A 135,864-nucleotide genomic window follows, 5' to 3' on the forward strand; every position below is an offset into this window, starting at 1 on the left:
CTCCATCATACTCTCCCCGATCCGCCCTTTGTACAGTCTCTCCCCGATCCACCCTCTGTACATTCTCTCCCCGATCCGCCCTCTGTACAGTCTCTCCATCAAACTCTCCCCGATCCACCCCAGTACATTCTCTCCATCAAACTCTCCCCGCTCCGCCCTCTGTACATTCTCTCCATCATACTCTCCCCGATCCGCCCTTTGTACAGTCTCTCCCCGATCCACCCTCTGTACATTCTCTCCCCGATCCGCCCTCTGTACAGTCTCTCCATCAAACTCTCCCCGATCCACCCCAGTACATTCTCTCCATCAAACTCTCCCCGCTCCGCCCTCTGTACATTCTCTCCATCATACTCTCCCCGCTCCGCCCTCTGTACATTCTCTCCATCATACTCTCCCCGCTCCGCCCTCTGTACATTCTCTCCATCATACTCTCCCCGCTCCACCCTCTGTACATTCTCTCCCCGCTCCGCCCTCTGTACAGTCTCTCCATCAAACTCTCCCTGATCCACCCCAGTACATTCTCTCCAACAAACTCTCCCCGCTCCGCCCTCTGTACATTCCATCATACTCTCCCCGATCCGCCCTCTGTACATTCTCTCCATCATACACTCCCCAATCCGCCCTCTGTACATTCTCTCCCCGCTCCACCCTCTGTACATTCTCTCCATCATACTCTCCCCGCTCCGCCCTCTGTACATTCTCTCCATCAAACTCTCCCCGCTCCACCCTCTGAACATTCTCTCCATCATACTCTCCCCGCTCCGCCCTCTGTACATTCTCTCCATCATACTCTCCCCGCTCCGCCCTCTGTACATTCTCGCCATCCTACTCTCCCCGCTCCGCCCTCTGTACATTCTCGCCATCATACTCTCCCCGCTCCGCCCTCTGTACATTCTCTCCATCATACTCTCCCCAATCCGCCCTCTGTACATTCTCTCCATCATACACTCCCCAATCCGCCCTCTGTACATTCTCTCCATCATACTCTCCCCGATCCGCCCTCTGTACATTCTCTCCCCGATTCAACCCAGTACATTCTCTCCATCTTACTCTCCCTGCTCCGCCCTCTGTACATTCTCGCCATCATACTCTCCCCGCTCCACCCTCTGTACAGTCTCTCCCCGATCCACCCTCTGTACATTCTCTCCCCGATCCACCTTCTGTACATTCTCTCCCCGATCCACCCTCTGTACATTCTCTCCCCGATCCACCCTCTGTACATTCTCTCCATCATACTCTCCCCGATCCGCCCTCTGTACATTCTCTCCATCATACTCTCCCTGATCCACCTTCTGTACATGCTCTCCCCGATCCACCCTCTGTACATTCTCTCCCCGATCCACCTTCTGTACATGCTCTCCCCGATCCACCCTCTGTACATTCTCTCCCCGATCCACCTTCTGTACATTCTCTCCCCGATCCACCCTCTGTACATTCTCTCCATCATACTCTCCCCGATCCACCCTCTGTACATTCTCTCCATCATACTCTCCCCGATACGCCCTCTGTACATTCTCTCCATCATACTCTCACCGCTCCGCCCTCTGTACATTCTCTCCATCAAACTCTCCCCGATCCACCCTCTGTACCGTCTCTCCATCAAACTCTCCCCGATCCACCCCAGTACATTCTCTCCATCATACTCTCCCCAATCCACCCTCTGTACATTCTCTCCATCATACGCTGTCCAATCAACCCTCTGTACATTCTCTCCCCCCGATCCACCCTCTGTACATTCTCTCCATCATACACTCCCCGATCCGCCCTCTGTACATTCTCTCCATCATACTCTCCCCGATCCGCCCTCTGTACATTCTCTCCCCGATCCGCCCTCTGTACAGTCTCTCCATCAAACTCTCCCCGATCCACCCCAGTACATTCTCTCCATCATACTCTCCCCGCTCCACCCTCTGTACATTCTCTCCATCAAACTCTCACCGCTCCGCCCTCTGTACATTCTCTCCATCAAACTCTCCCCGATCCACCCTCTGTACAGTCTCTCCATCAAACTCTCCCCGATCCACCCCAGTACATTCTCTCCATCATACTCTCCCCAATCCACCCTCTGTACATTCTCTCCATCATACGCTGTCCAATCAACCCTCTGTACATTCTCTCCCCCCGATCCACCCTCTGTACATTCTCTCCATCATACACTCCCCGATCCGCCCTCTGTACATTCTCTCCATCATACTCTCCCCGATCCGCCCTTTGTACAGTCTCTCCCCGATCCACCCTCTGTACATTCTCTCCCCGATCCGCCCTCTGTACAGTCTCTCCATCAAACTCTCCCCGATCCACCCCAGTACATTCTCTCCATCAAACTCTCCCCGCTCCGCCCTCTGTACATTCTCTCCATCATACTCTCCCCGATCCGCCCTTTGTACAGTCTCTCCCCGATCCACCCTCTGTACATTCTCTCCCCGATCCGCCCTCTGTACAGTCTCTCCATCAAACTCTCCCCGATCCACCCCAGTACATTCTCTCCATCAAACTCTCCCCGCTCCGCCCTCTGTACATTCTCTCCATCATACTCTCCCCGCTCCGCCCTCTGTACATTCTCTCCATCATACTCTCCCCGATCCACCCTCTGTACATTCTCTCCCCGATCCACCCTCTGTACATTCTCTCCATCATACTCTCCCCGATCCACCCCAGTACATTCTCTCCATCATACTCTCCCCGCTCCACCCTCTGTACATTCTCTCCATCAAACTCTCACCGCTCCGCCCTCTGTACATTCTCTCCATCAAACTCTCCCCGATCCACCCTCTGTACAGTCTCTCCATCAAACTCTCCCCGATCCACCCCAGTACATTCTCTCCATCATACTCTCCCCAATCCACCCTCTGTACATTCTCTCCATCATACGCTGTCCAATCAACCCTCTGTACATTCTCTCCCCCCGATCCACCCTCTGTACATTCTCTCCATCATACACTCCCCGATCCGCCCTCTGTACATTCTCTCCATCATACTCTCCCCGATCCGCCCTTTGTACAGTCTCTCCCCGATTAACCCTCTGTACATTCTCTCCCCGATCCGCCCTCTGTACAGTCTCTCCATCAAACTCTCCCCGATCCACCCCAGTACATTCTCTCCATCAAACTCTCCCTGCTCCGCCCTCTGTACATTCTCTCCATCATACTCTCCCCGATCCGCCCTTTGTACAGTCTCTCCCCGATCCACCCTCTGTACATTCTCTCCCCGATCCGCCCTCTGTACAGTCTCTCCATCAAACTCTCCTCGATCCACCCCAGTACATTCTCTCCATCAAACTCTCCCTGCTCCGCCCTCTGTACATTCTCTCCATCATACTCTCCCCGCTCCGCCCTCTGTACATTCTCTCCATCATACTCTCCCCGCTCCGCCCTCTGTACATTCTCTCCATCATACTCTCCCCGCTTCACCCTCTGTACATTCTCTCCATCATACTCTCCCCGCTCCGCCCTCTGTACATTCTCTCCATCATACTCTCCCCGCTCCGCCCTCTGTACATTCTCTCCATCAAACTCTCCCCGCTCCGCCCTCTGTACATTCTCTCCCCGATCCACCCTCTGTACATTCTCTCCATCATACGCTGTCCAATCAACCCTCTGTACATTCTCTCCATCATACTCTCCCCAATCCGCCCTCTGTACATTCTCTCCATCATACTCTCCCCAATCCGCCCTCTGTACATTCTCTCCATCATACACTCCCCAATCCGCCCTCTGTACATTTTCGCCATCATACTCTCCCCGATCCAACCCAGTACATTCTCTCATCATACACTCCCCAATCCGCCCTCTGTACAGTCTCTCCATCAAACTCTCCCCGATCCACCCCAGTACATTCTCTCATCATACTCTCCCCGATCCATCCTCTGTACATTCTCTCCCCTCTCCGCCCTCTGTACAGTCTCTCCATCAAACTCTCCCTGATCCACCCCAGTACATTCTCTCCAACAAACTCTCCCCGCTCCGCCCTCTGTACATTCCATCATACTCTCCCCGATCCGCCCTCTGTACATTCTCTCCATCATACACTCCCCAATCCGCCCTCTGTACATTCTCTCCCCGCTCCGCCCTCTGTACATTCTCTCCATCATACTCTCCCCGCTCCGCCCTCTGTACATTCTCTCCATCAAACTCTCCCCGCTCCACCCTCTGAACATTCTCTCCATCATACTCTCCCCGCTCCGCCCTCTGTACATTCTCGCCATCCTACTCTCCCCGCTCCGCCCTCTGTACATTCTCGCCATCATACTCTCCCCGCTCCGCCCTCTGTACATTCTCTCCATCATACTCTCCCCAATCCGCCCTCTGTACATTCTCTCCATCATACACTCCCCAATCCGCCCTCTGTACATTCTCTCCATCATACTCTCCCCGATCCGCCCTCTGTACATTCTCTCCATCATACACTCCACAATCCACCCTCTGTACATTCTCCCCGATTCAACCCAGTACATTCTCTCCATCTTACTCTCCCTGCTCCGCCCTCTGTACATTCTCGCCATCATACTCTCCCCGATCCACCCTCTGTACAGTCTCTCCATCATACTCTCCCCGATCCACCCTCTGTACATTCTCTCCCCGATTCAACCCAGTACAATCTCTACATCTTACTCTCCCTGCTCCGCCCTCTGTACATTCTCGCCATCATACTCTCCCCGCTCCACCCTCTGTACAGTCTCTCCCCGATCTACCCTCTGTACATTCTCTCCCCGATCCACCTTCTGTACATTCTCTCCCCGATCCACCCTCTGTACATTCTCTCCCCGATCCACCCTCTGTACATTCTCTCCATCATACTCTCCCCGATCCGCCCTCTGTACATTCTCTCCATCATACTCTCCCTGATCCACCTTCTGTACATGCTCTCCCCGATCCACCCTCTGTACATTCTCTCCCCGATCCACCTTCTGTACATGCTCTCCCCGATCCACCCTCTGTACATTCTCTCCCCGATCCACCTTCTGTACATTCTCTCCCCGATCCACCTTCTGTACATTCTCTCCCCGATCCACCCTCTGTACATTCTCTCCATCATACTCTCCCCGATCCACCCTCTGTACATTCTCTCCATCATACTCTCCCCGATCCACCCTCTGTACATTCTCTCCATCATACTCTCCCCGATACGCCCTCTGTACATTCTCTCCATCATACTCTCCCCGATACGCCCTCTGTACATTCTCTCCATCATACACTCCACAATCCACCCTCTGTACATTCTCTCCATCATACACTCCCCAATCCACCCTCTGTACATTCTCTCCATCATACTCTCCCCAATCCACCCTCTGTACATTCTCTCCATCATACTCTCCCCAATCCACCCTGTGTACATTCTCTCCATCATACACTCCCCGATCCACCCTGTGTACATTCTCTCCCCGATTCAACCCAGTACATTCTCTCCATCTTACTCTCCCTGCTCCGCCCTCTGTACATTCTCGCCGTCATACTCTCCCCGATCCATCCTCTGTACAGTCTTTCCATCATACTCTCCCCGATCCACCCTCTGTACATTCTCTCCCCGATTCAACCCAGTACATTCTCTCCATCTTACTCTCCCTGCTCCGCCCTCTGTACATTCTCGCCATCATACTCTCCCCGCTCCACCCTCTGTACATTCTCTCCCCGATCCAGCCTCTGTACATTCTCTCCATCATACTCTCTCCGATCCACCTTCTGTACATGCTCTCCCCGATCCACCCTCTGTACATTCTCTCCCCGATCCACCTTCTGTACATTCTCTCCCCGATCCACCCTCTGTACATTCTCTCCCCGATCCAGCCTCTGTACATTCTCGCCATCATACTCTCCACGCTCCGCCCTCTGTACATTCTCTCCATCATACTCTCCCCAATCCGCCCTCTACATTCTCTCCATCATACTCTCCCCGATCCACCCTCTGTACATTCTCTCCCCAATCCACCCTCTGTACATTCTCTCCATCATACTCTCCCCGATCCACCTTCTGTACATGCTCTCCCCGATCCACCTTCTGTACATTCTCTCCCCGATCCACCCTCTGTACATTCTCTCCCCGATCCAGCCTCTGTACATTCTCTCCATCATACTCTCCCCGATCCACCTTCTGTACATGCTCTCCCCGATCCACCCTCTGTACATTCTCTCCCCGATCCACCTTCTGTACATTCTCTCCCCGATGCACCCTCTGTACATTCTCTCCCCGATCCAGCCTCTGTACATTCTCGCCATCATACTCTCCCCGCTCCGCCCTCTGTACATTCTCTCCATCATACACTCCCCAATCCGCCCTCTGTACATTCTCTCCATCATACTCTCCCCGATCCGCCCTCTGTACATTCTCTCCCCGATTCAACCCAGTACATTCTCTCCATCTTACTCTCCCTGCTCCGCCCTCTGTACATTCTCGCCATCATACTCTCCCCGCTCCACCCTCTGTACAGTCTCTCCCCGATCCACCCTCTGTACATTCTCTCCCCGATCCACCTTCTGTACATTCTCTCCCCGATCCACCCTCTGTACATTCTCTCCCCGATCCACCCTCTGTACATTCTCTCCATCATACTCTCCCCGATCCGCCCTCTGTACATTCTCTCCATCATACTCTCCCTGATCCACCTTCTGTACATGCTCTCCCCGATCCACCCTCTGTACATTCTCTCCCCGATCCACCTTCTGTACATGCTCTCCCCGATCCACCCTCTGTACATTCTCTCCCCGATCCACCTTCTGTACATTCTCTCCCCGATCCACCCTCTGTACATTCTCTCCATCATACTCTCCCCGATCCACCCTCTGTACATTCTCTCCATCATACTCTCCCCGATCCACCCTCTGTACATTCTCTCCATCATACTCTCCCCGATACGCCCTCTGTACATTCTCTCCATCATACTCTCCCCGATACGCCCTCTGTACATTCTCTCCATCATACACTCCACAATCCACCCTCTGTACATTCTCTCCATCATACACTCCCCAATCCACCCTATGTACATTCTCTCCATCATACTCTCCCCAATCCACCCTATGTACATTCTCTCCATCATACTCTCCCCAATCCACCCTCTGTACATTCTCTCCATCATACTCTCCCCAATCCACCCTGTGTACATTCTCTCCATCATACACTCCCCGATCCACCCTGTGTACATTCTCTCCCCGATTCAACCCAGTACATTCTCTCCATCTTACTCTCCCTGCTCCGCCCTCTGTACATTCTCGCCGTCATACTCTCCCCGATCCATCCTCTGTACAGTCTCTCCATCATACTCTCCCCGATCCGCCCTCTGTACATTCTCTCCCCGATTCAACCCAGTACATTCTCTCCATCTTACTCTCCCTGCTCCGCCCTCTGTACATTCTCGCCATCATACTCTCCCCGCTCCACCCTCTGTACAGTCTCTCCCCGATCCACCCTCTGTACATTCTCTCCCCGATCCACCTTCTGTACATTCTCTCCCCGATCCACCCTCTGTACATTCTCTCCCCGATCCACCCTCTGTACATTCTCTCCATCATACTCTCCCCGATCCGCCCTCTGTACATTCTCTCCATCATACTCTCCCTGATCCACCTTCTGTACATGCTCTCCCCGATCCACCCTCTGTACATTCTCTCCCCGATCCACCTTCTGTACATGCTCTCCCCGATCCACCCTCTGTACATTCTCTCCCCGATCCACCTTCTGTACATTCTCTCCCCGATCCACCCTCTGTACATTCTCTCCATCATACTCTCCCCGATCCACCCTCTGTACATTCTCTCCATCATACTCTCCCCGATCCACCCTCTGTACATTCTCTCCATCATACTCTCCCCGATACGCCCTCTGTACATTCTCTCCATCATACTCTCCCCGATACGCCCTCTGTACATTCTCTCCATCATACACTCCACAATCCACCCTCTGTACATTCTCTCCATCATACACTCCCCAATCCACCCTATGTACATTCTCTCCATCATACTCTCCCCAATCCACCCTATGTACATTCTCTCCATCATACTCTCCCCAATCCACCCTCTGTACATTCTCTCCATCATACTCTCCCCAATCCACCCTGTGTACATTCTCTCCATCATACACTCCCCGATCCACCCTGTGTACATTCTCTCCCCGATTCAACCCAGTACATTCTCTCCATCTTACTCTCCCTGCTCCGCCCTCTGTACATTCTCGCCGTCATACTCTCCCCGATCCATCCTCTGTACAGTCTCTCCATCATACTCTCCCCGATCCACCCTCTGTACATTCTCTCCCCGATTCAACCCAGTACATTCTCTCCATCTTACTCTCCCTGCTCCGCCCTCTGTACATTATCGCCATCATACTCTCCCCGCTCCACCCTCTGTACATTCTCTCCCCGATCCAGCCTCTGTACATTCTCTCCATCATACTCTCTCCGATCCACCTTCTGTACATGCTCTCCCCGATCCACCCTCTGTACATTCTCTCCCCGATCCACCTTCTGTACATTCTCTCCCCGATCCACCCTCTGTACATTCTCTCCCCGATCCAGCCTCTGTACATTCTCGCCATCATACTCTCCCCGCTCCGCCCTCTGTACATTCTCTCCATCATACTCTCTCCGATCCAACTTCTGTACATGCTCTCCCCGATCCACCCTCTGTACATTCTCTCCCCGATCCACCTTCTGTACATTCTCTCCCCGATCCACCCTCTGTACATTCTCTCCCCGATCCAGCCTCTGTACATTCTCTCCATCATACTCTCCCCGATCCACCTTCTGTACATGCTCTCCCCGATCCACCCTCTGTACATTCTCTCCCCGATCCACCTTCTGTACATTCTCTCCCCGATCCACCCTCTGTACATTCTCTCCCCGATCCAGCCTCTGTACATTCTCGCCATCATACTCTCCCCGCTCCGCCCTCTGTACATTCTCTCCATCATACTCTCCCCGCTCCGCCCTCTGTACATTCTCTCCATCATACTCTCCCCGATCCACCCTCTGTACATTCTCTCCCCGATCCACCCTCTGTACATTCTCGCCATCATACTCTCCCCGCTCCGCCCTCTGTACATTCTCTCCATCATACTCTCCCCAATCCGCCCTCTGTACATTCTCTCCATCATACTCTCCCCAATCCGCCCTCTACATTCTCTCCATCATACTCTCCCCGATCCACCCTCTGTACATTCTCTCCCCAATCCACCCTCTGTACATTCTCTCCATCATACTCTCCCCGCTCCGGCCTCTGTACATTCTCTCCATCATACTCTCCCCGATCCACCCTCTGTACATTCTCTCCCCGATCCAGCCTCTGTACATTCTCGCCATCATACTCTCCCCGCTCCGCCCTCTGTACATTCTCTCCATCATACTCTCCCTGATCCACCTTCTGTACATGCTCTCCCCGATCCACCCTCTGTACATTCTCTCCCCGATCCACCTTCTGTACATTCTCTCCATCATACTCTCCCCGATCCACCTTCTGTACATGCTCTCCCCGATCCACCTTCTGTACATTCTCTCCCCGATCCACCCTCTGTACATTCTCTCCCCGATCCAGCCTCTGTACATTCTCTCCATCATACTCTCCCCGATCCACCTTCTGTATATGCTCTCCCCGATCCACCCTCTGTACATTCTCTCCCCGATCCACCTTCTGTACATTCTCTCCCCGATCCACCCTCTGTACATTCTCTCCCCGATCCAGCCTCTGTACATTCTCGCCATCATACTCTCCCCGCTCCGCCCTCTGTACATTCTCTCCATCATACACTCCCCAATCCGCCCTCTGTACATTCTCTCCATCATACTCTCCCCGATCCGCCCTCTGTACATTCTCTCCCCGATTCAACCCAGTACATTCTCTCCATCTTACTCTCCCTGCTCCGGCCTCTGTACATTCTCGCCATCATACTCTCCCCGCTCCACCCTCTGTACAGTCTCTCCCCGATCCACCCTCTGTACATTCTCTCCCCGATCCACCTTCTGTACATTCTCTCCCCGATCCACCCTCTGTACATTCTCTCCCCGATCCACCTTCTGTACATTCTCTCCCCGATCCACCCTCTGTACATTCTCTCCATCATACTCTCCCCGATCCACCCTCTGTACATTCTCTCCATCACATACTCTCCCCGATCCACCCTCTGTACATTCTCTCCATCATACTCTCCCCGATCCACCCTCTGTACATTCTCTCCATCATACTCTCCCCACTCCGCCCTCTGTACATTCTCTCCATCATACTCTCCCCGCTCCGCCCTCTGTACATTCTCTCCATCATACTCTCCCCGATCCACCCTCTGTACATTCTCTCCCCGATCCACCCTCTGTACATTCTCGCCATCATACTCTCCCCGCTCCGCCCTCTGTACATTCTCTCCATCATACTCTCCCCAATCCGCCCTCTGTACATTCTCTCCATCATACACTCCCCAATCCGCCCTCTGTACATTCTCTCCATCATACTCTCCCCGATCCGCCCTCTGTACATTCTCTCCCCGATTCAACCCAGTACATTCTCTCCATCTTACTCTCCCTGCTCCACCCTCTGTACATTCTCGCCATCATACTCTCCCCGCTCCACCCTCTGTACAGTCTCTCCCCGCTCCACCCTCTGTACAGTCTCTCCCCGATCCACCTTCTGTACATTCTCTCCCCGATCCACCCTCTGTACATTCTCTCCCGATCCACCCTCTGTACATTCTCTCCCGATCCACCCTCTGTACATTCTCTCCCCGATCCACCCTCTGTACATTCTCTCCATCATACTCTCCCCGATCCACCCGCTGTACATTCTCTCCCCGATCCACCCTCTGTACATTCTCTCCCCGATCCACCTTCTGTACATTCTCTCCCCGATCCACCCTCTGTACATTCTCTCCATCATACTCTCCCCGATCCACCCTCTGTACATTCTCTCCATCATACTCTCCCCACTCCGCCCTCTGTACATTCTCTCCATCATACTCTCCCTGCTCCGCCCTCTGTACATTCTCTCCATCATACTCTCCCAGATCCACTCTCTGTACATTCTCTCCACGATCCACCTTCTGTACATTCTCTCCCCGATCCACCCTCTGTACATTCTCTCCATCATACTCTCCCCGATCCACCCTCTGTACATTCTCTCCATCATACTCTCCCCAATACGCCCTCTGTACATTCTCTCCATCATACTCTCCCCGATACGCCCTCTGTACATTCTCTCCATCATACACTCCACAATCCACCCTCTGTACATTCTCTCCATCATACTCTCCCAAATCCACCCTCTGTACATTCTCTCCATCATACTCTCCCCAATCCACCCTCTGTACATTCTCTCCATCATACACTCCCCAATCCGCCCTCTGTACATTCTCTCCATCATACTCTCCCCGATCCGCCCTCTGTACATTCTCTCCCCGATTCAACCCAGTACATTCTCTCCATCTTACTCTCCCTGCTCCACCCTCTGTACATTCTCTCCATCATACTCTCCCCGATCCGCCCTCTGTACATGCTCTCCCCGATCCACCCTCTGTACATTCTCTCCCCGATCCACCTTCTGTACATGCTCTCCCCGATCCACCTTCTGTACATTCTCTCCCCGATCCACCCTCTGTACATTCTCTCCATCATACTCTCCCCGATCCACCCTCTGTACATTCTCTCCATCATACTCTCCCCGATCCACCCTCTGTACATTCTCTCCATCATACTCTCCCCGATACGCCCTCTGTACATTCTCTCCATCATACTCTCCCCGATACGCCCTCTGTACATTCTCTCCATCATACACTCCACAATCCACCCTCTGTACATTCTCTCCATCATACACTCCCCAATCCACCCTCTGTACATTCTCTCCATCATACTCTCCCCAATCCACCCTGTGTACATTCTCTCCATCATACACTCCCTGATCCACCCTGTGTACATTCTCTCCCCGATTCAACCCAGTACATTCTCTCCATCTTACTCTCCCTGCTCCGCCCTCTGTACATTCTCGCCGTCATACTCTCCCCGATCCACCCTCTGTACAGTCTCTCCATCATACTCTCCCCGATCCACCCTCTGTACATTCTCTCCCCGATTCAACCCAGTACATTCTCTCCATCTTACTCTCCCTGCTCCGCCCTCTGTACATTCTCGCCATCATACTCTCCCCGCTCCACCCTCTGTACAGTCTCTCCATCATACTCTCCCCGATCCACCCTCTGTACATTCTCTCCCCGATCCAGCCTCTGTACATTCTCGCCATCATACTCTCCCCGCTCCGCCCTCTGTACATTCTCTCCATCATACTCTCTCCGATCCACCCTCTGTACATTCTCTCCCCGATCCACCCTCTGTACATTCTCTCCCGATCCACCCTCTGTACATTCTCTCCCCGATCCAGCCTCTGTACATTCTCTCCATCATACTCTCCCCGATCCACCTTCTGTACATGCTCTCCCCGATCCACCCTCTGTACATTCTCTCCCCGATCCACCTTCTGTACATTCTCTCCCGATCCACCCTCTGTACATTCTCTCCCCGATCCAGCCTCTGTACATTCTCGCTATCATACTCTCCCCGCTCCGCCCTCTGTACATTCTCTCCATCATACTCTCCCCGCTCCGCCCTCTGTACATTCTCTCCATCATACTCTCCCCGATCCACCCTCTGTACATTCTCTCCCCGATCCACCCTCTGTACATTCTCGCCATCATACTCTCCCGCCTCCGCCCTCTGTACATTCTCTCCATCATACTCTCCCCAATCCGCCCTCTGTACATTCTCTCCATCATACTCTCCCCAATCCGCCCTCTGTACATTCTCTCCATCATACTCTCCCCGATCCACCCTCTGTACATTCTCTCCATCATACTCTCCCCGCTCCGGCCTCTGTACATTCTCTCCATCATACTCTCCCCGATCCACCCTCTGTACATTCTCTCCCCGATCCAGCCTCTGTACATTCTCGCCATCATACTCTCCCCGCTCCGCCCTCTGTACATTCTCTCCATCATACTCTCCCCGCTCCGCCCTCTGTACATTCTCTCCATCATACTCTCCCCGCTCCGCCCTCTGTACATTCTCTCCATCATACTCTCCCCGATCCACCTTCTGTACATGCTCTCCCCGATCCACCCTCTGTACATTCTCTCCCCGATCCACCTTCTGTACATTCTCTCCATCATACTCTCCCCGATCCACCTTCTGTACATGCTCTCCCCGATCCACCCTCTGTACATTCTCTCCATCATACTCTCCCCGATCCACCTTCTGTACATGCTCTCCCCGATCCACCTTCTGTACATTCTCTCCCCGATCCACCCTCTGTACATTCTCTCCCCGATCCAGCCTCTGTACATTCTCTCCATCATACTCTCCTCGATCCACCTTCTGTACATGCTCTCCCCGATCCGCCCTCTGTACATTCTCTCCATCAAACTCTCCCCGCTCCACCCTCTGTACATTCTCTCCATCAAACTCTCACCGCTCCGCCCTCTGTACATTCTCTCCATCAAACTCTCACCGCTCCGCCCTCTGTACATTCTCTCCATCAAACTCTCCCCGATCCACCCTCTGTACAGTCTCTCCATCAAACTCTCCCCGATCCACCCCAGTACATTCTCTCCATCATACTCTCCCCAATCCACCCTCTGTACATTCTCTCCATCATACGCTGTCCAATCAACCCTCTGTACATTCTCTCCCCCCGATCCACCCTCTGTACATTCTCTCCATCATACACTCCCCGATCCGCCCTCTGTACATTCTCTCCATCATACTCTCCCCGATCCGCCCTTTGTACAGTCTCTCCCCGATCCACCCTCTGTACATTCTCTCCCCGATCCGCCCTCTGTACAGTCTCTCCATCAAACTCTCCCCGATCCACCCCAGTACATTCTCTCCATCAAACTCTCCCCGCTCCGCCCTCTGTACATTCTCTCCATCATACTCTCCCCGATCCGCCCTTTGTACAGTCTCTCCCCGATCCACCCTCTGTACATTCTCTCCCCGATCCGCCCTCTGTACAGTCTCTCCATCAAACTCTCCCCGATCCACCCCAGTACATTCTCTCCATCAAACTCTCCCCGCTCCGCCCTCTGTACATTCTCTCCATCATACTCTCCCCGCTCCGCACTCTGTACATTCTCTCCATCATACTCTCCCCGCTCCGCCCTCTGTACATTCTCTCCATCATACTCTCCCCGCTCCACCCTCTGTACATTCTCTCCCCGCTCCGCCCTCTGTACAGTCTCTCCATCAAACTCTCCCTGATCCACCCCAGTACATTCTCTCCAACAAACTCTCCCCGCTCCGCCCTCTGTACATTCCATCATACTCTCCCCGATCCGCCCTCTGTACATTCTCTCCATCATACACTCCCCAATCCGCCCTCTGTACATTCTCTCCCCGCTCCACCCTCTGTACATTCTCTCCATCATACTCTCCCCGCTCCGCCCTCTGTACATTCTCTCCATCAAACTCTCCCCGCTCCACCCTCTGAACATTCTCTCCATCATACTCTCCCCGCTCCGCCCTCTGTACATTCTCTCCATCATACTCTCCCCGCTCCGCCCTCTGTACATTCTCGCCATCCTACTCTCCCCGCTCCGCCCTCTGTACATTCTCGCCATCATACTCTCCCCGCTCCGCCCTCTGTACATTCTCTCCATCATACTCTCCCCAATCCGCCCTCTGTACATTCTCTCCATCATACACTCCCCAATCCGCCCTCTGTACATTCTCTCCATCATACTCTCCCCGATCCGCCCTCTGTACATTCTCTCCCCGATTCAACCCAGTACATTCTCTCCATCTTACTCTCCCTGCTCCGCCCTCTGTACATTCTCGCCATCATACTCTCCCCGCTCCACCCTCTGTACAGTCTCTCCCCGATCCACCCTCTGTACATTCTCTCCCCGATCCACCTTCTGTACATTCTCTCCCCGATCCACCCTCTGTACATTCTCTCCCCGATCCACCCTCTGTACATTCTCTCCATCATACTCTCCCCGATCCGCCCTCTGTACATTCTCTCCATCATACTCTCCCTGATCCACCTTCTGTACATGCTCTCCCCGATCCACCCTCTGTACATTCTCTCCCCGATCCACCTTCTGTACATGCTCTCCCCGATCCACCCTCTGTACATTCTCTCCCCGATCCACCTTCTGTACATTCTCTCCCCGATCCACCCTCTGTACATTCTCTCCATCATACTCTCCCCGATCCACCCTCTGTACATTCTCTCCATCATACTCTCCCCGATACGCCCTCTGTACATTCTCTCCATCATACTCTCACCGCTCCGCCCTCTGTACATTCTCTCCATCAAACTCTCCCCGATCCACCCTCTGTACCGTCTCTCCATCAAACTCTCCCCGATCCACCCCAGTACATTCTCTCCATCATACTCTCCCCAATCCACCCTCTGTACATTCTCTCCATCATACGCTGTCCAATCAACCCTCTGTACATTCTCTCCCCCCGATCCACCCTCTGTACATTCTCTCCATCATACACTCCCCGATCCGCCCTCTGTACATTCTCTCCATCATACTCTCCCCGATCCGCCCTCTGTACATTCTCTCCCCGATCCGCCCTCTGTACAGTCTCTCCATCAAACTCTCCCCGATCCACCCCAGTACATTCTCTCCATCATACTCTCCCCGCTCCACCCTCTGTACATTCTCTCCATCAAACTCTCACCGCTCCGCCCTCTGTACATTCTCTCCATCAAACTCTCCCCGATCCACCCTCTGTACAGTCTCTCCATCAAACTCTCCCCGATCCACCCCAGTACATTCTCTCCATCATACTCTCCCCAATCCACCCTCTGTACATTCTCTCCATCATACGCTGTCCAATCAACCCTCTGTACATTCTCTCCCCCCGATCCACCCTCTGTACATTCTCTCCATCATACACTCCCCGATCCGCCCTCTGTACATTCTCTCCATCATACTCTCCCCGATCCGCCCTTTGTACAGTCTCTCCCCGATCCACCCTCTGTACATTCTCTCCCCGATCCGCCCTCTGTACAGTCTCTCCATCAAACTCTCCCCGATCCACCCCAGTACATTCTCTCCATCAAACTCTCCCCGCTCCGCCCTCTGTACATTCTCTCCATCATACTCTCCCCGATCCGCCCTTTGTACAGTCTCTCCCCGATCCACCCTCTGTACATTCTCTCCCCGATCCGCCCTCTGTACAGTCTCTCCATCAAACTCTCCCCGATCCACCCCAGTACATTCTCTCCATCAAACTCTCCCCGCTCCGCCCTCTGTACATTCTCTCCATCATACTCTCCCCGCTCCGCCCTCTGTACATTCTCTCCATCATACTCTCCCCGATCCACCCTCTGTACATTCTCTCCCCGATCCACCCTCTGTACATTCTCTCCATCATACTCTCCCCGATCCACCCCAGTACATTCTCTCCATCATACTCTCCCCGCTCCACCCTCTGTACATTCTCTCCATCAAACTCTCACCGCTCCGCCCTCTGTACATTCTCTCCATCAAACTCTCCCCGATCCACCCTCTGTACAGTCTCTCCATCAAACTCTCCCCGATCCACCCCAGTACATTCTCTCCATCATACTCTCCCCAATCCACCCTCTGTACATTCTCTCCATCATACGCTGTCCAATCAACCCTCTGTACATTCTCTCCCCCCGATCCACCCTCTGTACATTCTCTCCATCATACACTCCCCGATCCGCCCTCTGTACATTCTCTCCATCATACTCTCCCCGATCCGCCCTTTGTACAGTCTCTCCCCGATTAACCCTCTGTACATTCTCTCCCCGATCCGCCCTCTGTACAGTCTCTCCATCAAACTCTCCCCGATCCACCCCAGTACATTCTCTCCATCAAACTCTCCCTGCTCCGCCCTCTGTACATTCTCTCCATCATACTCTCCCCGATCCGCCCTTTGTACAGTCTCTCCCCGATCCACCCTCTGTACATTCTCTCCCCGATCCGCCCTCTGTACAGTCTCTCCATCAAACTCTCCTCGATCCACCCCAGTACATTCTCTCCATCAAACTCTCCCTGCTCCGCCCTCTGTACATTCTCTCCATCATACTCTCCCCGCTCCGCCCTCTGTACATTCTCTCCATCATACTCTCCCCGCTCCGCCCTCTGTACATTCTCTCCATCATACTCTCCCCGCTTCACCCTCTGTACATTCTCTCCATCATACTCTCCCCGCTCCGCCCTCTGTACATTCTCTCCATCATACTCTCCCCGCTCCGCCCTCTGTACATTCTCTCCATCAAACTCTCCCCGCTCCGCCCTCTGTACATTCTCTCCCCGATCCACCCTCTGTACATTCTCTCCATCATACGCTGTCCAATCAACCCTCTGTACATTCTCTCCATCATACTCTCCCCAATCCGCCCTCTGTACATTCTCTCCATCATACTCTCCCCAATCCGCCCTCTGTACATTCTCTCCATCATACACTCCCCAATCCGCCCTCTGTACATTTTCGCCATCATACTCTCCCCGATCCAACCCAGTACATTCTCTCATCATACACTCCCCAATCCGCCCTCTGTACAGTCTCTCCATCAAACTCTCCCCGATCCACCCCAGTACATTCTCTCATCATACTCTCCCCGATCCATCCTCTGTACATTCTCTCCCCTCTCCGCCCTCTGTACAGTCTCTCCATCAAACTCTCCCTGATCCACCCCAGTACATTCTCTCCAACAAACTCTCCCCGCTCCGCCCTCTGTACATTCCATCATACTCTCCCCGATCCGCCCTCTGTACATTCTCTCCATCATACACTCCCCAATCCGCCCTCTGTACATTCTCTCCCCGCTCCGCCCTCTGTACATTCTCTCCATCATACTCTCCCCGCTCCGCCCTCTGTACATTCTCTCCATCAAACTCTCCCCGCTCCACCCTCTGAACATTCTCTCCATCATACTCTCCCCGCTCCGCCCTCTGTACATTCTCGCCATCCTACTCTCCCCGCTCCGCCCTCTGTACATTCTCGCCATCATACTCTCCCCGCTCCGCCCTCTGTACATTCTCTCCATCATACTCTCCCCAATCCGCCCTCTGTACATTCTCTCCATCATACACTCCCCAATCCGCCCTCTGTACATTCTCTCCATCATACTCTCCCCGATCCGCCCTCTGTACATTCTCTCCATCATACACTCCACAATCCACCCTCTGTACATTCTCCCCGATTCAACCCAGTACATTCTCTCCATCTTACTCTCCCTGCTCCGCCCTCTGTACATTCTCGCCATCATACTCTCCCCGATCCACCCTCTGTACAGTCTCTCCATCATACTCTCCCCGATCCACCCTCTGTACATTCTCTCCCCGATTCAACCCAGTACAATCTCTACATCTTACTCTCCCTGCTCCGCCCTCTGTACATTCTCGCCATCATACTCTCCCCGCTCCACCCTCTGTACAGTCTCTCCCCGATCTACCCTCTGTACATTCTCTCCCCGATCCACCTTCTGTACATTCTCTCCCCGATCCACCCTCTGTACATTCTCTCCCCGATCCACCCTCTGTACATTCTCTCCATCATACTCTCCCCGATCCGCCCTCTGTACATTCTCTCCATCATACTCTCCCTGATCCACCTTCTGTACATGCTCTCCCCGATCCACCCTCTGTACATTCTCTCCCCGATCCACCTTCTGTACATGCTCTCCCCGATCCACCCTCTGTACATTCTCTCCCCGATCCACCTTCTGTACATTCTCTCCCCGATCCACCTTCTGTACATTCTCTCCCCGATCCACCCTCTGTACATTCTCTCCATCATACTCTCCCCGATCCACCCTCTGTACATTCTCTCCATCATACTCTCCCCGATCCACCCTCTGTACATTCTCTCCATCATACTCTCCCCGATACGCCCTCTGTACATTCTCTCCATCATACTCTCCCCGATACGCCCTCTGTACATTCTCTCCATCATACACTCCACAATCCACCCTCTGTACATTCTCTCCATCATACACTCCCCAATCCACCCTCTGTACATTCTCTCCATCATACTCTCCCCAATCCACCCTCTGTACATTCTCTCCATCATACTCTCCCCAATCCACCCTGTGTACATTCTCTCCATCATACACTCCCCGATCCACCCTGTGTACATTCTCTCCCCGATTCAACCCAGTACATTCTCTCCATCTTACTCTCCCTGCTCCGCCCTCTGTACATTCTCGCCGTCATACTCTCCCCGATCCATCCTCTGTACAGTCTTTCCATCATACTCTCCCCGATCCACCCTCTGTACATTCTCTCCCCGATTCAACCCAGTACATTCTCTCCATCTTACTCTCCCTGCTCCGCCCTCTGTACATTCTCGCCATCATACTCTCCCCGCTCCACCCTCTGTACATTGTCTCCCCGATCCAGCCTCTGTACATTCTCTCCATCATACTCTCTCCGATCCACCTTCTGTACATGCTCTCCCCGATCCACCCTCTGTACATTCTCTCCCCGATCCACCTTCTGTACATTCTCTCCCCGATCCACCCTCTGTACATTCTCTCCCCGATCCAGCCTCTGTACATTCTCGCCATCATACTCTCCACGCTCCGCCCTCTGTACATTCTCTCCATCATACTCTCCCCAATCCGCCCTCTACATTCTCTCCATCATACTCTCCCCGATCCACCCTCTGTACATTCTCTCCCCAATCCACCCTCTGTACATTCTCTCCATCATACTCTCCCCGATCCACCTTCTGTACATGCTCTCCCCGATCCACCTTCTGTACATTCTCTCCCCGATCCACCCTCTGTACATTCTCTCCCCGATCCAGCCTCTGTACATTCTCTCCATCATACTCTCCCCGATCCACCTTCTGTACATGCTCTCCCCGATCCACCCTCTGTACATTCTCTCCCCGATCCACCTTCTGTACATTCTCTCCCCGATGCACCCTCTGTACATTCTCTCCCCGATCCAGCCTCTGTACATTCTCGCCATCATACTCTCCCCGCTCCGCCCTCTGTACATTCTCTCCATCATACACTCCCCAATCCGCCCTCTGTACATTCTCTCCATCATACTCTCCCCGATCCGCCCTCTGTACATTCTCTCCCCGATTCAACCCAGTACATTCTCTCCATCTTACTCTCCCTGCTCCGCCCTCTGTACATTCTCGCCATCATACTCTCCCCGCTCCACCCTCTGTACAGTCTCTCCCCGATCCACCCTCTGTACATTCTCTCCCCGATCCACCTTCTGTACATTCTCTCCCCGATCCACCCTCTGTACATTCTCTCCCCGATCCACCCTCTGTACATTCTCTCCATCATACTCTCCCCGATCCGCCCTCTGTACATTCTCTCCATCATACTCTCCCTGATCCACCTTCTGTACATGCTCTCCCCGATCCACCCTCTGTACATTCTCTCCCCGATCCACCTTCTGTACATGCTCTCCCCGATCCACCCTCTGTACATTCTCTCCCCGATCCACCTTCTGTACATTCTCTCCCCGATCCACCCTCTGTACATTCTCTCCATCATACTCTCCCCGATCCACCCTCTGTACATTCTCTCCATCATACTCTCCCCGATCCACCCTCTGTACATTCTCTCCATCATACTCTCCCCGATACGCCCTCTGTACATTCTCTCCATCATACTCTCCCCGATACGCCCTCTGTACATTCTCTCCATCATACACTCCACAATCCACCCTCTGTACATTCTCTCCATCATACACTCCCCAATCCACCCTATGTACATTCTCTCCATCATACTCTCCCCAATCCACCCTATGTACATTCTCTCCATCATACTCTCCCCAATCCACCCTCTGTACATTCTCTCCATCATACTCTCCCCAATCCACCCTGTGTACATTCTCTCCATCATACACTCCCCGATCCACCCTGTGTACATTCTCTCCCCGATTCAACCCAGTACATTCTCTCCATCTTACTCTCCCTGCTCCGCCCTCTGTACATTCTCGCCGTCATACTCTCCCCGATCCATCCTCTGTACAGTCTCTCCATCATACTCTCCCCGATCCACCCTCTGTACATTCTCTCCCCGATTCAACCCAGTACATTCTCTCCATCTTACTCTCCCTGCTCCGCCCTCTGTACATTATCGCCATCATACTCTCCCCGCTCCACCCTCTGTACATTCTCTCCCCGATCCAGCCTCTGTACATTCTCTCCATCATACTCTCTCCGATCCACCTTCTGTACATGCTCTCCCCGATCCACCCTCTGTACATTCTCTCCCCGATCCACCTTCTGTACATTCTCTCCCCGATCCACCCTCTGTACATTCTCTCCCCGATCCAGCCTCTGTACATTCTCGCCATCATACTCTCCCCGCTCCGCCCTCTGTACATTCTCTCCATCATACTCTCTCCGATCCAACTTCTGTACATGCTCTCCCCGATCCACCCTCTGTACATTCTCTCCCCGATCCACCTTCTGTACATTCTCTCCCCGATCCACCCTCTGTACATTCTCTCCCCGATCCAGCCTCTGTACATTCTCTCCATCATACTCTCCCCGATCCACCTTCTGTACATGCTCTCCCCGATCCACCCTCTGTACATTCTCTCCCCGATCCACCTTCTGTACATTCTCTCCCCGATCCACCCTCTGTACATTCTCTCCCCGATCCAGCCTCTGTACATTCTCGCCATCATACTCTCCCCGCTCCGCCCTCTGTACATTCTCTCCATCATACTCTCCCCGCTCCGCCCTCTGTACATTCTCTCCATCATACTCTCCCCGATCCACCCTCTGTACATTCTCTCCCCGATCCACCCTCTGTACATTCTCGCCATCATACTCTCCCCGCTCCGCCCTCTGTACATTCTCTCCATCATACTCTCCCCAATCCGCCCTCTGTACATTCTCTCCATCATACTCTCCCCAATCCGCCCTCTACATTCTCTCCATCATACTCTCCCCGATCCACCCTCTGTACATTCTCTCCCCAATCCACCCTCTGTACATTCTCTCCATCATACTCTCCCCGCTCCGGCCTCTGTACATTCTCTCCATCATACTCTCCCCGATCCACCCTCTGTACATTCTCTCCCCGATCCAGCCTCTGTACATTCTCGCCATCATACTCTCCCCGCTCCGCCCTCTGTACATTCTCTCCATCATACTCTCCCTGATCCACCTTCTGTACATGCTCTCCCCGATCCACCCTCTGTACATTCTCTCCCCGATCCACCTTCTGTACATTCTCTCCATCATACTCTCCCCGATCCACCTTCTGTACATGCTCTCCCCGATCCACCTTCTGTACATTCTCTCCCCGATCCACCCTCTGTACATTCTCTCCCCGATCCAGCCTCTGTACATTCTCTCCATCATACTCTCCCCGATCCACCTTCTGTATATGCTCTCCCCGATCCACCCTCTGTACATTCTCTCCCCGATCCACCTTCTGTACATTCTCTCCCCGATCCACCCTCTGTACATTCTCTCCCCGATCCAGCCTCTGTACATTCTCGCCATCATACTCTCCCCGCTCCGCCCTCTGTACATTCTCTCCATCATACACTCCCCAATCCGCCCTCTGTACATTCTCTCCATCATACTCTCCCCGATCCGCCCTCTGTACATTCTCTCCCCGATTCAACCCAGTACATTCTCTCCATCTTACTCTCCCTGCTCCGGCCTCTGTACATTCTCGCCATCATACTCTCCCCGCTCCACCCTCTGTACAGTCTCTCCCCGATCCACCCTCTGTACATTCTCTCCCCGATCCACCTTCTGTACATTCTCTCCCCGATCCACCCTCTGTACATTCTCTCCCCGATCCACCTTCTGTACATTCTCTCCCCGATCCACCCTCTGTACATTCTCTCCATCATACTCTCCCCGATCCACCCTCTGTACATTCTCTCCATCATACTCTCCCCGATCCACCCTCTGTACATTCTCTCCATCATACTCTCCCCGATCCACCCTCTGTACATTCTCTCCATCATACTCTCCCCACTCCGCCCTCTGTACATTCTCTCCATCATACTCTCCCCGCTCCGCCCTCTGTACATTCTCTCCATCATACTCTCCCCGATCCACCCTCTGTACATTCTCTCCCCGATCCACCCTCTGTACATTCTCGCCATCATACTCTCCCCGCTCCGCCCTCTGTACATTCTCTCCATCATACTCTCCCCAATCCGCCCTCTGTACATTCTCTCCATCATACACTCCCCAATCCGCCCTCTGTACATTCTCTCCATCAAACTCTCCCCGATCCGCCCTCTGTACATTCTCTCCCCGATTCAACCCAGTACATTCTCTCCATCTTACTCTCCCTGCTCCACCCTCTGTACATTCTCGCCATCATACTCTCCCCGCTCCACCCTCTGTACAGTCTCTCCCCGCTCCACCCTCTGTACAGTCTCTCCCCGATCCACCTTCTGTACATTCTCTCCCCGATCCACCCTCTGTACATTCTCTCCCCGATCCACCCTCTGTACATTCTCTCCCCGATCCACCCTCTGTACATTCTCTCCCCGATCCACCCTCTGTACATTCTCTCCATCATACTCTCCCCGATCCACCCGCTGTACATTCTCTCCCCGATCCACCCTCTGTACATTCTCTCCCCGATCCACCTTCTGTACATTCTCTCCCCGATCCACCCTCTGTACATTCTCTCCATCATACTCTCCCCGATCCACCCTCTGTACATTCTCTCCATCATACTCTCCCCACTCCGCCCTCTGTACATTCTCTCCATCATACTCTCCCTGCTCCGCCCTCTGTACATTCTCTCCATCATACTCTCCCAGATCCACTCTCTGTACATTCTCTCCACGATCCACCTTCTGTACATTCTCTCCCCGATCCACCCTCTGTACATTCTCTCCATCATACTCTCCCCGATCCACCCTCTGTACATTCTCTCCATCATACTCTCCCCAATACGCCCTCTGTACATTCTCTCCATCATACTCTCCCCGATACGCCCTCTGTACATTCTCTCCATCATACACTCCACAATCCACCCTCTGTACATTCTCTCCATCATACTCTCCCAAATCCACCCTCTGTACATTCTCTCCATCATACTCTCCCCAATCCACCCTCTGTACATTCTCTCCATCATACACTCCCCAATCCGCCCTCTGTACATTCTCTCCATCATACTCTCCCCGATCCGCCCTCTGTACATTCTCTCCCCGATTCAACCCAGTACATTCTCTCCATCTTACTCTCCCTGCTCCACCCTCTGTACATTCTCTCCATCATACTCTCCCCGATCCGCCCTCTGTACATGCTCTCCCCGATCCACCCTCTGTACATTCTCTCCCCGATCCACCTTCTGTACATGCTCTCCCCGATCCACCTTCTGTACATTCTCTCCCCGATCCACCCTCTGTACATTCTCTCCATCATACTCTCCCCGATCCACCCTCTGTACATTCTCTCCATCATACTCTCCCCGATCCACCCTCTGTACATTCTCTCCATCATACTCTCCCCGATACGCCCTCTGTACATTCTCTCCATCATACTCTCCCCGATACGCCCTCTGTACATTCTCTCCATCATACACTCCACAATCCACCCTCTGTACATTCTCTCCATCATACACTCCCCAATCCACCCTCTGTACATTCTCTCCATCATACTCTCCCCAATCCACCCTGTGTACATTCTCTCCATCATACACTCCCTGATCCACCCTGTGTACATTCTCTCCCCGATTCAACCCAGTACATTCTCTCCATCTTACTCTCCCTGCTCCGCCCTCTGTACATTCTCGCCGTCATACTCTCCCCGATCCACCCTCTGTACAGTCTCTCCATCATACTCTCCCCGATCCACCCTCTGTACATTCTCTCCCCGATTCAACCCAGTACATTCTCTCCATCTTACTCTCCCTGCTCCGCCCTCTGTACATTCTCGCCATCATACTCTCCCCGCTCCACCCTCTGTACAGTCTCTCCATCATACTCTCCCCGATCCACCCTCTGTACATTCTCTCCCCGATCCAGCCTCTGTACATTCTCGCCATCATACTCTCCCCGCTCCGCCCTCTGTACATTCTCTCCATCATACTCTCTCCGATCCACCCTCTGTACATTCTCTCCCCGATCCACCCTCTGTACATTCTCTCCCCGATCCACCCTCTGTACATTCTCTCCCCGATCCAGCCTCTGTACATTCTCTCCATCATACTCTCCCCGATCCACCTTCTGTACATGCTCTCCCCGATCCACCCTCTGTACATTCTCTCCCCGATCCACCTTCTGTACATTCTCTCCCCGATCCACCCTCTGTACATTCTCTCCCCGATCCAGCCTCTGTACATTCTCGCTATCATACTCTCCCCGCTCCGCCCTCTGTACATTCTCTCCATCATACTCTCCCCGCTCCGCCCTCTGTACATTCTCTCCATCATACTCTCCCCGATCCACCCTCTGTACATTCTCTCCCCGATCCACCCTCTGTACATTCTCGCCATCATACTCTCCCCGCTCCGCCCTCTGTACATTCTCTCCATCATACTCTCCCCAATCCGCCCTCTGTACATTCTCTCCATCATACTCTCCCCAATCCGCCCTCTGTACATTCTCTCCATCATACTCTCCCCGATCCACCCTCTGTACATTCTCTCCATCATACTCTCCCCGCTCCGGCCTCTGTACATTCTCTCCATCATACTCTCCCCGATCCACCCTCTGTACATTCTCTCCCCGATCCAGCCTCTGTACATTCTCGCCATCATACTCTCCCCGCTCCGCCCTCTGTACATTCTCTCCATCATACTCTCCCCGCTCCGCCCTCTGTACATTCTCTCCATCATACTCTCCCCGCTCCGCCCTCTGTACATTCTCTCCATCATACTCTCCCCGATCCACCTTCTGTACATGCTCTCCCCGATCCACCCTCTGTACATTCTCTCCCCGATCCACCTTCTGTACATTCTCTCCATCATACTCTCCCCGATCCACCTTCTGTACATGCTCTCCCCGATCCACCCTCTGTACATTCTCTCCATCATACTCTCCCCGATCCACCTTCTGTACATGCTCTCCCCGATCCACCTTCTGTACATTCTCTCCCCGATCCACCCTCTGTACATTCTCTCCCCGATCCAGCCTCTGTACATTCTCTCCATCATACTCTCCTCGATCCACCTTCTGTACATGCTCTCCCCGATCCACCCTCTGTACATTCTCTCCCCGATCCACCTTCTGTACATTCTCTCCCCGATCCACCCTCTGTACATTCTCTCCCCGATCCAGCCTCTGTACATTCTCGCCATCATACTCTCCCCGCTCCGCCCTCTGTACATTCTCTCCATCATACACTCCCCAATCCGCCCTCTGTACATTCTCTCCATCATACACTCCCCAATCCGCCCTCTGTACATTCTCTCCATCATACTCTCCCCGATCCGCCCTCTGTACATTCTCTCCCCGATTCAACCCAGTACATTCTCTCCATCTTACTCTCCCTGCTCCGCCCTCTGTACATTCTCACCATCATACTCTCCCCGCTCCACCCTCTGTACAGTCTCTCCCCGATCTACCCTCTGTACATTCTCTCCCCGATCCACCCTCTGTACATTCTCTCCCCGATCCACCCTCTGTACATTCTCTCCCCGATCCACCTTCTGTACATTCTCTCCCCGATCCACCTTCTGTACATTCTCTCCCCGATCCACCCTCTGTACATTCTCTCCCCGATCCACCTTCTGTACATTCTCTCCCCGATCCACCCTCTGTACATTCTCTCCATCATACTCTCCCCGATCCACCCTCTGTACATTCTCTCCATCATACTCTCCCCGATCCACCCTCTGTACATTCTCTCCATCATACTCTCCCCACTCCACCCTCTGTACATTCTCTCCATCATACTCTCCCCACTCCACCCTCTGTACATTCTCTCCATCATACTCTCCCCACTCCGCCCTCTGTACATTCTCTCCATCATACTCTCCCCGCTCCGCCCTCTGTACATTCTCTCCATCATACTCTCCCCGCTCCGCCCTCTGTACATTCTCTCCATCATACTCTCCCCGATCCACCCTCTGTACATTCTCTCCCCAATCCACCCTCTGTACATTCTCGCCATCATACTCTCCCCAATCCGCCCTCTGTACATTCTCTCCATCATACTCTCCCCGATCCGCCCTCTGTACATTCTCTCCCCGATTCAACCCAGTACATTCTCTCCATCTTACTCTCCCTGCTCCACCCTCTGTACATTCTCTCCATCATACTCTCCCCACTCCACCCTCTGTACATTCTCTCCATCATACTCTCCCCACTCCGCCCTCTGTACATTCTCTCCATCATACTCTCCCCGCTCCGCCCTCTGTACATTCTCTCCATCATACTCTCCCCGATCCACCCTCTGTACATTCTCTCCCCGCTCCGCCCTCTGTACATTCTCTCCATCATACTCTCCCCAATCCGCCCTCTGTACATTCTCTCCATCATACACTCCCCAATCCGCCCTCTGTACATTCTCTCCATCATACTCTCCCCGATCCGCCCTCTGTACATTCTCTCCCCGATTCAACCCAGTACATTCTCTCCATCTTACTCTCCCTGCTCCACCCTCTGTACATTCTCGCCATCATACTCTCCCCGCTCCACCCTCTGTACAGTCTCTCCCCGCTCCACCCTCTGTACAGTCTCTCCCCGCTCCACCTTCTGTACATTCTCTCCCCGATCCACCCTCTGTACATTCTCTCCCCGATCCACCCTCTGTACATTCTCTCCATCATACTCTCCCCGATCCACCCGCTGTACATTCTCTCCCCGATCCACCCTCTGTACATTCTCTCCCCGATCCACCTTCTGTACATTTTCTCCCCGATCCACCCTCTGTACATTCTCTCCATCATACTCTCCCCGATCCACCCTCTGTACATTCTCTCCATCATACTCTCCCTGCTCCGCCCTCTGTACATTCTCTCCATCATACTCTCCCCGATCCATTCTCTGTACATTCTCTCCATCATACTCTCCCCACTCCGCCCTCTGTACATTCTCTCCATCATACTCTCCCTGCTCCGCCCTCTGTACATTCTCTCCATCATACTCTCCCCGATCCATTCTCTGTACATTCTCTCCCCAATCCACCCTCTGTACATTCTCTCCATCATACTCTCCCCGCTCCGGCCTCTGTACATTCTCTCCATCATACTCTCCCCGCTCCGCCCTCTGTACAATCTCTCCATCATACTCTCTCCGATCCACCCTCTGTACATTCTCTCCCCGATCCACCCTCTGTACATTCTCTCCCCGATCCACCCTCTGTACATTCTCTCCCCGATCCACCCTCTGTACATTCTCTCCATCATACTCTCCCCGATCCACCCTCTGTACATTCTCTCCATCATACTCTCCCCACTCCGCCCTCTGTACATTCTCTCCATCATACTCTCCCTGCTCCGCCCTCTGTACATTCTCTCCATCATACTCTCCCCGATCCATTCTCTGTACATTCTCTCCCCAATCCACCCTCTGTACATTCTCTCCATCATACTCTCCCCGCTCCGGCCTCTGTACATTCTCTCCATCATACTCTCCCCGCTCCGCCCTCTGTACAATCTCTCCATCATACTCTCCCCGCTCCGCCCTCTGTACATTCTCGCCATCTTACTCTCCCCGCTCCGCCCTCTGTACATTCTCGCCATCTTACTCTCCCCGATCCACCCTCTGTACATTCTCTCCATCATACTCTCCCCGCTCCGCCCTCTGTACAATCTCTCCATCATACTCTCTCCGATCCACCCTCTGTACATTCTCTCCCCGATCCACCCTCTGTACATTCTCTCCCCGATCCACCCTCTGTACATTCTCTCCCCGATCCACCCTCTGTACATTCTCTCCATCATACTCTCCCCGATCCACCCTCTGTACATTCTCTCCATCATACTCTCCCCACTCCGCCCTCTGTACATTCTCTCCATCATACTCTCCCTGCTCCGCCCTCTGTACATTCTCTCCATCATACTCTCCCCGATCCATTCTCTGTACATTCTCTCCCCAATCCACCCTCTGTACATTCTCTCCATCATACTCTCCCCGCTCCGCCCTCTGTACAATCTCTCCATCATACTCTCCCCGCTCCGCCCTCTGTACATTCTCGCCATCTTACTCTCCCCGATCCACCCTCTGTACATTCTCGCCATCATACTCTCCCCGATCCACCCCAGTACATTCTCTCCCCGCTCCGCCCTCTGTACATTCTCGCCATCTTACTCTCCCCGATCCACCCTCTGTACATTCTCGCCATCATACTCTCCCCGATCCACCCTCTGTACATTCTCGCCATCATACTCTCCCCGATCCACCCCAGTACATTCTCTCCCCGCTCCGCCCTCTGTACATTCTCGCCATCATACTCTCCCCGCTCCGCCCTCTGTACATTCTCTCCATCATACTTTCCCTGATCCGCACTCTGTACATTCTCGCCATCATACTCTCCCCGCTGCGCCCTCTGTACATTCTCTCCTGCTCCACCCTCTGTACATTCTCTCCATCATATGCTGTCCAATCCATCCTCTCCATCATACTCTCCCTGATCTGCACTCTGTACATTCTTAACAGTAACCAAAGACCAAAATATCATCTCGCCCTATAACCTGCCCCTGCAAAACCTATTTCCTTTCCCTGCTGCATGCCTATCTTTAGCACCGCTCTTCATTCTCCTTTAAACGCGCTCTGCACTCAACAATGACTGCACCACATCTTACCTCCCCTTTGCTTCCCAGTGACTTGTGTACAACCGAGAAATAGAAAAACCAGCGCTAGGGTGGAGCATTTAGGTCTATTGGGTGGGGTTTAAGAAATCAACCCTATGTAGTACTAAATGTTATTAAACATAATGGCATCTGGCTCAGATAAACATTTAATCAGACATATAAAACACATCAGGTGCTCCTGATGAAGGTGTGGGTACTTCCACACGGAAACGCTTTGAGCCTGGTCCCATTCACTTGGATCTGGTACCATTTATCTGCATGAGAATTTGACTTCATTCATTTGTATGCTGAATTGACCTGAGGAGGATTCTAAACACTTTATGGTCATTTGCCATCAGTTCCGGACCGGCTTACCTATTTCCACAGAGACACTACTGGACATCCCTGCATATGTGGACATTCTTGCGAGAACACCCTGCTAACGTCTCTTTACATTGCTGGACAGTATTCCGGGACTTAACCACTAATAACTTTCCTCCACAATAGGATCCAACATACAATTAAGAGATATACTCAGTCACTTGGTGCACACCTATACTTTCACATGCGATTTTATGTAAGTGTGTATTATACCACTGTTCCTGTTTAGGAAGTGATTCATTGTTAAATTGTGTTTTATATGTCTGATATAATGGCATCTGGCTCAGATAAATAACATTTAGTACTACATAGGGTTGATTTCTTAAACCCCACCCAATAGACCTAAATGCTTCACCCTAGCGCTGTTTTTTCTATTTTGACTTTATATTGAAGAGACTTACACCCTCCTCCTTACAGCTGCTTTATTGATAAGCGCTACTCCTTGTTTTTGTTTTTTTACTTGTGTACAACCACCTATCACACACTCTGTCACTCCTTCCTCTATCAGGGTTCTAACCCCAGCATTCCACTGATGCTGTGTAATTAATCTGTTACCGTGCAACAAAGAACTACTTAGTTGATCAACTGCAAATTAAGTGAGAACATATTGCAGTAATTATAATAGTAGTAAAAATAGTACACATTATGCAATAATGGGTAAAATGACCAGGTGAAGCTGCTGGAGGGTGTAGTATCGTGCATGGGGTGCAGCACTTGACACATTGTTGAATTTGACCTACTCTGTAACTTCAAATGACAATCCCAATGCCTCATGCTTTAGATGGCCTGCTTAATGTGCAGGCCTTTAATGTTATAGACTTGTGTAGGAGATACTAAGGTAGATTTACTAAAGCTTCTAAAAGTGTTGCGGCCCATAGCAACCAATCAGATTCCATCTATCGTTTCTTTATTGCATCCTAGAAAATGAGACCACATGGGATTGGTTGCTATGGGCAACACCGCACTTAATTTTTAGAAGCTTTAGTAAATCTACTCTACTCACTGAGGCGCAAGGAATTTGTTCAGTGAGCTAATGAAGAGAGGGGCTGTTGCAGGAAGATGGGTTACGTTTGCAAACAGACTTTCTTGGTACGGAAAAGCGGAGCCGGTTGAGCAGTGTCAGGAAGTAGTAGGTGATGGCTTCTGGGTGATGGCAGGTAGGTAGTGTTCCCTGGTTGTACATTTGTGAAAAATTATAATTGCAAATCTACCCATCGCTATTGCAGTCCCATAAAGGGGTGGTTCCCAAACTTGATCCTCAAGGCACCCCAACAGTCCAGGTTTTCAGGATGTCCATCCTTCCCTAGTGGACATCCGTGCATCTGAATGTGTAAGGGCTGAGATGTCCACTTTCAGCATCCATAAACACTGAAAAAACAATGGTTGCACTACCTATGGCAGATGATCTGTGTGAATACGGCCCTCTCGGTGTACAATTGTGTCTGCGCAACCACTGCAGACGGCCCTCCGATAACACCCCTATAAGACTGACCACCTCTGTGCGTCCACTAAGCCACCTCCCTGTCATTGCCCAATACAGTTTAAAAACATTTGTGAGACCGTGTGATTCAGTTGCAACTCCGACTGCACACACTGGGGGTCATTCAGACCCGCTCGTGAGCGTCAGGACGCTCGCAAGCGGGTCGATGTTCCCCACTGCGCATGACGGAGGGAGCGACGGGCTTTCCATCACTCCGGGTCTCGCACCAAAGGGGGCGTGCTGTCGATGTTGATTGACAGCACGCCCCCTTTGGTGGGTGTGCCTGCCAGACGGAGGCGTTCCCATGGGAACGCCTACCGTCTGAATCCGGCCCCATCACTAGTGATGTCAGTGGGAGTGATTTTGGCTCTGATAGAGCCAAAATCACTCCAGGGCTTGTGGCAGGGAGACCCTACCGCAGGGTCTCCGTCGCAAGTCCAATAGGTCGCGATGGTCAAGACCATCGCGACCATCTTTTTGGCCGCTCACATATGGTGTGGGTGGTCACCCACAGCTATACGAGCGGCCAGGAGGCCGGTCCATTTTCATGCAGAAGGGCCCTGATTCAGAGCGAGCGCTCTGGTCAGAGCGTTCAGCTCTGAATCAGGCCCACTATCCCTTCACTGTGTCAGACATCGCCGCTGTGTCAGAATCAAGGCCTATGTGATATAACTAGGCTCTTCTGAGTAGTCACGGCACAAGGTTTCATCTTTTCACAATAATGCTCCCCCCCCCCACCTATACTAAACTAATACCACTCACACCTACTCTACTTCCCCTCTACTCCCCACACATACACTAGTGTGCCCTTACAACTGTCCCAATCTCTACTCTAATGCTGGGTACACACCATGCAATATAAAACCATCACTGTTCCAATCACTCAGGACTGTAGATGATATGGTGCAGGAGACATCAATTTGCTTTGAACTCTACTTTCCCTGATGCATATTATGACCAGCTCATGCACTGCAGACTATGATATACTATTCTCTGGACTGGTTGTAGTCACCATCCGACCACTTCTATATAATGCACAGATTGCACAATCGTAGGAGTACACACCACTTTCCACCATCACTCTTATCTGAAGAGGTTTTCCACGTTCCAGGCTGACCTCATACCGTTGCTTGTAAGACATTAACAAGTTCAGCTGTATAGAAGCTGCTCCCCACTAATCACACCTGTTTCTAAGTCACTGAGGCCTCCTCTTGCGGACATGGTAGATGTAATTACAGACGCCGCGGATAGTCCAGCATTTTTATGTATAACCCTGATCATGCTGGTATGTTTTTCACATAATTATAGCGAGCCTTTTGTCGTCCTTCTTGAGTGACCATTTCTTCTCTCTCTTCATACATGGGAATGTATTAATTATGTTAGGGATCTAATTCAATTCTGCAATAAACCACATCTGACTTCTGAGCTCGCACACGGTGCTTGATGCTGTTCCTCATAAACTAATGAAATTATACAGTGGAAATACTTAACACTGTTTCAAAACAGGAATCGGAGTAATCTTAAAAATACAACAACATTCCTGATGACCGATTGATCAGAGTTGATGAATGGCATGAGCTAGATGTTCATAGAATGACTTAAGCACTCGGCAGCATGCAATGAGCAACTGAGGATTTTCTGTTGATCTACGGTTCCTTAACTACCATGAAAACACAAGTTCTGGCTTTATCTACGGGGGAGAGTATTACATAATTCACTATATTATAGTGAAGTAGCCATGAGCCCGCCCATCCAGGCGCTCACTCTTTCAATTAAAGTTTGCTCTTAACGAGCTGATTGGCTACTACTAGCTTAACATTAACCACAAATTGCTAAAAGAATGCGTACTTCTACCCTGTACAACATGCCTAATTTACATATGAAATTCATCCAAGTTTATTTTCTAGAGACCTTTTCTGGCTACAGAAGCCCAGGGTAGAAGACACAGCTCATATTTTGCATGTCCATAATTACCTCGCTCAATATTCAACTCATGTAATACATTATATCCACTTTGAGTCTACCAAGTGTGTCTCCGGGGCCACTAAGGAAGCAATGAAGAGATCCCCCCCAACACAAGACTTCGCACTAGCCTCAACAGCACAGGTCCTCACTGATGGAAAGACGGGGGGGGTTCATACTCCTGCCAACCCAAATACTGAATTTCTCTGCTGTGAAATTCTCCACCTATCAGCCCTGAAGGAACCATTATAGAGAGGCACAGAGGACATAACAGACAGAGGAACATGGTCCCACCAGACATCTACTGAATGGAACCAGACTGGTTTATATGAACGTAAATGAGAATATACCCATGAAGAAACAGCGTTGCAGCATGGCTGGAAGAGTCAGAGGTACTAGTACAGCACAAAAGACATTTTAATTATTTTTCAATACAGAATGGGCCCAAAGCTCATAGTGCACATTTACACTTCTTGTACAAAAGTTTATCATGGTTGTGGGTCAGTGAATGGTTATTATGATCTCAGAATATGAGCAGCTCAGATTATTTACTATCAATGGGGGGGACGAGCTTCCATCTGAAATGTAACAGTACTTGTTGTATGGATGCTGGGGACTACCAGTTCCATCAGCAAAACTAGCCATTAAGGACCTTTAAGCGTACTGGCTGCTCATTTAAAAAAAAATAATAAATTCACATAAAGGCAAACTTTTCAGGTAAGTGTATAACTTAATTCAGTGCCTCTCTGGGACAATGCATGCATTGCAACACAAGTGCTCTAAGGCAGCGTCTCCGTCAGTCATCCTCTTCATCAGAGTCCATCACTTTTCTTCTGTTAAACTGGAAAAAGAAATGTCAGCGTCACATTACACACAGAATACATGCCAACATAGCATTATCCATCTCCGGGGGCAGCTATGAGTATTAATGAGAGGGGACTTCCCATGTACTGGGAGGAGCATAAGATGGTGTGACATCATTAAGCTGCCAGCTGTCCAAACATTGGCTTAGAACGATCACATGACCCCCCCCCCCCCCCCCCCCACACACACACACACACACACACACACACACACACACACACACTGTCACGGGAACTTCTGTCATCCTTACCAATATAATTATACACTGGCTGAAGCATTTATAACAGAGGGAACAGACAAGTTTTCTAAGCAATGGTTTGTAACATTTCCGTTAATACTTGAACGGAGTCCGTTATTCACAAGCGCACAACTGTAACCCCAAGTTACCTCCCACCGCAGGGTTACAGGTGAGATGACGTCAGCAATCCTGTAAACAGAGAAATAATGTCTTACCTTCACCGTTGTCTTCTTTTCCATCTGCTGACTCACTTTCTCCAATATTTCTATTAGTCCCTGTTCAGATATCTGTGCAGAACAACGAAACGCGTAAACCATCACTTATTAACCGCTGAGGATTTCGCATGCACAGCACCCGTTGCCTGAGGCTACGTACAGTGTGGTTGTAATTTGTTTACTGCCATGGCGATCTGACCAATTATACTGAAATATATATGTGTATTTTCTTCCGTGGTATATATGGTGAAAGTGACATAAATAGGACACAATGGCAGTGGCTGAACCCCATGTCAAATGATTCATGACTACATCATCAAGCCCCTAACATGTCACGGACGCCCGGCTCCCAGCGTAGCGCTGCTACTGCCAAGTATACATATACAGAGGGTACATCGGGAATAAATGACTTAATACATAGGGGTAAATAGGTCACACTAACCTTGCCACCTAATTGTCCAAATCTTGCCATCTGTATAAGGTAATTTTCAACAGCTTTGGCTTTTTCAGGCTTGACAAGTGCCAAATTATTCACTGTTTAACAGAAAATGATTTACAGAATATGCAGGAATACAGTTTCCTACCAGATATATGTAAAGACACATCATGATTTGTGTTTCATTACTAATAAGAAAAAACAGACGTGACAATCATGAAGCCTGTCCTGCAGGTAACAGTGTATAAAATGTGGTTTTGTCCATAGCAACTAGATTATGTCAACTTTTCAGTATAGTTTAGATAATGAAAGGAAACCTCTGATTGGTTGCTATAATCAACATCAGCCGTTTTACACTGTTACCTGTAAATTATTTCTCATAGATGTCCTGTAATGTGTTTAGCCAGACAAACACCAGCAGCCACTGTCCCAAACGTTGGTGACTGGTATAAAACACACACCCAGGATAAGGGGATACTCACACCTAGCACGAGCCGCCTGTCCCAAAACCTGAGATAAAATGCTGTTTCTCATCTCCTCCTCCCTGCAACGAGAGAGCAGAGACATGTAATGCCCAATTATACCAAAGGAATCGGCAACTATAGCTAGGATAAGGCTGCACTCTTATGAACTCAGCGCCCCTACATTATGCTCCAAAAAGCCACCTGTGTAAATTCTAACCATCATGGTATTTCTATCTTAACATTGCACCCTGAGTACTAATTGTGCTGCACTAGCCTTAGATCTCAAATAATGAGTACACCCAGCATAGATATTATACACAGTCATCAGGGGTTTATAACATTTCTGCACTGCCCCTTTCTGCCGTTCATGTCTCCTCTGTATAAATAAATGTTATCAAATGCAGTTCACAAGCTAATACAGAGGTTCCCAAACTCGGTCCTCAAGGCACCCTAACAGTCCAGGTTTTAAGGATATCCATGCTTGACCATAGGTGACTAGATTAGTACATCAGTCAATTTGATTTAACCACTTGTGTTCAAATATATATATATATATATAGTGTTCCCTCTAGCTCCGGCGGCAGGCAGGGCGCCGGAGCTAGAGAGGGCAATCTTGTGCGCGCCCAAAAAGGTGGCGTGGTTATGAAAAGGGGGCGTGCCTATAAGACGCGTACCCTTTTCGTCATACTTGGGGGCGTGCCCGGCGCTTACGGACATGCCGGGCAGCCCCCAAGCGCTGCAGAAAGGGAGAATAGATGCCGGACGCATGCGCCCGGCCTCTATTCTCCGGCGGTGACCGGGTCACCGCATGTTTGTCCACCCGCGGGACACTGCGTCCCGCGGGTGAGAATGGATCCCGCAGGCTGTTAGGGCAGGGCGCTTTTTGCCCTCCTCCTGGAGGGCAGGGTGCTTTTTGCCCTCCAGAAGGAGGGCAGGGCGCCGCGCCCCGCTAAAACAGCCTAGCGGGAACGCTATATCTCTTTAAAAGCTGAACTGTTGGGGTTCCTTGAGGGCAGCATTTGGGAACCTCTGCCCAATCAAATAGCAGCAGAAAGTGACACACACAATACTGTACCTTTGTTTAGCTTCTTGCTGACCTTGCTCGCTCCCAACATCCTAGAACCGGAAAGGAGACACATGAGAACCAACTCTGTAATATGTAACACTGTATTTGCATGTGATTACACATAGTTCTGGTCTGTGGTCTCAGCATGAGTTATCGGCTAAACCAGTGGTTCAAGCATCTCCAACAGGACATGTTTTCAGGATTCCTGTCTGTGGAAACAGGTGGGATAATTACTGACCCAGCAAAATAGATCAGCTCACCTGTGCATGATTACAGAAAACATGATCTGTTGGGTGTTAATTGAGGACCGGGGGTACATTTACTAAAGTGCGGGTTATTAAAAGTGGAGATGTTGCTCATAGCAACCAATACACTTCTACTTAACATTTATCTAGCACCTTCTAGAAGATAATAGCTATATATTCACCAGCATGAATATCCTTGTTATGGCACAATATGACCTTGCAATTGTTCCACTAGAAAAAAAAGGGGTCACTTTGTTAAGCTCTATTAGACCAAAAGGAAAACTTTTGGGGAATTCAAATCCCTGACCATCACTGCTTCATGCCATTGTATATAATGCTCTAGTAGATTTTGATAAAAATTTTGCAGAATTCTATAGGAATTACCAGGATCAGAGTCTGTTTGGTTGCTATGCAATACATTATACTTTGTTATAATAGTTTTCATAGACATCTCCCAAACAGCATGTACACAGGCCCTGCTGCCGCCACAACTATAGGCTAAAAACCTAGATATGCATAGTACATACAAACGTACAGATAATCATTAGGACATATCCGATCACATTTTTAGAAGCAGGCAATTACTCCCATTCATAGGCACAAGTATGCAGGACGTGGTTGTACATATGTATTACATGTACATAGGGGATATGTTTTACTGCATCACCGCACATGCCCTATATAACCAGTATACAGACAGTATGTATATATAGGGGTACATTGGGATAGGTTTCACTGCATCACCCCACAGAACCTATATAACCAATATACAGTGTGTATATATTGAGATAAATTATGTGTGTGTATACATCAGGGTACATTTCTCTGTATAACCAGTGTATGTATATTGGGGTACATGTGACACCCCCTATATGACCAGTACAGTGTTTGTATGTTGGGAGACATGTGATACCCCCTATATGACCCTGTACATAGTGTATGTATATTGGGGTACATGTGACACCCCCTATATGACCAGTACAGTGTTTGTATGTTGGGAGACATGTGATACCCCCTATATGACCAGTACATAGTGTATGTATATTGGGGTACATGTGACACCCCCTATATGACCAGTACAGTGTTTGTATGTTGGGAGACATGTGATACCCCCTATATGACCCTGTACACAGTGTATGTATGTATGTTGGGGTACATGTGACACCCCCTATATGACCAGTACATAGTGTATGTACGCTGGGGTACATGTGACACCCCCTATATGACCAGTACATAGTGTATGTATGCTGGGGTACATGTGACACCCCCTATATGACCAGTACACAGGTACACAGTGTATGTATGTTGGGGTACATGTGACACCCCCTATATGACCAGTACAGTGCATGTATATTGGGGTACATGTGACACCCCCTATATGACCCTGTACATAGTGTATGTATGTTGGGGTACATGTGACATCTCCTTTATGACCAGTATATAGCTATATTGGGGTACATGTGACACCCCCTATATGACCAGTACACAGTGTATGTATGTTGGGGTACATGTGACATCTCCTTTATGACCAGTATATAGCTATATTGGGGTACATGTGACACCCCCTATATGACCAGTACAGTGTATGTATATTGCGGTACATGTGACACCCCCTATATGACCCTGTACATAGTGTATGTATGTTGGGGTACATGTGACATTTCCTATATGACCAGTACATAGTGTATGTATGCTGGGGTACATGTGACATCTCCTATATGACCAGTATATAGCTATATTGGGGTACATGCAACACCCTCTATAAGACCAGTACAGTGTATGTATATTGGGGTACACGTGACACCCCCTATATGACCAGTACATAGTGTATGTATGTGGGGGTACATGTGACATCTCCTATATGACCAGTATATAGCTATATTGGGGTACATGTGACACCCCCTATATGACCAGTACAGTCTATGTATATTGGGGTATATGACACCCCCTATATGACCAGTACAGTGTATGTATGTTGGGGTACATGTGACACCCCCTATATGACCAGTACACAGTGTATGTATATTGGGGTACATGTGACACCCCCTATACGACCAGTACAGTGTATGTATATTGGGGTACATGACACCCCCTATATGACCATGTACATAGTGCATGTATGTTGGGGTACATGTGACACCCCCTATATGACCAGTACACAGTGTATGTATGTTGGGGTACATGTGACACCCCCTATACGACCAGTACACAGTGTATGTATATTGGGGTACATGACACCCCCTATAAGACCCTATACATAGAGTATGCATGTTGGGGTACATGTGACACCCCGTTATCCCCATATCCAGACCTCAGAACCTCCCGTACATTAGGCACTGAGAAGTGATGGAGCTTACCCCTTGCCTGCCCTGCAGCTCTGCCAGCCGCTGCTGCCTTATAGCTTCCAGCTCCGGGTCCGCCATTACCACCCGAACCGACTGACACCCGAAACACCCACTGCCCACACTTCCAGTGTCTCCCACCCGCCGACGTCTGCGTGCTACGTCACCGCGCACGTTACGTCATCCACACTGAGGCACGCAGCCATCACTAGAGCCGGATAACGAAGCCCATATAATCGATTGCTGATCCTGGCTGTTACCATAGAAACGAGTACGCCAACTGTATAGGCCAGTGAGTGACCATGGCGTGTGCTGCCAGTCAGGTCCTCAGTGACCATGGCGTGTGCTGCCAGTAATATCCTCAGTGACCATGGCGTGTGCTGCCAGTAATATCCTCAGTGACCATGGCGTGTGCTGCCATTCATGTTTTCAGTGACCATGGAGTGTTTTGCCAAATATGTCCTCAGTAACCATGCACGTGTGCTGCCAGTAATATCCTCAGTGACCATGGCATGTGCTGCCCATCGGGCCCTCAGTGACCATGGCATGTGCTGCCCATCGGGTCCTCAGTGACCATGGCATGTGCTGCCCATCGGGCCCTCAGTGACCATGGCATGTGCTGCCCATCGGGCCCTCAGTGACCATGGCATGTGCTGCCCATCGGGTCCTCAGTGACCATAGCATGTGCTGCCAGTCATGTTCTCAGTGACCATAGCATGTGCTGCCAGTCATGTTCTCAGTGACCATGGCATGTGCTACCCATCATGTCCTCTGTGACCATGGCATGTGCTGCCAGTCATGTTCTCAGGGACCATAGAATGTGCTGTTAATGTCCCGAAAAAAACGAGAACAGCTCAGACCATCAGAGTTTGCTACAATTTCAGTCATAGGGGTCAATCTAATTAGGTATGAAAAACTCGCAGACTTCGCACGAATGCGCACACTCGAGCATTCTCCCATCCAATTAAAATTGCCTATTCGTGGTACACGCAGCGGGGGTTTGCAAATTGACTGCCAAATGTGATGTAAGAGAAGTGCATGAAAAAGTGGAGAGACCATCCAGGACCCCCCAAAATTTATAATTTCGTTAGCTGGACCATATAGAAGACTGTGGGCATAAGGAAAGTACTGACGTTTTTTAAATGGTGTCAAATGGCTGATTTGTGCTTTTTGTAAAACGAAAATGCAAATAAAAATACTGTAAATAAATTTGGGGTGCCTAAATTAACAAAAATAATTTTGGGGTAATTTAAAGCCATTTTTTTAACCTCAAAGATAATATGTAATTTTTGGACTAATTAAGTCAATTAGAAACTTCCAATTGCCTAATTAATCATTAGGATGGGGGGTGTACAAGGGGTTCTGCACGGTGTCCTGACATTTTAACCTTAAAATAAAGATTTTCCCTTTCCGTCATTTCCATGGAAAAATTCGAGTTTACTCTGGTTTAGTGCAAGTTGCTAATTGGATTGCAAAATGAATTCACTATGCGAATTCGCAGAGAAAACAGCAGCTCGCAGCTCGCACCTAATTGGATTGACCTCAAAGTATCATGTCACTGCACTATAATAGGGCGCCCCCTGCAGTGACCGGGCTGCAATTACCAGTGTCTACCAACTCCTCTGTGAGTGAGAGATTCATATTTATTAATCATTGGGGTTTAGACCCGATAAATTTAATTTCTTATCGCAGCAATAAAAAATGAAGGATTGCCCGGATGGATCATAAAACACATGCAGGGATGTTCCTCCATGTGTGAGATGTGAAGTGGTCGCTAACGTGATCACTTCTTCAGGAACCTGGCGCGCTGACCACGCATATGCGGCCTGCTGACCATGCATGTGCGGGCGGCAATTGCCGGGGAGGGAGCCTACGGACTCATCTCCTGGTAACCTATGCTGTTTTTGTGGTCGAAAATATAGGACCACATATTAGGCTGGCGGTCAGAATGTTTTAAACTCTATGTGCAGCGCTCTGGAGATTATCCTTGATGTCCCCTTAGCAGCTCCAAATAAGAGGTGTCCCAACCTCTATATGTATAACAATTCACACTTAGACATGAATATAAATATAAGGACTGCATTGTGTTACTGCCTTTGAATTGAATAAACCCATAGTTTAGTAAATATGCCAATCAAAATTGAAAATAGTAGATCTATAGGGGAAGACACCAGACAAAGGAAAAACAATAGAGGGAGGGAAAAGAATTCTTCGGTCCGTATATGTATATATATATCAGACAGAAACCAATTATATCTACAAACAAAGAAATATAATAATACGAAGATAATATATATAACACACCCTTTGGTTAGGAGTCGATAAAATCGGAATCTTTAATATTGGGCTCAGAGGAGTAACCAGGTTGCTATAGCTAGATTTTACACTGTTGATGTAACAGAAAATTGTATAGTGGATGCCCAGCTTTAGTCTCCTGAGGAGGAACAAGTCTGAGTTTTCGAAAACCTGAAATATTTGATTTTGAGTCTCTGGGGTACATTTACTAAAGTGAGAGTTTTTAGAAGTGAGTTTTAAAAGTGATGTTGCCTATAGCAACCCAGGGCTATAATGAGAAAGGTGACGTGTAAAGTAAGATAGGTAAGAGCACTGACCGTTAATGGAGGAAGCCGCATCTCGTTAGAGCTCGGGGCCAGCACAGAGGAAATCTAGCCTCTATAGCCCCATCCCGGTCAGCGGAGACCTCCAGACCCTTGATTACCTTCCCCTGGTTTGTCACTGGCCCAGCGGTTGAGAGCTGCGGAATCGGGAGGTGCAATAGGCGCTTCCGCGGGTTGCAGCTGGCCTGCTGCCCTTTGAGCCAGGGACTGGAGCGCACGGACTGGCGGCTGTGGACTTCCGGCGGCGTCATCTCTGTGGTGAGCGCCCGACGGAGTCCTGCCTGCCACACATCACATGACCCCTCTCCGGCCCTCTAGCCTCGGCTGCCCCGCTGTTGTGTCAGGGCTGGTGTTCCTGCTCCTGGGGACTCCCGGGAGACATCTCTGGGAGGAAGCCCCAGCGTTCTGAAGCCTCCGGCGGCCATCTTTGATTTTCTCTCACGCTGATGCTGCTGCTGCTGGTTATTGCTGCCGGGATACTAGCAGTGCAACCCCGCTTGCTGACAGGAATATCTGCTGCCTGTGACTCCCTGGAGTAAGGGGAGGGTGGTGAGTCCCTGAGGGGAGATTATATTGTATTTCTATATACCACTGCTCCACCTGCTCCATTGTCACGTGACCTGTTGGCCTTTCTCTCTATGTCTGGAGCTCCTATATGACCACCTACACATATCCAGTTTATTTTTCACTAGCCTAACAGGTTCAATCCATATCAGCTACTTAGCCTGCTCTTGCCCTGACATTTTTTACTTTAGTGCTGGTGGATATTTGCCATTTACTCTACGCTGGCTCCCTCTTGTGGTCTTCTGTGATAATTACATCAAGTACTAATTGCAGCCACAATTAGCGAACCTCCATATTTTCTGCCAGCCTCTCACACTCTTTTTTTCTGAGGCTAGAGTTCTCCTGGATGGTGCTTCTTTGGAGTTAAAGATGTTCGCTTAATATTATCACCCAACTTGCCTGGATTATTATTGTAGAGCCCTGTGTCTCACTTTTTATACCGTAGTTTTTTTTTTTTTGTATTATTTCACTATGTCGCAGAGAGGTAAGAAACCTCCACCATCCTCTGCAAACTTCTTCGGATCTAAATCCAAGGGTTCACAGAGTTCGTCATTACCCCCAGAATCCCCCTCCTCCCCTTGCTCATCCGAAGCTGGTATTGATCCTCAAATTCAAGCGGTTATGACTGGTTTGTTGGAGGGAGTTCAATCCGCATTCAAGCAAGAACTGTCAAAAGCTATAACAGAATTTAAATCAGAATTGACATCTCTTGGCAACAGAACGGACGCGCTGGAATCTAAATCGGACGACTTATGCCGCTCCCAAATTTGTCTTGATAAAGAACTCTCTAGACTTCATGATGAGATGGAGACACTCAAAGAAAGACAAGAGGACCAAGAGAATCGTTCCCGTCGCAACAACTTACGTATCCGTAATATAGCAGAATCAATCCTTGGTCCCCCCTTACCGTCATTTCTAAAATACTTTTTTCAACACTTAGTTCCAGCCCTTACAAATGAAGATTGTTTATGTGATAGAGCCCATAGAGCACTCCGATCGAAGCCCTCTCCTACTCAACCTCCTAGAGACGTCATAGTTCGCCTGCACTATTTTCGTACAAAGGAACGGATCTTATCAGCTACTCGAGACTCTCCAGTGATTCCTTTCCAAGATATGCAGTTACAAATCTTCCAGGACCTGGCTCCCTCTACTATTCAGAAACGGCGGGATCTTCAGCCAGTCACTAAGATTCTACGGCAGCATCAAATCCAATATCGCTGGGGATTCCCCTTTATGCTTCAGGTTTCGGCAAACAACACTGTGCATAGTGTCAAGACCCTCACTCAAGGTCAAGATTTATTAGCCAAGCTTAATCTTCCGACACCGACTTCTGATCCGGTGACTGCTGCAGCCTCTCCCAAACCTCAACGCTCCCATCCTCCTTCACCGGACTGGACCAGGGTCTCCCGTCACCATGCTAAGGACTGTGACCCCACTTGAACTGTTCGGTCACTCCCTGGTGTATACTCTCTTTATAATAGAGTTTAAGCTCCCTACAATGTTCTTTTTGAATTTTGCTAGGAGGAACAGTCCTCCCCTTTTGGTTCTCTGCGACATACATAGTTATTATTTGTATGAATATCACGATGTTTAGATAATTTTTCTCTTTTCCCCTTGTCTTTCCCATTTTCCTTCCCCCCCCCCTTTTTTTTTTTTTTTTGTTTTGTTTCTATATATTGACACAGGTTTATGATCCCTGTTTTACAGGGATTTTTGTTAGATTTGGTTTTAGCCGATCTTATATTTAAGGGTCCAGGCAGTCCTGATTCTATTGGACGGTCCTTTCACTACCCCCCATGCTCCCTTTAATATTTTTGATTAATGTTATGTTGATTGATATTATTGCGGTTCTTGATTGGGACCCAATTTACCAGGGTTGTTACCCAAATGGGTTCTCTGTTTCTCTCTTTTTTTTTGTGTGCCTTTCTATCTCTGTGGCTCTCTTCTGTTTCTTTTCCCCCTTTTTTTTTTCTTTCTGTCTCTAAGGGTGGCTCTATTTGGGCCAAATTTTTGACTTATTATATCTGTGTGTTATGTCTGTAGCACCTCTTTATATATTTTTCCATGTCTCTTAAATTGCTATCAGTTAATGTAAACGGTCTTAATTCTCCTAAGAAACGTATTGTTCTCTTGGGGGCTTGTAGGAGGGAGAAAGCCGATGTTGCATTTCTACAAGAGACGCATCTTACGGGCCCGCATTCTCAGCTCCGAGGTAGGTGGTTTGCCCAGACCTTCTTTGCTTCAGCGAATTGTAAAAAACGTGGGGTAGCCATTTTAATTAGGCGTAATATCCCTTTTGTCCACATTAAAACTGTGACAGACCCAGAGGGTAGATTTCTTATAGTGATCGGTACTCTCCGTACTGAGATTTTCACTCTGGTGTCAGTGTACGCTCCTAATCAAGACCAGCCCCAATTCTTTGATTCTCTGTTCAGGCGTATTAGCAGAGTTGCGCAGGGCCATATTATTCTGTGTGGGGATTTTAATACCATTATTGACCCCCTGTTAGACAGATCGAACCCGCCTTCAAACTCCTCGGGGATGTCTCTTCCTAGAGCTTCTCGTACTCTCCTGGCCTCCCTTAAACATTATGGCCTTAGTGATACCTGGCGTCTTAAACATCCTCACAGCAAAGACTATACTCATTTTTCAGCTCCACACCAACATTATTCCAGGATAGATATGATCCACATTTCCTCCACTATTACCTCTCTGGTTACGGAAGCCGGTATTTCCCCCTTTACATGGACAGACCATGCAGGTGTCTATATTCTTTTAGATGTACATCGCTCTCCTCGTAGGAAGCGTAACTGGCGTCTTGATGACTTCCTTTTACTACATCCCCCCGCTCTGCTAGAAATAAAATTGGCGATGACCCGCTATTTTGAGGAGAATACCTCTCCTGATATTTCCTCTAGTATCCTCTGGGAAGCCCATAAGGCTACTATACGGGGTTTTCTTATTTCTAAAACCTCAGCGGTTAGGAAAGCGGCTGCACAAGAAATTCATTCCCTTGAGTCACAAATTTCAGTACTATTGATTCAACATAAAACATCCCCTAGCGCCTCCGTGCTAACCCAAATTGAGAAACTACGAGGTCAGCTTAATGCCCTTCTGTCTCGTCGCGCTGCGCTTATCTTGCAAAAACTTTGTCAACGCTTTTATGATAAATCTGACAAAATTGATTCTTTATTAGCCAATAAACTGCGTCGCAGACAAGCATTAGGTGCGATAGACAAACTACACTCTCCATCTTCTGGTTCTCTAACTTATGATCCTGAGGTTATGGCTGAGGAGTTTCGGACCTTTTATAGTTCCCTTTATAACTTATCAGATTCTTCTTATCCCACTTCTGCTGGAGCCGAGGGGGTGCGCTCATATTTGTCCTCTACTTTCCTTCCCAGGCTCTCAGAATCCCAATTATCTACTCTCAATGACCGTATTTCAGATGAAGAGACAATAGCTGCTATTAGATCAATGCGTTCCTCTGCCGCCCCGGGCCCCGATGGGTTTACAGCCCAATTTTATAAACTGTTTGCAAAGGAACTTGCCCCACATCTTACATCTCTATTTAATGATATTTTGGAGGGCGCTTCTTTTGCTCCTGATACAACTCGGGCCGACATTGTAGTGATCCCTAAACCTGATCGTGATCCTACTCATTGTATTAACTATAGACCGATTTCATTATTAAACGTCGACCTGAAAATTTATGCTAAAATCTTAGCGTCTCGGTTAGCTCCTTTGCTTTCTTATTTGATACATCCGGATCAGGTCGGGTTTATACCTGGACTTCAGGCATCGGACAACACCAGACGGGCCATTGATCTGATACATTCTATTCATAAAAGGAAACTTCCTTCTCTGATTTTAGCTCTAGACGCGGAGAAGGCCTTCGACCGCATTTCCTGGCCCTTCATATTCGCTGTCCTAGACAAAAATGGGATTTTCAGGCAAATTTTTAGATGGCATTGTGGCACTTTACCGTGCCCCCACAGCACGAGTTTCGGTTAATGGTGTCTACTCCTCTAGTTTTGGGATAACTAACGGTACTCGGCAGGGTTGTCCCCTCTCTCCCTTAATATTTGCTCTTATTATGGAACCCCTGGCGGCAAAGATCCGTTGTAATAGAGCTATCTCGGGAGTATCCACTGGCCCCTCGGAATATAAAATCACATTATATGCCAACGATATTTTAGTCTCTCTCACTGACCCAGCTCGATCCCTAAATTCACTTTTAGAGGAAATAAATTCATATTCCCAACACTCGGGTTATAAAATTAATGTCACCAAGACTGAAGTTCTTGATTTCTATATCCCTGCTACCCTAAAGCAAACACTGGAGGCCATGCTCCCTTGTACCTGGCATAAAAAAAAGATTAAATATCTTGGTGTTTTCTTAACTCATCATCATCATCAGCTGTTTCAGGCAAACTTTCCCCGCCTTCTAGATTGTATTAAGTCTGATTTGTGTGACTGGTCCAATTATTTTATTTCTTGGATAGGTAGAATACATTCAGTTAAGATGAGCGTTCTCCCTCGGCTCTTGTATCTATTTCAGACCCTTCCAATTTACATCCCTCCATACGTGTTCAAATTCCTTCAGTTCCAAACCTCATATTTCATATGGAACCGGAAACGCCCGCGGATCAGACTAAAGTTGCTTCAGCGGCCCTCCAGGGGTGGGGGTTTGGGTATTCCTGATTTTAAGAAATATTACTATGCTGCGCAGCTCTCTCATTGTGCTCAGTGGTGTAACTTCGGTGCGGGGAAGGTCTGGGTGGCTATTGAGGCCGAGGAGCTGGGACTGGCTACTGTATCCCCCCTCTTATGGTTACCTAAGATTCATCGCCCCCGGACAGTTTCTTCTCACCCTGTAATTTCTCGTTCTTTAGCAATTTGGGATTTAACCAATAGATGTTTTAAGTTAGCTCCAGCCCCGTCCCCTTTGATACCACTACTTCATAATCCGTCTTTTCCTCCTGGTTTATGTAAGTCATCTTTTACTGCCTGGTCATCGAGCAATATCTATTATGTAAATGATATCACTATAGATACTAATTTCCCACAATTTTCTGATTTCCGGGATAGAGTGGCAGTTCCATCCAAAGATTTTTTCCGGTTCCTACAAATTAGACATTTCCACTCCAAAACTAGCTCGATTCTGATTAGCAGACCTTTGACTTCTTTTGAGTCTTTATGTTGGAGAAGACCCTCCACTAGGGGTCTTATTTCTACTATTTATTCCTTACTAGGGGAAGAAGTAAGCTCCAATCGAGACCCTCATGAGTTAGCGTGGGAACGGGATTTGGGACACTCTATAGATGCTGAGGATTGGACGGAGATCTGGGACAATGCTGCCACCAGCTCTATTTGCGTCAAAATTAAGGAAAATGTTTATAAATTGCTATACCGATGGTATTATGTACCATCGCGGCTACAAGTAATGTTTCCCGATGCTTCGGATAGATGTTGGAGGGGTTGCTGTGGAGGGGGCAGTTTTATGCATATCTGGTGGACTTGTCCCAAACTCACTAGTATATGGCAGGAGGTTCTCGCTCTCCTCTCGCACCTCTTTGATATTACGATTCCCTCTGATCCTCGGCATTTTCTACTTCCCTTGGATCTGCCTTCTCTGTCCTGGTTTCAGAATAGGTTATTCCGACATATAGTGTCTGCTATGACCTGCCAAATTGCAGCGGATTGGAAAAACCCTCATCCCTCTCCGATGCAGGCAATATTATCACGTATCTGGTATATATACAAGATGGAATATATGACAGCTTTATTACGTAATACATCCAAAACCTTTGATAAAATATGGTCCCCTTGGCTGACATACCAAAATGTTTCCTCTCCATTTAACAATTAATTTTTCCTTTTATATTTTTTCTCTATTATGTTTAGTTTGAAAGAAAGTAATCCTATATGGAGTCCACCCATTCTCTTCTCCTCTTATTCTCCTTTCTCTGTCCTAAAGTCTTTCTTTTCCTTTTTCCTCTTTATTTTTTCTCTATTTTTTAAACGGATTGCCACACCGTTGCTGCAAGATTTTTCTCTTGCTTCTATATTCCTTCTTTTCTTATAATGAGAAAATCTTCTATTATATCATATTATTATTCTGAAATAGTACAGAACCCATTATAAAAGTATGTTATGTGTTAATCCTTATTTTTGAATATTGGAATGTACTGTTTTCTCTGTGATTTGCTCAATAAAAAGAGTTTACAAAAAAAAAGTACTGTAACTTAGGGCCTGATTCAGACCCACTCGCGAGCGGCTGTCCGCTCGCAAGTGGGTCGATGGTGTGCACTGCGCATGCGCACGATGGAGGGAGCTCCGTCGTGCGCATGCGCGAGACGCGACGAGCGAAGGACTTTCCTTCGCTCGTTGTGTCTGACCAAAGGGGGCGTGCTGTCGATGGTGATTGACAGCACGCCCCCTTTGGTGGGCATGCCGGGGGCGTGCCTGCCAGACGGAGGCGTTCCCAAGGGAACGCCTACCATCAGAAGCCGGCCCCACTGACATCATTAGTGATGTCAGTGGGAGTGATTTTGGCTCTGATAGAGACAAAATCACTCCTGGCCTTGCGGTTGAGAAACTCAACTGCAGGCTTCAGCTCGCACTGGCGATGGTCGCGATGGTCAAGACCATCGCGACCATCATCCTGCACGCTCGTATATGCTGTGGGTGGTGACCCACAGCTATACGAGCGTCCAGGAGGACGCTCCATATTTATGGAGGTGGGCCCTGATTCAGAGCGAGCGCTCTGGTCAGAGCGTCCGGCTCTGAATCAGGGCCTTAGTTCTTGTGTTAACTCTGCTACATTACAGCAGTTAGTTAAGATTGAATCCAGATGTCGCTTTGTTTCTCATGTATTCAAGAGGAGGGAGGAAATGTACTGTGGGGGGATGATGCTGGCATATGAGAGAAGATCCAGCAGCACAGCATATGCAAATTGGAAGGGTCTGAGACTGCACATCCCTAATGCAAATACTATATGTAATTCAGCTAGCAACCACAGGGGACTAGTGAGACACAGGAAGATGAAAATTATGATTACTTTTTTTATTTTTCATCTTTCTTTAATGATAATGATTGTTTTGAATTAATGAAATCTTTTTTGATAGGTCATATTATTATAAATTATAGATAGATTATACATAGTTTGTATTAGATTTTTTGTTTGCTGCTTTTCAAATGCCGACAAATTTAGTTTTAAGTAAGGTCAAAAGCACATATCAGAGAACATACCCCAGAAGAGGAACTGCTCCAGCAAACAAGGTTGGCCAAACTGGCTACAGTAATATACCTACCTGATATTTTGATATTGGCGGAAACAGCAGAAAAATTGAACCTGATTTTGTTAAAAGTTGCAGTTACAGGTTCCTCAGAAGTATAACTTGGAAATGACTTGCACGACTTCGGGTGATGGATGGATGGTTAAGCACCACCTCTGTCTGCCACGTGCACTATTCTCAGTCTAAGCCCAAATACTTCATGGAAGCACTCATAAGAGATGCTATGGTAAAAATAGCCAAGAAGCACTGGATAGCCCCAGACTTCAGTTAGGCTGCATAAGCCTACCCCTAATCATTGCACAGCCAAGGAAAAGTGATCACGGTACTAGAAGAAGAAAGAAAGGAGTACCTCACAGATGTTATTCCTTCCAGAGACGAAAGATTGATTTTATATAGTTGGTTAAGTGTTGGGTATGTTCTGTGCTCAGACCTGTTGTCAAATTGACTATGGTCTTGCAGGGTAGCAAACACAATAGGAACAATAGGAAAAAAGGAAAATAAATGACAGAAGTAATTCGTACATGTGAAGTACTTGAGGTAGTAGAGAGTGACAAAGGTACACATCTTATTAAAGACATTTTTAGAATGTATCTTGGAGAATCTGAGAATAAATAGGACCCAAAGCAATGATAGAGTGTAAAGACTGAATTATACAGTCAAATTGAACTATGAAAAGTTTGATTGTTAGTCAAGAACTTTCCCAGTGTGAAATGTAGTATGATAGCTTATGGAATACTATTTAGTATAGCTGTTAGAACAAGATGCGATTTCCTACAAGAGTTACAAATATGAGCATGGTGACTTGATTCAATATGTGATGCTTATATAATAGAAACTAACCAGTAGCGTAACTAGGGCAGGGCGAGCGGGGTGCTTGCCCTGGGCTCCGTTGGACCGGCGGCGCGGGGGGGGCGCCGCCGGCCACGGTCTGGCCTGCCCTAGTTAGCCAGTGTAGCGCTGACCGCAGTGAGTGCGGTCAGCGTTACACATTTACACAGGACCCGGCGCTAGGCTTCCAGCGCCGGTCCTGCGCTGCACACCTGAGCCCGTTCTCTCCCCCTGAGCGCTTGCCCAATAGCGCCAGGAGACGGGCTCAGGCTGTGCATAACACACGCATCACCGCCAGCGCTGGCGGCGATGCATGTGTTAAACAGCAGCCAATGAGAGTCAGATAGACTCTCATTGACTACAGCAGCACCCACTGCAAGAGCCGGACTTCCGTCCGGCTCCTGCAGTGGGTAATGGGACAGACGTCATGACGTCTGTCCCATTATGCTGAGCGCGCCAGCCCGGGAGGACTGGCGGGAGCGGCGTCGCAAACTGGAGGAGCAGCAGCAGCAGCGTGGATTCAGGTAAGTAAGTTTTTATATATATATTTTTAAAAACCTGTCAGCACTACTGGGGGCACAACGGGGGTGGCTACCACTGAGGGGACCTCTACTGGGGTGGGGGCATAATGGGGGGGGGTGGCTACTACTGGGGGCACCATTATTAGGAGGACCTCTACTGGTGGGGGGGCTATTACTGGGGGCACCATTATTGGGAGGACCTCTACTGGGGGGGCTATTACTGGGGGCACCATCATTAGGAGGACCTCTACTGGGGGGGGCTATTACTGGGGGCACCATTATTAGGAGGTCCTCTACTGGGGGGGGCTATTACTGGGATCACCATTATTGGGAGGACCTCTACTGGGGTGGGCTATTACAGGGGACACTTAATCGGGAGGGGGAACCTCAACTGGGGACCACTACTTGGGGGGGAACTACTACTGGGGGCATTATAAAAGGGGCCTACTACTAGGGGCACTGCACTGGGGGGACCACAACTGGGGGCAATAACAGGAAGGACCACTACAGGGACCACTGGATAGGGGGGGTCACTATTGGGAGCCTGCATCAGGGGGACCACTACTGGGGGCACTGCATGGGAGGGGAGGGGGACTACTGCTGGGCGCACTATATAAGGGGCTTACTGCTAGGGCCACTGCGGGGACCACTACAGGGGGCACTAGATAGGGGGGATCACTACTGGGTGCCTGCATAAGGGGGACCACTACTGGGAAACCTGCATGGGGGGGACTACTGCTGGGGGCACTATATAAAGGGCACTGCATAGGGGGAGACTGCTACTGGGGGCACTATATAAAAAAGGGCACTGCATAGGGGGGGGACTACTACTGGGGGCACTATATAAAGGGCACTGCATAAGGGGATACCGCTACTGGGTGCACTGCATTGTGGGGACTGCTACTGGGGGCCCTGCATAAGGGGGAACACTACATAGGGCACTGCATTTGGGGGTACCACTACTGGGGGCACTGAGTAAGGGGAACTAATTGGGGGCTGTATAAGGGGGACCACTACTGGGGATACTGTATAAGGGGCACTACTATGGGCCTGCATAAGAGGGACCACAACTGCATACTGGGGGTACTGTATAAGGGGTACTACTGGGGTTAAGGTGCATATGGATAGGAATATTCAGCGTGAAAATAAAGGGGTGTGTCATGTTGACACGCCCCATTTTTAAGTGACCACGACCATTTTTTTCGCCACGCGCCTTCGGCACGCGCTCATATCGGTATGTTGGGGGGGGGGGGCTCCCTTTTCAAATTTGCCCTGGGCTCCAAATACCCTAGTTACGCCACTGAAACTAACCAAAGTCCACCACCAGGTGTTCTCTTATGTTCTACATCCCAATTCAATTGCAGCACCTACAAACAGCAACCAGGTGATTGGGTCGTGATAAAGAAGCATCTAAGGGAAAAGTCCTAGGACCCACATACAAGGTGCTTATCAAGTTCTCCTAACTACTCCAATGGCAGTAAAGGCGTCAGAAAAGAAAATTTGGATTCGCCTCACACTGCAAGATCATTATATAAGGGGAGTTGGAGTAATATGAAGTTATGACTAGATATATATGTTGCTAGGCCTTAAGCCAGACAAAGGCTTGTGAGGATGTACTGTATACTATGCTTCGTTCTTGTTATAGTTTTGTTTCCAGTTTTATCAATATCCAGACCTAGTGTAAAGAATGGTCACATTATAGAAGTTTTAGCCAGTCTATGTAATACTGTTACAGATAAATATTTGATGTGTTTGAAATAATTAATAATGAATTGAAATTCCAGGTGAAGGTTTTGGGATAGTTTTGGCTGATCCTTGAGTATCTCACAGCTACACAGGGAAGTATGTGTAAAATAGTGAGACCTGTTTGCTGTAATTATATAGCTGATAATTTATCTGACCCAATATATGTACACTTAGAGAAAGTTAAGAAATTGAATGACCAGTTTAGGAAGATGCACAATAATCCAGAGTATGACATTGATTGTAATGGATGGTTTACATGGTTGAATATGTCAAGTTGGTTCAAGGGAACAGAAGAATAGTTTTCAGGTATTTTCATGTTAATAGCTAAAGGATTGAAATTACTAGTCATCTACATGATTGTCAGGATAGATATATGACTGATAAGGAAAATACTTACACTTGATTACTGTTCTAGGTTTAAAGCGTCTAAAGAATTGTCAAAGACAACTATGATCCTGCTACATGGACATACCCAGAACTTTTGAGCAATTTGAAGGACAAGAGAGCCATTGCTTTGCAGAGACTTATGTGAACAATGTATGGCAATAATTGAAGGCTTTTACAAGAATACGGATGAAAAGAAGATACAGGACTATAGGAACTGAGAGACTCATCACCTATGTGGTCTTGAATGGGCTCTGCCCCATGCAGCTACCTCGTTAGGAGGGATAACTTGTTGTGTGAAGTAGGGACCAGCTACATAGGGGGTGGGCCATGGCTAGGTAAGCTAGAAAGACAATAGTATGTAACATTTGAATCGAAAGGGGGGAATATGTAGAAGCCATTTTGGAATAAGAATCCATTTTGTATGCCATGTATGCATGGAGGGTGGGTGCACAGGACAGGATGGAGTTAATTCATTGTACAGACCCTGTTATATGTGCAGAGAAAAGCATATGTACATATATGGTGAGGTATGCGATTCCAATGTTTAAACAGAGCTATAGTCTCACTGCAGATAATGAATACCAGATGTGTTAGACGGAACCTATAAATGTGGGCTGCTCTGTTAAATAAAGAAGAGATGGAGATGCTTGTGGTACATATATATGTTTCCCGTGTCTCCTTCTTTACACACATGATCATATGTAGGTTTTAACAAACAAGCCTGCGAGTGACCAATAAAGAACTCTGGCCATAGCTAGTGATCAGATTTGACACTGTATAACGACCTTAAGTGATCTGTTTTAGGAGGTAGTCTTAGAAAAGGAGACTAAAGTAGAGAAATTTTTTGATATGTGGGAGTCGTATATATCTACGTTATCACTAGACATGCGGCATCAAATTTATTATAGTGTGAAAGATACACCTTGGTTTACACTTCAGACCATCGGAAATGATCCCCCAATTGATATCAATTCTATCACTACCTAATGTGTTTATACAGGACGCAAGAGGAGCTATGGTTCTTCTGGGGGTGGGGGGGGAGGATCGAGAGAGAGTTTTTATTTTTTTTTGGTTGTTGTTTCTTTCCTTTTAGTTTATATTTGTTTTTGGTTGTATTTTTCAGACGTTGAAAGTCTCAAATATTATTTGGAGTACTGTATTGATTTATAAACAAGATGTATGATGTGACTTCACGAAAATTACTGTCACAAAATATTTGTCTGAATATTATAGTTCTCTGGTGATTAGGATGTTAATGTTTTATGTTCATAATGACAATGTTCTATGTATGTATTGTATCCTGTGTAACTGCATACTTTTCGTGATACTTGTTTTGACGTTTTTATTTGTGAATATGTGCAGTGTCTCAATAAAAATAGTTTAGAAGAAAAAAAAAAAAAAGTGATCTGTTTTATACTCCTCAGCGCCAATTAGATGTCTGCCAGCTCTATGCCAGAAACACTTACCTCACACGCTGACCACAACAAAGGTCAGTTTTTATTTATTGACTTATTTTTTATAGTGTCAATGGGCGTTTCCTACCTGGAAAATCGTCAGACTTTGTAGCCTTTATTCGTTACTGTTTGTGATAAGTTTGTGAAGAGCAGTTCAGTTATAAAGACGCAACCCCCAATATTTGATGATAACCGGCTCCCCCTTGTGACAGGGCAGGAGCCACGGTAGCAACCTCTTCCACTGGTAAGACACAAATCCCGTCGTCTCCAATAAACTTAGGTCCACCCCGAGTTGTTTGGGTCATTAAAAGGAATCTAAGTGGTATATTTACTAAAGTGTGGGTTTTTAGAAGTGGAGATTTTGCCCATAGCAACCAATCAGTTTCTAGCTATTATCTTCTAGAAGGTGTTAGATAAATGTTAAGTATAATCTGATTGGTTGCTATGGGCAACATCTCCTTTCTAAAAACCTGCACTATAGTAAATATACCCCTAACACTGTATTTCTTATATACTTTTTACCTTTTGATATCCATTTGTCCATACCTCCCAACTGTCCCGCTGTCCCGTTTTTTTGGGACTGTCCCGCCCGCGGGCCGCAGTGTCCCGCGGTGGGGGGGAAGTTGGGGAAAGCACAAACCGCTGCCCTGCATAGCAGAGCAGCGTTTGTGCAGGAGGAGAACAGATGCCGTGCGCATGCGCACGGCATCTGTTCTCTTCTGCGGGGGCTACCCAGCATCTCGGAGAGTGCTGGGCACGCCCCCAAAGTGACGAAAACGGGGGAAGCCGCTAGGCTCCGCCCCGTTTTCAATTGGACCCGCCCCTTTTCCAGGAAGCCACGCCCCCTTTCCGGCGCGCGCAGACATGATTTGTCTAGATTTATTTAGGTAGACTACTTGGAGAACTTACCACACAGGAGAGGAGCTATTCATTGTCCAACCGTCTCCATTATTCCTTTTCTCTACTGCCCTTACCTGTCCATGTAATGTGTACAGCAATCCTGTACATATTCTTCCTCCACCAGTGGCAAAGTGAGAATCCCTCACATTACATATAGAGCCTCATTCAGAGGCGGTCGTAGGATGCAAGCGGTCGTTCTGAAACAGGGCGGCCGCTTGCATCCTGAACGTCCGCCTCCATGTCGGTCGTTAGGCTGTGGGCTAACACCCACAGCTCTACCGACCGCTAAGGGTGATGGTCGCGATGGTCAAGACCATCGCGACCATCGGGGCTTACGATGAGACCCTAAAGTAGGGTCTTGTCAACCTTAAGCCCCAGGGAGCTTCCTGCTCTGTTTGAGCAGGAAGCTCCCCACTGACATCACTGATGATGTCAGTGGGCCCGCCCCCAAACGGCATGCGGAACAGGAACACCTCCATTTGGACGGGCACACCCCCGGCCCGCCCAGCAAACGGGGCGAGCTGTCACTCAACATTGACAGCTCGCCCCGTCTGCTACGAGACCCCTAACGACGGATCACCCGTCGTTAGCCGGGTCTCGCGCATGCGCACGACGGAGCCGGCTCCATCGTGCGCATGTGTACTGGAGCAACATCGACCCGGTCGCGAGCTCGTAGAGCTAACAACCGGGATTGAATAAGCTCCATAGTCACCTTCCCGCCTTTTTCTTCCAGGAGGTTTGATGGGGAATTCTGTCCCCCAATAGAACAAAGCTGGTGACAGACTTGTGAGAGGCCTACGGCATCATTGAAAGCACAGACACATCAGGAATAGACTGACCTATGACTGTAAACAGGTAAATTGGTGACATATGCAAACCCTTGGGATAAATGTACTAAGCAGCGCGCCACCTCGTCTTCGCTAGTTCCGGCTGCAGGACTTAAAGGGGCAGTAATATTATATTGCAGCTGCCGTCTCTTACGGACCGCAATAGCGAAAATATACTGTTTCCAAAAGCTTACACGAGCAAAGCGACGCCTACTGCTGCCTTATCATTTCTGTCCGACGAAGCGCTACAGCGTAAATATCGGTAACATCGACGCAAATCGGGGCAGTCATGCAGCCTGCAGGTCAAGTTTAACCTGCCTCAAACTCTGCGGCTCTACTGACCTGCTTAGAGTTCTCATGCTGCCAAGGAGAGCTCAATGACTAATTTATGCACGCCCATGAAATTGAGTTTAAACGGTCAGACACGCCAGCGTTTTTCTAACCACCCTCCCATTACCACCCCCAAACGCTGATTACCTGTCACTCAAGTGTATCCTCTGTGCGGACGTAATCGCAATACAGTTGCTACATGTACGCAGTGCGACATTTGCGCTTGCACAATGGCTAACAATCGATCGATCTGCGTAAATATCGGCATTGCGTAAAGCTCGGAATCCGGCCTATTGTCTCCTGATTAGCTTTATATGCCCAGTGTATCGCTTGCTACCCTTACTAAATAGTAATAATAGATTATTTACATCACTATTCACAACGCAGTTTCAAAAAGTGTGTATGCCCTTACCAATCGTCAGATAGGACGGCGGATCGGCCGGACAGCCGACCCGTCGTCCTAGTGTGTACCTAGCTTTAGTCTGGGCACACACAGGCATATCTGCCCAGGTTATGTCCAGTTTAGCTATATAGAAGTTAGCGAGGGCCTGGTTCAGAGACGGACGCTAATCCCGCCGCAGCTGTGCAAAAATATGCAAATGTCGCAGCTGCCCAGATTTGTATGGAGACGCCCTGCTGGCAGCTTCGTAAATCCAAGCGACTGCGTATAAAAAAACAGCATCGGACGCAGATCAGTCAATAATCTGCGTCCGGAGTAACCGTATGGTCGCGCAGAATGGCTGCAGGAACGGAGACTCTGGAGCCATTTTTACTGCGTACGGGACGGCAATCGCAGGATGAGACACGGCCTGAAAGCAGTCGTGACACTCCTGCGTTTGAGTCTCCAATCCCCTCCCGTTACCGTCAACAACCGGTCCCTGTCAATCACTTTGCAAATAAATCCTCCCTGCAAAGCGACGTTAATGAAACTTGTCGCATGCGCAGTGTGACTCATCACCGATGATCGCTCAGCTACATAATGCTGTGTCTATCTGTGATTCAGGTCCTGGATTCAATCATCGTACGAACATGTTTTCCACCAGTCCTGATGTGACGTATTATCAGGTATGAATTTGGCAGTCCTCTTACACTCGGACACGGAGTAATCTCTGCTCCGTTTGATGTGAAACGCCACAGTCGGCTGTCCGAGCTGGCATCAGCATGGGTAGCCTAATTACATCTCCTTGTTCTCCTCAGTCGGTGTAGTCTGCCGACACCGGCTTTTCTCTGGCCCCCTGATCACTTATAATTATTTGTGTATGTGCTACAAGAATTCTGATGCTCCATTAAACTGCGGTATAACAGAAGAGTTTAATGGAAGTCAACTACAATTTACAAAGCGTTTTCGAACAAAAAAAACTAGTGTAGTCCACGTGCCCAGCACAGGTCAGCGAGCCCAAGGCTACAATCTCTCCATGGTTCCATCATAAACGACCAGGGCTGCCGAATAAGGACACATCTAACATGTCGCTGGTCTGTGTGGCTCTCTGGAGACATTTATCATTTACAATATGTACAAAGTTGGATCTCTCCGGAAGTCAGACTCCCTGTGTTGCTCTCCAACAGTTTATAGAACAATCATCGGTCTGTCCACTTGTCGATCTGTCCGTGCAACTTTGGTTACTCTGGGGGAACTACCTCCATGATCATCTGAACATACATGGTGATCGGCTCTGCAATAAAAACAGATTTACATTAGTGTAAGGACAGTGGATGGAGTAATGTGGGTGAGGGCGCTGCGTTCAGAGACTTCAGACAGTGTTGTGCATAATTTACTTACAAAGCTCCTCTCCCCTTTTAAAAAAAAAAATATTTTGGCTATGACCCAAATATATGTTAAACAAAACAAATGGATTAAAAAAAACAAGATGGGGTCTCATGAGCCGCAACACTTAACATTTACAGCGCACAAGCGCATGGAGGGGGGGTTTCCGAGTACCTAGAAACCCCCCCTGCCCATCGCTCCATTCAACGCTGGCCCGAGCAGCTGAACAATTTAACTTTTTTTTTTTCAAGAGTCCTTGTTGTACTGCCTGGGCTGGCTGTAGGGGGAGCTCAGCGCGAGAGCCCCTCCCAGTCAGTTTCGATAGGCTGCGTCGTGACAATAAGCATGCTAGAGGCTGAGAGCACCTGCGGCGGGGTGACACTGTATTCCACTGTGTGGAGTCCCGGAGCTGCACTGTCGTGACCGGCATGTGAGGGGATGAGCATGCCTGCAGCCGGGTGACACTGTATTCCTGCGCTGTCGAGTCCCGGAGTTGCACGCTGTAGCTGGAGGTGCGTGGGGGGGGGGAAGGGAGCGGGCGGGCGGGGATGGTGCCAGACTGCTGTATTTATTTGGCTGCATTCGTGTTTTAAGGTAAGCGCTGGCCACGCTGCGGTGTGTGTGTGTCTGTGTTAGTGTATGTGTCTGTGTTTATGTGTATGACTGTGTCAGTGTGTGTCTGTGTGTAGGTATCTGTCTGTGTCAGTGTGTGTGTGTGTGTGTGTGTGTGTGTGTGTGTGTGTGTGTGTGTGTGTGTGTGTGTGTGTGTGTGTGTGGGCTAAGGGGGTGGGGGGGGGCAAGAAAAGCATGGCAGGAGATTCAGATAAGGACCTGTAGAAGTATAGCAGCAATACACTGTAGAGCAATTTATTATAAAAGTGTCAGTGTTAGGGACTACTACTGGGGCACTGCATAGGGGGACCACCCTGGGGGCACTGTATTAGGGGCACTACTGAAGCACTCCATAGGGGGACCACTACTGGGGCACTGTATAAGGGTCAATACTGAGGGCACTGTATAAGGGACCACCACTGTGGGCACTACATAAGGGGGCACTGTATATGGGACACTACAGGGGGCACCTTATAAGAGGCACTACTAGGGGAACTGTATAAGGGGCACTACTGGGGGCACTGCATAGGGGGACCACTACTGGGGACACTGTATAAAGGGCACTACTGGGGACACTGTATAAAGGGCACTACTGGGAGCATATATATATTTATTTGTGGCTAGATGTTTTTTCGATAACCAAGCATTTGGAAACCCCCCCTTCAAAATCCTGCGTTTGCCACTGCAGCTAAAACAAATTCAGTGTTTAATCTTTGAATTTCGCCCCACATTACTAATGTGGGTTCCTGGTTCTTGTCTTGTGCGCTGCAAAACCCTGGTGTTTGTAGGACGTATCTCCCCAACATTTGGTAATGGTCGCTTAAGCTTAACAAGAGGAGTCGAGTTAGGCCGTGCACTTGAGGGTACACAGAAAAGATTAGTGTACAGCCATGGTTTTCACAATGATTGCTGCTTCAGTGTTTTTAGACCTGTTTGTCAGACGTTAATATGGTATACTGAAGTAAAATTACAGGCATTTCATACGTGTCAAAGGCTTTTATTGACAATTACATTAAGTTTACGCAAAGAGTCAATATTTGTAGTGTTGGCCCTTCTTTTTTAAGACCTCTGCAATTCGCCCTGGCATGCTGTCACTCACCTTGTGGGCCACATACTGACTGATGGCCACCCATTCTTACCTAATCAATGCCTGGAGTTTGTCAGAATTTGTGGGGTTTTGTTTGTCCACCCGCCTCTCAATGGGATTAAGGTCTGGGGAGTTTCCTGGCCATGGACCCCAAATTTCGATGTTTTGTTCCCCGAGCCGCTTAGTTATCACTTTTGCCTTATGGCAAGGTGCTCCATCATGCTGGAAAAGGCATTGTTCATCACCAAACTGTTCTTGGATGGTTGGGAGAAGTTGCTCTTGGAGGATGTTTTGGTACCATTCTTTATTCATGGGTCCTTCTATGGGCGCAGGGTGCCCGGTGCCATAAAGAGACTACCAGCCACCGCAGACCCACATTGGGCCAAGGTTGGCTTAGGGGGCTATCCTTTAGATGACTGCTATCCGTCAGTCCTGGACCTTGCTTGGAGGTGCCATGGCATTCCTCACTGGTGTGGCTTTCTAGCAAGACAAGCCCACTAGAATGGATATGGCAGCCATCCTATTTAGTTCCTTCTCCCTATCTGCTCTCTCCTCTGTAGGGAAGTAGTGATGAGGTGTATTGGGGTGCTGGGTTTTCTGTGGGCTCTGCCCTGTCTCTAGCCTGTGACTTTTGCAGACCCACATCCTCCAAGATTGTGCAGCTGCACATCTCCTATCTTTCTCTATATGTCTGGGAAGGGGAGTACATCCTTAGCTAAACCTGGAGGTGGGACAGTCGCAAAAAAAACATTTGCCTGCTGCAGATCTCACTCCAAATTGTCTTGTCCTAGGTTGGACGCCCTGGGTGCGGCACATGTGCGCCTATACTTGACAACCACCGGCTAATGGTGTTCTTACCAGAGGCCAAAATCTTCTGGCTACAGGGACCAATGAATTCCCTGCTGGCTCATAGACAGGTGTTGGCTTACCTATACATGAGGTGCGAGTTTACCCTTGGATGAGACAGGTGTTGGCTTACCTATACATGAGGTGCGAGTTTACCCTTGGATGTGACAGGTGTTGGCTTACCTATACATGAGGTGCGAGTTTACCCTTGGATGAGACAGGTGTTGGATTACCTATACATGAGGTGCGAGTTTACCCTTGGATGAGACAGGTGTTGGATTACCTATACATGAGTTGTGAGTTTACCCTTGGATGAGACAGGTGTTGGCTTACCTATACATGAGGTGCGAGTTTACCCTTGGATGAGACAGGTGTTGGCTTACCTATACATGAGGTGCGAGTTTACCCTTGGATGAGACAGGTGTTGAATTACCTATACATGAGTTGTGAGTTTACACCTGGATGAGACAGGTGTTGGCTTACCTATACATGAGGTGCGAGTTTACCCTTGGATGAGACAGGTGTTGGCTATCCTATACATGAGGTACGAGCTTACCCTTGGATGAGACAGGTGTTGGCTTACCTATACATGAGGTGCGAGTTTACACTTGGATGAGACAGGTGTGGGCTTACCTATACATGAGGTGTGAGTTTAACCCTGGATGAGACAGGTGTTGGCTTACCTATACATGAGGTGCGAGTTTACCCTTGGATTAGACAGGTGTTGGCTTACCTATACATGTGGTGCGAGTTTACCCTTAGATGAGACAGGTGTTGGCTTACCTATACATGAGGTGCGAGTTTACCCTTGGATTAGACAGGTGTTGGCTTACCTATACATGCGGGGCGAGTTTACCCTTAGATGAGACAGGTGTTGGCTTACCTATACATGAGGTTCGAGTTTACCCTTGGATGAGACAGATGTTGGCTTACCTATACATGAGGTGCGAGTTTACCCTTGGATGAGACAGATGTTGGCTTACCTATACATGCGGTGTGAGTTTACCCTTGGATGAGACAGATGTTGGCTTACCTATACATGCGGTGTGAGTTTACCTTTGGATGAGACAGATGTTGGCTTACCTATACATGCGGTGTGAGTTTACCTTTGGATGAGACAGATGTTGGCTTACCTATACATGAGGTGCGAGTTTGCCTTTGGAAGAGGCAGGTGTTGGATTACCTATACAGTGCCTTCAAGGCAGTGCAATTTGCACGGTTCCATTTCAGGGTATCTAATTTGAAATGGAACAAATGTCACCAGTACTTGACCAGTCAGCTCTTCGGACTGTCTCAAAGGGCATGCCTATGCTGGTAGCTGAAAGGTGATGCCAGTTTTATTTGCTGGAGGCCATTACTCTTTAAACTCTGTTGCAGGATTGTTGGACTCCAGAGTCAAAGATCCCTATAAACATGCTGGAGCTCACAGCGGTTTAATGCTCTGCTGAGTGGTTGGAAGGCCGGTTTTTGTGAGGAAGGGCAATAAAGATCCAGACAGACAATGTCACCAGAGACCAGCAGGATCATCCATTGTGAGGAACAAAACATTTCAACCATCATAACAGTTTTCATCCTTGTGGTCGAGCACCGGTAGCCTTTTCACCCAGGGAAATGGTTCCTTCTCCCGGAAGTCTTCCAGCAATTTGTGGACAGGTGGAGACAACAGATGTTAACATGCTGGCATCTAATTTGGACCACAAGGTGAAAGAGGGGTCTACAGGCATTTCTTATAGACGCTTTATTGTTTCCTTGGATCTTCATCTGATCTAGTGATGCTTCACTGGTCTTCAAAAAGAAAGGCTGTTTTGGTGATTCTGATAGCATTGTATTGACCAAGAAGATCATGATAGGTAGACGTTCTCAGCATGGCAGAGGACCGAGCATGGAACCTGACACTAAGACCAAGTCAGTGTCCATTCCTTCATCAGAGTTTACCTCGGCTGGCTTTAGCGGCATGTTTCTTGAAGCCATGATCCTTAGAGTGAATTTTTTTCCTGGCACTTTAGTTCAGACCAAGCTCAAGCCTTGGAGAAACTCTTTTGTCCAACGATTACCACGCGGCTTGGAAGATCTATATTGCTTTTCATTTGAACATGTTACTGCAGAATGGGCTGGAAAACTCAACTCAAGAGATTGTCCTGTGTCAAGACAGACCAGTGCCAGTTGGATTACTTTAGCAATTATCCAGGCTTACACTGGGACATTATATGAAAGCTTGTTCCTGAAAATGTAAGGGCACATTCCACCATTTTGGTGCAGCACGGGGACTCTACTGAGCAACCGTGTGGCCACCAAGAATTCACCAAACTTTATACTTTTTTTTTGTGCCTGTTTTGGACATGAGATGCTACTTAAGGCATCTTCTGAACATGTTCTCCAGCAGGGGCACCTCTGTCCCTCATACGATGAATGAGTAAAGGCGATTTTTGTACTTATCTTCAATTTTTTTCTCAATGGGGACAACTGGATGTCCTCCCTTTATGCTGCCTTATTCATTTTTAGTTGATTTTGTGGGTTTCATTGCCGGGATAGTTGTTTTTGTGTTTCTCCTCTCCCTCTTGTTCTGTGCTCTTAGTTATGTCCCGTGGGCATCTGTCAGTAAAATATGGAAGGCACCGGGCAGCCAATGGGGTATAGAGGGGCAGGAGCTTGTGCGTTTGCCGTTAATAGTAAAGTGCCCAAGCTCCTGCCACAGCACAGCAGTGCACCAAGTGTCACCGATAGGACACAAACTTTCTGTTTATTGTATTTTTTTCAGTTTCGAAAAAAAAAAATTTCAAAATTTTTTATTTTTAAAGTCGTTAGTCAGGTATTTTTGAGTAGCAATTGTGAGTCTCATGACATTTGCTTACACAGCAAATCATCTCCCCCTTAATAACAGCTTTGCTGCTTGCCAGTCGTCCCTGATTGTTCAACATGTAATTATTGCAAAGCATTTTCTCAAAGGCATTTTCAAATTCCTCTACTTTTATAGAACACTTACCAGCGATGTATATATAATCCGTTAATAAAAACACACAATGCAAAATGTCCTCATACCGTAACCAACATGGACCGTCCTTGTGAGATTTTGGTCAGGCCATATGACATTCAAGTTTACCACACACCGCTGGCAGCCAGAAACTTCCATCTTTTTCTTACCGCTCATCCCTGCTGCACAACCATAAGCAAAGGTCACGTGACCCATGAACTGGGAAATTAGCGGGAAAACTTACTTGTTATCTTTTGAGCCCATTTGACCTTATAGTGCACAAATGGGAAATAAAGAATTAGCCCACTCAAGATGAAGATCACGCAGTAGAGGTAGGCCCACTCAGGCTCATCGATGATGGGCGCCAACACCAGGTACACGGATACCAGCACCATCAAAATGGGTATGACAATGGGAGCCTGAGAAAAGAAAAGCCGGTAGATGCCCATTAGCTGAATGTACAACCAGTCTGTTGGTGCACTGGCCTCTACAGCATGGTGCTGCCCAATGTACTTTCACATCAACCAGAGAACAACATTTTCTCAACCCTTGCTGTCAAGTGTCGCCAACGGATCATGTTTTGCGAATTTCCATCCGTGATAATAGGCGTGATCAACATTTGCCGGCCACACCCAAGTCACCGCTCCATGATCAAGGAGATCCTCAAACCATGACCTGTTGCAGATTTGTTTTTGTTTTTTTCGTACCCGCAAATAAGTGCAGATGCAGTGACGTCCAAAGCACAGACGTGATCTCATCTATATTACCCCCAGGACAATGAAAATAAACCTGCCTGGACATTAGAATGATCTGCAGGCGGAGAACCCCCCCCCCTCAGTATAGAGATAGGAAATGTTGTTCTAACCACAGGTACACAGGTAGACAACTGCGTAACAATGAGATGCGTCAGATTCCATCGTCCTGACAGTTTGGGCGCACACTTTCAGTTGAATGTATGGCGTGTTCAGGTGAGTGGTTAATGGGCTATTAGTACATATGTGCTCATACATTGACTGAACATGATGTCAGTGAGCCGCTGTGAATTTCTGATCTGGCTGCTGTTCCTAAAAACATGGTTTATCCAAGGATCAGCCCAAAACACTGGGATATGGAGCATGTACGATATTCCAGTGCTCAGGTCTGACCTGCGGCTCTCCGAGGGCCCAATTTATCAACGAGTTATCATTCACAACGAGTATGACATGGTATGATAAATGGTGCTCCAGCCAATCAGCTCCCTACTGTCATTTTTCAAACGGATGACAGTCGGGAGCTGATTGGGTGGAGCACCATTATCATACGCAACAAGCTTTATCACTTCTTGTAATTGATACAAATCGCTGATAAATGGGCCCCCGAGTACTGTGCTCAGCGTAGTTATGCCACTATCCGGCTTCAGATCTGTCTGCTATAGAGTCTGGGGTAATTTTGGTCAACATTGTTAGCTGGTAATAAGCGAATTACATATCATGACACTAAAGGCAGGCAACCGACCTACCGTTCATATGATCATTTCAGGACTGGTAAATAGGAATCTGGTGGAAATGCCATTTTACTTGGAGCATCCAGAGCACTCAGTCATGGTAATAAAAAAAATACGCAGCTACATACAGTCCCCCATGAAGGAGGATGTAACCCCCTGAGTTGTGGATGACATTTATAAAGCAATAAAGGGAACATACTTCACTGTAAGAGGCTCTGCAAGAGTTACTGGGCCTGATTCAGAGCCAGACGCTATTTGCGCTCGCTCGTTCTGAAAAAAGGGGCCGGATATTTAAATTAAGCGCTCACTCTTTGCGGTCTGTTGACGCCTCTATGTCTGAACGAGCGAACTAAACATGCGCTCACTATTTTGAAAAAACGCCCCCTAGCCGCTCGCATCATACGTCATCTCCGCTATTTATTAGATTAATCGAGTACATCGAACGGCGTATGAACTGCTCACTATTCTTGTGGTAGCATTTTCCTACCGCAATCATGCGAGCAGTTCAGACTAAAAGACAACCAAGTGACGCGGTCAATGACGGTTCTTTGTTAATTATGCACACCCTTAAAACGCCCGTTTTGACCGTTCGGCACGCCTGCGTTCGGATCTCCACTCCCCGTTTTCAAACACCATCCCCTGTTACCACCCACAAACGCCTCATTCTGTCACTCATATTAGCAGGCATTCGCTATTCTGCGAGCACACAATTTCCGACCGCACTGACTGGTTGGCGCAGGCGCATTACAACCCATACGCATGCGCAGATGTGCGAACATTGCTCGGAACGAACGAGCGGCCGCATACAAGCGGCTCTGAATCAGGCCCACTGTATGAACTATTTCTCATTAGCGTGTAATAGGGTTCTCTGTGGAATTTCGACATCTCAATACACAGATCATCCCTATGCTCCTGAAACTCTATACCGCCAATTATGCTCGGTGACTCCCCACAGCGTCCAGCCTGCATGGTAAGAGAGAGCGCGTCATTGGAAACGTACCTTAATCGGCCTCTTCATATCTTTCTTCGTAAATCTCATCACCACAAGCCCAGCAATGGTTAATCCGTAAAAGATCCATACGGCAAAGCTGAAGTAGTTAATGAGGGTGTTAATATCGGCCGGGATAATGTAAATCATTCCAATTATACCCTGGGGAGAGGAGGGAAGAGGAGCCGAGATTACACAGAGAAATGGAAACACTTCCATTGTACTCATTAAAGCCAGGCCGGAATATCCTGTGTACACTTCATCGCTGGCTGATCACTTGTCTCTATCTAGTAATAATGTTATTTAATTATTTTCTTATTTTTTGTTGTTGTTATATTTATTATAAAATATGTTTTTTTATATAATACGGTATTATTGCATTTTGTGGTGTATTTTTTTGCAAGTGCAGTTTATTGTCTGCCAATATCACATTCACAGGTGAACGCCTGCTTCCTGGTCCTTGGCGCGGAGTATGGAGGATCAGTCTGCGGGAATGCAGACACACACGACACTGCACATAGAGGGAAGGGACAACAAGATGCATTATCTAGGACCCCCCCCTTTATTCAGTAACTGACGCAGGGCCGGCTCTAGGGGTGTTCGACCAGTGCGGTCGCACAAGGGCGCCACCCTTAGAGGGCGGACCCTTCCCCAGCATCCCGATTTCAGCGGGACAGTACTGTCCCGCTGCTCCACCCGCGGGCCACTTCGGCGGTCTAATCGGGAGGTTGTGGACCCCCACCGCCGCAGCTGTGCGGCAGTGCCGGACCCCCGGAGTGTGAATGGATGCTGCGCGCGGCAACCATTCACTGACGGGAGAGGGCTGGGGGAAGCCCAGCCAGTGACCGTGTGCTGGGCTTTACCCCCAGCCTGACGTTATTTGGAGGCGTGCCATTCAGGCACGCCTCTAAATAACGTCAGGGTGTGGCCTATGGTAATTAGTCCACGCCCCCAAATTCGGCCGTGCGCGATGAAATGGCGCCTTCTGATGGGCCGGCACAGGGTGCTCTGATTCCCGGAGCCGGCCCTGAACTGACGCTACTCATTATAGCAAATGATCTATAAAAGTGCATACACACACAACGATTTTTTGAATGATTATCGTTAACAATATCGTTTATCATTCAATCGTTGTAAAAATCTTTCACTTTCTGAGTTAAAACGATGAACGATTATCGTTCATGCGCGTTCACGTTTGTAGTTTAGTCAGACTGACCAACTGAACGATTTTCATTAAGGGAACATGCAAAAATCGTTTGTAGTTAAAAAAAATCGTTCATTACACTTTGAAATATCTGACAGATAATCGTTCAGAAAATCGTTCAGAAAATCATTGGTAATAAAATCGTTGTGTGTGTATGCAGCTTAAGTCAGATTTCAGCTAAACTTGCAGGATATATAAAGGAAAGTAAGCGGAGGAGAAAAGAATTAGTTACAATTTTCCATAATAAAAATGATTGAACAAAATCAAACAAGACGTGAGATTACGCATAGAGCGCTGCTAATCGCCATAAATGGCCGATTTTCCCATTAGATTCTTAATAGCACTGATAATTGTGACTCACATTTTCCAACCATAAATCTCTTCCGTGTAATTTAATTTATATATCCTACAAGTTTCGCTGTAATTCGATTTATAGATCGTTTGCTTTAACGCTCTGAGTAGCGGCAGTTATTTTATGAACAACCAGTATATACATCTGCACAGTACTGCTTCTCTTGTTGTATGCTGAGTGTAATTCTCAGTACTGGTTATTATTATTATGTATGTATATAAATCTGCACAGTACTGCTTCTCTTGTTGTATGCTGAGTGTAATTCTCAGTACTGGTTATTATTATTATGTATGTATATAAATCTGCACAGTACTGCTTCTCTTGTTGTATGCTGAGTGTAATTCTCAGTACTGGTTATTATTATTATGTATGTATATACACCTGCACAGTACTGCTTCTCTTGTTGTATGCTGAGTGTAATTCTCTGTACCGGTTATTATTATTATGTATGTATATACATCTGCACAGTACTGCTTCTCTTGTTGTATGCTGAGTGTAATTTTCAGTACTGGTTATTATTATTATGTATGTATATATATCTGCACAGTACTGCTTCTCTTATTGTATGCTGAGTGTAATTCTCAGTACTGGTTATTATTATTATGTATGTATATACATCTGCACAGTACTGCTTCTCTTATTGTATGCTGAGTGTAATTCTCAGTACCGGTTATTATTATTATGTATGTATATATATCTGCACAGTACTGCTTCTCTTGTTGTATGCTGAGTGTAATTCTCAGTACTGGTTATTATTATTATTATGTATGTATATATATCTGCACAGTACTGCTTCTCTTATTGTATGCTGAGTGTAATTCTCAGTACTGGTTATTATTATTATGTATGTATATACATCTGCACAGTACTGCTTCTCTTATTGTATGCTGAGTGTAATTCTCAGTACTGGTTATTATTATTATGTATGTATATATATCTGCACAGTACTGCTTCTCTTATTGTATGCTGAGTGTAATTCTCAGTACTGGTTATTATTATTATGTATGTATATACATCTGCACAGTACTGCTTCTCTTGTTGTATGCAGAGTGTAATTCTCTGTACCGGTTATTATTATTATGTATGTATATACATCTGCACAGTACTGCTTCTCTTATTGTATGCTGAGTGTAATTCTCAGTACTGGTTATTATTATTATGTATGTATATATATCTGCACAGTACTGCTTCTCTTATTGTATGCTGAGTGTAATTCTCAGTACTGGTTATTATTATTATGTATGTATATACACCTGCACAGTACTGCTTCTCTTATTGTATGCTGAGTGTAATTCTCAGTACTGGTTATTATTATTATGTATGTATATACATCTGCACAGTACTGCTTCTCTTATTGTATGCTGAGTGTAATTCTCAGTACTGGTTATTATTATTATGTATGTATATATATCTGCACAGTACTGCTTTTCTTATTGTATGCTGAGTGTAATTCTCAGTACTGGTTATTATTATTATGTATGTATATACATCTGCACAGTACTGCTTCTCTTATTGTATGCTGAGTGTAATTCTCAGTACTGGTTATTATTATTATGTATGTATATATATCTGCACAGTACTGCTTTTCTTATTGTATGCTGAGTGTAATTCTCAGTACTGGTTATTATTATTATGTATGTATATACATCTGCACAGTACTGCTTCTCTTATTGTATGCTGAGTGTAATTCTCAGTACCGGTTATTATTATTATGTATATACATCTGCACAGTACTGCTTCTCTTGTTGTATGCTGAGTGTAATTCTCAGTACTGGTTATTATTATTATGTATGTATATATATCTGCACAGTACTGCTTCTCTTGTTGTATGCTGAGTGTAATTCTCAGTACCGGTTATTATTATTATGTATGTATATACATCTGCACAGTACTGCTTCTCTTGTTGTATGCTGAGTGTAATTCTCAGTACCGGTTATTATTATTATGTATGTATATACATCTGCACAGTACTGCTTCTCTTATTGTATGCTGAGTGTAATTCTCAGTACTGGTTATTATTATTATGTATGTATATACATCTGCACAGTACTGCTTCTCTTATTGTATGCTGAGTGTAATTCTCAGTACCGGTTATTATTATTATGTATGTATATATATCTGCACAGTACTGCTTCTCTTGTTGTATGCTGAGTGTAATTCTCAGTACTGGTTATTATTATTATGTATGTATATATATCTGCACAGTACTGCTTCTCTTATTGTATGCTGAGTGTAATTCTCAGTACTGGTTATTATTATTATTATGTATGTATATACATCTGCACAGTACTGCTTCTCTTATTGTATGCTGAGTGTAATTCTCAGTACTGGTTATTATTATTATGTATGTATATACACCTGCACAGTACTGCTTCTCTTATTGTATGCTGAGTGTAATTCTCAGTACCGGTTATTATTATTATGTATGTATATACATCTGCACAGTACTGCTTCTCTTGTTGTATGCTGAGTGTAATTCTCAGTACTGGTTATTATTATTATGTATGTATATATATCTGCACAGTACTGCTTCTCTTATTGTATGCTGAGTGTAATTCTCAGTACTGGTTATTATTATTATGTATGTATATACATCTGCACAGTACTGCTTCTCTTATTGTATGCTGAGTGTAATTCTCACTACTGGTTATTATTATTATGTATGTATATATATCTGCACAGTACTGCTTCTCTTATTGTATGCTGAGTGTAATTCTCAGTACCGGTTATTATTATTATGTATATACATCTGCACAGTACTGCTTCTCTTGTTGTATGCTGAGTGTAATTCTCAGTACTGGTTATTATTATTATGTATGTATATATATCTGCACAGTACTGCTTCTCTTGTTGTATGCTGAGTGTAATTCTCAGTACCGGTTATTATTATTATGTATGTATATACATCTGCACAGTACTGCTTCTCTTATTGTATGCTGAGTGTAATTCTCAGTACTGGTTATTATTATTATGTATGTATATATATCTGCACAGTACTGCTTCTCTTCTTGTATGCTGAGTGTAATTCTCAGTACCGGTTATTATTATTATGTATGTATATACACCTGCACAGTACTGCTTCTCTTGTTGTATGCTGAGTGTAATTCTCAGTACCGGTTATTATTATTATGTATGTATATACATCTGCACAGTACTGCTTCTCTTATTGTATGCTGAGTGTAATTCTCAGTACTGGTTATTATTATTATGTATGTATATACATCTGCACAGTACTGCTTCTCTTGTTGTATCCTGAGTGTAATTCTCAGTATCGGTTATCATTATTAAGTATGTATATACACCTGCACAGCACTGCTTCTCTTGTTGTATCCTGAGTGTAATTCTCAGTATCGGTTATCATTATTATGTATGTATATACATCTGCACAGTACTGCTTCTCTTATTGTATGCTGAGTGTAATTCTCAGTACAGGTTATTATTATTATTATGTATATACATCTGCACAGTACTGCTTCTCTTGTTGTATGCTGAGTGTAATTCTCAGTACCGGTTATTATTATTATGTATGTATATACATCTGCACAGTACTGCTTCTCTTGTTGTATGCTGAGTGTAATTCTCAGTACCGGTTATTATTATTATGTATGTATATACATCTGCACAGTACTGCTTCTCTTGTTGTATGCTGAGTGTAATTCTCAGTACCGGTTATTATTATTATGTATGTATATACATCTGCACAGTACTGCTTCTCTTGTTTTATGTTGAGTGTAATTCTCAGTACCGGTTATTATTATTATTATGTATATACACCTGCACAGTACTGCTTCTCTTGCTTTGTATGCTGAGTGTAATTCTCAGTACCGGTTATTATTATTATGTATGTATATACACCTGCACAGTACTGCTTCTCTTGTTGTATGCTGAGTGTAATTCTCAGTATCGGTTATTATTATTATGTATGTATATACATCTGCACAGTACTGCTTCTCTTATTGTATGCTGAGTGTAATTCTCAGTACTGGTTATAATTATTATGTATGTATATACATCTGCACAGTACTGCTTCTCTTATTGTATGCTGAGTGTAATTCTCAGTATCGGTTATTATTATTATGTATGTATATACACCTGCACAGTACTGCTTCTCTTGTTGTATGCTGAGTGTAATTCTCAGTATCGGTTATTATTATTATGTATGTATATACACCTGCACAGTACTGCTTCTCTTATTGTATGCTGAGTGTAATTCTCAGTACTGGTTATTATTATTATGTATGTATATACATCTGCACAGTACTGCTTCTCTTGTTGTATGCTGAGTGTAATTCTCAGTGCCGGTTATTATTATTATGTATGTATATACATCTACATAGTACTGCTTCTCTTATTGTATGCCGAGTGTAATTCTCAGTACCGGTTATTATTATTATTATGTATGTATATACATCTGCACAGTACTGCTTCTCTTGTTGTATGCTGAGTGTAATTCTCAGTATCGGTTATTATTATTATGTATGTATATACATCTGCACAGTACTGCTTCTCTTGTTGTATCCTGAGTGTAATTCTCAGTACTGGTTATTATTATTATTATTATTATGTATGTATATACACCTGCACAGTACTGCTTCTCTTGTTGTATCCTGAGTGTAATTCTCAGTACCGGTTATTATTATTATGTATGTATATACATCTGCACAGTACTGCTTCTCTTGTTGTATGCTGAGTGTAATTCTCAGTATCGGTTATTATTATTATTATTATTATGTATATACATCTGCACAGTACTGCTTCTCTTGTTGTATGCTGAGTGTAATTCTCAGTATCGGTTATTATTATTATGTATGTATATACATCTGCACAGTACTGCTTCTCTTGTTGTATGCTGAGTGTAATTCTCAGTACTGGTTATTATTATGTATGTATATACATCTGCACAGTACTGCTTCTCTTGTTGTATGCTGAGTGTAATTCTCAGTGCCGGTTATTATTATTATGTATGTATATACATCTACACAGTACTGCTTCTCTTATTGTATGCCGAGTGTAATTCTCAGTACCGGTTATTATTATTATTATGTATGTATATACATCTGCACTGTACTGCTTCTCTTGTTGTATGCTGAGTGTAATTCTCAGTATCGGTTATTATTATTATGTATGTATATACATCTGCACAGTACTGCTTCTCTTGTTGTATCCTGAGTGTAATTCTCAGTACTGGTTATTATTATTATTATGTATGTATATACACCTGCACAGTACTGCTTCTCTTGTTGTATGCTGAGTGTAATTCTCAGTACCGGTTATTATTATTATGTATGTATATACATCTGCACAGTACTGCTTCTCTTGTTGTATGCTGAGTGTAATTCTCAGTACTGGTTATTATTATTATGTATGTATATATATCTGCACAGTACTGCTTCTCTTGTTGTATCCTGAGTGTAATTCTCAGTACCGGTTATTATTATTATGTATGTATATACATCTGCACAGTACTGCTTCTCTTGTTGTATGCTGAGTGTAATTCTCAGTACCGGTTATTATTATTATGTATATACATCTACACAGTACTGCTTCTCTTGTTGTATGCTGAGTGTAATTCTCAGTACCGGTTGTTATTATTATTATGTATATACATCTGCACAGTACTGCTTCTCTTGTTGTATGCTGAGTGTAATTCTCAGTACCGGTTATTATTATTATGTATGTATATATAGCTGCACAGTACTGCTTCTCTTGTTGTATGCTGAGTGTAATTCTCAGTACCGGTTATTATTATTATGTATGTATATACACCTGCACAGTACTGCTTCTCTTGTTGTATCCTGAGTGTAATTCTCAGTATCGGTTATCATTATTATGTATGTATATACATCTGCACAGTACTGCTTCTCTTGTTGTATGCTGAGTGTAATTCTCAGTACAGGTTATTATTATTATTATTATGTATATACATCTGCACAGTACTGCTTCTCTTGTTGTATGCTGAGTGTAATTCTCAGTACTGGTTATTATTATTATGTATGTATATACATCTGCACAGTACTGCTTCTCTTGTTGTATGCTGAGTGTAATTCTCAGTACCGGTTATTATTATTATGTATGTATATACATCTGCACAGTACTGCTTCTCTTGTTGTATGCTGAGTGTAATTCTCAGTACCGGTTATTATTATTATGTATGTATATACATCTGCACAGTACTGCTTCTCTTGTTGTATGCTGAGTGTAATTCTCAGTACCGGTTATTATTATTATGTATGTATATACACCTGCACAGTACTGCTTCTCTTGTTGTATGCTGAGTGTAATTCTCAGTATCGGTTATTATTATTATGTATGTATATACATCTGCACAGTACTGCTTCTCTTGTTGTATGCTGAGTGTAATTCTCAGTACCGGTTATTATTATTATTATTATTATTATGTATATACACCTGCACAGTACTGCTTCTCTTGTTGTATCCTGAGTGTAATTCTCAGTACCGGTTATTATTATTATGTATGTATATACACCTGCACAGTACTGCTTCTCTTATTGTATGCTGAGTGTAATTCTCTGTACCGGTTATTATTATTATGTATGTATATAAATCTGCACAGTACTGCTTCTCTTGTTGTATGCTGAGTGTAATTCTCAGTACCGGTTGTTATTATTATTATGTATGTATATAAATCTGCACAGTACTGCTTCTCTTGTTGTATCCTGAGTGTAATTCTCAGTACCGGTTATTATTATTATGTATGTATATACATCTGCACAGTACTGCTTCTCTTGTTGTATGCTGAGTGTAATTCTCAGTACTGGTTATTATTATTATGTATGTATATAAATCTGCACAGTACTGCTTCTCTTGTTGTATGCTGAGTGTAATTCTCAGTACCGGTTATTATTATTATGTATGTATATATATCTGCACAGTACTGCTTCTCTTGTTGTATCCTGAGTGTAATTCTCAGTACCGGTTATTATTATTATGTATGTATATATATCTGCACAGTACTGCTTCTCTTATTGTATGCTGAGTGTAATTCTCAGTACCGGTTGTTATTATTATTATGTATGTATATACACCTACACAGTACTGCTTCTCTTGTTGTATGCTGAGTGTAATTCTCAGTACCGGTTGTTATTATTATTATGTATGTATATACACCTACACAGTACTGCTTCTCTTGTTGTATGCTGAGTGTAATTCTCAGTACCGGTTGTTATTATTATTATGTATGTATATAAATCTGCACAGTACTGCTTCTCTTGTTGTATGCTGAGTGTAATTCTCTGTACCGGTTATTATTATTATGTATGTATATATATCTGCACAGTACTGCTTCTCTTGTTGTATCCTGAGTGTAATTCTCAGTACAGGTTATTATTATTATGTATGTATATACATCTGCACAGTACTGCTTCTCTTGTTGTATGCTGAGTGTAATTCTCTGTACCGGTTATTATTATTATGTATGTATATACATCTGCACAGTACTGCTTCTCTTGTTGTATGCTGAGTGTAATTCTCAGTACCGGTTATTATTATTATGTATGTATATATATCTGCACAGTACTGCTTCTCTTATTGTATGCTGAGTGTAATTCTCAGTACCGGTTGTTATTATTATTATGTATGTATATACACCTACACAGTACTGCTTCTCTTGTTTTATGCTGAGTGTAATTCTCAGTACCGGTTGTTATTATTATTATGTATGTATATACACCTACACAGTACTGCTTCTCTTGTTGTATGCTGAGTGTAATTCTCAGTACCGGTTGTTATTATTATTATGTATGTATATAAATCTGCACAGTACTGCTTCTCTTGTTGTATGCTGAGTGTAATTCTCTGTACCGGTTATTATTATTATGTATGTATATATATCTGCACAGTACTGCTTCTCTTGTTGTATCCTGAGTGTAATTCTCAGTACAGGTTATTATTATTATGTATGTATATACATCTGCACAGTACTGCTTCTCTTGTTGTATGCTGAGTGTAATTCTCTGTACCGGTTATTATTATTATGTATGTATATACATCTGCACAGTACTGCTTCTCTTGTTGTATGCTGAGTGTAATTCTCAGTACAGGTTATTATTATTATGTATGTATATACATCTGCACAGTACTGCTTCTCTTGTTGTATCCTGAGTGTAATTCTCAGTACTGGTTATTATTATTATGTATGTATATACATCTGCACAGTACTGCTTCTCTTATTGTATGCTGAGTGTAATTCTCAGTACTGGTTATTATTATTATTATGTATGTATATATATCTGCACAGTACTGCTTCTCTTGTTGTATCCTGAGTGTAATTCTCAATACCGGTTATTATTATTATGTATGTATATAAATCTGCACAGTACTGCTTCTCTTGTTGTATCCTCAGTGTAATTCTCTGTACCGGTTATTATTATTATGTATGTATATACACCTGCACAGTACTGCTTCTCTTGTTGTATCCTGAGTGTAATTCTCTGTACCGGTTATTATTATTATGTATGTATATACACCTGCACAGTACTGCTTCTCTTATTGTATCCTGAGTGTAATTCTCAGTACCGGTTATTATTATTATTATGTATATACACCTGCACAGTACTGCTTCTCTTGTTGTATGCTGAGTGTAATTCTCAGTACCGGTTATTATTATTATGTATGTATATACATCTGCACAGTACTGCTTCTCTTGTTGTATGCTGAGTGTAATTCTCAGTACCGGTTATTATTATTATGTATGTATATACATCTACACAGTACTGCTTCTCTTGTTGTATGCTGAGTGTAATTCTCAGTACCGGTTATTATTATTATGTATGTATATACATCTGCACAGTACTGCTTCTCTTGTTGTATCCTGAGTGTAATTCTCAGTATCGGTTGTTATTATTATTATGTATAGACACCTACACAGTACTTATCTTTTTTTTGCATGTAAAGTGTAATTCTCAGTATTATTATGTAGACCACATAGTAGCACTTCTCTTATTTTGTATGCTGAGTGCAATTCCCAGTACCTGTTGTTATTATGCATATATAGACTTGTGCATATATTACTTTACATGCTCAGTCTAATTCTCAGCATCAGTTACTATGTACTGTATGTATAAACAGTTGCACAGTACCACTTCTATCTCTTTGTATGCTGGGTGTAATTCTCAGTATGTTCTCTTATTATCTGCGGACAGCTACATGCTAGATCTGCGCCTATTGCTGCATTGTTGGCATCAATTATTCGTCGAACGCTTCATTTTCTATATTGTATTATATCCGGCTTTGTGCACCAGGGCTGCCTATTAGCCCCGACCTGCCATAGCCTTACGCATTTCTCGGGACGTCTGAATGCCTGAGACATTATGTATTACCAGGGTAACGTACATAGGACACAATGGCCGGCAGTGGGGTCAGGCGCTTGACGCTGATATAAGACAGAAACTTCAGCATGTGACCTTCGCGCCCGGCCACGTACGTCAGCCTGTAGGGAGAGAACAACAATATTTCATTACGTTTTAAATAACCTTTAATTACAGTCATTATTTTGCTTTGTAGTTTGGTGTGAAACATCCGTACAGAACACAGGAGATATCCTTATAGGACAGGAGGAACAGCGTTTTGATACATCGTCCAAATGCCATGAGACACTCATACAAATAATTAATGGTTTCAATATAACTCAGGAGCGAATGGGAGAAAGACTTGGACCGTGCCTTGCCCTGATTGGCTACAGACTGAGTCTGGTTATCCCGAGATACAGTCCGAGCAGAGGCGCAGCGGACACTAGTGTAATAGACTAACCTGCCCGCTGTAAAACAAGTTCCATTTGCAGATCCAAGTGTAGAAAATGCCACAAACAGTGGAACCATCCAGGCAGCTGGGTACAGAACGCGGTCTCCAAAGGTCTGAAAGAAAGCAGACAAATGGACTTTATAGCAAAGTTTTATCTCTCTCCAAGGTATGATGCACATCTCTCCCTGAGTGTGGAAGTACTCTGTAGTCTGTACCCACCAGCTTACTTCTGGCCAAACCAAACAGGTTCCCAGAACAATCAGCGGTGAATTATAACTCACCGACCATGATGTATAGACACAAGTACATATATCGCCACTTTGCAGCCGTCCTCTCTCGCAGCCCACACATTATAGCCTCTCTGGGGGGTAGATTTACTAAAGTGCTGGTTTACAATACGTGGGGGTGTTGGCCATCAGAACCAATCAAATTCTAGCTATCATTTACTAAAAGTACCAGATAAATGATTGCCAGAATCTGATTGGTGGATACATTATGGGGCAACCTCTCTACTCTTGTAAACGCCCATTTTAGTAAATTTATTTTTATCAGCCCTTTCCCTGGTGTTAGGGACATATTTATAATGGGCGCAGGATGTGCGGGGTACAAGGGCCCCTGGGTCGAGCTGAGGGCCGGCACCGCACACCCTGCACCCATATTATACTTACCTCTCCGGAGTCCCACACCGGTGCCTGCACTGTAAAAAACGGCTGGAAAATGGCCGCCGCTGTCATTTTCCCGACGTTTGCACATGCGCAGTACAGGGAAAACGGCCGCTGAGACTCTGGTGACCAGAGTCTATGAGTGCGGCGCTGGCCGCGCACCGCTCAGTGCGCTGCCGGCTGCCGGACGGAGAGGAGGGGGGGGCCCGTGACGGAAGTTGCACACAGGCCCCCCTCCTCTCTAGAAACGCCCTGCCTGGTTTACAGGCGTGCGTCTGACCGCGCAAGGGCTGGAACGCCCATTTTGCATGTCTTTAGATACCACCATCCGTTGCGTCATTAAGGTTGCACCTCTGTGGGCACGCACCGCAGGACGCATGGGATGTGCAACTTTTTAACGACTTAGATGCATGTGCAGTTCAAAAACATCGCTCATTTGCGCACATTTTGGCACTGCCTGCACTAATAATCAGGCTCTATATAAGGTTATAGGAAAGGTGTACTGGAGTATTACAACCATGCCCGTCCCATAAAGAGAGAGCTTTAGACAGAGGAGAGAAATGTAACAGACAAGGTATAGAGAGGTATCTGGCTGTAAGCTGTCATTACTATTACAGCCACATTAAATATAGGGGTCTAGTTACTAAGCAGTGTTAGGAGACAGAGTGAAAAGTGATAAGGTACCAGCCAATCAGCTCCTAACTGCCATGTCACAGGCTGTGTTTGAAAAACGACAGTTGGGAGCTGATTGGCTGGCACCTTATCCCTTTTCACTCTGTCTGCTAACACTGCTTAGTAACTAATGCTATTCATAATGCTGGCCTACTGATTCTAGCATACAATTCAATGCTTATCGTACTTTTCCCCATGTCAGTTTATATCTATCAACTTTGAAACACTGTCCTTTATCTCAGCTCTCTTGCCTAGCCTCACATCCTCTGTCTGCTTACAATCTGCGTTATTTTTCACATTCTGCACACTTTAGAACCCCACTTTTATTTCTCCCTATAACAATCTTGTTAATCTGCATACATATTGATACACTGTTCTTTGATACGTCACTGTTTTCTTACTTGCATTCCTACAAATCTCTTGCACTCATATCTCATTTAAATTTCCAAATTTCTTTCCTCTTGTTTACTTATAAACACCATGACAAGGTTTTCGTCAACTCCCTCCTTCCCTCTGTCTCTACCTAATCCTCTGTTCTGCCCCCTGCTTCCACCTTTATCCTTTCCCCCTTATCTCTTCCACCTCCTCCTCCCCTTCTCCCCCCTCCTCTGTCTGCCTACTCTTCACTCCTCACCCATTACTCCACTTTCTTCCTGTTCTACCCCCCCTCTGTCCTACTACCCCACCACCAAACCCTCCTCCTACACTCCTCTCCCTGTCACTTCACCCCACTGCCATCCACATCTCCCTCCCTGCCCACCTCCTATTGGTTCCCTTTCCAGCTCAGGTGCCCGCACCATCACTAAACTCTATTCATATCGGTCCCCCAAATTAATCTCACCTCCACGTTACAGCAACCCGGACAATCTCATTCACATCTCCCCCACAAATGCTATCTCTCTATCCTGTGCCCTCTGGAACGCCAGGTCAGTCTGTAATAAACTGGTCCCCACCCATGACCTTTTTATCTCCAACTCTCTGAATCTCCTAGCCATCACTGAAACTTGGATCTCACCCTCTGACACCACTTCTCCTGCTGCTCTATCCTCTGGGGGCTTTGCCTTCTCCCACACCCCCCGGCCTGGGGGTCGCCATGGTGGTGGAGTTGGGGTCCTTCTATCCACCAGTTACTCATACCAGCTAATACCCTCTGAACCATCCCTTACATTCCCCACATTTGAGGTTCATGCTATACGACTCTTCCAACCAGTAAACCTCAGAGTAGCTGTCATTTACCGTCCCCCTGGCTCTCCCTCCAAATTCCTTGACAACTTCGCTTCCTGGCTCCCTCACTTTCTCTCCTCAGATCTTCCCTCCATTATCCTAGGTGATTTTAATATTCCTATTGACATTCCCACAGAATCCTCTGCAGCTAAACTCCTTACCCTCACCTCTTCATTTGGTCTCGCCCAATGGACCTCCTCACCCTCCCATGTGAGTGGGCACTCACTTGACCTGGTCTTTACGCACCGTTGTGATATTTCTGATTACTCCAATTGCCCATTCCCCCTCTCTGACCATCACCTTCTCTCTTTTAACCTATCCCTCTCTCCTTGCCCTCCTCTAACTCCTAAGGCTACCATTACTAAGCGTAATATTGAGGCTATTGACACTGTTGCTTTTTCCTCCCTGCTGGACTCTCTTCTCTCCCCTATCATTTCTCTCTCCTGTCCTGAACAAGCTACTTCCCTGTACAATTCCTCCCTTGCTTCTGCTCTTGATTCTGTTGCTCCAGCAATAACCACTCACCCTTGCAGATCCACACCACAACCCTGGCATTCCAAATGCACCAGATACCTACAAAAGTGTTCAAGAATTGCGGAGCGTCAGTGGAGAAAGTCACGCTCTAAGGCTGACTTCCTCCATTTCAAATTTATTCTCTCCTCCTACAGTGCTTCCCTGTCTCTCTCCAAACAAACATATTTCAAGAACCTCATCTCCTCCCAGTCCTCAAACCCCCGGCGTCTCTTTGCCACTTTCAACTCCCTACTCTGCCCTTCCCCTCCTCGCCTTCCCTCCTCGCTCTCTGCCCTCGACTTTGCCACCTACTTTACATCTAAAATTGACTCCATACGTGAGGACATCATATCCCATCAGACCCTTAGCACTCCTCTCCCTCCTTGCCCTTACCACCCCTCCCCTTCTGTCTCACCAACTCTGACATCCTTCTCCCCTGCTTCTGGAGAGGAAGTCTTGGCCCTCATCCGGTCCTCCCCTCCTTCCACCTCCCCTCTTGACCCTATCCCTTCCCGTCTCCTCTCCCACTTGTCTCCTTCTGCCTGTTCCCATCTGGCTCACCTCCTTAATCTTTCCCTATCATCTGGCACTGTCCCTTCTGCATTCAAACATGCTCTTGTCTCCCCCATTCTTAAAAAACCTACCCTTGATCCTAACATACTTTCAAACTATCGACCCATCTCTCTTCTCCCTTTTGCTTCCAAACTCCTTGAGCGTATTGTCTACAACCGCCTTACCACCTTTCTTTCCTCCCACTCCCTCCTTGACTCATTTCAATCTGGCTTCCGATCTCTCCACTCCACGGAAACTGCCCTCACGAAAGTCAGCAACGACCTCCTTGCTGCCAAATCCAAGGGTCACTACTCTCTGCTCATTCTCCTTGACCTCTCTGCTGCATTTGACACTGTAGACCACCCTCTCCTCCTGCAAATCCTTTACTCTCTCGGTTTACGTGAAACTGCCCTCTCCTGGCTTTCCTCCTACCTCTCTGATCGTTCCTTCGCTGTGTCCTCTCATGACTCCTCTTCCCCTCCACTTCCACTAAAGGTAGGAGTTCCCCAAGGTTCTGTTCTTGGACCTCTCCTTTTCTCCCTATATACATCCTCTTTAGGTGAACTCATTAACTCCTTTGACCTCCAATATCATCTCTATGCAGATGATACTCAAATTTACCTTTCCACCCCTGAGCTCACCCCTGAGCTCCTTACCCGTATCTCCAACTGTCTCTCTGCTGTCTCTTCGTGGATGTCCCAGCGCTTTCTTAAACTTAACATGTCTAAGACTGAGCTGATCATCTTCCCACCCTCTTCCACTACATCACTTTCCACAATTTCGTTATCTATTGATGGCACAACTATCTCCTCTAGCCCCAAAGTGCGCTGTCTTGGAGTTATCCTAGACTCCTCCCTCTCCTTTAAACCGCACATTCAGCACATCTCGCAGTCCTGCCGTTTTCACCTAAAAAATATCTCCAGGATTAGACCCTTCCTCACCCAGGATGCCACTAAAACCCTCATCCACTCACTGGTCATATCCAGATTGGACTACTGTAACCTTCTCCTAGCTGGCCTCCCAGTCTCTCACCTCTCTCCACTACAATCTGTTCTCAATGCTGCTGCTCGACTCATCTTCCTCTCCAGACGTTCTATATCTGCTTCCCCTCTCCTTCAAGCCCTACACTGGCTCCCCTTCCCCTTCAGATGCCAATTCAAGGTTCTTACATTCACCTACAAAGCCCTCACCAAATCCTCTCCCGCATACATTTCTGACCTTCTCTCCCTTCACACTCCCACCCGCCCACTTCGCTCAACTAATGCATGCCGCCTCTCTTGCCAACTGATTACTTCCTCCCACTCCCGCATCCGAGATTTTGCCCGTGCTGCTCCCTACCTTTGGAATGCTCTCCCTCTCCCTATCAGACTCTCCACCTCTCTACAAATCTTCAAACGGGCTCTCAAGACCCACTACTTCATCAAGGCCTTCCAGCACTCCTCCTAACCCACCTCATGCTCTTTCCTTCCTATCTTCCCCTTCTGTGTCACGCCTGTCTGTCTGCCCCTCCCCTTAGAATGTAAGCTCTCATGAGCAGGGACCTCTTCCCTCATGTGCTTCTCTTTACATTTTCTTCTACTCTCTACTCCCCATTAGGGCACCTAACACGGGACCGCCAACTCCCGGCAGCTTATTGTGAGTGCTTTAATCACTATTTCAGCAATGTATATAAGTTGTGTCCCTGTCCTGCACTGTAATGTACTGTAAGTTACTTGTTTCTTGTTCACTTATTAGTTCTATGTACTATGTAAGGCGCTGCGGAACACTTGTGGCGCCATATAAATAAAGGATAATAATAATAATAATAACTAGACCCCATAATCATTGTAATTTCTGCAAAGCCTTTAATAGGCAAGATACATACCACAGCAACTGCCGGAGACTGCAGGAGCTCTGTAGGGGTCATCACGGTGAAATAAGCAATATTAATAAGAAGATAACAGGCCATGACCAAAGGGATCCCAAGTATGATGGCAAAAGGAAGATTTCTATGGCAAAAGAAAAACATTTTGCATTCAAATCTGAGTGTCTAATACCAGAAGAGGCCACTAGGTGGCAGCACATTCACACATCAATTCACACATTCAATCTACAGCTCTCTGTTAACCCTGAATTTGCTGTTGGTGCTCACATTTCACCAACCAGATGAAGGGAACAGGTGCAAAATTTTTTTTTTTATCTTGCTCCTTATACATTAACCTTTTGATTAATGTTAAATAATTTCCTAGAAGGCTATGGGAACTTTTCATCATCACTTAATTTCTACAAATTCAGGTGAAAAGTAACATTTTCACCTGCTTATGTAGAAATTAAGTGTTCGAGCTGGAGAGGCCTCGGCATCTTAGGCAAGACCTATTGCTATATAACAGTTTGAAGGAGGTATTCACCTTACAGACCACGGAATAAACTTCATCAACCACATAACTTAATTGTTGAACAAGTTAATTCAGATTCATAATAATCAGAGATTATTATTTGCTATTTATTGCCTGTGACCATTTATGTTGTGATCTTTCATACAGTAATTAAACTTTTTTCTTACAGTTGATAAGTTTGTTATATATAAATATATATTTTTATTGCTAATAATATAGTTATTAAAATTATTGCGCTCCTGTTGTTGATAAAAACATTATTTATTAAATGTTTCATTTTATTTATAGAAAAGGAACTAGCCATTTATTTTAGCCTGATCCACTAAAAAGCAACATGTGGCCTGTCTATCATCATTCGGTGAAACATCATGCTTTATAAATACAGAACTGTACAGCTGGTCCTGGTATTTGAAGATACATTTTATTACAGTCTCGGTCTGGACCGTATTTTGAGTCAGGAACAAACATAATTTCTGGGTTATAAAGTGGCATCTGGATAAACCATCCTGGGGTGTTAAATGCAATTTTTGGGGGTGATCCAGGGAAAATATAGCACGCAATGTGAAGCTTTAGTCAAACGATGCAAATTAGTGTTGAGCTAGGATGCGACCCTCGACCCCCCCAATTATAAATTTATCCCCACATTTTAAATTTGCCCCTTTGCACCGCGATATGGTTCTCCCAAGCGCTGAGGCTGAGACTCCTAGCTTGCCTGGTTACTGTGAATGAGCCCTCATATGTTAAAGATACTGGGATTTTTTTTTTACAAACCTCCGCACTAAGGGGCCGAATTCATACCCGCTCGCTAGATGCATTCGCACGCAGCCAAAGTATGCAAATCCCGCGATCGCACGGCAAGGCATTAGCACGCCCACTATGTCTTGGTGTGCGATCGCGATGTGTATTTAGATGCCCACCAGCCTGACTTAAGACGCCCACTTTCCCTTAGTAACAAACGTCGTCTCCAGGAAGTGTATGCAACAATCGGTAACATTGAGTAACATCGGACCCGTACACAGCACTTGTGGCTGACCATACCCTACCGCAAGCACTGCGAGTGCCGCTGTGTGTAAATCAGCCATGTGATTATTTATGAAACGGCGTTAAGAAGCTCAGACACGCCTGCATTCGCGCCACCACACCCCCGTTACCATCGACCACCCCGTCACCACCCACAAACGGCTCGGCCTGTCACTCATTCTAGCGATGTGGCCATGCATTGCGAGCGAACGCTTAGCTCGCGCACGCGCACTGCGTCTTATATGCATGCGTACATTGCAAACATCGGCAGGCTACGTGCGAACGCAGCCTAGCGAACGGTTCTGAATCAGGCCCTAACTTCCCACACTCCACAGTGACAGATGAGGAGTTAAAAGCGCAACACATACTTCTCCAAAATCAATATTTAAATATCTGCTCCACTTCTATACACTCATTGTAATAAATCAAATCACATTGACTGTGTCTACTTCTTACCTGTATGGATTCTTCAGCTCTTCTGTAATATAATTGAGCTGGTTCCTAGGGGGAGTGAAATAATTCAGGTGTCAGATTAATCCCATTGAGACCATATTACAGGACCGATGCAAAGGATCTGTCCCTAAGCCGAGTGACAGCGCTAGCTGGAGGCAGCTCCATAATCACATTCACACGGAATAAAGATCATTTATTACAATGCTAAGAGAGTAACACATACAGGAGGGGATGTTAATACTGCAGGTAATACTGTTATACTGGGCAGTAGCCATGGGGGGAAAAAACAACAAAGCAATGAAAAAACATTGCACAAAAAAAATACACACATTAGCCCCCACAGGAAAAAATACACACATTAGCCCCCACAGGAAAAAATACACACATTAGCCCCCACAGGAAAAAATACACACATTAGCTCCCAGAGGAAAAAATACACACATTAGCCCCCACAGGAAAAAATACACACATTAGCCCCCACAGGATAAAATACACACATTAGCCCCCACAGGATAAAATACACACATTAGCCCCCACAGGATAAAATACACACATTAGCCCCCACAGGAAAAAATACACACATTAGCCCCCACAGGAAAAAATACACACATTAGCCCCCATAGGAAAAAATACACACATTAGCCCCCACAAGGAAAAAATACACACATTAGCCCCCACAGGAAAAAAAACACACATTAGCCCCCACAGGAAAATATACACACATTAGCCCCCATAGGAAAAAATACACACATTAGCCCCCACAGGAAAAAAAACACACATTAGCCCCCACAGGAAAATATACACACATTAGCCCCCATAGGAAAAAACACACACATTGGCCTCTACAGAAAACAATAAAACACATAGGGGGGACCACTACTGGGGGCACTGTATAAGGGGCACTATTGGGGGCACTGTATAAGGGTGCACTACTGGGGGCACTGTATAAGGATGCACTGCATAAGGGGCACTACTGGGGGCACTGTATAAGAGTGCACTACTGGGGGCACTGTATAAGGATGCACTACTGGGGGGCACTGTATAAGGGGCACTACTGGGGGCACTGTATAAGGATGCACTACTGGGGGGCACTGTATAAGGATGCACTACTGGGGGCACTGTATAAGGGGCACTACTGGGGGCACTGTATAAGGATGCACTACTGGGGGGCACTGTATGAGAGGCACTGTATAAGAATGCACTACTGGGGGCACTGTATAAGGGGCACTACTGGGGGCACTGTATAAGGGGCACTACTGGGGGCACTGTATAAGGGGCACTACTGGGGGCACTGGGGGCACTGTATAAGGATGCACTGCATAAGGGGCACTACTGGGGGCACTGTATAAGAGTGCACTACTGGGGGCACTGTATAAGGATGCACTACTGGGGGGCACTGTATAAGGGGCACTACTGGGGGCACTGTATAAGGATGCACTACTGGGGGGCACTGTATAAGGATGCACTACTGGGGGCACTGTATAAGGGGCACTACTGGGGGCACTGTATAAGGATGCACTACTGGGGGGCACTGTATGAGAGGCACTGTATAAGAATGCACTACTGGGGGCACTGTATAAGGGGCACTACTGGGGGCACTGTATAAGGGGCACTACTGGGGGCACTGTATAAGGGGCACTACTGGGGGCACTGCATAAGGATGCACTACTTGGATACTACTACATGGGGCACTGCTACTGGGGACATTGCAGAAGGGGCACTACTACAGTGGGCATTGCAATAGGGGCACTACTACTGGGGGCATTAAGGTACATATGGAATGGAAAGGAAAGGAATGTTCCCTGAGTGACAAGAAATGGTGTGTGTCATGATGACATGCCACCATTTTCAGTGGGCACGCCCCTTGTGGTAATGGCCATGCCCACTTTTATGGAGTGCGCGCACATAGGGGTGGGGGGCTCCATTTTTCATTTTGCCCTGAGCTCCAAATAGCCCAGTTACTACACTGATGTCCCTGGGGGGGGAGGGGGGGGGGGTTACTATGTCTAGGGGGCCGGGTGTAGTGTGGAGTGTGGATACATGACCAAAAGAGCAGATTGGGGTCCTTAGGAGGTTTGTCCACCACTGACTGCATAGCTGATTACCATATATTACATACAATAAAATGTAACCATAGTAACCACATTTCCTCGAAGGTCTGATCACCTTGGAGTTTATACAGTTCAATGCAGTAAAGATCCTGAAATTTAGGACAAAGAGCCTGATTCACTACCGATCTCAAACTGCGATGGCAATAGCGATTACGCACACAGTCTCACTGCGAAGATATGCTAATCCATTGCGATCGCTATGCTGTCGCACCACAACATAAGGACGCCCACTGTACCTTACTCACCTCTGTAATGTTTAGCAAGACTGCAAAACCATCGGTAACACCAAGTATCTTCGCAGCCTCACGCACACTTGCACAAACTCTGACCTTACTCAGGAATTGCTAACCTCATCGCACGCTATGAGTCATCAAGCTGCGTAAGGCATCGCTGTGGCTAATTTATGCACGCCCCCTGTAACGGCATATAAACGCACCGGCACACCTGCGTATCGCCGCGACCCCCCCCCCCCCCACCTGGGTCTCCATAGGCCACAGCTGGACGCGCTGCTGAGCCTCCGAGAAGAGCTCAGCTCTGCCCGGCCCCAGATCTACTGACCGCTGCACACTAGTGTGGAGTTGCAAACCATGTAATCGCAAGGGTTGCGTGCCCCATGCGATTGCACGGCTCGCCCGCCCCTAGAAACGGCCCTGCCCTGGCACCTATGGTAGTTACGTCCATGAGCTTATACCTATTACTTTATAGAATGTACTTGATAAATCGAAGCTGATTGGTTGCTATGGGCAACTACTCCACTGGCTCATTTCTCCACCATTCCCACTGCTTGATACATCAACCCCAGTGTTCTGGGCATTTGTAAGCAGTAGAAATACACGTCACAGAGCTCCAATGTGTGACCACCATAACGGGTACATCATTTATTATCGACGTCGTGCACCAGATTCAACTGCAGAACAAGCTGTTTGTATGCGATGATCCTCGCACATCTACGGAGAAGGGAGCGTTGGTGTCCTGACAGCAAATTATTTCATCATGTGACACACGGTACGCCATCACTCTTCAAATATAAGTTATAATTTACCTAAGCCACATCACTGCTCCAAATATAAGTCACAGCATCGCTGGTCAGAATATGACTCATATATATTAGTCATTTGTGTATAACAATTAACTTCTGGAGGAAACCCCGACTCTAAAACATAGGAAAAATGGCAACAAACCGAAATCCCACTGATATGCGCAGCCACACCCACTTCCAGCCAGCCACGCCCCTGACCTGCAGGCCACACCCATAAATAGTATATAGGAGGCATAATCCCCCATCCACTAACACGGTAATTTTTCCTCTGCGCCGTGTCTGAGCCCAGCCTCCAGAATATAATGATTATTGTGTTTAGTGTTTGGATGTATCAGTTCTTTACCTTTGCTTTGCTTTTTATTCTCTTTTTTTTTTTTCTCTTTTTTTTTAAGGATATGTTATTATTACAGTGGTTCTCAAACTTGGTCCTCAGGACCCCACACAGGTGACATTTTCCAGGTCACCCAGCAGGTGTACAGGAGTACTCATTACTTACTGACACATTTTAGAAGATTCACAGGTGGAGCTAATTATTTCACTTGTGATTCTGTGAGGAAATCTGGAAAACATGCACTGTTTGGGGTCCTGAGGACCGAGTTTGAGAACCTGTGTGTTATTAGCACGGAAGTGAGGATCTCAATGCAGTTAGCGTTTTGCAGCTTTTATTAAAAGGACTATTGAGGGAAGATGGGTTATAGCACAAATGTATAACTATAGGGTAGGCTTTCTTACCATCCGTCATATGCCCACAGACCATTGTATAGCGCCAGGCTAATGCCACCAGCTGTGATGCTAGAGCCTTCAAAACTGTTTGAAAAGTTCTGTGTGTTTCCTGAAGAAAAGACAAAATTACCGGCATCAGTAACATTGTACTATACTCTGTGTTCCACTACATCCTTCCCGGTCACTCTACTTCCCTCTCAGTTACTGTGCACTCTACATCCCTCTCACTTACTGTGCACTCTACATCCCTCTCACTAACTGTGCACTCTACATCCCTCTCACTTACTGTGCACTCTACATCCCCTCAGTTCCTCTACATCCTTCTCCAAGCTCTCTGCTTCCCTCTCTGTTACTATGTGCACTTTAAATCCCTCTCACTTAGTGTGCACTCTACTTCCCCCTCTGTTACTGTGCACTCTACTACCCCCTCTGTTACTGTGCACTCTACTACCCCCTCTGTTATTGTGCACTCTACTACCCCCTCTGTTACTGTGCACTCTACTTCCCCCTCTGTCACTGTGCACTCTACTTCACCCTCTGTTACTGTGCACTCTACTACCCCCTCTGTTACTGTGCACTCTACATCCCTCTCTCTCCAGTCCTCCACTTGCTTCATGGTCACTCTACTTCCCCTCTGTTACTGTGCACTCTACCTCCCCCTCTATTAGTGTGCACTCTACATCCCTCTCTCTTCGTTCCTCCACTTGCTTCCCGGGCACTCTACTTCCCCCTCTGCTACTGTGCAGTCTACAACCCTCTCTCTCCATTCTTCCACTTGCTTCCTGGTCACTCTACTTCTCTCTCAGTTACTGTGCACTCTACATCCCTCTCACTAACTGTGCACTCTACATCCCTCTCACTTACTGTGCACTCTACATCCCTCTCACTCACTGTGCACTCTACATCCCCTCATTTCCTCTACATCCTTCTCCAAGCTCTCTGCTTCCCTCTCTGTTACTATGTGCACTTTAAATCCCTCTCACTTACTGTGCACCCTACATCCATCCCAGCAGGGGTGTCTTTAGAGAGGAGGGGGCCCGTGCATTCCCCTCTCTAGGCCCACTCCTCCTCTCCCGGCGGGCGGCAGCCAACTGACGTGGCTGGCCGGCCACCGAAGCATTAGGAGACTCTGGGCACTAGAGTGTGCCCAGAGTCTATAGCGCATGCGCAAAACGCTGGAAAAATAGCTGCGGTGGCCATTTTTCCGGCTTTTTGTACAGCGCTGACACCCGGCACAGGACCTCGGAGAGGCAAGTTTTAAATAATATGAGTGCAGGGTGTGCAGTGCGGGCCCGCCTTGGACCCGGGGGGACCCATGTGCACCGCACACCCATCACCCATTATAGATACGCCCCTGCTTCCCAGTCACTCTACATCCCTCTCTGTTACTGAGCACTCTACATCCCTCTCACTGTGCACTCTATATCCCTCTCACTTACTGTGCACTCTACATCCCACTGTTGCTGTGCACTCTATATCCCACTGTCACTATGCACTCTACATCCCACTCTGTCACTGTGCACTCTACATCCCACTCTGTTACTGTGCACCCTACATCCCACTATCACTGTGCACTTTACATCCCACTCTGTCACTATGCACTCTACATTCCACTCTGTCACTGTGCACTCTACATCCCATTCTGTCACTGTGCACTCTACATCCCATTCTGTCACTGTGCACTCTACATCCCATTCTGTCACTGTGCACTCTACATCCCATTCTGTCACTGTGCACTCTACATCCCACTCTGTTACTGTGCACTCTACATCCCACTCTGTTACTGTGCACTCTACAGCCCACTCTGTTACTGTGCACTCTACAGCCCACTCCTACTCTACTCTCTACATCAATTTCTGGTGTTGTAATTCCTATGCATGTGCTATCCTGTATCTCCATAAATTGCTTCGGAGATATGGCGCCAGCATCATATCACCAGTGATTTCTTCAGAAATATTGTGCCGGTCCTATATTTCTGAAGAAATCGACAGCAATGTGGTGCCAGGTGAGATTGGTTTTACCCCAGAGTCCGCACCTGGTGTGGGGTAACATAAGAGCAGATCAGAGTAACACTCACCGAGCTCCCCTCATGATTCTTCCCCCTGTTACCATGCACTATACTCCTCTTACTGTAAATTACCTCAATTGATGCTTCTTTCTCTGTTACTCTCCGTCCCTCTTATATAACACATGGTGTAATATGACACATACCTTGTATCAGCAGGACGATGCCACTAACGATGATGATGACTACGATGATCATCTTGGCCACAGTGAAGAAATTCTGCACGTAACTGGCCAGTTTCACACTCATACTGTTCACTACTGTGATGGTCACTGCAGGACAAAGCACAACATGCCGTGTAGGTATCAGTCTAACCAGAAGGACAGCAGCATTATGTCCCTAATATACTGCTAATTGTTCCTTTACCAACTACTGACCTAGCGTCATTTATCATCCCAATGTTAACGAACAACAACAAATTCACTGATATTTTCCTGGTGATGTTTTTGAGGCGATAAAAGGGTACAGATATCAAAAATAAACTGTGGTTTAGAGTGGATATTTATAGCCCATGGAATCAGTCCGAAAGAGTAACCCGCACATGGCGGGAGCGGCCATTTTGCAGCAATATTCATGGGACTAGTTATTATGCCCACAAAATGGCCACCACAGTGTGTATAAGACTGACAGAGTTTAATAAGGTATATCCACAGGGGTCCATCTCCCAATGCCACCCTCTCACCCCTCAAAAACCTCGACCTCAGTAAAAGATGGCATACGTACAGATGGCGGCAGCTGCCAGACATTTGATGACCACTGACGGGGGCTCACAGCCAGGGTAAAATGGCGCTGATGCATACTCAGCAAAGCTGAGACATATGATTGCAAAAGACGAGGGTTTCATCACAATGACACTGGCCCAGGAAAATAGGAATGCTGGGATTGGACCAAAGGCCTCCATGAGGTACGGATATTCTCCTCCAGACTTTGTTATCATTGTGCCAAGTTCCGCAAAGCACAGGGCACCTGGGAATACACAACGCTAAACTTTATTTTATTTTCATTTCACCCATGACGTAATTCTTCACTGATGCATTCATATAAAGAGTTATATGGGGAAGAATGCATAGTAGTGATATTAGGGCCTGATGCAGGTTGGATCGCAATGCTGCGTTCGCACGCAACCGGCCGCTGCGAGAATATGCTAATGACTGCATTCGCACTGCCGTCGCAGCACAAGATGCAGACGCCCAGCGCTACATAATGCCGCCCCCTCACCCTCTTCTCACATCCGTACTAATGTGTAAGTATGCAAAATCATCGGTAACATCGGAGCTGCGCACACACTTGTGGTCGACATGACCCTGCCGCAGAAGTTGCCAAACTATCTGCACGCAGTGAGTACTCCGGCTGCGTATGGGTTCGCTGTGAACAATTTATACACCCCCCCGCAATGGTGTTTGAACGCACAGACACGCCTGCGTTTGCACGACCACCCCCCCCCCCCCGTCACCACCCACAAACGGCACTTCCTGACAATCACTAAGTGATGGGGCTGCGTACTGGCTGCGATCGCATTCCTGATTGCACCGCCTGGTTCGTGCACGCGCGCTGCGTCTTGTACGCATGCGCAGAATGTAAACATCGGCCGGCTGCGTGCGAACGCAGCATTGCGATCCAACCTGAATCGTGTCCTTAGTTCCTATAGTAGTTCCTATAGTAGTGATATTAGTTTAAACTTTAAACTCCTCAACTTCGCCTACAAAGCTCTTTCATGCTCCTCTCCCTCCTACATCTCCCTCCACACAACCTCCAGCCCCCTCTGGTCAGTCAGTGACCGCCCACCCCCCCACTGATTACCCCAACCTATGGAATACTCTCCCACACACTATCACTCTCCCCATACATCCAAAGTGTTCCCTAGGTGCACTTACAGTATTCCTCCCAGCCTAAGGAATCTCTTCCCTCCTACATCCACATTCTCTGGTATCATCATCACCCCTATACCCTAACTGCTTTCCCTTTCCTAATAGATGGCAAACTCTCACGAGCAGGGCCCTCCTATCTCTTGATTCATCTCCTCCCTTAGGTCCATTATGTCAGCCAATTAGTATATGCTATTATGACTTTACTATACATTTGTATATTTGTTATTCTGTTAATTCGTTTAAACTGTTTTTGTATTGTTGCTGTGTACGGTGCTGAGGAAATATGCTGCGCCTCTTAAATAAATATGAAAAAATTAAAATAATATTAGGAGTACCTTTGACAGCACAATATCCTCACTGCTGGGGGCCCTGCTCCTTCCACTATATAACTCATAGTCTGTGGCTTCCTGCTGTCTCCATTTCTCTCCTCACATCATGTCACTGCCCCTGTCACATGCAGCCCTGTCCTCACTAACATATCACACATCACCTGATATACTCTGTGCTGCTGGGACCCTGCTCCTCCCACTATATAACTCATGGTCTGAGGCTTCCTGCTGCCTCCAGTTCTCTCCTCACATCATGTCACTGCCCCTGTCACATGCAGCCCTGTCCTCACTAACACATCACTCATCTCCTGATATACTCTGTGCTGCTGGGTTACCCTGCTCCTCCCACTATATAACTCTCAGTCTGTGGCTTCCTGCTGCCTCCATTCCCCTCCTCACATCATGTCACTGCCCCTGTCACATGCAGCCCTGCCCTCACTAACACATCACTCATCTCCTGATATACTCTGTGCTGCTGGGGACCCTGCTCCTCCCACTATATAACTCTCAGTCTGTGGCTTCCTGCTGCCTCCATTCCCCTCCTCACATCATGTCACTGCCCCTGTCACATGCAGCCCTGTCCTCACTAACTCATCACTCATCTCCTGATATACTCTGTGCTGCTTCCCCTCCTCCCATCATGTCACTGCCCTTGTCACATGCAGCCCTGTACTCACTGATATATCACTCAACAGTTTTTATAGCCAATTATAAATGATGCTTAGAGCTATTTTCATTTACCTAAAATACTAATCACTCCACACACCGCCCAGATAATTAAGCACGGTCCCACGGCGCCTGTGTTTCTGAGGACTGATTTAGGAGATATAAAGATCCCGGATCCAATAATCGTTCCAACAATAAGACTGATCCCGCTGAGCAGGCCGACCTGTAGACAATCAGGAGGAAATCCAATTTATTGTTCACTGCATTACACAACAGGATCCTAAGGAAGAACGAGCAGTATCATGTACTAAGCGATATAGCAGCTACCGTTACTGTAAGTGATACAGTCTGCACACTTAGCACATGATGCACAATTGCTCCTACTATTTCAATTATGTCTTTATATCATCAGGCAAAGTGGTTTATTCTCTATGGTGTATATTTGCTATACAAAGCTGTGGTTAACATGGCATCCAATGTACACAACAAAGTTATGCCACACGTCAGGGCAGCCGCGATAAACAGCTCCGCCTAATGGTTTAAAAACAAGACTGAAAAGCACAGGACAAAGGCCCTGATTCAGACCCACTAGCAACTTAGTATTTGAGGTAAACCCCGGAAAATGGGTGTTTTCAGGGATTTTACCTCAAATACACTTTGATAAACACATACATACATACATACGTACGTACATACATACATACATACATACATACATCTATCCTCCGTGCAACACACAACGCGTGAGCGCAGAGTGACTCGGTAGCGCAGAGGATCTTTTCGTGTGAATTTTTCCCTTTAAATGCGTCTTATTTGCACAGCGATGTGAATAGGACTCGTAAGCAGCTTCTGCTGATTAAAATGATCTGCGGCCTGCCTATGGACCTGATTCAGAGTCAGACCCATTCGCTAGATGCGGCCGCTCGCTCCCAGCATATGCAAATTCAGCTAAGTGACGTTAAGGCAGGCGATCGGACGACAAGGCATAAGCACGCCCACTATCATACCTCCCAACTGTCCCGCATTCCCACGGTGGGAGGGAAGTTGGGGAAAGCATACACCGCTGCTCTGCTATGCAGAGCAGCGTGTATGCAGAGAGGGAATAGATGCTGTGCGCACAGCATCTATTAACAGTACGGGAGAAAGCCCGGGGGCAGCCCAGCATCTCGGAGATTCTGGGCACGCCCCTTAGTGATGGAAACGGGGCATGTCGCTAGGCCACGCCCCTTTTGGGATAGGCCATGCCCCCTTTTCGGGAGCGCGCCGAAAATGTCCTGATCAGCCTTCCCCAAATGTTGGGAGGTATGCTCTATGTCTTGGCGAGCGATCACTTTGTGTTTATAGACGCCCACCAGCCTGTCTTTAGCCCCTCACTAGCGTACGTCATCTCCAGGAAGTATATACAACTATCGGTTCATCGGGAACCATCGTATCAGACCGCAGCGCTTGTGGTTGACTGTACCCTACCGCAAGCACTGCGAGCAGTTCTGTGTAAAAATCAACCAGGTGACTTGTACTATGACTAGGGTTGCCATCAGGGGGGTACTGCCGGGCCTAGAGTCCCGGGCCCGGAGAGAACTGAAGGAGAGGGGGGCCCGGACACAGCGGTGCTGTGCTGGCAGCCACTTATACTTCAATTGAGAAATACAGGGCCGGCGGCGGTATGTAAATTATGGTGCCAGCCGCGAGCTGGCCGGAGCTCGCGGGACGGCAGCCTATCAGAAGCGGCTGCTCCTGATTGGCTGCCGGTCCGCGAGCTGTGATTGGCTCGCAGCAGGCGCCATATTTGAAATGCCGTCACTGATGTAACACTGCTGCCAGATCCACGCGGGCTCTCTCTCGGTGCTGATCCTGGTTGGCTGGCTGCGCTGGTACACTAGCCCTGCGCTCCCCCCCAGTTCAGCCAGCCGTCTCTTCCCTGTCCCCCCCCCCCCTTTTCAGCCATTCTTCCCTGCCCAGTGCTTTCCCCCTTAGTCCAGCTAACCTTCCCTGTCTCCCTCCTAGTCCTTTCAGCCTTCCCTGTCCAGCCTGCCAGTCTTTTCTACACTGTGCTTCCCCCACTAGTCCAGCCAGCCTTCTATGTCCCCCTCCTAGTCCTGCCAGTCCTCTCTGGCATGATATGTGGATCCTGGATCTGACTTTTTCAATGTATTATGTGGTTCTGATATATATATATAGTACAGATGGCGGCACTCCACGACTGGTTATAATGTAAGCAAAGTTTAATCCGACGACCGTTTTGGGCACATGCCCGTCATCAGGGATATAAAACATTACAGACTTCCCATACATATATACCATAGGTGATTTACCTTAATCAGCTGATTGTCCACAGCCGGTCCACGACGCTGCAAACATCCAGGTACATGCACCCATGCTGCGTCGTCGTCGCCGGATCTGACTTTTTCAATGTATTATGTGGTTCTGGGTTATATCTATATATATATATACTGTGTGTGTGTATATATATATATATATATATATATATATATATATATATATAAATAAATTTAAAATAAAATCAGGAATCAATGCTGCTTTTACAGCATTTCTTTTACTGTTTTTTTTAAACAAATTGGTGTATCAACCCCTGGTGTAGCTTCACCCACCTCTGCCACGCCCACCCCCACCCCTACCCGGTGGGGGCCCTGTCTATTTTGTCAGTCCCGGGCCCCATCATTTCTGATGGCAGCCCTGACTATGACGCTGCCTGTTATTTATGCATGCCTCTGAAACGGCGTTGAACACTCGGGCACGCCTGCGTTCGCACCTCCACTCCCCCGTTACTACTTCCCTGCCTGTTACCACCCACAAATGGCCTCTCCTGTCACTCATTCCACTGGGCTGTCTTTGCTGGGCGAGCGAGCGCTACCCGATCGCTCAAACTAGTTCGCGCACTGCGATGCATACGCATGCGCAAATGCATAACATAGGCCGCGTACGAGCGAGCAGCCGCTTGCAAACGGGTCTGAATCAGGCACTATATTCAGTGTGCAACTGTGGGTGTATCTGCCTGCGAAATGCTAAACTACAGCGGCTGTGACCGGGGGTCACCGAATTACAACTTGCCTCCGGGCGTCTGGGGTGAACTTACGACCCGGCTCTCCGCGGTTTAGTACATCTACCTCTTTGTTGCAAGACTTTGCATCTCACAGAAAATGAGACAATTTCACCTGCCCATTTACTGTATACTTGCTGGCTAATTACAGAATCCTTTTACTGGTACTTACCAGCAATTTGTGTAACATATTACGCACCATAAAATATGAACCGAATTACCTTAGAGGTATTTCTCACCCCGAGAATCATATAGGATGGAGATAACTGCAGATTGAACGTCTAAGAATGTACGGCCTTGAATCTTGCAGTTGCTGTACAAAGGCCGTTTCTCAGCTCCATAATATTGTTCCACTGAGTGTTACAGAATGTTAATTCTCTATATGCTAACCCAATCACAGGTAATACACAGGACCTCATTCAGAGCCGGACACTATTTGCGGACGCTCGTTCTGAATAAGGGGCCGGATATTTCAATTGAGCGCTCGCTCTTTGCGGTCTGTTGACACCTCTATGTCTGAGCGAGCGTCCGAAACATGCGCTCGCTATTTTGTAAAGACGCCCCTTGGCCGCTCGCATCATACGTCATCTCCGCTATTTATTACATTAATCGAGGACATCGAAAGGCGTATGAACTGCTCGCAGTGCTTGTGGTAGGATTTTCCTACCGCAATCACTGCGAGCAGTTCAGGCTAAAAGACAACCAAGTGACGTGGTCGATGACGCTGCTTTGTTAATTACGCACACCCATTAAACGCCCGTTTTGACCATTTAGCACACCTGCGTTCGGATCTCCACTCCCCGTTTTCAAACACCTTCCCGTTACCACCCACAAACGCCTCATCCTGTCACTCAAATTAGCAGGCACTCGCTGTTTTACGAGCGCATGATTTTTGACCGCAATGACTGGTTGGCGCATGCGCATTATGAGTCCCATTCGCATGCGCAGATGTGCGAAAATCGCTCGGAGCGAACGAGCGGCCACTTACGAGCGGCTCTGAATCAGGCCCACAGTCAGGCTGCTGGAATCCGCAATGTGACCACGCTCTATTCCTTGGTGGCCTGACAGTCACATATCAGTGTTCAGCCCATATTCCAGCAGATTAATAGTTTATTACTTGACAAAGGCACTCTCTGAGGCTCATATACAAATGCTGCACAGTTTTGGGCCTGGGGTGCAGATGGGGTTTTGACATGCACCTAATTTAGCACAAATGGCTTCCCAGGTCGCGATAGTGGTGGGTGCACAGTGGGAGAACCTGGGCTGTTCTCGCTGGAAGGAGCTGGGTGTATTATTTCCCGTCCCCCATATTGAACCCACTGAAAAGATAGACTTTTGTTTTTCAAGAGCAAACGCTTAAATTAGATCCACGGGGAAAGGATTGTGGTGTCACATTTTTTGGGGGTGTTGCCAGTTTAGAGGGGGTGCTGCGGATCCCTTTTCTGATCTCAAAGGTACTTAATTTTGGCACATAATGAGAGTGTCCTGAGATTGGGCCCCAAATACCACTTTCTAGCTGCCTGGATTACAGGAAAGCACAATTCTAACACGTAATAAAGACCGACATTATGTCTTTTAAACCATGAATGAGGCTACACGGAGCAGTATTTTATGAACCTAAAGTGACAGGAGGCCGGTTATGATGAGACATCAAACTTGCCAACTATCCCGGAATGACCAGGAGACTCCCGAGAAAGTGGGTGATCTCCTAAACTCCTGAGAGGGTCTGCCAATCTTCCGGAAAGGAGAAGTGTTGGATGGAACCACTACGTAAAAACAGGGCCGTAACTAGGGTGGTGCGACCTGTGCCATGCCATGGCACAGGGCACCGCAGGGCATGGGGCGCTGTTCAGGCCTGTCAATATTCCTGTTTATTATCATTCTCACTTGTAGCTTCCTCTTCTTTTATCTCCAGCATCTCCTGGCCTCCCCTATCTCTTCCCTGGCCCCATGAGGCCATGGCCTATTTTCAAGTGCACTATCTTATGTCCCTATTTAAAAAATGGGGGGGCGCCATTGCTCTCTCTGGCACAGGGCACCAAAAAGTCTAGTTAAAGCACTGGGGAGAAAATTTTTTAATGACTCATCTGTGTGCTGGAAAGCGAAGGCCATATTCTTGTAGCATACCTGTTTATCAGGAGGAGGGTACTACAAGAAAATGTCTGCCGCTCTCCAGCAACCAGATGTAGTCATTACTTATACTTCTTCCCATAGTAAGGGAGACAGATAAACTGGGGAGAGAAGATGACTGAGAGGAGGTGGTGAGAGAGGAGCTATGGTTGGGTGGAGGTCAGGGAGACAGGTCCATGGGTGGCATTAGTCACACCCATGGGTGGAGCTATACATGACCATTGGGAGGAACAGGGCATGTCTCCTTTGGGACACCCCCCCCTGTCTAGGAATTATGGTGCATACACACGGTCAGATTTAGCAGGACGATATATAAACGACAACGATATAGGTTTTCGTTAGATCGTTTATACCGTCCATTTTCTAGCCCCTGCCAACCCCCAAACGACGGACAATGCGCAGGCACGGATGGTCGATAACGATAATGACCATCGCCCGTGCATGCAGTCCAACCTGGTCGATATCGACCAGGTTACTATAGGGACCCGCGATCAACGCGATTGTTTAGTCGTTTGGGGGTTGGTGCTGTGCTGGATGTTCGATAACGATCATTACACAAATAAGTCCGACGGTGTGTTATATTACACAAATAAGTCCTACGGTGTGTTATATTACACAAATAAGTCCTATGGTGTGTTATAGTAGACAAATAAGTCCTATGGTGTGTGTGTGTTATATTACACAAATTAGCCCTACAGTGTGTGTGTTATATTACACAAATAAGTCCTACGGTTTGTGTGTGTTATATTATACAAATACATCCTACAGTGTGTTATATTACACAAATAAGTCCTACAGTGTGTGTGTTGTATTAACAAAAAAAGTCCGACGGTGTGTTATATTACACAAATAAGTCCTACGGTGTGTTATATTACACAAATAAGTCCTATGGTGTGTTATAGTAGACAAATAAGTCCTATGGTGTGTGTGTGTTATATTACACAAATTAGCCCTACAGTGTGTGTGTTATATTACACAAATAAGTCCTACGGTTTGTGTGTGTTATATTATACAAATACATCCTACAGTGTGTTATATTACACAAATAAGTCCTACAGTGTGTGTGTTGTATTAACAAAAAAAGTCCTACGGTGTGTGTTATATTACACAAATAAGTCCTCTGGTGTGTGCTGTATTACACAAATAAGTCCTACGTGTGTTATATTACACAAATAAGTCCTACGGTGTGTGTTATATTACACAAATAAGTCCAACGGTGTGTGTTATATTACACAAATAAGTCCTACGGTGTGTGTTATATTACACAAATAACTCCTATGGTGTGTGTTATATTACACAAATAAGTCCTACGGTGTGTTATATTACACAAATAAGTCCTACGGTGTAAGTCCTACGGTGTGTGTTATATTACACAAATAAGTCCTACGGTGTGTTATATTACACAAATAAGTCCTACGGTGTAAGTCCTACGGTGTGTAATATTACACAAATAAGTCCTACAGTGTGTGTTATATTACACAAATAAGTCATACGGTGTGTGTTATATTACACAAATAACTCCTATGGTGTGTGTTATATTACACAAATAAGTCCTACGGTGTGTTATATTACACAAATAAGTCCTACGGTGTAAGTCCTACGGTGTGTGTTATATTGCACAAATAAGTCCTACGGTGTGTTATATTACACAAATAAGTCCTCTGGTGTGTGTTATATTACACAAATAAGTCCTACGGTGTGTGTTATATTACACAAATAAGTCCTACGGTGTGTTTTATTACACAAATAAGTCCTACGGTGTGTTATATTACACAAATAAGTCCTACTACGGTGTGTGTGTTATATAACACAAATAAGTCCTACTACGGTGTGTGTGTTATATTACACAAATAAGTCCTACGGTGTGTGTTATATTACACAAATAAGTTCTACGGTGTGTGTTATATTACACAAATAAGTCCTATGGTGTGTGTTATATTACACAAATAAGTCCTACAGTGTGTGTTATATTGCACAAATAAGTGCTACGGTGTGTTATATTACACAAATAAGTCCTACGGTGTGTTATATTATACAAATAAGTCCTACGGTGTGTGTTATATTACACAAATAAGTCCTACTACGGTGTGTGTGTTATATAACACAAATAAGTCCTACTACGGTGTGTGTGTTATATTACACAAATAAGTCCTACGGCGTGTGTTATATTACACAAATAAGTCCTACGGTGTGTGTTATATTACACAAATAAGTCCTACGGTGTGTGTTATATTACACAAATAAGTCCTACAGTGTGTGTTATATTACACAAATAAGTCCTACGGTGTGTGTTATATTACACAAATAAGTCCTACGGTGTGTTATATTGCACAAATAAGTGCTACGGTGTGTTATATTACACAAATAAGTCCTACGGTGTGTTATATTATACAAATAAGTCCTACGGTGTGTGTTATATTACACAAATAAGTCCTACTATGTGTTATATTACACAAATAAGTCCTATGGTGCGTGTTATATTACACAAATAAGTCCTACTACGGTGTGTGTTATATTACACAAATAAGTCCTAAGGTGTGTGTTATATTACACAAATAAGTCCTACTACGGTGTGTGTTATATTACACAAATAAGTCCTAAGGTGTGTGTTATATTACACAAGTAAGATCATTGTAGCAGGGGCGTATTTATAATGGGTGCACACGGGCTCTTGGGGCCACGGGGGGCCGGCACCGCACACCTTGCACCCATATTATACTTACCTGTCCGGAGTCCCACGTTGGCGCCGGTGTCAGAGCAGCAAAAACATCTGGAAAAAGGCCGCGGTCATTTTCCCGTCATTTTTGTGCATGCGCAGTATAGGGAAAATGGCCGCCGCGTCCATTTTCCAGGCGACCTTCGCATGCGCTATAGACTCTGGGCACACGCTAGTGCCCAGAGTCTATCAGTGCGGCCGACCTGAGAGGAGGGGGCCCCCGTGACGGAGTCTGCACGTCCCCCCACCTCTCTAGAAACGCCCTTGCCCAAAAGGATTGTGCAGATAAACGGCATTGGATCACAAGATTTGTAACGGCGCCTCACATTGCTCATCGATCCCTGTGGACCGTCTGGTGTGATATTGCAGCCAGCCCACATTGACAAGCGGGGTAATGGCTGCCTAAGTCTGAAGTTCGAAATCAGCTGTGAGGTTGGATTCATTGCTATCTGATAAAAAAATAAACACATGTTGTCATTGTAAATAGTTTAGTGATGTTATCTTATACTAATCTGTATTTAACGATGGAATCATGACTGAGCACCAAGGTACTTTTCAGACAGCCATTAACAGCACAATGTATTCATTAACCTGTGAGTGCTCACTGCTGACTCCAGCTAAACACAGGGAGGAATTACTAAAGCTGCATACACACACACAACGATTTAGTAAATGAACGATTTTAGTAAACGATTTTCGTTCATTTCTTCAAGGGAAAAATCAACGAAAATCGTTTACTAAAATCGTTCATTTACTAAATGTAATGAACGATTTTTTTGAACTACAAACGATTTTTGCATATTCCCTTACTGAAACTCATTGAGTTGGTCAGTCTGACTGAACTACAAACTACAAACGTGAACGCGCATGAACGATAATCGTTCATCATTTTACCTCAGAAAGTGAACGATTTTTTCAACGATTGAACGATAAACGATATAGTATATGCACCTTAATGGAGCGTACACACGGTCAGATTTGTCAGACTTGTCAGATTTGTCAGATGAACGACTGAACGATTTAACGATTTGAACGATTTGGTCGATTTGTCCAAAGTTTTAAACGATTTGAACGATTTGAACGATTGAACGATTTTTGACTGCATTAAAATGAATGGAATCGTCCAAGTCTGACTGCAAACCCATCAGATGTCAGATATCGTTATCTGACAAACGGGAACGCGCATCGTTGATCGTCCATCGTTCAGGCATGTCAGATATGAACGATTTTCCATCAGATATGAACGACTGAACGATTTTTAAATCGTTATCGTCCATATCTGAAGAAAAAATCTGATCGTGTGTATGCACCATAAGTGCTTAAGGACCCATGTATCTTTTAATATTTGCCGTGTATTCCCCAAAAACACCCATTTTCAAGGGATACCCGCAAATATTTAGTATCCCCAGATGTATTATCCATTTCCGCCAGCACCGCAACCTCCATAAGTTTCTATAGGGGGTGTAATCCTGTCAGATTTACCAAATTCCAGAAACTTGGTGTCCGCAGCTTACTCCACCTGAAGATGGCATAAGCCACTGTAGCCTATGGACTACATATCGCAAAACTGGCCATAGGAACCCTCCCTCAGCAATGGCCTCGGCGCATGAGTGATCTGTAGGCCGCGAGCATGCGCAGGAGTCCCGGCACAGGAGTGAAGAGACCGTTGATGTGGTCACTCCCGGCACATCGCTTCTTTCGGAGCCCGTCCCTGCGGGTGCATTTTGTTACATTCCTGTGCTATGATCGCATCCTGAAATGCGATTACGGGCGCCATATGGTGCCCAGATCGCATTGCAAATGCAGCCTTTAATGAATGGGCCCCTTAGAGGTGGGAGAGGGACCTCAGCAGGCTCTACCGCTGGCCGGAACAGGGACGATAAAGAGATTTATTTCCAGATAAAAAATAATTGCTACATTTATTCCTCTTAAGGAGCAGACAGACATATAGGGAAACAGTGTCTGCAGATATACAGGAGTGGAACAGCTGAAAGATCCAATAGCGATAATATAGGTCACCGATGTGATGGCCAAGCTCCGCCTCTCACAGTGAGAAGTGCTGCTACACACGGTAATGAGGGGGCCAAGCTCCGCCTCTCACAGTGAGAAGGGCTGCTACACACGGTAATGAGGGCACCAAGCTCCGCCTCTCACAGTGAGAAGGGCTGCTACACACGGTAATGAGGGGGCCAAGCTCCGCCTCTCACAGTGAGAAGGGCTGCTACACACGGTAATGAGGGGGCCAAGCTCCGCCTCTCACAGTGAGAAGGGCTGCTACACACGGTAATGAGGGGGCCAAGCTCCGCCTCTCACAGTGAGAAGGGCTGCTACACACGGTAATGAGGGGGCCAAGCTCCGCCTCTCACAGTGAGAAGGGCTGCTACACACGGTAATGAGGGCACCAAGCTCCGCCTCTCACAGTGAGAAGTGCTGCTACACACGGTAATGAGGGGGAATCCGCGCCGCATCACACACTTCCTCTCTCTGGCTGGAGGCAGCTAGGGTAAAGATTTAGAAGTGCCAGGACCCACACTGGGCCATGTAGTGCATCAATGATATTGCTCTGCACAGTACATATCTGTACTGAGTACTGTGCACCCCATGCAGTATTTAGCTGTACTGAGGGCCTGATTCAGAGCCGGACGCTCTGAACGAGCGCCCGCTCTGAATCAGGGCGTTTTTTTTTTTTTTGCGAAGCGGCCTCGTGGACGCTCGCATAGCTGTGGGTTAACACCCAGAGCTTATGCGAGCGTCCATGATGATGGTCGCGATGGTCAAGACCATCGCGACCATCGGGCTTGCGACGAGTCCCTTGCGGTAGGGTCTCATCTGGGGCAAGCCCTGGAGTGATTTTGGCTTTTATCAGAGCCAAAAGCACTCCCACTGACATCACTAGTGATGTCAGTGGGGCCCGGACCCAGAAGGTAGGCATTCCCATGGGAACGCCTCCGTCTGGGCAGCCACGCCCCCGGCATGCCCACCAAAGGGAGTGTGCTGTCACTCACCATCGACAGCACGCCCCCTTTGGTGCGAGACCTGGAGCGACGGCTTCCCCATCGCTATCCAGGTCTCGCGCATGCGCACGACGGAGCAGCCTCCGTCGTGCGCATGCGCACTTGGGCAACATCGACCCGCTTGCGAGTGCTCGTGAGCGGGTCTGAATCAGGCCCTGAGGTCGCAGACCCGGTCGCAAGCGCTGTGCGCTCGCAACTGGGTCGATGGTTGCCTACAGCGCATGCGCACGACGGAGCCGGCTCCATCGTGCGCATGCGTGAGACCCGGATAGCGATGGGCACTCCGTCGCTCCGGGTCTCGCAACAAAAGGGGCGACGGCTACCCCGTCGTTTTTTCGGGTCTCGCGCATGCGCGCGACGGAGGCGCCTCCGTCGTGCGCATGCGCATTTGGGCAACATCGACCCGCTTGCGAGCGCTCAGCGCTCGCGAGCGGGTCTGAATGAGACCCTGAGTACTGTGCACCCTATGCAGTATATAGCTGTAATAATGAGTACTGTGCACCCTATGCAGTATATAGCTGTAATGAGTACTGTGCACCCCATGCAGTATATAGCTGTAATAATGAGTACTGTGCACCCTATGCAGTATATAGCTGTAATGAGTACTGTGCACCCCATGCAGTATATAGCTGTAATGAGTACTGTGCACCCCATGCAGTATATAGCTGTAATAATGAGTACTGTGCACCCCATGCAGTATATAGCTGTAATGAGTACTGTGCACCCTATGCAGTATATAGCTGTAATGAATACTATGCACCCCATGCAGTATATAGCTGTAATAATGAGTACTGTGCACCCCATGCAGTATATAGCTGTAATAATGAGTACTGTGCACCCCATGCAGTATATAGCTGTCATGAGTACTGTGCACCCTATGCAGTATATAGCTGTAATAATGAGTACTGTGCACCCCATGCAGTATATAGCTGTAATAATGAGTACTGTGCACCCCATGCAGTATATAGCTGTAATAATGAGTACTGTGCACCCCATACAGTATATAGCTGTAATAATGAGTACTGTGCACCCTATGCAGTATATAGCTGTAATGAGTACTGTGCACCCCATGCAGTATATAGCTGTAATAATGAGTACTGTGCACCCCATGCAGTATATAGCTGTAATGAGTACTGTGCACCCCATGCAGTATATAGCTGTAATAATGAGTACTGTGCACCCCATGCAGTATATAGCTGTAATGAGTACTGTGCACCCCATGCAGTATATAGCTGTAATAATGAGTACTGTGCACCCCATGCAGTATATAGCTGTAATGAGTACTGTGCACCCCATGCAGTATATAGCTGTAATAATGAGTACTGTGCACCCCATGCAGTATATAGCTGTAATGAGTACTGTGCACCCCATGCAGGATACAGCTGTAATGAGTACTGTGCACCCCATGCAGTATATAGCTGTAATGAGTACTGTGCACCCCATGCAGTATATAGCTGTAATAATGAGTCCTGTGCACCCCATGCAGTATATAGCTGTAATGAGTACTGTGCACCCAATGCAGTATATAGCTGTAATAATGAGTCCTGTGCACCCCATGCAGTATATAGCTGTACTGAGTACTGTGCACCACATGCAGTATATAGCTGTACTAAGTACTATGTAACCCATGCTTCCACCTTAAGGCCCACAATCAGATTAATACTGACTGAGCCATCAGATGGAAATATCTGGTCTTTCTGCTGATTGGAGCCAGCTATATTTACACACAGTACAGTGATCAATAGAACCTGTCTACAGATTGAATTATTGGTCTATTCCTGGACACCCTGCATCCGCTCTGATGCATACGATGTCACTCTGTAAGTGGCTTGTAATGCTCGCTGTGTGTATATTAATGCTGACCCCTCCCCCCTCCAGTGCACACACACCAGTATACCCAATCCATTCCACATTATTTAGCTCTATGATAAAATCAGAATACAGTTCTGAATGAAGCAACAAACAGCGTGTCTAATGTAACCAAGATACACAAGCAGCAGATGTGAGTAATTGCCAAATAAGTATGTACTGTACAATGGCCCATTAAATGTAGCAAATAATGCAATATATGTTATACTAGAGAAGACAAACAGGAATAAAATTGCCGGTCACAGCTTTCAATTCACTAGGAACCAATGACATAACAGAGGCACGAGGCACTATGTGGCTCCTGGAGATATCAGCCCCTATCTGTGGTGTTCTGATCTGTGACTTAATACTTTCAATACAGTGTTTAGCTAGTTGTATGGGACAGGAGAGAGAACCCTTGCACATGAGATCATTATTTCATGGTTTAATTATATTTACTAAAGTACGGGTGTTTAGAAGTGGAGCTGTTGCACATAGCAACCAATCAGATTCTAGCTATTATCTTCTAGAAGGTGCTAGATAAATGATAAGTAGAATCCGATTGGCTGCTATGGGCAACATCTCCCCTTCTAAAAACCAGGACTTTAGTAAATATACCCCTATGTCTCTTCCCACTGAAATACAGGTCTGTGATCCCTGATCCGGGAACCCACTGTACACAAAACGAAAAGTAATTGGCGCTCTTGGTAATATCGCACACAGAGACCTGGCCAGTGATTGTTTCCTCCACAGACATTGTGCCTCGTGCATGTAGACTTGCTTGCAAGGCCCTTTTGTGGGTGGACCTCGCGATTGTACAGTTCGCATGTTCTCCCCATGTTTGCGTGGGTATCCTCCGGGTGCTACACACATACTGGTAGGTAAATAGGACTCTGACTAAAAAAATGAACTCTAAATTGTGTGCGTGTGTGTGTCCTTATGGTAGGGAATATACAGATATGAATGGCCAAATATTATTTGTAAAGCCCTGGTAAATAAATACATTTTACGCTCTGCGCACGCACCCGAGACAGGCGCACACAGCTATGAGTCGTACACATCTCATTCCCATCTCCACTTGCGGATGAACGGGTGCGACTGTGCGGCAGCTGGGCGTTCACACAGAGGCAGCCTGTTCTGAGGGCGTGGCATGGGCGTGTAGGCGGAGATGAAGGCTAGGAGGGGTTGTGCGTATACAGGGATCCGTATGATTTTGGATAGATCTCTATCACCAGGTTTAGGGCTGATGCAAATGAGCAATGATAGGGATGATTCTAGGGGACTCCAAAATCTAAGGGGGAAGGGGGGGGGGCACCCCTGATACCGCCCGCTTCCCCCAGTTAAGCAGGCGGTCCGTTCACTCGATGACACGATTTATCCACCCCTGCAGTACAGTCACTCTAATAGCAGCATTGTACAGCAGGGGGGCACTGGCCTACGATGACAGGATCGTGGTGCCATGACCCTGTACCAGCCAACTGGACTCCTACTGGTCTGGATCCCCACCCCCCCATAGAGCCGTATTCAATTTGAGCCGTGATACTTTTTCGCCTCCTGGCCTTTCGCCTACTTCGCCTGTTTTGCAGGTGGAAAAGTATCGCGCGCGTGCCCGTATATCGCCTTATTCAATTTGAAAGTACTGTCAGATTTGGGGAAATCAGCTTGACACCCCCTAAATGATGCTCTGACATGGGGGTTCCCTATGGTACCTTGGCTTGCTGAAGGTATTTGGTGTTTTGAAAACGGGCTCAATAGCTGCTAAATAGCGTTTTTGTATAAGTGATGCAGAATAGTATTCAGGAGGTTTTTTTTGCACAAAATAACTTATCCCAGCAAATTTGGGGTACTTGAAAATGGGGGTCAGCATATTTTAAAGTTGCTAATTTTAAGTTGAAAAAATCGTGAAAAATCCACCTGCCGCAAGCCCCTGCAATGAAAAAAAACCACTTGGGGCATACTTGGGGACCCCCCCGGAGGCATGTTCGCTAGCTTTTAACTTTGTCCCCCAACATTTTTTTTTTTTGCCCACAAATTCAAAGTGATTTTTTTTGGGGTGTCCTTAATTTTTTTTTTTTTTTTAACACAGTTTACCTTTGGGGGACTGTCTGAAGGCTGCACGGGGGTTCCCGCAACGTTGCACCCCAAAACCCCAATTCTGCACTTTTTTCCGCCTCCCATTCAAAGGCGAAACTTTTCCGCCTATTACATTGCATTGACTTTCCGCCTAGGCGGAAAGCCTTTGAAACTGAATTCAGCGATAAAGCAAAACAGGCGAAAATGACGTCATCCGCGAAAAGTTTCCGCCAAAAACGGCTTTTAGCCTCAAATTGAATACGGGTCATAGAGGGCTTTGGCATGAAGTCAACATGTATGGGTCTTTCACAGCCATATGGATAGGGGCCATGAGGCCGCACAGATGCGGGCAACTCTGAGAGCAGACGGGCAATGCGGCTGCACCTAGGCCCACAAGTTGGGCAGCGCAAGGGTTGGTGTGGAGAAAGACAGGTTATTTTTAAGTGTGATTTAGTACATTTTAGGCACCGTGCCCCAATTTATGACCAAACCACTAATCTGGACAACCCCAAGTATCCTGGGTAATAGCCCTGTACCCGCAGTCATGAAATAATACACATCACCAGTGCAGACTACTTGCCTGTTTCTTGAGTTGCATCGCTACGGACACCTTGCTCTGTATGGACTGGCTGTCGGCGCCATTATCAGCTCCATCACTCTGGCTCTCTTTCCGTTTTCGGATACTCCCCTCACCCATTGTGCAGCCTGTGATGTAATTAGGTTGCGAGTCCTGTATCACATATTACACATATCAATTAATAGGAGCAGGAACCCGATTACATTTTAATTATCCACGAAGCAAAAGAAAATCCCACCATAAAAGAACAATCTGTTGACGTTTCATTACCGTAATTAGGCAACTCTCCAATAGATCTGAAGATATTGCCTCGTCATAGGTTGGCACTGGTACCGTCATTTTTATATTATTTTATTGTATGGCCTTACATATCACAGCTATAATAAAGATCAGGACATGTGTACTTTCCAGTGAATCATATGTTTACCTGTTATCAACGCGTTTTGTGTGTCAGACCATGACATCACAGAGTATCAATGGGTATTCCATCTCGGGTGGACCAGGGGTCCCCACCTGACCAGCTCCAGTCATCCTAACATTTTACATGAAGGACGGCAATTAAGTCAGAATAACTTTGGGAACATTTTAGTTCACACTATGCAATAATAGCAAAACACTTGCCCCCACTTTGAGGACCATAGTTATGCTACTAATGCATATTGCGAACTAAAATTTTGGTGGGTACGATCTTCAAAACTGGTCCACTTGACATGGGATGACCCCAGTGTCCTAGCAACCAGAGATATCACTGAGGTATATAAGTCTTGCAAATGGCCGCCTATATACCAAATGTATGAGGGGTACAGCCAATAAGTGCCATTTCTGTCATGTATTGGTACGTATTCTATATCATTGTACTACACTTACTTGCAGTAAGGGCTGGTTTCAGACAATAGTGGGAGGGAACCCAACAAAGACCTACGAGGAGGTTTATCAAACCTTCTATAAAAGGACAAGTGAAGGCTTGCCCAAAATAACCAATCAGATACCAGCAATTATTTTATAGAATGTACTAGTTATATGATAGCTAGAAGCTGATTGGCTGACCCCATCCTCTGCTACTAACTAATATTTTGGGGCCTGTTTATGGAAGGGTCTCGTTATCACATATCTCTGTTTGCCAAGGGGTTACTAGGCAATTCCTCCATGGCTGCAATAATCCCCATAGAGCTCTATGGTGCTGGCGATTATATCCTAATTTCCATTCTGGTCTGTTTCTTAATTAACCCAGTTCACAAAAAGCTTAAAGAAGGTCTCATGGTAGATCCATGTGACCACACCAGCGATAAGCAAACGGTTATATCAGTCAGCCGCTTGTTCTGCCCCAAATGACCAATCACCACAAGAAATGATTTACAACTAAACACAGTGATTCAGCCACCTGTCCGTAATGTCACAAAAAATGATTGATCGATTTCCTGGACGAGTTGATCTTCCAGATCTGATCACTTCTCACCCAAACTTCAACAAAATAATAATAATAGATGTGTGAGATTTGCTCATGTGGCAGGTATACAGTAACGTAATCAGGTATCAGTTATCAAGTAGTTACAGTAAACTAAGGTCACAAGAAAGTGCGTAGATTAGGATATGCAGATTGTCACGAACTCTCGCACGGATTGTAGATGCAACCCGTATTCAGGGAATTGGCGAGACCTATTCCTGAGGCGCGGAGTCTAATGGACCGGTGGTATTCACCAGGGACCCTCGCAAGAAGGTATAGACTTGGCTGCATCCGACACACAGGTCGCGGCCCTCAGGTTAGGTCTCCCTATACAGGTGCTGGGAGACTTGGTAGGAGTTCAGAAGACTTAGCGTAGTTGACTAGCCGGCTCAGAACCAAACAGACGAGACGATATCAGGGAGCAGACGTAAACGGGTCACGGGATAGCCGAGATCAGAACCAGATTTCAAACACGGAACCAGGGGTCAGGCAGAATCGGAGTCACAAACAAGCGAAGGTCAGGACCAATAGTCAGGATATATACAGGAACGCTGGAGTATGGTAATGGAGCCTATGCTCTGGCACTGAGGTACTCCCAGGAACTTCCTTATATAGGTCAGGGTTCAAGCCAGACCCAATCAGTAACATCCTAACCCTACCTGCCTCTTAATCTACTTGCAGTGTGGCACGCTCGCGCCTAGGGGAGCCGTGGCCGTCTGCACATCTTGACAGGGGAAGCCCGCTGCAGCAGGCACCGGGATCTCCCTGCTTGCCGCTCACCGGAGCACGAGACAGGCAGCCCGGGGAGGACATAATCGGCAGTGGACGCTGGGATCTCCCCGCCCGCTGGCCGACAGGGAGCCAGTGCTGCCGGACCCGGTAAGTGCTGCCGGACCTCTAGGGGTGGGCACCGAACACCCCACAAATGGCTTGTTAGGGAACTTTTGATGGAACTTTCGAAGGAGTTGAGGAGCATGAATATCTGAGTCTTTAATCCAACAGCGTTCTTTCGGCCTGTGGGCCTGATTCAGAGCCGGACGCTCTGACAAGAGCGCTCGCTCTGAATCAGGGCCGTCCTACCTAAAATTGGAGCGGCCTCCTGGCCGCTCGCATAGCTGTGGGTGACCACCCATAGCTTATGCGAGCGGCCAAAAAGATGGTCGCGATGGTCTTGACCATCGCGACCAACGGGCTTGCAACAAGACCCTTGCGGTAGGGTCTCGTTGACCGCAAGCCCGGAGTGCTTTTGGCTCTATCAGAGCCAAAAACACTCCCACTGACATCACTAGTGATGTCAGTGGGGCCGGACTCAGACAGTAGGCGTACCCATGGGAACGCCTCTGTCTGGGAAGCCACGCCCCCGGCATGCCCACCAAAGGGGGCATGCTGTCACTCAACATCAACAGCATGCCCCCTTTGGTGCGAGACCTCCGTCGTGGGCATGCGCTCTTGGGCAACATGTCTGAATTATACACTGTATCCCTTCCAATCCACCAGGAATTGAACTGCACCTCGGGACATTCTGGAATCTAAAATTTGTTTGACTTCATACTCCTCTTGGTGATCCACTGGAATTGCAGTGGGAGGGTTGCACTGTCTCGAATATCGATTAAGCACCAATGGTTTCAGAAGAGAGGTATGGGATACGTTGGGAACCCTAAGAGTACCAGGAACTTTTAAACGAACCGCCACCGGATTGATGACCTGAAGGATCTGGAAAGGACCAATGAACCTGGGAGCAAACTTCATGGTGGGAACCTTTAATCGTAAGTGCTTAGTGGATAACCAGACTTTATGACCAGGGTTCAGTACAGGACTCCCTCTTCACCTCTTGTCTGCCACCCACTTATACCTGGAAGAGGCTTTACACAAATTCCCTTTCACCTCCCTCCAATTCCTGAAGAACCGACTCGCTGTGCCCCCTACAGCTGGGAGAGATTCTGACTGAAGCACAGGTACTTCTGGTATCATGGGATGTAGCCCATTCTGAATGAAGAATGGAGAATACCCCGATGACTTATGGTACAAGTTATTGTGAGCAAATTCAGCCCATGGCAACAAGGAAACCCAATCGTCTTGATTAGCTGATACATATATCCGAATTAATTTCTCTAAATCTTGATTTACGCGCTCCGTTTGACCATTGCTCTGATGGTGGTACGCAGATGAGAAACTCAAGTTGATATGAAAGCATTTACATAATGCTCTTCAGAACCTAGAAGTAAATTGTACCCCACGGTCTGATACAATGTCTTTGGGAAACCTACGTAGCTTGAAGATCTCCTTGATAAATGTTTCAGCCAACTTTGAAGCCGACGGTAACCCTTTTAATGGCACGAAGTGGGCGACCTTGGAGAATCTATCCACCACTACCCAGACAGTATTAAACCCCTGGCAGGAGGGTAGATCTGTTATAAAGTCCATGGATATATGGGACCAAGGACGATCAGGTACTGAAAGTGGACATAAAGACCCTGAAGGGAGTTGAGAGGGCACTTTATGCTGAGCACAGATGGTACAAGCTGCCACAAAGTCTTTGACATCACGACGTACAGTCGGCCACCAATAACTCCTAAGGATCAATTCCAAAGTTTTTCCCACTCCTGCATGACCTGAAAAACGTGAAGAATGAGCCCACTGGAGTAACTTAGATCGGAGTTCGGGTGCTACAAATGTTTTCCCTGGCAGGATCTTGACTTTAGAAACTGCGACAAAGCATCCAGGATTTAAAATTGGTTTGTCCTCCTTTACTTCGTCTTCCTGGGCAGAATTTGAATGCTCGAGACAGGGCGTCAGCTTTAACATTCTTGCAACCTGGACGATAGGTGATAACCAGGTTAAAACGGTAAAAAAAGCGACCATCTGGACTGACGATAATTCAGGCAATGAGCAGTTTTGAGATAGGTGAGGTTCTTGTGATCTGTATAAACTGTCACCGGAAATTTTTCCCCCTCCAGCCGATATCTCCACTCTTGCAACGCCAGCTTAATAGCTAAAAACTCCTTATCCCCCAACTGCATAATTCTTCTCTGGAGCAGAACACTTACAGGAAAATAACTCACAAGAGTACCACTTGCCCTTCTGTGAAAGTACCGCCCCAACTCCAACTGTGGAAGCGTCCACCTCCAAGCAGAAAGGCAGATCGCAGTCAGGTTGTCTTAGAATAGGAGCTGACATAGAGCACTGCTTTAAAAGAACAAAGGCCTCTTTAGCTGCAGAAGACCATCTCCTGGTATCTTGTCCTTTTTTGGTAAGCGCAGTGATTGGAGCTGCTATGGTCGAGTAGTCTTTGATGAACTGGCGATAACAATTGCAGAATCCCAGGAAATATTGTATTGCCTTTTACCCGACAGGACGAGGCCAGTTAGTAATGGCAGCTAGTTTTGCCTGATCCATCTGAAGGCAGGAACCAGAAATAATGTATCCCAGAAACGTTAGTTCGTTTTGCACGAAGGAACATTTTTCAAGCTTGCAAAACAACTGGTTGGCCCGGAGTCGTGTCAGCACTTCACATACATGCAGGCGATGACTTGTTACATCCTCTGAGAATATCAGGATGTCATCTAGATATACCACAACGTATTTGTAGAGCAAATCCCTGAAGATGTGATTAATATATTTTTGGAAGACAGCTGGAGCGTTGCTTAACCCAAAAGGTATGACCTAGGTACTCGAAGTGACCATCACGAGTATTGAAGGCTGTCTTCCACTCATCTCCAGCTCAAATTCTGATTAAATTATAGGCCCCGCGAAGATCCAGTTTGGTAAAAATCTTGGCTCCCTTAATTCGGTCGAAAAGTTCAGATATCAGAGGTAATGGAAACCGGTCTTTGATGGTAATAGCATTCAAGCCCCGGTAATCTATGCATGGTCTCAGACCTCCATCCTTCTTCTTGACAAAGAATAGACTGGCACCCGCGGGTGATTTGGATTCCCTGATGAACTCATGCTCCAGATTCTCCTGAATATACTCAGACACTGATTGGGACTCAGGAAGTGAAAGAGGGAAGATTCTCACACGAGGCGGCTCTTTCCCAGGTAATAAGTCAATGGCACAATCCCAGTCACTATGAGCAGGAAGAGTCTCGGCTGCTTTCTTACTAGAGACATCTCGGAAGGACCGGTATGAAGCTGGAAGCTGAACTTCCGGAAAAACAACTGAACTCCGAATGGCTCGCTGAGGAGGTTTGACGGATGACAAACAGGAACCATGGCATCGAGAGCCCCATGACAGAATTTGAGGTTCCTCCCAATCTAGCACAAGAGAATGCTTGCGGAGCAATGGAAGACCCAGGATAACCGGACTCTCGGTTGATGTGAGTATATAGATTGCTATTGATTCCAGATGGAGGGCCCCTACTTGCATCTTAATCTCAGACGTCCGAGAGTGGATGGTTGCTGTAGGAAGTCTATTCCCATCTACTCCGATGACACTGAGAGGTGTTTGGAGTGGCATAATCGGAATTCCTAGCTCTTGAACTTTCTTAGCCGTAATGAAGTTGCCATCGGCACCTGAGTCCAGAAAGGCCCTAACGACTTCAGAGGACCTCTCCAGAACCAGGGTCACATCTATGGAGAACTGAGGAACTACACTTTTTTTGGGGTGTGTTGAACTGTACCTAATCTGACCACCCCTCGATCAATTAGGCCTTCCCTTTTCCCGGACGTTTTGGACAGCCAGAGAGAAGATGACCTGGTTCACCACAGTATAAACAAAGTCTGTTTTTAAACCTCCTTTCTCTCTCCGCTACCGGAAGATGAGATTTCCCAACCTGCATGGGCACTTCTGGAGGTTCCACAGGTGCCGTGAAATGAGGAGCGAGCTTAAAGGTAAACCGACGAGACTGTTCCTTTTCTTTTGCTCTCTCCCTATGGCGGAGATCCACCTGGATACACAGGGAGATCAAGTCATCCAGAGAGGTTGGCAATTCCCTGGATGCAAGTACATGTTTGATTTGATCGGACAGACCCTGCATGAAAGCGGCAACTAAGCCTTCGTTGTTCCACCCCAATTCTGAGGCAAGGGTTCGAAACTGCACAGCATACTGTCCTGCGTATTGATTGCCTTGTCTCAGTTGTAGAATAGACGATCCCGCAGAGGATACTCGACCAGGCTCGTCGAAGACCCTTCGGAAAACCTTCAGAAACTCTGTGCTGTTGTTAACCAGGGGAACATTCCTCTCCCACAATGGAGAAGCCCAAGCCAGAGCCTGACCGGCCAGCAGCGAAAACACATAGGTCACCTTTGTTCTTTCTGACTGGAAATTTGCTGTTTGTACCTCAAATTGAATTGAACACTGGTTCAGGAATCCTCGACAATCCTTTGAGTCCCCGTCATACTTCGTAGGATTCGGGATGCATAATGGTGCGGAAGTACTTGCAGCTTGTGCAGCCACCGTAGGAGGTGGAACGGATTGTACTGCATAATCTGAGCTTGATCCTGTTCTTGTTTCTCGACTCTAGCAAGTAGATGCTCGAGCAAGTCTCTGGGTGATTGGTTACCAGCAGTATCCATGTTTTTTAGGCCAGAGTATTCTGTCATGAACTCTCGGACGGATTGTGGATGCAGCCCGTATTCAGGGAATTGGCGAGACCTATTCCTGAGGCAGGTATTCACCAGGGACCCTCGCAAGAAGGTATGGACTTGGCTGCTTCCGACACACAGGTCACGGCCCTCAGGTTAGGTTTCCCTATACAGGTGCTGGGAGACTTGGTAGGAGTGCAGGAGACTTAGCGTAGTCAGAACCAAACAGACGAGACGGTACCAGGGAGCAGACGTAAACGGGTCACAGGGGATAACCAAGGTCAGAACAGATATCAAACATGGAACCAGGGGTCAGGCAGAATCAGAGTCACGAACAAGCGAAGGTCAGAACCAATAGTCAGGATATATAGAGGAACGCTGGAGTATGGTAATGGAGCACTGAGGTACTCCCAGGAACTTCCTTATATAGGTCAGGGTTCAAGCCAGACCCAATCAGTGACTTCCTAACCCTACCTGCCTCTTAATCTACTTGCAGTACGGCACGCTCGCCCCTACGGGAGCTGTGGCCATCTGCACATCTTGACAGGGGAAGCCACCGCAGCAGGCGCCGGGATCTCCCTGCTTGCCGCTCGCCGGAGTACGAGACAGGCAGCCGCCCGGGGAGGACGTACTCGGCAGCGGGTGCCGGGATCTCCCCGTCCGCTGGCCGACAGGGAGCCAGTGCTGCCAGACCCGGTAAGTGATGACCGGTGTCCGGCACACTGTAACACAGATACAATAGACTCTGAGTCGAAACAATATAATTAGACCGTGACGTGATTGGTCAGCTTGACAGATTATTGCAATACTTTGCAACTAACATTCCCTGGAATTAAAAGTACAGTTTGGAATATAATGGTGAGTGCTGAGTTTGTATGATTTCTGTATTTAAATGGTGTGTTCACATACCACTGGCACCACAGATGTTTGAGTGCCATGGATCAAAGCCAATTGCTTATAGTCACACTTGCTCTTGCACCCCGAGTTCCCATATGTAAGTCAAATGTTGTCAGCTTATCCCCCAGGTGTCATTAGTTAGTATGCTTGGGTGTGGTTCTGTCTCTTTAAGCCAGTGAGCCAGCACTTAAACCCATTGAAGAAGCATGATGTGTATTTAAAAACTATGTCATACCTGGAGCCAAATGCTCATATTTTTGAGAGTCAGCGTAGGGACTGACCAGAATGGGAAGACCGTGACGTGATTGGTCAGCTTGACAGATGATTGCAATACTATGGTACTAACATTCCCTGGAATTAAAAGTACAGTTTGGAATATAATGGTGAGTGATGAGTTTGTATGATTTCTGTATTTAAATGGCGTGGTCACATACCACTGGCACCGCAGATGTTTGAGTGCCGTGGATCAAAGCCAATTGTATATATATATATATATATATATATATATATATATATATATACACACACACATAGACAGATATAAATATATATATATATATATATATACTCAAGAAATGAGGTTCATTCATATACTATCGTCTACTATGTTCAGTTGTGAGTTAAGTTACGGTGAGTAACATTACAGATTCCTGACATTAGTGGATGAAAAAAAAAAATTTAGTGTTAATTTATCATAGTGGGGAACAGCAGAAGGTCCCAGACCAGAGAAGCGTGAAATTGAGGTGGAAACATGACAGGATCTGGCTCCAGGGTAACCTTCCTTCCCTTGACTCAATTAAGACGTTGTGTGAATTGACTCCCACCTTCGACTCCTGCTTGCTTCAGTGAGCTGCCCTGCCCTTGCCCCAGTAACTGTCCTACCCAGTCTCTGGTGTGTTATTTAGGTTTGGTGCTTATGCCATGGCGTGTCGTTGCGTATTGTACACTGTGAAAGGTTTTCTACGTGTACCCTATACAGCTCTGTGTGCACTCTGTGGCACCTTACAAATATATTTAAATAAATAATAATAATAATAATTAATACAACAATTGTAATAGTAAAATCATAGTGACCTAATCACATATAACCAGACAACCCTTACCTATGTTTGATAAAGGAATACATATGTTAAATCCTGGCATAGGTTCAAATCCCGGCAGCGCCAGCCCGACATGGAAGGAAATCCCGATCGTGCGAAAGGTAAGTATTTCCTAACCTAATCTACCTCCTAACCCTAACCCTCCTTTAGGGTGCCTAACCCTAACCTCCCACCCCTATGCCTAAACCTAACCCCCCTTTCCCCGCCATCTAAACCTAAGTCCTCCAGGGGGGTGCCTAACCCTAAGTTCCCCCCGGGGGTGCCTAACCCTAACCCTCCCTCCACCTAGCCTAAACCTAACCTCTGGGGCGGTGCCTAACCCTAAGTCCCCCCACGGAACCCTAAACCTAACCCCAACCCCCCCCCCCCAACTCGGCGCCCGGCATCCCTTCAATCGGGATGCCGTGCGCCGGTCTCCTGGCGTAGGTTAATTAACCCTCGCCGGGATTCTGTAGTGGGGATGCTGGCGGTCGGCATAGCGACCGCCGGCATCATAAATGCATACCTTGATAAATATATATATATACCAGAGAACCTTCTTATTCCCTGATTAAAGCAATTTATAGACAATCGTGTAAAGAAAGATTAAATCACAGAAGTCATTTACATTATGCAAATAACTTGAAGCAGTGTCAAATGCACAACCTTCATTAAAGGCACTTATTAGGGGCTGAGATTTTGGGGGCATTGTAAGCAAAGATTGCTGGACAGTGAGAGAAGCCCCAACACATCATATATCTAAAATGTAGAAGTAACGGAATAAAACGTACCTGTGAGAGGTCCTCTGTTCGGCTGAAAGCGACAGGTGATCTCTGGTCGCTGCGGGGCGTTATCTGAGAGTGTTATGCAGCAACAGTAAACATCTGAAAGTGGATGTAGGAAGATGAGTGCAGAGGTCATTGTCAGTAATTATTAAACATGCCCCTAATTATTGCAGAGCACTGTCAGAATGCTGGGCCATAAATGCCTCTTGCACAACTCCTGGATCAACATCTATCGACACATCACACGGTTTACGAAGAGATTACAATGCAGAAATGTGTCGCTGTGCTGCACACTGAAGTCACACTGCCCCTGTGCTGTAACACAACGGCCGCCTGGCAGGCCGGACAATAGTGGGTTTGTTCTCACACACCTACACACAAGAACTTGGGGATTCTTCCATCGGCTAAGTTGGAACTGGATGGTGTTTACTGGACTTATCTTGAAAAAGAGACACAGAATGCACACGATAAGAGGGGTATACAGGCTGGTAGTCTTCAAAAAGACGATTAACACAACCGTACCACGAAGAGAGATATTTCTAGCTCACAGACGAACAGAGAAAACAAACTATTGTATTAGACACAGACTAGGAAATATTCATTTTAAGGACATAAATTTAGGGCCAAATGATGTAACGCAATCTGAGTGACTGAGTGGGATCTGTCTGCTCGGTATGTGATACACAGACAATAGCCGTCAGATTTAAAGGAAAAATAAATAGTGGCTATTACCTAAACAATGGATATAGTATACTGTAGGCATGTCAGGAGAATTTAGCCTATCGATGCCCCAGGAGGGTTTTTAGTGTAGCGGCAGGCAGCCTCAAACACCTCAGGGCCCTGCTTGGGCGGCCATTAACCCTCAGGAGGGCCACATGTGACCTTTAACCTCAGTAATAAGTTAAAACAATACATTTGTGGTTGATGCAATATCAGCAGGAATTATAAAGAAAAACAAGTGTTACAAATCTGACAATGGGATGAGCGGAGGGCCCCGTGAAAATATAATACCGTACTCAGCTCAGCTCATGCTCGGCTCGCTGAAGTGGTCTACGAAGTAGCTGGAGGAGTCTGGTGATCAACTGTTGCCCATCACAAAAATGGCTGCCTAACAAGGTGCCTGACGAACGGCACCGGCTCCCTGTGTATTTATAGACCAGAGCATTGTTGCGCCTATTGGGCCAGGTTCAAAATGGCCTCCTATGTGAGCGGTCGAGCGTCTGTGTTCTCAGCCGATGCGCTGGCGACACTCCCATAACACACCCATGGGACGGTCCGTGCATGCGCTACGTCGCCTCCTTGCCACCGTCCAGGAACGCCCACTACATTTTCAATACAGTACTCCGCACGTGCGTCTGCTATCAGAACTGTGACACCTGCGCGGTGCGACTTAGATGCATGCGCAGTAGCAAAAATCGCTCCACGATGTCCGTCATGGGCAGTGCGTCCACCTCTGTATGTGGTAACGGCACATTAGCACCTCGGCCAGTGTCACGCTACAGAAAAGCACTTGTTCTATGCTCACTTCTCGCATGCTGATCTCTCTCTGCCCATCTAGGTTACATTACGGATTGTTCCGTGAGTGAAGTTAAACTAGTGTTCATTCTAGCACCTGTCACTACCTGTGCAGTTCCTCTTTCATGTCTGGGATGTCGCTCTCTGCTCTGCTGCTTCTAGCACACTCAGATGATGCAACAAACTGCTGCGATACAGACCAGAATGTGCTAGAAGCACCAGAGCAGAGAGCGACACCCCAGGCAGGAAAAGAGGAACTGCACGGTTTGTGACAGGTGCAGGGTGCTAGAATGAACACTAGGTAAACATTGAAATATTAGGATTTCCCCGTACAAACAACATATACCTATTACTGTATGGAAATGCTTTAATTCTCCTTCTCTTCTAGGTAAGTAAAAATAAGGGGAAAAAAATGATTTGGTTTTTAATTTGTCAAAACTTTTATTCTCCTGCTTAACTACCGCTCAACACGAGGAGAGACTCAGTAGTGTGAAAAATAAATCAATTTGCAGAACAATCCCTTGCACCAACAGGGTCATTTTCCTTCCTAGCGTCACTGACATAGGATCCAGAGGCGCAAGCTGCTGCGATTTAATGTTTATTTTGGCGTAGTCGCATCCACAACTTTATGCTAATGCAATAGCCCCCCCCCCCCCAGTCTGAATGTGCAAGGGTTGGAATATCCACTGCCTCCCGACACTCCAATGACACGCCCATCAGACAGTTCATCTCCGTGCGTCTGAATAGCCGCCGTCCAGGAACGGACAATACTTGTACATTTCTGAGACCGTGCATTCCAAACGCTCTGTGACTCTGTGCGGACACACCATGGGACGTGTGCTGTGCGACTCCTTTAGTTACTTCGACTCAGGCGCAGTTGAAAACTATCACATTTGCGCAAACATTGGCATTTGCGTACGACTCAGAATCAGTTGCCCGTATGCTGGAAATCGTGGCTTTAAAAAAAAAAAAAAAAGTTTTTCTTACTGCTAGGTTTTTTTTTTTTTTTTTTTTATTATTAATATTTCATGTGGCATGGCCACACAGTGTCCTGTATAAATGTCTCTCGTGTCTGGTAGTTATAGCGATTTATACCATCTGCTGCCTCTTCTCTGAACAATCTAGTTTATGGCTCAATACACAAGACAATACAAACCAAACAGGTCATTAATCAGGCTACTAACGATTCAATAAAAAAATCAAAGCAGATCCACCCATTGTCCTATGATTTTTCAATTATTTGTGCGGAGTTGGGGGAAAGGGGGTGGGGCACAATTCTTTTTCTTTTTTTTTTTTGTTTTATTTAATTATTTTTATTACTTCATTTTATTATATACTAAGATGATGGTGTTTTTTTTTTGTTTTGTTTTCTCTGGCTCAGTTTGTGCATTTAGGGTCTCATTCAGACACGGTCGCAAGCACCGATGTGCTCGCAACCGGGTGGATAGTTAGCCCTGCGCACGCGCAGTGGCCGCACTGCGCGTGCGCAAGCCCCGGAGCGACAGAGAAACTCTGTCGCTCCGGAGCTCTCTACAAAAGGGGCGGCTGTCGATGTTGATCGACAGCTCGCCCCGTTTTGTAGGCGGGCCGGGGGGGGGTGGTTTCCAAAACGGAGGCGTTCCTTAACGAATGCCTACCATTTTGTGGGCGGCCGCACTGACATCATCAGTGATGTCAGTGGGGAGTTTCCTGCTCTTTCAGAGCAGAAAGCTCTCTGGGGCTTACGAGTGCCCAGACCCAACCTTAGGGTCTAGTCATAAGCCCCGATGGTCGCGATGGTGTTCACCATCGCGACCATCAACCTGGTCGGTCGTTAAGCTGTGGGTGGTAACCCACAGCTTAGCGATCGACAAGGAGGCGGTCGTTTAGGATGCAAGCGGCCGCCCTGATTCAGTGCAACCGCTTGCAACTAACGACCGCCTCTGAATGAGGTCCTTAATGCTAGAGTTACCCTTATATATAGGACTGTTTTGTTCCTGAAATATTCATATTGTACTGAGAATTGGTTGAATTGTTAACCTTATGCATATATTTCTGTAATATTATGTCTCGGTTTACATGTTACACTTTTCATCTATGTATCATATGTTATTTGATAATATCTTTGTTACATGTTGCTATGTATGTCATTCATTGCTTCACTATAAATAAAGACGTTAAAAAAAAAATAAAAAAAAATCAAAGCAGTATAAAATTAGAATTTTGTTATGCGCACCCATTTCTCTTGTTTGAGGTATGTGCTGGACAGGACAGGGAAAGGCACAGCTGGACGCACCTGTGGATAGAGCGGCACTGCGGAAGCTGTCTAGATCAATAAGGAAAGGTGACACTTTCTATAACAAGATAACCGATGATCCGCAAATGCGCCAATGGAGGTCACCGGCCATCCACATTTTCTCTATTCCGTGGGATAATCCTACATTCTAACGGACTTCTCAGCAAAGATCCCTGACGCAAAGGAGTTAATGACTGAGTGCACGCCTAAGTAATAGATTGCCAGCCAATCAAGAGCAGACTCACATTCAGTGTTGGACTGGATGCAGTGGTAGGGGCCCAAGATGAAGGGGTGTGGCCAGCCACCACAGAGGTGTGGCTAACCATTAGAGATGGCATGCCAAGAACTGGGCCCCTTTATAATTGGTCATTGGTCCTGACACATCCCCACCTGAGGGCATCAGGGTTAATCTTGGTGTAGTTTCCATAGAAACAAACCAAGCACCCAAGTTCATCCATGATCCTGCTCCGCCATGTTACTGACTTCTAGAGGAGGGGGTGGGGCCCTCAGATCTCCACTGTACACCTGTGGTTCAGTCTAGTTCTGCTCACATTTGTCAGTGATGAGAGCGGTAAGCTTTGGAAGCAAATGTCCTCCCTAAGTTTGGGTGAAAAGCTGTCCTTGAACACGTCTGCAAACGGCAGAGCTTCTACTTTGGTCAGCTAACATCAGGCACTAGAGCAATCTATAGGTGCAATGGGAACTTTATCATAGGGATGGACATCACAAGCCGATGTTTAGCAACCATCAATGTTTCTGATTCAATGAAAGTACTTTTTCCATCGAATAGCGGGAATTCGATGGTTGCCAGACATGCTATGCAGCTTTCCAATGCTCATCCGATGGCTGGCTGTGGGGGGGGGAGAGCGCAAACCGCTGCCCGGCACATCAGAGCAGCGGGAGAATAGATGTGAGGGGACGCAGAGGGGAAGCCCGGCATCTCGTAGAGTGCTGGGCACGCCTCCAGTATGATGTGAACGGGGTGCCGCGAGGCTCTGCCCCCGCTCAGTTGCTCTGCCCATCTTTCGGCCTCAAGTGCGCATGCATGTAGCTATGACGGCTTCTACGCATGTGCACAGTATATCCATCTTGATAGTTATACTATGGAATAGTTGCGATGCAATGGGGAGTTGCCATCGCATATCGCTGGATTTGATGTCGTAAGCCCGGCAACCATTTGATGCCGGGCTTCCGATGTCCATCCCTACTTTATCATCAATGATAGCACATGTGACAGAGCTTCTGCACATGGTACTGCTGGCCCTGTCCCCTCTCCGCTTCATCAGGACGCAGGGCCAGCACAGGTCGCATTCGAGCCGCCTTGTTATGGCGCTGCACGGAGGCCAGCTTTCTGTACTAGCGCTGGCGCTGTGCTCTCGCAAGCGGTCCGATGGTTTGCATACGCGCATGCGCACGCTTCATTCTGCGCGCGCGCAAACTACTCTGTGCGATCGCAGGCCGCTCGCTCGCCCAGCAAAGACAGCCCAGTGTAATGAGTAACTGGAGAGGCCGTTTGTGGGTGGTAACAGGGGCAGGACACTAATAACGGGGGAATGGAGGTGCGAACGCAGGCATGGCTGAGTGTTTCAACGCCGTTTTAGAGGCGTGCATATTTATCATGCAGCGTCATAGAACACGTCACATGCCTGTTTTTTACACAGAAGTCCTCGCAGTGCTTGCGGTAGGGTAAGGCAACCACAAGCGCTGTGATCGCTTCCGATTGTCTTTGATGTACCAATGTTTTAATACACTTCCTGGAGATGACGTGTGCTGGTGGGTGGCTCTGCCTGTGCGATTGGGCGTACGCTGGCCACTTGCTAAGACGTGGTGGGCGTGCTTATGCCTTGGCGAGTGATCGCTTCCCGTGGCGTCACTTTGACAAATTTGCATATGCTGGTGGCGAGCGATCGCATCTAGCCAGAGACTCTGCATGAGGTCCATAATCTGTACTATGTGCTGAACTGGCCGGGGAAGAATGCCGTATGAATGTGTAGCAATTGTTGGTGCACTGAGAAAAGAACATTGTGCATGTACATAGTATAACATGATAAAACTAGTGTAGTACAGAGTGACACTAGGAGCAGGCAAATGGGAACAAGAATTATTCAGGGGAGCAGGTCAGTGAATGCATTATCTCTCTCATCCTGCAAGGTCCTGGATTTCGCAATATTCTGTTTGCTATATTTTTGGCTGATTAAAAGAACGCAGTAAAGTTAACTTTCTGAAGCTGCAGCAAAGTGGACTAATAACGCAAAATATACTTTATTTGTGAGGTCATGTGAGCACACTGTGAAAACGTAGCCGTAGTTATGGTCAGCATATGGTGTCAAAGTTTACATTTATAGTTGGGAACAGGCTGAAACTTGGCAGACCATAAATCGTCCATATTGAATGCGAGCGCGGAGCTCTCGTGCACCCGCAAGGAAAACTACACACTAGACGATTTTTTAAACGATATTGCCGATAACGACACATCGTTGCGACAATTGTGTTTAATCGTCTAGTGTGTACGCACTAGATCGTTAACGATGCACGCTCCCGCGGGTCGTTAACGATATCCCCAGTCATCTGTATTTGCAGTACAATCTGGGGATATCGTTAGCGATGTCATGCTGCCGAATGCAGCATGGCTCCGCTCCCATCCACCCCTGCCGTTGTTCGTTGTTACCAGCATTGGTAAGTGTGTATGCACTTATCAATGCCGGCACTCCCACCGGATCTTGCCGCTGCCGATATCGCTGGGTACACAGACCCGGGTGCTGGTAGGCGTGGCCACGGGAGGGAGCATGGTTACACCCCACTCATTATATATATATTTTGCTATGGCGCCCACATCGGGAGCCTTAATCACCTCCCCTGTACTCCCGGGCCCACACAGAGGCCCTGGCACGGTCAATCTGTATCCGCATCCTAACCCTTTTGGCACCCCTGTATGTGCCTAGATAAAAGCACCCTGGGGCAGCTTTTTTTTTACAGTTTGGGGATGACCCCCAAATAATTTGTATCATTATGTTATGACCATGGGTGGAACATGACAATCCCAGGACCGATAGCAGATTTGGTTGAGGGACCCTCGTTGCGGTATGAGTTCGCCATCTGGATGCCGACGCTCCTATTACCAGTAGTGAAATCCCGACGCCGGTCAGAAGCTCGGCGCCTGCATCCTGACCGCCGGGATACTGAAGGTAAGTATCAAGGGGTTAGGCACCGGGGAGGCGGAGGTAAGGATTAGGCACTGGGGGGGAAAATTAGGGTTATTCACCAAAGAGGGATAGTTATGGTTAGGGTGGGGATAGGGTTAGCATACCGACCAACAAGTGTCTGTATGCTAGCCCTTTTTCGGATCCCGGCACCAGGATTCTAACAGCTGGCATCCCAAACATCTTATACCTGCAATATTGGTAGTTCCGCCACTGAGCCCTGGTGTCATGTTGACACAAGAACTGACATTTACAAATTGAAGAACACATCTGGCCAAAAAGAAGGCTCACGTCCGCAGTTCCTAAATTATACTTAAGAGTGCATTTTTACATTAATATCATTGCAAATTAAGCTTATATGGGAGTCACCAGATTTGTTTTACTTTTTTCCTTACATATCTCTGCAGATATTATGCAAACAATTATCTATTATGTACCCAACTCTTACTACAGTATACTGTAGCTATTACCTGCCACTGAATAATCTTTATGTTTATTACTATATAGCAGTGCTAAATTAAAGACTAATGAGTGCAGACATAGGGAATGTACAGCCTATCTTGCATTTATTATGTAGACTTTGACAGCTGCAATTACTGGGTTACGTATAAACCAGCTGAACACAAGTGTAGCTTTTAATTATCTCTAAACAGTCAGGCAGTGTTTCTCCACTGAGTACTTATTAGTAACACCTGACGGGCGGGTGGGGGGTATTTTTAGGACAGCGCTTTCTCACACTTATACTTCTTTTACACCAAAGTGCCGGGTCTGATCCGGGAGTTGGAACTCTGGGCCTGATTCCGAGGTGCTCGCTCTGAATCAGGGCGGGTGCTGTTTTTTTTAGGAGCGGCCTCCTGGCTGCTCGCATTGCTGTGGGTGACCACCCACAGCTATAGCGAGCGGCCATGATGATGTTCGCGATGGTCAAGACCATCGCGACCATCGGGCTTGCGACGAGACCCTTGTGGTAGGGTCTCGTGGCCGCAAGCCCCAGAGAGCTTTCGGCTCTAATAGAGCCGGAAGCTCTCTCACTGACATCACTGGTGATGTCAGTGGGGCCACCCACAAACGGCAGACGTTCGCTTGGGAACGCCTCCGTTTGTGAAGCCACCCCCCGGCCACGCCTACAAAACGGGGCGAGCTGTCGATCAACATTGACAGCCGTCCCTTTTGTAGTGAGTCCCGGAGCGAGCGCTTTTTGTGCTCGCTCCGGGGCTCGCGCAGTGCACTGGGCCACCATCGACCCACTTGTTAGCGTAATGCGCTTGCAAGCGGGTCTGAATCAGGCCCTCTGTTCCAATCCGGATCAGACCCGGCACAGAACCCTTTCATACTGCGGCACCGACCCAGGATATTCCCGAGTCAGCGCCGTTCACACCGGAGCTGGGTCTGACTCTGCAGTGACCCGGCTCTTCGGTGTTGCAGTGGACACTTGGAGATTATGTCATCTCCAAGCGCCACTGAAGCCGGCCAATCCGGTGGCATGCGGCACGATCCGGGTCATCGTGACCTGGATCACGCCGTTTACACTGCAGGGTGGCACGGGAACGACCCATGGCCAACCCTGCAAAATACCCGAGTTGGATCTCCGGGTCCCTGGACCTGGGTGGATCCATTTACACTGACAATAATCCCAGGTTGATGCGCATCAACCCGAGATTTTTATGTCGGTGTAAAAGGGGTACAAGTAACTTCCCGATGGGTTTATTAGTGCAGAGCTGTATAATCAGGAAAACTTCTATTAATCTGAATTTTAAGACAGCTCCATGCAAGTCATTAGAGTTTACTATTTATAATTGGTAACTAAAGTTATGATCGTGCGAGTCGCGGTTGAGATACATATGGCAGGATAGACATCTCCGCTAATCCTACGGCCGGTAGTACTGAAAGGATTATTGTGGGCATTGCACACAATGTTGAGATTGGAGACCACTACTGCACAGACTCTATATTGATCATCCAGAGAGGCTTCATTCTTTATTACTAGATGGCCACCGTCTGAAATACAGTACATGCGCGGCGCCATATTGTTTACTGTGTTGAGTGTCACAGTGGGAGACAGGCGTCTTCCACTTAGCTCCAGTGAGACCCGGTATAATTGCTGAACAGAACATTGTGCTAGCACCGCTACTGGCATCCGCACACACTCACTGGCTGGTAAACTATACGGCACCTTGCTCCGCTCAAGTTCCGCTCCAAATACCAGTGTGTGTAACAGTGAGTACAGCTGTACCCATTATCCCTTCAATAAAACCACTACACTGGATAAGCACTTGGGCCGTTTATAGTCTCAAGGGCATACACTGGTGCGTAAATTCGCCCCCACTGCCAAAATAGATAAATTTCAGACCTACCTAGATACACACAAATTTGCCAACCAATCCCAAAAACCTGCCAAAATAGATAAATTTCAGACCTACCTAGATACACACAAATTTGCCAACCAATCCCAAAACAGGTGGAGAAGCCCAAATACAAACACACGGACCTGAAACCTACGTGTACATTTTACCCTCAACACCTTAAAGGACATTTGATTGATACATTTGAGAAATTAGTAACAAGGGATGTAGATAGGTTCAAGGACGAGAAGGCATGTAGAAGTATGAACATCACCAAAGCAGAGAGACAAGCACTTAAAGAACTGAGTGAGAATAAGAATTTAACAATAAAACTGCAGGTAAAAGGTGAGAGCATTGATGTACTGAACACCACTGACTACAACATGGAATCGGACAGAATTCTGGGAGCCACTACAACCTATGAGCCACTAGTAAAGGACCCGACAGAGCAATAGCACAAGACCCTCAAAAAATGATTACAAGACGGGCTGGAACAGGGCATCCTGACACGGAAAGAACATGAATATCTAGATATCAAACATCTGGTGATACCTGTCTTTTATTATTTGCCAAAGGTACATAAGAACATCACCCAACCACCAGGGTGCCCAATATTATTGGGAATAGACTCGGTTTCATCTAACATCCAGATATATTGATACCTTCCTGCAGCCCTACATGAAGGAACAAAGGCCCTGATTCAGAGCCGGACGCTCTGACCAGAGCGCTCGCTCTGAATCAGGGCCCACCTCCATAAATATGGAGCGTCCTCCTGGACGCTCGTATAGCTGTGGGTCACCACCCACAGCATATACGAGCGTGCAGGATGATGGTCGCGATGGTCGTGACCATCGCGACCATCGAAACTGCGAGCAAAAGCCTGCGGTTGAGTTTTTCAACCGCAAGGCCAGGAGTGATTTTGGCTCTATCAGAGCCAAAATCACTCCCACTGACATCACTAGGGAACGCCTCCGTCTGGCAGGCACGCCCCCGGCACGCCCACCAAAGGGGGCGTGCTGTCAGTCAACATCGACAGCACGCCCCCTTTGATGAGACACTCCGAGCGAAGGACATACATCAAACCTTTAGACGTTAACAGCTATATCCTATCCAATAATGGCCACCACCAAAATTGGCTTAAAGTATACCTGTAAGACAATTCACTAGGATCAGGAGGAATTGCACCAAGATCGAGAATTACAGCATTCAGAGTCAGGAATTAAAGGAACAATTTACAGAGAAAGAATATGATAAGAAGATGACAGATGAAGCATGTCAGAGAGTAGAAAAGATGGATAGGGGTACACTACTGACATATAAAGAAAGGGAAGGAGGAGCAAACAACCCCTAAAAGACGGCATTTATAACCCAATACAACCGTGACATGAAAAAACGAAAACATATCCTGAAAAAAATATTGGTACGTGCTGCTAGAAGGCGAGACCCTAGCAGACATATTACCAGACAACCCTAAAGTCATATACAGGAAGTCCCAAGATTTAAAACAGCGACTAGTGAAAAGCCATACCAAGAAAGACAGACCGGTACAGACACCAGACCAAGATTAGGGGAGGGTTTTACTACTGCGGAACCTGTCAGAACTGTAAATATGGACGTACAACCACTAAGAGAATAGAACAATTCCAATCAAACTACACAAAGACGACCTACACGATCAAACAACATATTAACTGCAATAGCACAGGGGTAATCTACTTGGTTGAGTGCCCCTGTGGCCTACAATATATAAGCAGAACTACACGCAAATTGAAGGTAAAGATTTCTGAACATATCCGTAATGTGAGTAAGGGATTGGACACACATAGCCATTCAGTACATTTCAAGGAGAAACGGTTACAAGTCACCGGGCACGACTTACTACTCTCCAACACTTCGGTGGTCACTCCTTCTACTTCCGCCTTCTGGGCCTGATTCAGACCCGGTCGAAAGCGCTGAGTGCTCGCAACCGGGTCGATGGTGGCCCACTGGGCATGCGCACGACGGAGCCGGACAATTGGACAATAATAGACTTGCTTTTTAAGCCATCAGACCATTTGCCTTATTCCCCCTTTTTCTTTTTTATTTGCATACAAGCCAATGGGTCTCATTCAGATGTGCTCGCAACCGGGTCGATGGTTAGCCCTGCACTGTGCGTGCACAAGCCCGTTTGTAGGCGGGCCGGGGGGGGGGGTGGATTCCAAAACAGAACGCCTACCGTTTTGTGAGCGGCCGCACTGTCATCATCAGGGGCTTGCGGTTGCCGAGACCCAACCTTAGGGTCTCGTCACAAGCCCCGATGGTCGCGATGGTGCTCACCATCGCGACCATCAACCTAGTCGGTCGTTAAGCTGTGGGTGGTAAGTTGGTAACCCACAGCTTCACTAACGACCAGGAGGCCGCACTTCAAAAATGAATTGGCCGCCCTCATTCAGAAAGCGCGATCGCTTCTTGTGACCGCCTCTGAATGAGGGCCAATATCCCCAGTGGGGATTATAGTGATCACTGAATAGAGCATACTGAAGAGGAGCACTGTGACTCAGGGCCTGATTGAGACCCGCTCACGAGCGCACAGCGCTCGCAAGCGGGTCGATGGTCCCCCACTGCGCATGCGCACTTTGTAACATTGTAAACTTTTATAATTAAGTACACAAAGTCACAATATAGACCCATAGTGCAGACCTTCTTATCTATTTATTGATACTAATTTTAGGGCCGGGCTACCCTTTATAGGTCCTGCAGCTGACCTACATACACTCCAATATTTAGTCAGCGCAGGTCCAACCATGAACACTATTGAGCACGGGAAACGCTCGGTCTCGCACACACGGGCGCGGCTCTGTCAGTCTCTGAATCAGCGTCTTAGAGGCATGTCAGCTGGTCAATATGTGCAACCACTGTAGCATCTATATAGTCATAGAATTAGGGTGAGTGCCTTCTCTTCGCTCTGTCTATATGGGACTATTGTGATAGAAGAACCTTTGCTTTGATTCCAAATCGCTCCTCCATGACTCCCTTATGGAATAATAAGGGTTTTGTCCCCGGTCTGGATCCTAAGCCCTTTGCTCCCTGGCTCTCTGGTAACATCAAATTCCTGGAGGATCTTGCTCCCTTATGCCCGTTCCCTGAGTTTTCTAACTTTCAAGACAGACTTGACATTCCGACACGGTGTTTCCATCAATATCTTCAGTTACGTCATCTTTTTACCACAGTAATTGGTTCCAAATCCCACCCGACATACTCCCTTCTGGAATCTTTCTGTCCTCTCTGCCCCGGATCCAACGGACTTATCTCCTCCCTCTATAATTTATTAATAGCTCATAATCGCCCTCTGAAAGAACCGCATGAGCTGGCTTGGGAGAAAGATATGGGAGGTTCTCTGGATCCTAAAGAGTGATCCAGGATTCGCGAGCTGATGGTGAAATCTTCAATATGTGTTAGACTATAGGAGAATGCTTATAAGAGAATGTACAGATGGTACCTGGTGCCTACTCGCATTCGAGCTATTTACCCTCAGGCCTTGGATAGATGCTGGAGGAGTTGTGGAGGAGAGGGGACCCTGGCCCACATTTGGTGGCACTGCCCTAAAATTTAACATTTTTGGGAGAAAGTCCATCGATTAATATCTCAGGTCACCAATGTCTCCCTTCCCCCTTGTTTATCATTTTCCCTCCTTCCGTGACCTATTAGAAGCGTCGATAAACCTACCCAATCCCTTATTAGACATATTCTTAACGCCGCTAACTGTGCTATAGCATCTTCATGGAAAAAAATAGACCATCCATCTATGACGGCTCTTCAGAGTTCAATTTGGCACACATATAATCTTGATTTATTGCTAGTCAACTCCATGAGGAGGCCCATAAGTTTTCTGAGACATGGGCTCCTTGGATAGCTTACCATGGTTCAATTTAGATCCCTTATAGACGCTTACTGTGCCAACTCTCTCCTTTACCTCTCTCCATCTATTGTTCCTTGCTAACACTCTCCTGCTTTCCCCCTCTCATGGAATTCCGCTCTTAGGGCCTGATTCAGAGCCGGACGCTCTGACCAGAGCGCTCGCTCTGAATCAGGGCCCTCCTACCTAAACTTGGAGCGGCCTCCTGGCCGCTCGCATAGCTGTGGGTGACCACCCACAACATATGCGAGCGGCCAAAAAGATGGTCGCGATGGTCAAGACCATCGCAACCATCGGGCTTGCGACGAGACCCTGCGGTAGGGTCTCGGTGACCGTAAGCCCTGGAGTGATTTTGGCTCTATCAGAGCCAAAATCACTCCCACTGACATCACTAGTTATGTCAGTGGGGCCGGCCCCAGACGGTAGGCGTTCCCATGGGAACGCCTCCGTCTGGCAGCCACACCCCTGGCACGCCCACCAAAGGGGGCGTGCTGTCAATCAACATCGACAGCACGCCCCCTTTGGTGCGAGACCCGGAGCGACGGCTTCCCTGTCGCTAGCCAGGTCTTGCGCATGCGCACGACGGAGCAGCCTCCATCGTGCGCATGCACACTAGGGCACCATCGACCCGCTTGCGTGCGCTCAGCGCTCGCGAGCGGGTCAGAATCAGGCCCTCATTTCCATCTTTTTCTACCTTAGCTCTTCTATACATTCTAAAATAATATGGGTCTGTTTTGTTTTCTGTAAATGAAACACATATGTGCTATCCATTGTTTTACTCCTGTTTCATGGCTATAATTTGCCATATTACTTGGATCTTTTGATAATTTTATCAATGTGTTTGGTCTTCTGTACCCTTGGAAAATACAATAAAAATATATCTTAAAAAAAAAAAAGAATTAGGGTGAGTGTGACAGAGCACCAGTCCAAACAATAAACCCCCCACTTTGTCCCAACGTGTATTATATCATTGGCCAAGCGAACATGATGACATGGCACCACGGCTAAGGCTGCATGTGGCCTAAAGGCCTGATTCAACAAGGATCGCAAATACGCACGCAATCAGCTGATTGTTACGCACTGCGCATTCGGACGTGTCACAGAGCATGTGCGCGAACGCTCCACTGCGATCGGGACTGCGATCGTAGTGGCTACGCAGACCCATCGCAGAGTGATTGACAGGAAGTACCATTTGTGTTTGGACACCATTACAGGGGCATGCATAAATTAGCCTACGCAGCCTGAGGCCTGATGGCGGGCGTGGTTGTTAGCAATTCCTGAGTAAGGTCAGGGCTTGTGCATGTGTGCGTGAGGCTGCGATGGTACTCAATTGAACCAATGTTTTCGCAGTCTTGCTGAACATTACGGATGTGTGTAAGGTAAAGTGAGCGTCCTTGTGTAGTGCTGCGGCGGCATAGCGATCGCAATGGATTAGCATACTATCGCAGTTGCGTTCTTAGCTGAGTCAGGCCCTAAATGCGGACTGGTCTGGTTGTTGCTTGCGCTATGCACAGCTCACAACCTTTAAAGGGACACTGGGGGTCATTCAGAGTCGGTCACAAGCGCTGAGCACTCACAACCTACTCAATGTTGCCTCACTGGGCATGCGCACGACGGAGCCGGCTCCGTCGTGCGCATGCACGAGACCCGGCTTGCGATGGACGCTCCGTCGCTAGGGGTCTCGCAGCAGACGGGGCGAGCTGTCGATGGTGAGTGACAGCTCGCCCCGTTTGGGAGGCGGGCAGGGGGCGTGCCTGCCCAAACGGAGGCGTTCCCGCCGGAACGCTTGCAGTTTGGGGGCGGCCCCACTGACATCATTGCTGATGTCAGTGGGGAGCTTCCTGCTCGATCAGAGCAGGAAGCTCCCTGGGGCTTACGAGTGCCCAGACCCAACCTTAGGGTCTGGTCGTAAGCCCCGATGGTCGCGATGGTCTTGACCATCGCGACCATCACCAATGTCGGTCGCTAGAGCTGTGTGTGTTAACCCACAGCTTAGCGACCGACAAGGAGGCGGTCGTTCAGGATGCAAGCGACCGGCCCTGATTCAGAGCGGTCTAACGACTGCCTCTGAATGAGGTCCACTAACCTCAAAAAAGCCTCTGCGCGGAATTATGACATGTTAGGACATTGTACATGTTAGACATAGCGTTATGTAAATCATCTCTGCCTGACACAGCAAAGAGATGCACTGCTTCACATTTTGTACATTAACCTCCTTGCCCTCTCCCAGTGTTCTCTCAGTTACCTATACTAGAGAATCTATGCTGATAGCAGCCTCATTCTTATCCATCCATTCATATTCACAATGCAACAGTCACTCTGTCCATGGAAAACATTAAACAGATTTAATTATTACCTCTAGAAAATGCTGTTTTTTTTCCTTTCCTCAGGGACGCCTGTGGCCCATCACTGACGTAGGCAATTCTACAAATAACATTACATTAGTTTGAAGGTGGAAAAACTCTTTTAAATGATTAGTTAAGTAAATCTGTGGCAAAATCTTCTGCAACTATACATATCCTAGCATGCTTTGAAAAGGAGCCAAAATAAGCTATTTCCTCTGAAGACCTGAAGCAGTACGGGAATGCAGGGACATCCAACAAGGGGAGTCCTCAAAGAGACAATTCATGTCTCACTGTTTCTCTGCATACGTTATATACACGGACATGCCAAAAGTCATGGCAGGGCCGAAACTAGGATATCCGTCACCCGATGCAAGGCAGCAATTTTGCGCCCCCTTCCTTCCTGTACCTGGATTTTGTCCTTGCTCCTCCATAAGGCAGTGCACTACTCAGACGTCCCTGGTATAGTGACTTACATTATTCCACACACCGTAATGCCCATTACACATTATGCCACACACTGTAATGCCTATTACCAAAGTGCCACTTACATATTTGCCCGACACCATTTTATATCCCACAGTAAGGCTTCTAATTACTTTAAAATTACCTGCTCGTTGCCAGAGGGTTTATGCTCGTTGCCAGGGGTTACATGGTCATTGCCATGGGGTTTCATGCTCGTTGCCATGGGGGTTTCATGCTCATTGTCAGGGGATTTATGCTAGTTGCCAGGGGTGCCATGCTCGTTGCCAGGGGTGCCATGCTCGTTGCCATGGGGTTTTATGCTCGTTGCCATGGGGTTTTATGCTCGTTGCCATGGGGTTTTATGCTCGTTGCCAGGGGTTTCATGCTCATTGCCAGGGGTTACATGCTCGTTTCCAGGGGGGTTTATGCTCGTTGCCAGGGGATTTCATGGGAGAAGATGCAGCTTTCAGCATCTTCTCCCGTCAGCGCCAGCGTTCCCGGAAGTGCATTGCGCTCTGCTAACAGACTAGAG

General features: G+C 47.1%; 2 protein-coding genes across 2 annotated transcripts; both read right to left on the reverse strand.

The window, feature by feature from the left end:
• Nucleotides 1–33,861: 33,861 nt before the first annotated feature.
• On the reverse strand, nucleotides 33,862–39,527 carry PDCD5 (programmed cell death 5). The gene is made up of 6 exons (XM_088451129.1): nucleotides 39,354–39,527; nucleotides 36,761–36,801; nucleotides 35,704–35,765; nucleotides 35,228–35,319; nucleotides 34,786–34,857; nucleotides 33,862–34,309 (listed from the first exon to the last, which is right to left on the reverse strand). The coding sequence occupies exons 1-6, from the start codon at nucleotides 39,417–39,419 to the stop codon at nucleotides 34,265–34,267; spliced, it is 378 nt and encodes a 125-aa protein (XP_088307255.1). The 5' UTR covers nucleotides 39,420–39,527; the 3' UTR covers nucleotides 33,862–34,264.
• An 18,579-nt stretch (nucleotides 39,528–58,106) lies between these two features.
• On the reverse strand, nucleotides 58,107–119,556 carry SLC7A9 (solute carrier family 7 member 9). Its single transcript, XM_088451130.1, has 13 exons — nucleotides 119,305–119,556; nucleotides 109,573–109,722; nucleotides 94,229–94,376; nucleotides 92,014–92,256; nucleotides 91,437–91,562; nucleotides 89,235–89,334; nucleotides 85,356–85,400; nucleotides 83,369–83,492; nucleotides 77,891–77,994; nucleotides 77,474–77,570; nucleotides 66,579–66,728; nucleotides 64,340–64,514; nucleotides 58,107–58,487 (listed from the first exon to the last, which is right to left on the reverse strand). The coding sequence occupies exons 2-13, from the start codon at nucleotides 109,687–109,689 to the stop codon at nucleotides 58,435–58,437; spliced, it is 1,482 nt and encodes a 493-aa protein (XP_088307256.1). The 5' UTR covers nucleotides 109,690–109,722; nucleotides 119,305–119,556; the 3' UTR covers nucleotides 58,107–58,434.
• Nucleotides 119,557–135,864: the final 16,308 nt, after the last annotated feature.

Source organism: Taudactylus pleione, unplaced genomic scaffold (assembly GCF_031769625.1).
Source record: "Taudactylus pleione unplaced genomic scaffold, aTauple2 ptg000537l, whole genome shotgun sequence".
Taxonomy (NCBI): Eukaryota; Metazoa; Chordata; class Amphibia; order Anura; family Myobatrachidae; genus Taudactylus; species Taudactylus pleione.

Coding starts and splice junctions, on each gene's coding strand:
- PDCD5 (XM_088451129.1), bottom strand. CDS start 39,419: ATGGCGGACCCGGAGCTGGAAGCTATAAGGCAGCAGCGGCTGGCAGAG. Junction 35,766..36,760: donor CAGCAAGAAGCTAAACAAAG/GTACAGTATTGT, acceptor CTCTCGTTGCAG/GGAGGAGGAGATGAGAAACA. Junction 34,858..35,227: donor TTGGACAATTAGGTGGCAAG/GTTAGTGTGACC, acceptor TGTTCTGCACAG/ATATCTGAACAGGGACTAAT.
- SLC7A9 (XM_088451130.1), bottom strand. CDS start 109,689: ATGGGTGAGGGGAGTATCCGAAAACGGAAAGAGAGCCAGAGTGATGGA. Junction 89,335..91,436: donor CATCGTCCTGCTGATACAAG/GTATGTGTCATA, acceptor TCTTTTCTTCAG/GAAACACACAGAACTTTTCA. Junction 77,995..83,368: donor AGTCTCCGGCAGTTGCTGTG/GTATGTATCTTG, acceptor GCTTTCTTTCAG/ACCTTTGGAGACCGCGTTCT.